We start from the raw sequence: 144,179 nt of genomic DNA on the forward strand, positions 1-144,179 counted from the left end.
CTAGCATGATCACAGATGGAATGAATTGATCTCAATGTTAAAATGGGTCTTGTCGCACATCATCCAATTCTGCCAGATATTTTTGCCATAATCTGCTACTCAGACTCCAATAACATTTTGAACACAGTCAAGAATTAGGACTTGACCAGTTTTCCCATTCATGGAAATTCACTGGTGTCCCACTGCACAGGTTTCTTGCTGTTTTCCTCCTTGAAATAGTCTGGGGTGCGGGTTGCAGTGAGAAAACGAGAAGATGCGAAACAATGGGGCAAAGAGGTACAGAAATCTATTGAATAAATGCAATCTGCCACATTTAACCAGGTTAACTGAGAAGAAATTTCTTCAAAAGATTTTGAATCTTTGGAAATTCTCCAGCAAATGCTCATTCATTTAGAGATCATTTAATATAGGATGCCAAGAGAACTGAGGGATGATGATAATGCAAGAAAATACAGGCAAGGCAGATTAGCCATATTCGTACTGAATGATGAAGCGGTTCAAAGAGCTATTGGCTGACTTCTACTCATATTTATGAATGAATACATTATATATGTTTTAATAAACCCTTAAATGGCAAGTATCAACACTGCAATTCTCTTGATGGCCTATAGAGCACTATATCAGATTGAAGCTCAGCAAAACGTAAACCAAAACATGTTAAATGACTGCAGAATTCTTCCCTAGCTTTTTGCCCTTGATCCCCATATTAAACTGCACCCACATCCACAATATTTTACTTAGTAACATCAACTGAAAGAATATTTCAGACAAAATGTCAGTGAGGTGAAACAACACCTTTCACACCAATCCAATCCAGTGTGCCTTCCTTATTAAAAGCAACAATGCTGGAAATACCCAGTAGGTTTGGCAGCATCCCTCTCCCCTTTATTCACTTCAAATTTAACTCTTGATGATGTGCATTAACATGTCACTTTTCTTTTTGTTCAACTACTCAGAGTTACAACAACACAATACCTAAACGCAACTTGGAAAATAAGTTAGTCATTACTATGATCAATATTTTCTTTTGTTAAATCAAATGGTTCAGGTTCAAACGTCTCCTTCAACTGGCCACAGACCCAAAGCCCTATTCGGTTTTCTAAGGGTGTAATGTTCAATGTTACAAAATTGTCTTTCGTAACCTAAGAACATCTAAAACACACTACAATCTACTAAGTATTTTTAAAATGTTATCACTGCTGTAATGGAGAAAATATGACAGCCAATATGTACACAGAAACATCCCACAACAGCAATGCGTTTATGACCAGGTCTGTTTTTTTAAAATGTTAGTAATAAGATTAATGCCAACCAAACCACCAAGGCAAACTCCCTTCCTTTTTCTTCAAATTGTGGCATTTTTTTTAAAATTGGCCTTGTTGAACTCTAATGTCAGCATTAGAGTACATATGGATCTATGTTCTCATCACAAGTGGGACAGGAGACCAATTTTTTAAAAAGAGTCATAACTGCCCAGCACCAAAACTTACAAGGAAAACTGCCATTCAGAAATGGAACTAACCTTATGAGCTAACTAAACTGGATTTGTAAAATATCAAATAACAGTTTTGGGTGGGAAATAGTGGGGAAGTTATTCATTAAAAGTTATGTGACCTCACTCACCCAAAAGAATATTCAAAAAAACTTAAGCCTGGCACAAATTAACATTTTTTCACACATAATTCAATAACACTTTACCCACAACAAAAAGCAATAGCACATTATATGTAATTTTTCTTTTTACGATATGAAATCAATAGCAATCATAGTAAATCTCTAGGTTCATCAGGATATCAAACGGAAGTATTTATGTATAAAGATTTTTCTGCAAAACTCCACTTTCTATAAGACATTTTCACAAATCTTGTTTGTAATCTGCAGTAATGCATCCAAATAGAATACACATATTTCTGCTGTGTGGCTTCAAAGTTTTCTAAACTGACACGGAAAAAATCATCAGAATCAGACGCAAGACACACACTGAGAGATATAATGGTCACACAGAAGAACCTCATTGCTTTTCTGCTAAGACAATAAAGATGTTGACAAATAACAGGGAACATTTACATGACAACTTAAAGTACTGGACCGCACAGGTTTTATCAAAGTGAGCAGCTGGCATTTCAAGAGACAGGTTAAGGATGCAAATAATCAAGTCTGAATCAAAATTAAGAGAACAGTTACCAAGTCACTGTCACACAACGATGGATTTCTACTTTCAGATTCAACAGGTGCCTTTAAAAGTGGCTGGATCGATGTACGTTGAGAAACAAGTTGAAAGCTCCAGAGGTATCATTATTGCATAATTTGTGCATTTCAGGATCTATAGGCAGCGGTGAGAGAAGTAAGACGCAGTTCACATGAGAAAATCTGTTATTTGGGACAGATGAGGCTAGGCAGGTCAAATGGCCTTTGCCACTGAAGACTTTCTGTTGTGTAACTATTCAATAAGCTTCTATAAATGGTTATTAATCACAGTAAGACTTCACACATATGACAGTATCCAGACCTTGAGGGTGGAAAACAAAGTGTGGTGCAATGCATTGAAGACTTCGGCAGTTTGAAGAACAAATGAGCTCCACAAATATGATCATCAGATTCAACAGTCCCTTTTAAGAAACAAAATGTTCCTAAAATAAAATATCTTAGTATGTACCACTGTCACTTATTAGTTCCACTATATTCCCAAAAAGAAGCTATTGTGACTTAAGCATCTTCCCCTGAAATGGAATGACTTGGCAATGTCTAAGCATAGCCGATGACAATCAACATCCAGCTACAGTGCGTCTCTGTAGATAGAGATCTGGGATTGTTGATTACTCAGTTCCAATAGTGACACTTTATTCACTTTTTTGGTATTTCTTTGAATTACCACTCCCCCCCTGGTTTTCCTGTCCGTTTTCTTCTCTGTGATTTTGTGGTCTTGCCTTTTGGGGGGTTTTTGACCTGATCATGTGAACTTTTCCATTTCTTTCCCTTCTGATTTTTCACACGTGAATGCAGGGCAGATGTCAGTGAAGAGATTCTGGAAAACAAAGAGGAACATAAGCTTCAGTCTCCAAGATGTTGTCAGGAGGCCTCAATCTATTAAGTGGGATCTTGAAATGTGTCCTGCTTATTGTAATGCAAAAAAACCCAACTCTCTACACATTAAATCCTTCGTGTTTAAAAGTTGCTATTCGAGACTTATCTGTGCCACAAAATTGATATGCAGTAAGATGGGAGAGACAGTGATATAGCAATAATGACAGTACACCAGTAATCTGGAGGCCCAAGCTAATACTCTGGGAACAAGCATTCAAATAGCACTATGGCAGCTAGTGGATTTTAAACTCAATAAGTAAATGTGGAATTCTAAATCTTGGTTCAGGTGTCAAAAAAGTGACGGTATAAAAATCCATATACCCTTTTATGAAAGGATATCTGTTGTGCCTAACCAGGCTGGACTACATGTGATCTCAAGGTAAAAACAATGACTGCAGATGCTGGAAACCAGATTCTAGATTCGTGGTGCTAGAAGAGCAGAGCAGTTCAGCAGCATCCAAGGAGCAGCGAAATCGACGTTTCGGGCAAAAGCCCTTCATCAGGAATTACCTCGATGATTTTAACCCTACTGCGAATCCTCTTGCAAGGATGCCTGCCTTGAAGAAGTTTTCCTCCTCTCTCTACAAGAATCTCAGGGAGTCCCTCTCTCACTGCAACTCCCAGGTCATTTCCTCTGCCCTGAAGCTCTTCACTTATCCAGTCCAACCTCTCCTCCCTGACCGATCACCTTCATCCCCTCCCCCACTCACCCATTGTACTCTATGCTACTTTCTCCCCAACCCCATCCTCCTCTAGCTTATCTCTCCATGCTTCAGGATCACTGCCTTTATTCCTGATGAAGGGCTTTTGCCCGAAACGTCGATTTCGCTGCTCCTTGGATGCTGCCTGAACTGCTGTGCTCTTCCAGCACCACTAGTCCAGTACACGTGATCTCATATTCAACACAATGTGGTTGACTCTTAACTGCCCTCTCCAATAGCCTAGCAAGCCACATAGTTCAAAAACATTTAGAGATGGGCGACAACCATGGTAGCAACACATTAAAGAATGAATGAAGAAAGTTGAAGAGGTAGTCTCCAAGAATTTCAGCCCATACAGGGACTAAATCCAGGTATCTGCATCATTAAGTGCCACAATACACCATAAACAGACCCAACAAAAATCAATTTGCTTCAAATATGCCAATTGAATTTCAACTGTTCTGTGCCATTCACACGGCTTAATTCAAATTACAAAGAGAAAGCAACTTTCTAAAAGTACAATAAAGCGCACAAGAATTACAGACTGCACAGAAATTTTATGGGAAAAAGTACAATAAAAACAGGAAATGATAAAAGAAATTCAAATCAGTAGTGTCCTCAAAGAGATCTTGTCAGAACTCTGTTGAGTATTTACAATGATTTTAAGCTTTTTATTTTAAATGCTCAGCATTCGCAGCAATTTGCTATTGAAGTAGGCGCAGTGTCTATTTGCTCAAATGATTAACCCATTAATAACCCATAAGGTTACGGTGAAACTAAATAGAGGCATTCAAATTCATATAAAGTTTAGATAAAGTAATAAGGATAAAGTGTTTACATTGGCAAGAGAGTTGGTAATGTTAAGTTACATATTTAAGGTGACTGGCAAAAGAATAAACATGACCATAGACAGGGATTCAGAGTGCCTGAGTGTGGGGTGGCAGTTTCAGTCATGGTTTTAAAAAGAGAATTGGAAATGCACTTCAAGATTAAAAATAAAATTGCAGGCTTATGAGCAAAGGCAGGAGCAATGGAAATATCTGAATTATTCATGCAGAGAGTCAGCATTGTTTTACAGGACAAATGGCCTCCTTTGTGCTTAATCATTCTATGAATCCTTGAAAATTTACCAACTTCCAATAATCAGAGTCAGAGAGTCAATAATACAGTCAGAGAGCTGTACAGCATGGAAACAGACCCCTCAGTCCAACTCATCTATGCTGACTAGATATCTGAAATTAATCTTGTCTCATTTGCCAGCATTTGGTCCACATCCCTCTCAATACTTCCTGTTCATATACCCAGCCTGATACCTTTTAAATGTTAGAGCTATACCAGCCTCCACACTTCCTCTGATATGGTAATGAAATAACCTACCACCCTCTGTATGAAAATGTTGCCTTTTTAAATCTTTCCCCTCTCATCTTAAACCTATTCCCTCTGGTTTTGAAGTCTCCTAGAGTCAGATAGAGTCATAGAGATGTACAACATGGAAACAGACCCTTTGGTCTAACCCGTCCTTGCCAACCAGATATCCCAACCTAATCTAGTCCCACCTGCCAGCACCCGGCCCAAATCCCTCCAAACCCTTCCTATTCATATAGCCATTCAAATGCCTCTTAAATGTTGCAGTTGTACCAGCCTCCACCACATCCTCTGGCAGCTCATTCCATACACGTACCACCCTCTGCGTGAAAAAGTTGCCTCTTAGGTCTCTTTTATATCTTTCCCCTCTCACCCTAAACCTATGCCCTCTAGTTCTGGACTCCCCGAACCCAGGGAAAAGACTTTGCCTATTTACCCTATCCATGCCCCTCATAATTTTGTAAACCTCTATAAGGTCACCCCTCAGCCTCCGACGCTCCAGGGAAAACAGCCCCAACCTGGTCAGCCTCTCCCTGTAGCTCAGATCCTCCAACCCTGGCAACATCCTTGTAAATCTTTTCTGAACCCTTTCAAGTTTCACAACATTGTTCCAATAGGAAGGAGACCAGAATTGCACGCAACATTCCAACAATGGCCTAACCAATGTCCTGTGCAGCCGCAACATGACCTCCCAACTCCTGTACTCAATACACTGACCAATAAAGGAAAGCCTTCTTCACTATTCTATCTACCTGCGACTCCACTTTCAAGGAGCGATGAACCTGCACTCCAAGGTCTCTTTGTTCAGCAACACTCCCTAGGACCTTACCACTAAGTGTATAAGTCCTGCGAAGATTTGCTTTCCCAAAATGCAGCACCTCGCATTTATCTGATTTAAACTCCATCTGCCACTTCTCAGCCCATTGGCCCATCTGGTCCAGATCCTGTTGTAATCGGAGGTTACCCTCTTCGCTGTCCACTACACCTCCAATTTTGGTGTCATCTGCAACCTTACTAACTGTACCTCTTATGCTTGCATCCAAATCATTTATGGAAATGACAAAAAGTAGAGGGCCCAGCACCGATCCTTGTGACACTTCACTGGTCACAAGCCCTCGGTCTGAAAAACAACCTTCCACTACCATCCTCTGTCTCCTACCTTTGAGCCAGTTCTGTATCCAAATGGCTAGTTCTCCCTGTATTCGGTGAGATCTAACCTTGCTCATCAGTCTCCCATGGGGAACCTTGTTGAACGCCTTACTGAAGATCACATCTACTGCTCTGCCCTCATCAATCTTCTTTGTTACTTCTTCAAAAAACTCCTACCCTGGGGAAAAGACCCTGGCTACCACCCTATTCACACCCCTCATGATTTTATAGATTTCTATAATTAGATTAGATTAGATTACTTAGTGTGGAAACAGGCCCTTTGGCCCAACAAGCCCACACCGACCCACCAAAGCGCAACCCTCCCATACCCCTACATTTACCCCTTTTTACCTAACACTACGGGCAATTTAGCATGGCCAATTCACCTGACCTGCACATCTTTGGACTGTCGGAGGAAACCGGAGCACCTGGAGGAAACCCACGCAGACATGGGGAGAATGTGCAAACTCCACACAGTCAGTTGCCTGAGCCGGGAATTGAACCCAGGTCTCTGGTGCTGTGAGGTAGCAGTGCTAAACACTGTGCCACCGTGCCGCCCACAAATGTCACTCCTCAGCCTCTCCAGGGAAAACAGCCCCAGCCTATTCAGCCTCTCCCTGTAACTCAAACTCTCCAACCCTGGCAACATCCTTGTAAATCTTTGCTGAACTCTTTCAAGTATCACATCTTTCCTGTCACTGTGAATGCATTATTCCAAAAGTGGCACTCCAAGGATCCCCTCAACCTCCGTAGCCTTTAATCATCTTAGCAAACAAGAACTTATCTATCTCAATTTTAGACATATGCAATGACCTGGCCTCCACAAGCCTTCTGTTTCAATGAATTCCACGGATTCAGCACCTTCTGGCCAAAGAAGTTTCTCCTTACCTCCGTTCTAAAGGACCTTTCTTTTACTCTAAGTTTGTGCCTTTGGGTCCTCGTCTCTCCTGCCAATGGAAACATCTTCCCAACGTCCACTCTGTCCAGACCGTACCATTACAGGTATAAGTCATGCCATAATTTGCCTTTCCAAATGCAATACCTCACATTTATCTAAGTTAAACTCCATCTGCCATTCCTCGGCCCATGTGATCAAGGTCCTGCTGTACTGAGAGATAACCTTCTTCGTTGTACACTACCACCAATTTAGATGTCATCTGCAAACATTCTAACCATACCCTTCCTATGTTCACATCCAAATCATTTCTATATTTAAAAAGAAATTCCTCCAAATATTTTTCAGTGATCATCTTAAATTGATCACTCTTCGCCACACGCTCCCCAACTAGAGAAAACTGTCTTTCTCTATTCATGCTTGCATTGCCCTCAGTAGTAGTTAGATTTATTGAATCTCCTAATCCTTCAGTATTATGGAGAAACTAGTCTCTCATCTTGCTTCACAAGGCTCTTTCTTGATTTGTTTGCTGTAACCTCCGAGAAAACAACTATGCTCACACTTCCACCAACATTCACGATGGACAAATGAAATATTTCATGGTTTTGCCCCTTGATTCCATATATTTTGACTTCCTTTTCATTGCAAAGAGCCTCTCCCTTTCTAACTTTTCTTTATTTATGCAGGCACTAGCTTTTATATAATCTAAAAATTTTTGTTTTACATTTCTTTTTAGCCCTTCTAATTTCCTTTCACCCCAACCAATTAAACTTTCAATGATTCTCAATGTTTTAAACCTCATTTTTAAAGACTCAATTTTTTAAACCAATTTTATCTGGGTCAATGGGGAGGAATACATTGATTTTGTGCTCTTGATTTTTTTGAAGCTTTTATGGTACAGTTGTTTGCTACCTTTTCTGATCCCTTCTAACCTTGTTGAACTTTGCCTTTCTTCCCCCTTTACCATCCTTATCTTTGACTCAGTCTGATCTTTTCTCTCCTCTAAACCCAATGAAGGATCAGGTCCTCAAATATTTCACCTACTTTGCAGACATAATGGGTTCAGCTCCTTTCCTTGGTAAGGGATCGTCTCTTTTCACGTTCAGATCATCTCTCTTCACTGTCTGCTCTTCCTCAGCATCTTCAGGCTTCAAAGGTAATCGACAAAAAAAAACACATTCCTATTTGGTAACATGAGAATAAAATCACATTTGAAATGCTAACCCCAACACTCAATCATAGGTAGCAGTGAGAGATGAATCATAATCTCCAGCATTCAGTACAATGTCTTCAATTTTGTGCTTGAAGAGCAAAAATGGAGCAAAGCTGCTTTTGAGATTGGTTTCATTTCAGATACAAAATGCAGCTACGAAAAGTCTAGCAACTAAAACCTTGCTCAAGCAGGCACTGATAGCATTATTAAAAAAAGCTGGGCCTTCAGATCTGGAATCTCATCCTTAAAATTCCCACATTTCAGCAATATTCTGCTCCTTTAAGAAACTTCTCAAAAGCAAACTCTTTGTCTAAACTTTTCATCACCTGCCCAATTAACTCCTCATGTTGTTTGTGGTCAGATTTTTGGCATCAAACATTGTTTCAGCAATGTTCCTGTGATGTGCCATGGAATATTTCATGATGTTAATGGTGCTGTATCAAAGCAAATTGTTGCTGCAAAAACAGTGGTTAAATCAAAGTTCCTATTGTAAATTCCATCATGCATTCAGAAAATTTTGCATTGACATCTAGAAGGCCAAAGGAGCTTGTATTTTATGTAGAACTTTAAAAAAAATTACTCACTGCATTCCAAGGTGCCTTGCGGCCACTTTTAAAATGCTGATATAGTTGTAATGTAAGGAAATGTTGCAAACAATTTAGGTATAATAGGATGCTTCAAGGAAGAATGAGGCAAATGGACACTTGATTTATATGATATTGGTTGACAGATAAGCACTGGTGACTAGGACAGGGGGGATCTCAAGTACTCTCTTAAAACAATACCGTGGGATTTTAAAAAATACATCTGAGGGGGAAATCAATGTGCTGATTTTAATATTCAAAATGATGACACCCACTGTGTAAGTGAGAAGCTTAAGATTTAAAAGTCAGTGTTAACTCTTCTTCTACAATAAATCTCCACTAAACAAACTGTCCTTGGTTCTCTGGTTGTAATATATCAGAGCATTGTATATATAAAGCACTCCCCCAGTTCCCCCGACCAAACTACTAAAACAACAGCATTATGGAACCAAAAGAGAAAATGCTGGAAAAATCTCAGCAGGTCTGGCAGCATCTGTAAGGAGAGAAAAGAGCTGACGTTTCAAGTCTAACTGACCCTTTGTCAAAGCTAAAAAAAGGGGAGATATAGGGAGGTATTTATACTAGGCTGAGGGAAGGTGAGCATGGCTCCAGAAGTAAAGGTAACAATAAAGTGGTGATAATGACAGTGCATAGTGAGATAGGGAGATTAGGAGCTGTGAATGACCAAGGCCAGTGCTATGTGACAAAATATGTGGGGAATGGGGGGTGGGGTGGGGGCAGGAGAGGCAGTGAAGCAGAGACAAAGTGGAAAACGGGAGAAGGGTAGCAAAGGGGGAAGAGGAGAGAAAAAAGGTGATGAGAGAGTGGGGAGCAAGAGAAAGAGAGACAATCAAGAAATAAGAGGTAGAGAACAGTAAAAAATATATATATATAAAAAAATAAATGAAATAAAATTATCTGAAGTCGTTGAATACAATGTTCAGACCGGCAGGCTGTAACATGCCGAGTCGGAAGATGGGATGCTGTTCTTCCAGTTTGTGTTGAGCTTCACTGGAACATTGCAGCAGGCCAAGGACAGACATGTAGCATGGGAGCAGGATTGTGTGTTGAAGTTGCAAGCCACGGGAAGGACAGATTTTTTGGGAGCAACAAATGCAATAGACCAAATTGAAAGAGGTACAAGTTAAACGCTGCTTAATCTGAAATGAGTGTCTGGGGCCTTGGATGGTGAGCATGGAAGAGGTAAAGGGGCAGGTGTTACACCTTCTGCGATTGCAGGGGAAGGTGCCGTGTGTGATGGGAAAGGTGTTAGGTGTGATGGGAAGGTACCGTGTGTGATGGGTGAGGTTTAGGTGTGATGGAGGAGTGGACTAGGTTGCCCAGGTGGGAACGATCTCTGTGGAATGCAGACAGGGAAGGGAAGGGAAGATGTGTTTAGTGGTGGCGTCATGTTGGAGTTCGCGAAAATGGCGGAGGATTATTCTTTGCATGTGAAGGCTGGTGGAGTGAAAGGTGAGAACAAGAGGGATCCTATCCTTATTCTGGGAGGTGAGGGTCATGGTGCAGGAGATGGACCACACTCTGTCAAGAGACCTGTAGACAACTGTAGATGGGCAGCCACGGTTGGAGAAGGAGGAGCACATATTAAGAGCACCACAGTGGAAAGTGGCCTCATCGGAACAATAGGCTATACATGCCTATACATGCATTCAATGGACAACCTGGGTGGAAGAACTAGGGAAAAAAAACAACTGCAGACAGAAATAATACCATCAAGTCAGTACATATAGTAACAGGTTATAACATTTTGATGCTTAGGCTGAATATTCTTCAACAGAACTGATTATATAAATTTTGTCTACTAAATGAAAGATTTCCATCATTCTAAAAGCTTAAAAAACAGCTTTTAAAAAAGTTAATAATTTCTTGTTGGCAATATACTCCACAGCTTAATGACATTTTTGCTGTATTTATCAAATGTAAGTACATCAGTCACTGAAAGTTGAACCACAGGTTAGCAAGGCCATTATGAAAACAACAAACCAAATACTTTACTTAAAGAGGAGCAGTATTTTAAAAAAAGGAAGAAATGCTGGCTAGACTATAATTAGAGTGTTGCCTGCAGTTTTGTGTGTCATATTACAAAAATGATATGAGAAAGGAGAGGACGATATAAGAAATACATGGGTACCCAGATCTGAAAAGGACTGACAGACTAGATCTCTTCTCACTTGGGGAAAAAAATGCTGAGCTGTGACTCAGAGATCTTTAAAATTATGAAAAGATTTGAATGGATACAAAGCAAATGTTTTCTCTTGCGGAGAAGAACACAACTAGAAGTGATCAATATATGAGAGACAATAGGAAATCCAATTGGAGATTCAGAAGAAATTTAATTCAATTAATGGTGAGAACATGAAACTCATTACCACAGAGACTGGCCGAAGTGAAGTGGAATCAATGTATTCAAGGAGAAACTAGACAATTATTTGAAGAAATGAACAGAGGGTAGTATAATGGCTCAGTGGTTAACACTGCTCCTCACAGCACCAGGTACCCAAGTTCGACTCCACCCTTGGGCACATTCTCCCCATACCTGTGTGGGTTTCCTCCCACAGTTCAAAGATGTGCAGGTTAGGTTGATTGGCAATACTAAATTACCTATAGTGTCCAGGGATGTATAGCTTAGGTGTATTAGCAATGGGGAATGAAGGCTTACAGGAATAGGATAGAGCTGAAAGTGTGTTGCTGGAAAAGCAGAGCAGGTCAGGCAGCATCCAAGGAACAGGAAATTCGACGTTTCGGGCATAAGCCCTTCATCAGGATTCCTGTTCCTTGGATGCTGCCTGACCTGCTGCGCTTTTCCAGCAACACATTTTCAGCTCTGATCTCCAGCATCTGCAGACCTCACTTTCTCCAGGAATAGGATAGAGGGTGGTTTGGGTGGAATGCTGTTTGGAGGGTCAGTGTGGACTCGATGGGCTGAATTGCCTGCTTAAATGCTATAGGCATTTTATATTCTAGAGGGTTACATGGGATGGGAGAAGGCTCAAGCAAAGCATAAACAAGTATGTGAACATGGGCCAAAATGGCTTATTGGTGTGGCACATAGCCTATGCAGTAGTCCTAATCTTCAACTTCAGCTCACCTGGTTTGTACCAAGGTACAAATTGGCAGCAGTCAAATCTAAACTGCTAACTGTTGTTACAGTGACAGTGTGGTTTGGATGGTCGTACTGAATGGACTCCATTTTGGATGATGTCATTTGATCCAACTCATCAGCTTCCTCTGTAAGTAAACAAGAAACAATGCAATAATCTTGTAGTATACTAGCCTAGTAAGATGACTTTGCCTCCCACATTGCAGCCAGATTCAAGGTATATAGACAGGTTGTACAGATGTGCTAAATTGGCTTTAAATGGAAATTTGCTAGGCCATTGCAGAGTCAACTACATTGCTGGAGTCACATGTAGGCCAGACCCAGTGAGGATTTCTTTCCCTAAAGAACATCAGCAAACCAAATGGGTTTCTACAGCTGTCGTGGCCTACCTTTATAATTTCAGATCTGCATTAAACTCAAATTTCATTTAGTGGCATGGTAAGATTTGAACTCTAGCTTATTAGTCTAGTAACATGACCACTATTCCACCAGTTCATACGTGAAGTAAACTGGAAAGCAAACAGAACTTGTACGAAACTCTCATCAAGAGTAGGGAGAAAAGTGGAGAAACTTTGAGTTTAGGAGACAATGTCTCACTGGTCCAGACTACTTCAGGCCTCAGTGTTGAGCCATCATGATCCCACCATAGCAAATCGATGCTGGAATCAAATACTTGTGGTTATAGATTGCACGTACGGAGACATTATTTAAAAAACAATATCTGATGAACAGTTGTCCCTTGACTACACAACTCAACAAAAATTGGGACACTGAGCTTGAAATCAGCTCAGTCACAGAAGATCAAAGTTACCTAAAGCTTCTTGCCTCTCCTTGAACATCTTCATGTATTCCTTATGTCTCTGCAAGTCAGTAAAGAGTATAGGTTAGGAAATCAGTATTACTGAATTGTACATCTTCAATTTTCAGCAATTCACCAATAGAAGCCACATCTTCAAATTCCTTCCTTACCCATGCTACTATTCTTGTTGAATAAATCTGCACATGAGGGAGATGAAACTCAGAATCATAAATATAACATTGTCATTCACAAACCTAACAGGAATTCTACAGGAAACTTTTGTAGTCAGAGATGGGCTCAAACATGGAACTCACCACCACAACCATATTGAGGGATTGAGGCAATAAGCATAGATGTACTGAAGAGGTAGCAAGCTAAATACAAAGAAGCAGCAATAGAAAAATGGGATTTAGACAGTGGGTGGGTGGAGGTTCAATGGAACCTTAGCATCAGAGTGGATCTCTTGAGACAAACAGCCTGTTTTTGTTCGGTAAATGCTTCTTAAGACTAAGTAACTTTTTCAATCTTGCTCTTCTCCTTCAAGAAACTCTTTAAAACTTATCTCTTTGACCAGAATGTGGGTCCTATTGAGAACTTTCATTATTTTTATTTTTATCATTTTTTTGTCTGGAGTTGTGAACTGTGAGCTGAGAACAGAAGGTGACCTTTCAGCTGTGAGCAGCAGCTTGTTTTTAAAAATAAAGTACAAACAAACAGGCTTAGAAGTTAATTGAAGGCTGAGTCTTGTTCAGAGATTTCCAGTTCCGGAGATGCATTACATTCAAATGGATGGCAGATGACTGAATATTAACTGAGGCCTCAGGGGTTATGGTGCTAACCAATCTAATAAAGAAAATGTTGCAAAGAAAAACTGAAAGAGAAACCAAAGTTTGCACTGGTTTTGAACTGTGGTTTTGTCAGAAGGATTCTGGCTACCAACCTCAAGCCCCTTCAGCCCCTTGAGCCATTCAATTGGATCATGACTAATTCAACATTCCTCATATCCACTTGCATGTCCTTTCCCCAAAACTCTTGATTCTCAACGGATCACAAATCTGTCTATCTCAGCCTGAAATAATCACAAGAAAAGTGGAGAAACTTTGAGTTTAGGAGACAATGTCTCTTTTATCCCAACTCTCTGCTTTCTGCCAGACAAATCTGTCTATCTCAGCCTGAAATAATCACAAGAAAAGTGGAGAAACTTTGAGTTTAGCCCAATTAATTAACCTGTGTTGGGACCACAACTTCTCACTTTATACAATAACAACTTCACATTTTCCCACATTATACTACATTTGCCAATTTTTAGCCCAATTAATTAACCTATCAGTATCTCTCCATAGACTCTCTCTCTCTCTCTCGCAATTTACCTTTTCACCTATTATTGTCTCTTCTGCAAACTTGACAGACACTAAGATAAGGGCCCATGGTGTCAGAGCAAGTACTAACATGGATAGAGGCTTGGCTGTCTGGCAGAAAGCAGAGAGTTGGGATAAAAGAGTCCTTCTCAGGATGGCAACTAGTGACAACTGGTGTTCTGCAAGTCTGTGTTGGGACCACAACTTCTCACTTTATACAATAACGATCCAGATGAAGGAACTGAGGCCATTCTGGCTAAGTTTACAGATGAATACAAAGATAGTTAGTGTGACAGGTAGCATTGAGGAGGAAAGGAGGCTGCAGAAGGATTTGGACAAGTTAGGAGAGTGGCCAAAGAAGTGTTAGATGGAATACAACATGGGAAAGTGTGAGGTCATGCACTTTTGTAGTAAGAATAGAGGCACGGAATGTTTTCTAAATGGGGAGAAAATTCAGAAGTCTGAAGTGCGAAGAGACTTGGGAGTTCAAGTCCAGGATTCCCCCAAGGTAAACTTGCAGGTTGAGTCAGTAGTTAGAAAGGCAAATGCTATCATGGCATTTATTTTTAGAGGACTTGAGTATAAAGCAGGGATGTACTTCAGAAGCTCTGTAAGGCTCTGGTCAGACCACACTTGGGAGTATTGTGCGCAGTTTTGGTTCTCATTTCTCAGGAAGGGTGTACTGGCCTTGGAGCGAGTTCAGACAAATGATCGTAGGAATTAAAAGCTTAACATATGAAGAAAGTTTGAGGATTCTGGGTTTATACACGATAGAGTTCGGAAGGATGAAGGGGGATCTAATTGAGACTACAGAATGGGCTGGATAGTGTAGATGCTGGGAAGATGTTTCCATTTGTAGGAGAGACTAGGACCAGAGGGCGTAGCTTTAGAGTAAAAGGAAGTCTTTTCAGAACAGATATAAGGAGAAACTTTGGCAGCCAGAGAGCAGTGAATCTATGGAATTCACTGACACAGAAGGCTGTGGAGGCCAGGTCATTGAGTATATTTAAGACTAAAATTGATAGGTTTTTGAGTATCAAGGGTTACAGGAAGAAAGCAGGAGAATGGGATTGAGAAACTTATCAGCCAAACTTATCTGAGTGGCAGGGAAAATTTGATGGGCTGAAAGGCTTAATTTATGATCCTATGTCTTATAGTCTCGGCTACAATACACTTCTCCTTTACTCCAAGATATTAACATATATTGTAAACAGTTCCGGACCCTGTGGAACACTACTGGTCATTGATTTCCAACCTTATAAGGAATCCCTTATCCCCATTCTGTACATTAGCCAACCTTTTGAGAGATACTTGTCGAATCCAAATAAAACCTTAAGATATAGGAGCGGAAGCAAGGCCATTTAATCATGGCGGATGGGCGTTTCAATTCCACTTACCCGCACTCTCCCCGTAGCCCTTAATTCCTTGCGAGATCAAGAATTTATCAATCTCTGTCTTGAAGACATTTAATGTCCCAGCCTCCATTGCGCTCTGTGGCACTGTCTGACTGAAGAAATGTCTCATTTCCGTTCTAAATTGACCCCCTCTACTTTTAAGGCTGTGCCCATAGGTCCTAGTCTCCCCACCTAATGGAAACAACTTCCCAACGTCCACCCTTTCTAAGCCATACATTATCTTGTAAGTTTCTATTAGATCTCCCCAACCTTCTAAACTCTAATGAATACAATCCCAGGTTCCTCAGCCAATCATCATGTTAGGCCTACCATTCCAGGGATCATCCATACAAATCTCTGCTGGACACACTCCAGTGCCAGTATATCCTTCCTGAGGTGTGGGGCCCAAAATTGGACACAGTATTCTAAATGGGACCTAACTATAAAGTCTCAGAAGCACGTTGCTTCTTTATGTTCCAACCCTGTTGAGATAAATGACATTAGGCCCCCCCATATCCTTTCAAATCGGTCAGAGATCATATCTACTGGTTTCACTCAATCCACTCTGGGTGAGACTTGAAAACTCTAATAATGAGTCAGGCATGATCTTCCTTTTATGAACCAATATTGATACTGCTGGATTAGATTGTAATTTACCAAATGTTTTGCTATTATGTCCTTAATAATTGATTCCAATACTTTTTCAACAAATTATGTCAGGCTGATTGGTCCACAGTTACCCACTTTTTGCTTCCCTCCCTTTTTGAATAGGGGGTCACATTATCAGTTTGCCAATCCTCTGATATTTTCCAGAATTCAAAGATCTTTGAAAAATTAGTGTAGCCACCTCTTTTAAAATTCTAGTGTACAAGCCACAAGGCCCAAGGGACTTTGCTGCCTTTAGCTTTATAATATTACATCTGTAGTAATGGCGATGTCACTTAATTCTTCCCCCATATTCTTTAGTATCAGTGGGATGTTTGAAGTAGTTTCCACCGTAAAGACTGATGCAAAATATCTGAACTCCCCTGTCATTTCATTGTTCCCCATAACCATCTCCCCAGATTCATTTTCTAAGTGGCCTGTGTTCACTTTGACCTCACTCTTTTATATACTTAAAGAAGCTCTTGCCAGGTTTTATATTCCTCACCAGTTTGTCCTCATAATTTATTTTCTATTATTTTTGCCAGATTCTGAATTTATCAGTCTTTGGGGCTATGACTTACTTTTGCCTCCCAAATCTTTCCTTTCAACTTAATACTCTCTTTAATTTCCTTGATTAGCTGGAGTTGATTTATCCTTCTCTTGGAATCTTTCCTCTTTACTAGGATGGATTTTTGCTGAGAGTCATGAATTACCTTTTAAATACCTGCCACTGTTTACTTACTATCAATCCTACTAATCTACCCATTTTAGCTAACTCTATTCTCATTTAATTGTAGTTCCTTTTATTTAATTTAAACACAATTCTTTCCAACGCAAGTTTCTCAGACTTGGAACTGAATATTAAATTCTATCATTTTATGATCACTGTTTCCTAGGGGATCTTTAAGTCTGAGGTCATTTATTAAGACTGTGTTAGTACCCATCACCAGATCTAAGACAGCTTGCTCCTTTGGCTCTAAGAAACTATCCCTAATTCACGCTATGAATTTGTTGTTACCCTTTGCAATTTGGTTAACCCAATTATCACAAAGATTAGGCATCCATAGTTACTGTTAACCATTTTACATATTTCTATTTATTGGCTTATAGTCTTTCCTAGAGTTTGAGGCTAATATTTGAGGATCTGACCAATGTCTTTCCTTTATTGGTTTTCTACCTTCATATTTGCACCGTGTCTGTGTACGTTTCCACCGAGTGCTCTGATTTCCTCCCACAGTAGGAAGATGTGCAGATTAGGTGGATTAGCCATGCTAAATTGCCTCGGTGTGTTCAGGGATGGGAAGGCGAGGCGGATTAGCCATGGTAAATGCAGGGTTATGGGGATAGGCTGGGGGACTGAATCTGGATGGGATGCTATTTGGAGGGTTGGTGTGGACTCAATGGGCTGAAAGGCCTCTTTACACAATGTAGAGATTTTATGATCCAAATGGACTCTACATCATCCAAGCTGAGAACCTCTCTCACAACTTTCTCATTTCATCTCTTATTAATAGTGCTACCCCACCACTTCTTCTATGCCTCTTATCTTTCTGAAAGGTCAAACATCCCTGATTTTAAGTTCCCAGTATTGATCTCCTTGTAACCATGTTCCTGTAACAGCTATGGGATCACACTAATTTACTTTGAATCGTGCCAGCAGCTCTTCTACATTATTCCAAGTGGTTCGAACATTAAGATACTAAGTCTTTAAGGTCAAATTTCCCTATACTTTTATGCTTCCTTGGTCCAATTTGACATTCATACATTCCGTCCCTTCCTTCTATTTTCTGGTAACAATGAGTCCCATCACTAACCTGCAATCCTACCTTCTTTTTGATTTTTAAAAAATCTGCCATGCAACTGAACCCAAACCCCCCACTATTGTGTTTCTGCTCTATCTACAGCCCTGATAATGCAATTCACCAGGATTCTAATCCCAGCATGATTCAGTTGGGAAGGAGGGATCTGTTCCTTCCTCAGTACTGGTGTCAAATGACTCATGCAATTGAACCCATTTCTCCCACATCAATCTTTGAACCATGCATCAACTCTTTAATTTTGTTGACCCCGTGCCCTTTTGCTCATGGCTCAGGTAGTAATCTGAAGATTATCACCTTTTTTGTTCTGCTTTTTCATTTAGCACTAACTGCTCATATTCCCTTAGCAGAACCACTTTTCTGGTTCTACCTGCATTGTTGGTATCTATGTGGACCACAACAACAGGATCTTTCCCCTCCGATTCAAGTTGCTCTGCAACCCAGATAGAATACCTTGAACCCAGGGACAAGGCAGGTAATACAGCCTTCAGAACACTCAATGCTGATCACAGAGAACAGTTTCTATTCCCCTGACTAATATCCCCAAAAATAACCCCTCCTGAATGACTCCCTGCACCATGGCACTACCATCAGTTTGCTCATCCTCCTTACAGTTCTCAACTCTCATCCACACAGGGACCAAGAATCGAAAATCTGTTAGACAAGCTCAAGGGCTGAACGTCCTGCAGCAATAGCTCCTGGAGCCCTCTTCTTGCCTCGCTATTGCTGTAAGTTCAGCCCTTGAGCTTGTCAAACAGCCTTCAAAGGTATACAGAGTATAGGACATTGCTTAAAAAGGAAATTAGGAGGGATCACAAAATACCTTTCACAGATGGGAACAAGGAAATCCTCCCAGCTTCTCACAAGTACATTAAGAATAAAAGGATTACTAGGTACAGTGTGAAACCTATTAGAGACCAAACAGGCAACCTATACGTAGAGCCAGTGGATGTGTGACAGGTCATAAATGAATACTTTTCATCTGTATCACAGAGTAGAATGACATTGTAGCTAGGAAAAACAGTTGGGAGGTGAGGTTCTAAAACATGTTAAAGATTAGTAAGAAGAGATATTAGATGTTTTAGTAGGCTTACAGATGCATAATTCCCCAGGCTCTGATGAGGTATATCCCAACTTGCCATGGGAAGAAGGGAGGAGATTACTGGATCCCTGGCTGATTTTTAATACTTCACCGGCCATAAGAAAAGTGCCAGATGACTCCAAGATAGCTAACATGGTTCCTTTTTCAAGAAGGACAGAAGAGAAAAGCAGGATAATTACAGACTGGTTTGCCCGTAAACCATTCAACAGGGAAATTATTGGAAAGAATTCTAAAGGACAGAATTAATCAATACTTGGTACAGTAGGGATAGTCAACACAAATTTTTTAGAGGGAGATCCCGTCAGACTATGTTAAATGAGTTTTTTTGAAAGGTGACTATATATTGATGAGGACAGTGAAGTTAATCTGATTTACATAGATATCATAAGGTCCCACATAAAAGGTTGGTCCAATAGGTAAGAGCCGATGGGATCCAAGACAAGTTGGTAAATTGAATCCAAAATTGGCTTACAATAGGAGGGAAAGGGCCATGGTGGAAGATTATTTTTATAACTGGAAGCCTCTGACCAGCAGTGTTCCACAGAGAACTGTGCTGGGACTCCTGCTGTTTGTTATGTACATTAATTAGTTCGATGTGGGCCAGCAAGAGGTCATTGTCCACATTGGAACCAACGACATAGGAAGGGAAAAGGTTGAGATTCTGAAGGGAGATTATAGAGAGTTAGGCAGAAATTTAAAAAGGAGGTCCTCGAGAGTAGTAATATCTGGATTACTCCCAGTGCTACGAGCTAGTGAGGGCAGGAATAGGAGGATAGAGCAGATGAATGCATGGCTGAGGAGCTGGTGTATGGGAGAAGGATTCACATTTTGGATCATTGGAATCTCTTTTGGGGTAGAAGTGACCTGTACAAGAAGGACGGATTGCACCTAAATTGGAAGGGGACTAATATACTGGGAGGGAAATTTGCTAGAGTTGCTCAGGAGGATTTAAACTAGTAAGGTGTGGGGGGGGGGGGGGGGGGGAGGAGGAGGAGGAGGAGGAGTTTACCCAGGGAGATAGTGAGGAAAAAGATCAATCTGAGACTGGTACAGTTGAGAACAGAAGCGAGTCAAACAGTCAGGGACAAGGTAGGACTAATAAATTCAACTGCATTTATTTCAATGCAAGGGGCCTAACAGGGAAGGCAGATGAACTCAGGGCATGGTTAGGAACATGGGACTGGAATATCATAGCAATTACAGAAACATGGCTCAGGGAAGGACAGAACTGGCAGCTTAATGTTCCAGGATACAAATACTATAGTAAGGATAGAAAGGGAGACAAGAGATGAGTGGGTGTGGCATTTTTGATAAGGGATAGCATTACAGCTGTGCTGAGGGAGGATATTCCCGGAAATACATTCAGGGAAGTTATTTGGGTGGAACTGAGAAATAAAAAAGGGATGATCACCCTATTGAGATTGTATTATAGATCCCTTAATAGTCAGAGGGAAATTGAGAAACAAACTTGCAAGGAGATCTCAGCTATCAGTAAGAATAATAGGGTGGTTATGGTAGGGGATTTTAACTTTCCAGACATCGACTGGGACTGCCATAGTGTTAAAGGTTTAGATGGAGAGGAATTTGTTAAGTGCGTACAAGACAATTTCCTGATTCAGTAAATGGATGTACCTACTAGAGAAGGTGCAAAACTTGAACTACTCTTGGGAAATAAGGCAGGGCAGGTGACCGAGGTGTCAGTGGGGAGCACTTTGGGGCCAGTGACCATAATTCTATTAGTTTTAAAAGGATAGACCAGATCTAAAGTTCAAGTCATAATTGGAGGAAGGCTAATTTTGACAATTAATTTTAGGCAAGAACCTTCAAAAGCTGATTGGGGGCAGATGTTTGCAAGTAATGGGACGGTTAGAAAACGGGAAGTCTTCAAAAATGGCACAACGAAGAGTCCAGAGACAATATATTCCTGTTAGGGTGAAAGGAAAGTTTGGTAGGTGTAGGGAATGCTGGATGACGAAAGATGTTGAGGGTTTGATTAAGAAAAAGAAAAAAGTAAATATGATGTATAGACAGGATAGGTTGAGTGAATCCTTAGAAGAGTATAAAGGCAGCAGGAGTATACTTAAGAGGGAAATCAGGAGGGCAGAAAGGGACGTGAGAAAGCTTTGTCAAAAAGGGTTAAGGAGAATCCAAAGGGTTTTTACAAATACGTGAAGGACAAAAGGTAACTAGGGAGAGAATAAGGCCCCTCAAGACAGCCTTTGTGTGGAGCCGCAGGAGATGGGGGAGATACTAAACAGTGAGTTTGCATCAGTGTTTACTGCAGAAAAGGACATGGAAGATATAGAATATAGGAAAACAGTTGGTGACATCTTGAAAAATGTCCATATTACAGAGGAAGAAGTGCTGGATGTCCTGAAACGCATAAAGTTGAATAAATCACCAGGACTTGATCAGGTGTACCCTGGAACTCTGTGGGAAGCTAGGAAAGTGATTGCTGGGCCCCTTGCTGAGATATTTATATCATCAATAGTCACAGGTGAGGTGCCAAAGACTGGAAGTTGGCTAACATGGTGCCACGATTTAAGAAAGGTGGAAGGACAAGCCAGGGAACTATAGACCAGTGAGCCTGACCTCGATGATGGGCAAGTTGTTGAAGGGAATCCTGAGGGACAGGATGTATATGTGTTTGGAAAGGCAAGGACTGATTAGGGATAGTCAACATGGCTTTGTGCATGGGAAATCATGTCTCACAAACTTGATTGAGTTTTTTGAAGAAGTAACAAAGAGGATTGATGAGGGCAGGCCGGTAGATGTGATCTATCTGGACTTCAGTAAGGCATTCGACAAGGTTCCCCATGGGAGACTGATTACCACGGTTAGATCACATGGAACACAGGGAGAACTAGCCATTTGGATACAGAACTGGCTCAAAGATAAAAGACAGAAGATGGTGGTGGAGGGTTGCTTTTTACACTGGAGGCCTGTGACCAATGGAGTGTCACAAGGATTGGTACTCAGTTCACTACTTTCTGTCATTTATTTAAATGATTTGGATATGAGCATAAGAGGTATAGTTAGTAAGTTTGTAGATGACACCAAAATTGGAGGTGGAGTGGACAGCGAAGAAGATTACTTCAGATTACAATGGGATCTTGATCAGAAGAGCCAATGGGCTGAGAAGTGGCAGACGGAGTTTAATTTAGATAAATGCGAGGTGCTGCATTTTGGGGAAGTAAATCAGAGCAGGATTTATACACTTAATGGGAAAGCCCTGGGGTGGGGTTTGCTGAATAAAGAGACCTTGGAGTGTAGGTTCATTGTTCCTTGAAGTTAGAATTGCAGGTGGACAGGATAGTGAAGGCTGCGTTTGGTATGCTTTCCTTTACTGGGCAGAGTATTGAGTGCAGGAGTTGGGAGATCATGTTGCAGCTGTACAGGACATTGGTTAGGCCACTTTTGGAATATTGCGTGTAATTCTGGTCTCCTTCCCATTGGAAAGATGTTGTGAAACTTGAAAGGGCTCAGAAAAGATTTACAGGGATGTTGCCAGGGTTGGAGGATTTGAACTAAAGGGAGAGGCTGCTTTCCCTGGAGCATTAGAGGGTGAGTGGTCCTTACCCTAAACCTGTTTACCTACTTACCCAAAATGCAGCACCTCGCATTTATCTAAATTAAACTCCGTCTGCCACTTCTCAGCCCATTGGCTCTTCTGATCAAGATCCCATTGTAATCTGAAGTAATCTTCTTCGCTGTCCACTCCACCTTATAGAGGTTTATAAAATCATGAGGGGCATGGATAGGATAAATAGGCAAAGCCTTTTCCCTGGGGTGGGAGAGTCCAGAACTCAAGGAAACAGGTTTAGGGTGAGGGGGAAAGATATAAAAGAGACCTAAGAGGCAACTTTTTCATGCAGAGGGTGGTACATGTATGGAATGAGCTGTCAGAGGAATTGGTGCAGGCTAGTACAATTGCAACATTTAAAAGGCATCTGGATGGGTATATGAATAGGAAGGGTTTACAGGGATATAGGCCTGGTGCTGGCAGGTGGGATTATTGGATTGGGATATCTGTTCGGCATGAATGAGTTGGACCGAAGTGTCTGTTTCCGTGCTGTACATCTCTATGACTCTAAGAAGGCATTCAGAATACTTGCCTATATTAGCCATGGCACTGAATGTAGGAAGTCTTGTTACAACTTTATAAAACATTACACCACAGATTAAATACTGCTTGCAGTTCTAGTTGCCACACTATAGGAAGGACATGATTGCACCAGAGAAAGTGTAGATGAGATTAACGAGGATGTTGCCTTGGATGAAACATCTCAGGTTACAAGAGGTTGGATAGGCTAGGTTTGTATTCCTTTGCAAGGAGGAAATATAATCAAGTCATACAAAATTATAGAGCCATAGACAGAGTAGAATGTGAGAATTTCTTCTTCACGGGAGGTTTGTCTAAGACCAGAGGATATAAGTTTAAGTGAGGAGTAAGTGATTTAGAGGGTGATCTAAGGAAAACTTTTTTCACCAAGATGATATATGGAATGTGCTGCCCGAGCAGGTGGTGGAGGCAAACACTCTTGCAAATGTAAAAAGCATCTGGACAAGTAATTAACTTGCACTGTTGGCTGTGGACCAAGTGCAGGTAAATGGGATTAGTTTATTTTGGTGTTTGCTCATTGGAATAGACATGAAGGAGAAAGTGAGCAGATGCTGGAGATCAGAGTCGAAAAGTGTGGCCTGGAAAAGCACAGCAGGTCAGGCAGCATCCAAGGAGCATGTTTCGGGCATAAGCCCTTCATCACGAATGTGCAGATGGATTGGGAGGGCCTATTTCTATCTGTAGGAGTCTGACTCCAACAATCTGGCCTATAGACCACTATCTTCTGATTATACTACCTCCTTTTAGGATGTCAGTTTTTGCTTCTGTGAAGCACCCTGGGACATTTTAGTATTTAAAGTGTTATTTAAATACAAGCTGTTGTTGTTTGGTATGTTAATGCGCTAGACTAGTAATCCAGGGACCCAAGTAATGTTCTGGGGACCTGGGTTCAAATCGCACCACACCAGACAACAGAATTTCAAATCAATAAAATTTGGAATTATGATTCTAATGATGAATGTAAAACCATTGTGGATTGTCATAAAAATCCATTTGGTTTATTAATGCCCTTTAGGGAAGGAAATCTGCTGTCATTTTCTTTTCTGTCTTTGTAGTGTGGTTGATTCTTAATTACCATATAGCAAGCCACTCAGTTGCATCAACTGTGTAAAAAAAAGAATTCCCTCCCTAAATGCATTGTGGATCAACCCACAGCAGGTGGACAGCAATGGTTCAAGAAGGCAGCTCAACACCACCTTCTCAAGGGCAACTAGGCATAGGTAATAAATGCTGGCCAGCCAATGATGCCCACATCAACAAATGAATAAAAAAATTACGTAAGTTACTGTTTTCGAGTAATCTTGTTTGTCAAACTGAATGTGTCAATCATGATCCCCACCTCCTCTTTCAATCGTTTCTGTTCTTCCTTCAGTTTCACTTTAATTTCTTCCAAAGCTTTTTTCCTCCTCTCCACCTTACGCTTGTGAAAGCCAGTCAGAAACTCCCTTAAAAAAAAGAATAATTTATAAAACTACAGAATGATGACAGCCTACAGGAAGTCATGTGAACTAGGAGTAGGAGATTATGGTGGTTGTTAGGGGTCACTGATTTCATCCCAGGACATCACTGCTGGAGTTCTTCAGGGTAGATGTTTTCTAATCAGCCTGTTCAGGGGTGTTGTTACATACCTCTGGGCAGATGGAACTTCAATCTGAGCCCCCTGGTTCAGAGGTAGGGGCACTACTACTGTGCTACAGCCACTCCTAAAGCTTCCTCAGGGTAGATATTTTGAAATAAACCCATTAAGAGATGTTATAATATACCTCTCGGACAAGTGGGACTTGAACTTGGGCCTACTGCCCAGAAAAACGTGCATTACCACGATGATTTAACACCTCCTCGAGTTCCTCAGGATATCATGTCCTCAGCACAACCATCTTCTGCTGCTTCATCAATGGCTGACCTTCTCTCATCATAAGGTCAGAAAACACCATACGTATGCCCCCCACCCCACCCAAGTCACTACCATCCCGACTTGGAAAATTATCACAGCTACTTAAGTGTCCCTGGGTCAAAAAATACCGGTACTTCCTTCGTAACACATCATGATTATCGCTACAGAATAAGGATAATAGTGGTTCATGAAGGCAGCTCATCACCAACTTCTCCAAGCCATCCAGGCAATTAGAGGGGTAATAAATTTCAGGCCAGCAATACCCACATCTCATATACGAACTGAATAAAATTCAGCATGTCAATGCTGCTTTGCCATGAAGTAAGATCATGGCAAATCTCATGTTTAGCTGAAAATGTGTTGCTGGAAAAGCGCAACAGGTCAGGCAGCATGCAAGGAGAAGCAGAGTCGATGTTTCGGGCATGAGCCCTTCTTCAGGCTCATGCACGAAACGTCGATTCTCCTGCTCCTTGGATGCTGCCTGACCTGCTGCGCTTTTCCAGCAACACATTTTCAGCTCTGATCTCCAGCACCTGCAGTCCTCACTTTCTCCTAGAAAATCTGATGTTGACTCAACTCTACATTTTTGTTTACCCCTTAATTCACATCACCTTCCTTGTTGGTCATTCAGCCCAACATTCCTTTTCATTGAACCCTGTCAACACGTCCTTCCATTTTTCTCTCTCTACCTTTTCAAGACAACATTACACTTTGTGATAGACAGCTCATTCCACATTCTCACCGATCTCCCTAGTACTCACGGATCACAAGCCAAGAAACTTGCCCTATGGTTTTGGGGGGGAACAAGAAGAATGAGTAGAGCATGTTTGAGCCGCGCTTCACTCACATTTCTGAAGTCCCCAACCTCAACTCCAGCCGTCACACCCACACATCCTCTCCCTCAATCCAAACCCCCTTGACAACCTCACCCACCCCAACCACTCCGCCAACCCCTACCCCAAACTCTCACTTCAACTTAGTCATTCAACATCCCCTCCCAAGTCTTGATTTCTCCCACACCCCTTCATGAACCCCCATACTCACAAAGAAACCCTGGACCTCAAAACAACCCACAACTCCAACAACCCCCTCCTTCGTCTCTTTAAAGCCATAACCATCCCTCATCCATATACTTCCATCACAGACGGCACCCCCTCCCTCATTCACATCCACACGCTACCCACTCGACACCAGCCCCACCCTCCCCCACCCACTCGACACCAGCCCCACCCACTCGACACCAGCCCCACCCTCCCCCACCCACTCGACATCACCCCCACCCTCCCCCACCCACTCGACATGACACCCCCCTCGACACCAGCCCCACCCTCCCCCACCCACTCGACATGACACCCCCCTCGACACCAGCCCCACCCTCCCCCACCCACTCGACATGACACCCCCCTACCCCTCGACACCAGCCCCACCCTCCCACTCCACAACAGCCCCACCCTCCCCCACTCCACACCAGCCCCACCCGCCCCCTCCCACTCCACACCAGCCCCACCCTCCCCCGACATCACTCCCTCCCTCCCCCACCCACAGAACCCCCTCCTCTTTCTCGCTCAACTCCTCATCTCGCTCCCTCACCTGCGGTCCTCCTCCCGGAACACCATCACCCCCCGCCCCCGCCCCCGGCCCCGGTCCCGGTCCCGGCCTCGGGCTGACCCCGCGCCTCCGGCCGCGCGCTCTTTTTTCTTCATTGTTCTCTCTCTCTCTCTCTTTCCCCCGCGCGCGCGGCCAAAGAGCACCCGCTGCAGCAGTCCCCGGGCTCCGTATCCCCCTCACAAAGGTTCCGCTTCCCCAGCGGCGCTGGGCCCAGTCACTACCCAACCCGGGGGACCCCATTATCCGAGGATCGCTCACTCTGTGAGGAGGGCATTCCTTACACAGGGAACAGTCAACAAATCTGGTCATTCTCTCCAGGAGGAGATTTATTCTCACTGATATCATCAATGTCTGGGCATGATCACCCTAACTACTCCCTCTTGACCATTGCCCCACTTGAGGATAGACAGTTGTATAATGGACTAGTCACCCTGAATCCAAGGCTAGTACTGTATGGGCATAAGGTCATGTCCCACCATGGCAGTTGTCCAGGGGGAAAAGCAATAAACTTTGAGATGAACATGCTGGAGCAACAATTTTGAAGTTTCCAAGAGGAGTCAGGCCAGTTTGTCTCACTGACACAAACAAATTGCTGGAAAAGTGCAGCAGCTGAAAATGTGTTGCTGGTTAAAGCACAGCAGGTCAGGCAGCATCCAAGGAATAGGAAATTCGACGTTTTGGGCATAAGCCCTTCATCAGGAATGAGGAGTGAGCCTGCTTGGCACACTCTCCTCATTCCTGATGAAGGGCTTATGCCCGAAACGTCGAATTTCCTATTCCTTGGATGCTGCCTGACCTGCTGTGCTTTAACCAGCAACACATTTTCAGCTGTGATCTCCAGCATCTGCAGACCTCACTTCTTACCAGAAAAGTGCAGCAGGTCTAGCAACATCTATGGAGAAATCAGGGTTAATGTTTCAGATCCAGGGACAGTATGTCTCATCAAAAGTTCTACTGGGTTCTGCTTCCAGGTGGCAGGATTTGAATTCAGATAATTCATTCAAAATCTAGAGTTGAAGTCTCAATAATGAGAACTGTTATCCACAAAAAACCCATCTAACTCATTTACGTCCTTTAGAGAAGGAAACCGTCCATCTTTATCTGGGCTGGCATTCATGTGACTCCAGTGACTCAGCAAGGTGGAGAACTCTTAACTACCCTCTGAAAAGTCATTGATATGTAAGACTTTAGTTAGGACACATTGTGAGAGGTTCTGGTCACTACAATTAAGGAAAGATATGGAGAAAGTGCAAAAGAGGGTTGCCTGGATTTTGCCAGGATTGGAGTGATTTAAGTATTACAAATTTGAATTGTTATCACTTGGGCACAGAGGCTGAGGCGTAACCAGTTAGAAGTATAGAAATTATGAGCGGCAATGGATAGGATGGATAGTCAGAGTCTTTTTCCCAGGATAAAAATTTCAAATCCTATGGGCCATATATTTTAAGGTCAGATGGGGGGGCAAGTTTAACAGAGATGTGTAAAACAAGTTTAATACACAAAGGATAGTAAGTGCCTGGGACATGCTTCCAGGGGAGGTGGCGTAAGCAGATATTCACAACATTTAAGAGACATTTCTTGCAATTATAGAGTCATAGAGATGTACAGCATGAAAACAGATCCTTCAGTCCAATTCATCCATGCTGACGAAATACCCTAACCTAATTTCGTCCCATTTGCCAGCACTTGGTCCACTAAACTCTTCCTATTCATATACCCATCCAGATGCCTTTTAAATGGCCAATCGGACTAGCCTCCACCACTTCCTCTGGCAGCTCATTCCATGCATGTACCACCCTCTGTATGAAAACATTGCCCCTTAGGTCCCTTTTAAATTTTTCGCCTCTCACCCTATGCCCTCTAGTTCTGGACATCCCACCCCAGAGAAAAGACCTTAAACTATTCATGCCCCTCATGATTTTATAAACCTCGATAAGGTCACCCCTCAGTTTCCAACACTCCAGTAAAAAACAGCCGCAGCCTATTCAGCCTCTTCCGATAGCTCCAATCTTCCAACCCTGGCAAATGCTTGTAAATCTCTTCTGAACCCTTTCAAGGTTCACAACACCCTTCCGATAGGAAGGAGACCAGAGTTTCACACAATATTCCAAAAGTGGCCTAACCAACGTTCTGTGCAGCCACAACATGACCTCCCAACTCCTATACTCAATACTCTGACCAATTAAAGAAATCATATCAAACACCTTCTTCACTATCCTATCTACCTGCGACTCTACTTTCGAGGAACTATGAACCTACACTCCAAGGTCTCTTTAGTCAGCAGCACCCTGGCAGAACTTTCCCATTAAGTGTATAAATCCTGCTCTAATTTGATTTTCCAAAATGCAGCTCCTCGCATTTATCTAAATTAAACTTCGTCTGCCATTCCTCAGCCCATTTTCCGATCTGATTAAGATCCTTTTGTACTCTGAGGTAACCTTCTTCGCTGTCCACTACACCTCCAATTTTGGTGTCATCTGCAAACTTACCAACTATACTTCCTACATTCACATCCAAATCATTTAAACAAATGAAGAAATACAGTGGATCCAGCACCAAACATTATGGCACACCGCTGGTGACAGGCTCCAAACTGAAAAGCAACCCTCCACCCTCTGTCTTCTATCTTTCAGCCAGTTCTGCATCCAAATGGCTAGTTCTCCCTGTATTCCATGAGTACTGAATTGAATTTGAATTGAATTTATTGTCATGAGCACCGAGGCACAGTGAAAATCTTTGTCTTGTGAGCAATACAGGCAGATTACATAGTTAAGTAGCATAGATAGTAAATAATAGGTAAACAGCGACAAAAATAAAAACACAGGTACCGGTGAATGTTAAGGGTTTGAGAGTCCATTCAGTATTCTAACAACAGTGGTGTAAAAATTGTTGCAAAACCAGCTGGTGCGTTTGTTCAGGCTTCTGTACCTTCTCCCCAATGGTAGAGGTTGTAGAAAAACATTGCCAGGGTGGAATGGGTCTTTGAGAATGCTGGCAGCCTTTCCTTGACAGTGGGCCTGGTAGATGGATTCTATGGATGGGAGGTTGGCCTTTGTGATTGTCGGGGCCGAGTTCACCACTCTCTGTAACCATCTCTGATCTTGAATGGTACAGTTCCTATACCAGGCAGTGATACATCCAGACAGAATTCTCTTAGTGGCGCACCTATAAACATTGGCATGGGTATTCGCCGTCATGCCAAATTTCCTCAGCTGTCTGAGGAAGAAGAGATGTTATTGGGCCTTTGTAATCAGTGCGTCTACATGAAGAGTCCAAGAAAGCTAGTTGTGGATGACCACTCCTAAGAGCTTGACACTCTCCACTCGTTATTATGTTATTAATATGTAGGGGGGCATGAGTAACATCCCACCGAAAGTCAATAATGAGTTCCTTGGTTTTGCTGGCATTGAGAGCTAGGTTGTTCTCAGTGCATCATTTTTCCAGGTCTTCTACCTCCCATCTGCAGTCTGTTTTGTCGCCATCTGAGATTCGACTAACTATGTGGTATCATCAGCAAACTTGTAAATGGTATTTGGCGGCGCAGTCATGGGTATACAGTGAGTACAGTAGGGGGCTGAGTACGCACCCCTGGGGGGCTCCAGTGTTGAGTGTTAGTGACAATGAAATATTGTCCTCAATCTTCACTGATTGTGGCCTGTAGATCAGGAAACTGAGGATCCAGATGCAGAGAATGATGCTTAATCCGAGATCACTAAGTTTAATAATCAGTCTCGAGGGGTAAATAGTGTTTAATGCTGAACCATAGTCAAAGAGTAGGATTCTTACATCGCTGTTCTTGGTGTCAAGACATTCTAGGGAGGAGTGAAGGGCAATTGATAGGGCATCTGACATGGATCTGTTGGTCCAAGAGGCAAATTGGGAGTGGGTCAAGAGTAGTGGGGAAGCTGGAGTTGATTAATGCCATGACCAGCCTTTCAAAGCACTTCATGACCACCAAAGTTAGGGCCACTGGGCAGTAGTCATTGAGACATGCTGCATGAGTCTTCTTAGGCACAGGGATAATGTTGGCTCTCTTGAAACAGGCAGGGACAGTGGCCTGCTGCAAGGAGAGGTTGAAGATGTCTGAGAAGACCTCTCCCAGTTGATCTGCGCATGCTCTGAGTGCATGGCCTGGTACTCCTGGTCCCATCGCTTTCCTTGGATTCACACAAAGAAAAACTGATTTGACCTCTGAGGCAGTGACTGTTGGGATAGGTTCGGCAGGACTTGTCAGAATAGGTGTAACCTCTCTGCTGAAATCCTGCTCAAAGCGAGTATAGAAGGCATTGAGATGATCTAGGAGGGGTATGTCATCACCTGCTATCTTGCACTGTCTCTTTTTAGAACCTGTGATGTCATTCAGTTCTTTGCCACAGTCGCTGGGTGTATGTCTGAGTCTCTACTTTGGATTGATATTGGTCCTTGGCTTTCTTAATGGCTTTGCAAAGGTCATACTTGGATTTCTTATATTTGAGTGAGTCTCCCAATCTGAAGGCCTCACGCCTGGTTTTTAGCCAGTTTTAAATGTCCTGATTCATCCAGGATTTCCTGTTGGGGAACACCCGGATTGACTTCCTCGGTATTCAGTCCTCCACACACTTGCTGATAAAGTCTGTGATGGTGGTGGCGTACTTGTCCAACGTACCTGCGGCCTGTTTGAACATGGCCCAATCAACCAATTCCCGATAGCACCAGAGTTGATCATCTGCCTCTTCCGACCAGCACTGGACCTGTATCCACGAGGGGGTCTCCTGCTTGAGCTTCTGCCTGTAAGCCGGGAGAAGAAGCACGGCATTGTGATCGGAGTTCCCAGAAGTAGAACGGTGGATGGAGCGGTAGGCATCCTTCACGGTGGTGTAGCAATGGTCTAAAATGTTTGGGCCCTTGGTAGGGCAGGTAATGTTTTGGTGGTACTTGGGCAACACAATCCTTAGATTGACTTGATTGAAGTCGCCAGTTACAATAAACGGCCTCAGGGTGTTCCATCTCCAGGGTGTTAGTGGTGGAGTACAGCACATCCAGAGCTTCCTCAACCTTTGCTTGTGGCGGTATGTAAGCAGCAGTTAGTATAGCAGTGGTAAATTCCCATGGTAGATAGAAGGGGCAGCATTTGATGGTGAGGAGTTCAAAGGTTTGGGGAGCAAAAGCTGCCCAGGGTTGCAATGTACATGCACTACAAGTTGTAGGTTAAAAAGCAAACCCCTCCACCCTTTGTCTTACCCGAGGATGCTGTTTTTCTATCCATCTATATGATGGATAGAAAAATCATCAGCCTGAAGTGCACAGTTGGGAATGGATGGGTTGAGCCAGGTTTCTGTGAAGCAGAGTGCGCAGCAATCCCACAGTTCACGCTGGTGTCTAACTTTGCTAACCAGTCTCCCATGAGGAACCTTGTCGAACACCTTACTAAGTCAATATAGATCATATCTACCACTCTGCCCTCATCAATCCTCTTTGTTACTTCTTCAAAAAACTCAGTCAAGTTCGTGAGACATGATTTCCCACACACAAAGCCATGCCAACTGTCCCTGATCAGTCTTTGCTTTTCCAAATACATGTAAATCCTGTCCCTCAGGATTCCCACCAACAACTTGCCAACATGGATATAAGGCTCCCTGTCTTTCTTTACCACCTTTCTTAAATAGTGGCATCATGTTAGCCAACCTCCAGTCTTCCGGCACCTCAGGTGGCTACCGATGATACAAATATCTCAGCAAGGGGCTCAGCTTTCCACAGAGTTCTAGCATTTTCCTGATAGGCCCTTGGGATTTATCCACTGAGGATGTCACCTAGACAGGGGACAAAACGTCTGCAACACGACTTCCCAGCTCGGCGAACAGAACCACAACAACGAGCACCCGAGCTATAAATCTTCTCACAAGCTTTGACTTTTATGCATTTCAAGACATCCAGCACCTTCTTCTCTGTAGTATGGACATTTTTCAAAATGTCACCATCCATTTCCCCACATTCTATATTTTCCATGTCCTCCTCCTCAGTAAACACTGATGGAAAATACTTGTTTAGTATCTCCCCCACCTCCTGTGGCCCCACACATAGACTGCCTTGCTGATCTTTGAGGGCCATATTATATCCCTCGTTACCCTTTTGTCCTTAATATATTGATAAAATCCCTTTGGATTCTCAACACTATTTGCCAAAGCTATCTCATGTCCCCTTTTTGCCCTCCTGATTTCTCTCTTAAGTGTACTCCTACTGCCTTTATACTCTAAGGAGTCACTCGATCTATCCTGTCTATACCTGACATATGCTTCCTTCTTTTTCATAACCAAAATCTCAATTTCTCTAGTCATCCAGCATTCTCTATACCTACCAGCCTTTTTTGTTTACTAATGCCCTTTAGGGAAGGAAATCTCTCCATTTATAAATTCATAGAGACGTACAGCATGGTGAGTGGTTAGCACTGCTGTCTCACAGCGCCTGAGACCCGGGTTCAATTCCCGACTCAGGCGATCGACTGTGTGGAGTTTGCACGTTCTCCCCGTGTCTGCGTGGGTTTCCTCCGGGTGCTCCGGTTTCCTCCCACAGTCCAAAGATGTGCAGGTCAGGTGAATTGGCCATGCTAAATTGCCCGTAGTGTTAGATAGGGGGTAGGTGTGGGGTATGGGTGGGTTGCGCTGCGCTTCGGCGGGTCGGTGTGGACTTGGGCCGAAGGACCTGTTTCCACACTGTAAGTAATCTAATCTAATCTACAGCACAGAAATAGACCCTTCAGTCCAACTCGTCTATGCCAACCAGATATCCCAACCCAATCTGGTCCCACCTGCCAGCACCCGGCCCATATCCCTCCAAACTCTTCCTATTCATATACCCATCCAGATGCCTTTTAAAATGTTGCAATCATACCAGCCTCCACCACTTCCTCTGGCAGCTCATTCCACACATGTACCACCCTCTGTATGAAAATGTCGCCCCTTAGGTCTCTTTTATATCTTTCCCCTCTCACCCTAAACCTATGCCCTCTAGTTCTGAACTCCCCCTCCCCAGGGAAGAGTCTATTTACCCTATCCATGCCCTTCATGATTTTATAAACCTCTATAAGGTCACCCCTCAGCCTGCGACGCACCAGGGAAAACAGCTCCAGCCTATTCAGCCTCTCCCTATAGCTCAAATCCTCCAACCCTGGCAACATGCTTGCAAACCTTTTCTGAAACATTTCAAGTTTCACAACATCCTTCCGATAAGAAGACCAGATTTGCACATAATATTCCAAAAGTGGCCTAACCAATGTCCTGTACAGCCGCAACATGACCTCCCAACTCCTGTACTCAATACTCTGACCAATAAAGGAAAGCATTCCAAACACCTTCTTCACTATCCTATCTACCTGTGACTCCACTTTCAAGGAGCCATGAACCTGCAGTCTAAAGGTCTCTTTGTTCAGCAACACTCCTTAGAACCTTACCATAAAGTATACAATTACTCTGATTTGCTTTCCCAAAATGCAGCACCTCACATTTATCTGAATTAAACTCCATCTGCCACTTCTCAGCCCATCTAATCAAGATTCTGTTGTTATCAGAGATAACCTTCTTCGCTGTCCACTACACCTTCAATTTTGGTGTCATCAGCAAACTTACTAATTATACCTCTTGTGCTCACATCCAAACCATCTTATGATCCAAATGATAAAAAAGTAGTGGACCCAACACCAATCCTTGTGGCATTCCAGGAAAGAATGAATTTATATACTGAAAAGCAGAGGAACTTAAGAAATAGAGGTGCAGGTTATACAGCTCTTTATGTTCTTGTTATCATCATAACTGAGTTGGGCTGGCCACCATTTATCCATAACATCTGCCATTCTAGTGAATCTTTGGAGTACTTGAGTCTTGTGGCATTCTTGTGGTGGTCAAAGGCACTGTTAGAAAGATAGTCTGAGGGCTTCACCTACAGGTATTGATATTGATTTTGAGCCTAGAAAATACTAACCCAGGATCACTGCACTTGGCACAATCCTTCACAAGAAAGCGTGAATCAGAAGCAGAGAGAAAAACATAGGGAGAGAATGTCCTAAATCCAGCTCCTTGTCAGAAAATCAGTTGTCTGCAGCATCCTGGCTTACTTGCAGTTCAGGCAGAAATCGACGTCTCCTTCACCGAGTTACCACTGGAACACAATCAAACATCCCAGACCATGAATGTGATCATCTATGTCTTGAATGGTACATAAGATCCCCAGTGTGAACTCGCAGCTTCAGCATGTACTCCCAGCCTCAAGGTGAAGAGCTGCAATGGTCAGTGCAGACTGAAGTTGAGTTCTGATGTGGATTGCATCAGAAAGACTGTTATTCTGAACTTTTTATTTCTTTACTTTTCTAATTTATTCCCATGATTTTTTAAAATCCAAGATGGCATGAAGGTCAGTAATGCTGGACTTATTTATTTTTCTAAATTTTTTTTCCTAAGAATTTGCAATTAGGTACATTTGTATGGAAGGTGGTGCTGTAAGTGACAACTTGTAAACTTTTCACTGTAGTCATGAGTAGGTAACAATAAAGCTAATTCTAAGGTCCTGCTCTAAGTATGGTTTGTGATCGCACAAATGCTCTGAACAGACGCAGTAAGATTTCCTTCCTTTTAGACTCTATTGCTTTTCAATGAAGACCAACACTCCATTTGCTTTCCTAATTACTTGCTGTACTTGGGTTCTGTTTTTGAAATGTTATTACCCAGACTCCCATGAATTGCAGTATTCTCAGTCACTCTTCATTTAAATATTCTCAGTAGACCATAAAATATCGGAGCAGAATTAAGCCATTTGGCTCATCAGGTCTACGCAGCCACTCAATCATTGCTGATATGTTTCTCAACCCCATTCTTCTGTCTTCTCCCCATAACCTTTGATTCCCTTACTAATCAAGGCAGGACCATTAGATATAGGAGCAGAATTAGGTCATTCAGGCCATCAGTCTTTTTGCCAATGTGACTCTCAACTTTTCTCATTACACTCCATCTACCAATTTTTTGACCATTTAACTTATCATTTATTCCTTTTCACACCCTTTGTAGATGTTTTTAATCAGCCTGTTCAGAAGTGTTTGGACACACCTCTGGAGCAAGTTGGACTTGAAGCTATGCATCCTAATCTAGATATAGAGGCACTACCACAGTTCACAAGATCCCCAGAAGATTTTTTTGTATCCTTTTCACAACCTACCTTCCCACCTAGTTTGCTAGTTTTCTTTCATACTCGAATTTCATTTTTTAAAAAAAAAGTCATCTTTCACTGGTTTCTAGAAATTTCCCAAATTTTCTATCCTACCACTTATTTTTGTAGCATCTTTTCTTAAAAATTTGTTCATGGCTTGGGGCACCACTGGCTAGGTCAGCACATTTTCCCATCCCCGATTGCTCTGCTGTAAGTAGGGTGAGCTGCCTTCTTGATCTGCAGCAATCCTTCAGTGGTAGGGACACTTACATTGTTGCTGGTTAGAGAGTCCACAATTTTGTCTCAGCAATAATGAAGACATGTCAACATAGTTCCAAATTAGGATGGTATGTGCCTTGGAGGGGAACTTGAAATTATGGTGTTCCCATGTATCTGCTGCCTTCGTTCTACTTGGTGATGGAGACCGTAAGTTTGGAAGGTGCTGTTGAAGGAGTCTGCAAGAGTTTCATTTCAATTGAATACCATCCTTGTCTTCTTTAGTTAGTCACAGATGGTACATCCTTCTAGGATATTGTTTTTTTTCTCAACAAACTATACTATAGTCATGAATTATCATCTGAAGTACTTCTCCAAATTGCTTACCAAATAATTTGTTTTCCCAGCCCATTTGAGCAACTCTGTCTTCATATCCTTTGCAATTGCCTTTATTTAAGTTTAAGACACTATTTTGGACATTCATTTCTCACCTCAAACTGAATGTGAAATTCTATGATTTCATGACTAGTTAAATAATATGTAAACTCACCAAAGGTCTGCTCCCTCATTAAAGAGATATGACTGGTGGTGATTTAGCCTGCCGGAGACTATGCCTCAGGCAAGGGGAGAGGTTAAGAAGCAGATTCCATTGGTGATTACCTCAGGTGGGGAGGGAATTGAACACATGGTGTTGGCATCACTTTGCATTACAAATAAGCCATCCAGCCAACTGAGCTAAACCCCAATTTTATAATCACTATCATCCTGAATATACTCTAACTCATCCTCATGTTGCCTTCACTAAATTGATTTGTACAATCTACATGAAGATCACCCACTATTATTACAGTATTTACCTTACAAGCTTCTATTATTTCTCCTACTGTTTATAATTGCCAATCAGTCAGCTTGGGGGATAAACAGAAATGGTGCTCGTGCATCAGCACAACAATGACACCTTCATCATGGGGAGAAACACTGGAGACCAGGTACAGCAGAAAGGAATAATTTAGATTGGGAGAGTGACACAATTTGAATAAACAGAGAAATTAAAAAAGAAAGTTTATGTTCCAGTTACAAAATAAGCAATTCCAGACAGATCATTCAGTATTGTAATGAAGTATTTTATTCTGTTGGAGAAGAGGCTTCAACATCATTCCACACATTCTTGATACTTATCCTTTAAATAAAGCACCAACCATAATTAGAAAAACATTTCCACATGTCCAACAAGGAAATAAACTGAGGTATTTGCACTTACTAAATATTTACAGCAACAACGACGCAGAGAGAAATCATGGTCAGAATTATCTAAAAGCTAAATACCATGAATGCTGACCATCTTAACTACTTAACTGGGAGCCCACCTTTTATGTATAATCTTGCATTGTTCCTCATGAGAAACAGCAGTTACATCTTAACTACGTATTACCATCTATTTTGATATGATTACTACTTAAGAAGGGTCTACTTTTAAATTTATACAACTGACACAGCACAGGAACAAAATGATTTTGCAATAAATTGCATCTGTAGCCTTTTTGTTGTTGGTTGGAGCTACTGGAGCGCTTCCACAAGTCACCTGGAGGACTTCCTATATTTTTATGCTATTTTGTTTTTGGTGTTAATTACATTTAAAAGCTTTAAAAAACGCCAATGGATCTAAAACCATATTTTATCCTCCTGTCCTGTGTTTAATACCATGAAAACCACCAAATATGGTTCCATCTTTTCAAAATTAATGAATCTATCAATATAAGTGTTAACTGCCAATTGGGTTTGTACCTGTTAATTACAAGCACTGTCCAGGCGTTTGGTTTTGTTAGGCAGGCAATGTTTCTATAATGTCCACTCAACCCTATACCAAGTCTAACTGCCTAAAGTTACCATTAAAACCGAAGCATAACGTGATGAAGTAGAGTCCCCATTTGAACCAATGCATCTAATCGGTGTGTGCAAGTACCTCTACCAGGGAAATTACAAAGCAAGACATTAAAAGTAGAACTTGGCTATTTCCATGAAGATCAGTACTGTACATCTTTCAGTTTTTCCAAGAGAAGGAGCTGTTTTAGAATCACTGAATCACTAAAGTGTGGAAAGAGGCCATCAGCCCATCAAGTCTGCACCAACAATCCCACACTATAGAATCCACACATTTACCATGGCTAATCCACCCAGCCTACACATCCCTGGACACTACGAATTATTTTAGCATGGCCAATCCACTTGACTATGGGAGGTAACTGGAGCACATTGCGGAATCCCAACCGACATGTGGAGAACTCCATGCAGTCACCCAAGGCTGAAATCAAACCAGTCTCTGGCACTGTGGGGCAGCAATGCTAACCATTAAACCACCGTGTCGGCCTCCTTTAGCATGTGAATTGATTCTGTTAAGAATAAAACTGATCCTAGCTACCAGAAACAATAAAAAAGCATATAGTCTCACTAAAACACAGTAGCAATCGTGCAATTTTTTTTTACCCAGAGGCTAACAAAGTTGTGGAATAATCATCTACAAAAGGTAGGCCACCAAGCTGACAGTATATTTAGGGTTTAAAGGTGAATCCATTATATTTCTGAACAAAGTATTGAGATTATTCTGAAAGAAAGAAGTTAGGTAGAGTGGATTGGAAAACAAAGGGACAGGGATTTTTGGCTTTTATGGGCTTTTGATTTTTGAAAACAAAATTCTTGTAACTTACATATATATGAAATCTATAAGAAAATGACTGTCCCAAACACTTGCATGATAAATTACATTCCTAAGACTTAACACAGTTCAAGAGCAAAGTATGAGGCCGTAAAAGTTTAATAAATTATTTAAAATATTGAGCAAATAGGAATTTTGATACCCTCAGATTGAGAACCGCAGCTTTGACAAATGGAACTGAATGGTCATCTGCAGTAGTGTATCCGTATTAGAGAGAGAAATAGAGACAATAGGAGAGAGGGGATGGGGTCATGTGAAAGATGAAACTGGATTACTCTATTGATATTAGCAATCTATGAAAAGCAACTTGCACAGTCATACTGTGATCTTGGTTACAAGACAGAACACGAAAATATCTTTTGTAGTGAATCTGCCAAACTGCAATTCATCAGAAGGAAATCATTGCGGCTCAGAAACACGTGCTGGTTGTTTAAAGGCATGACAGTGCGATTTGATCAGAGGGTAGAAAACATTTACTGCAGGCTGGGGTGTGGCATCCCATGTATCAGCTTGCTGCAATAGTGGTGCCACTGCCCAGTTTCATGATCACCTGCTGGCAATCACTGACAGACCGCTTGTCTCCAAGTTTCTCCAGAGTACGTGCAGCTTCAGCCAACATGACTGCTCGCTGGCCGGGAGAGGAGAGAAACGAGAGGGGAAGGTGACGGCATGCCAGGAGTATGGCTGTCGCTCGCTCTCTCTGGCCTGGAAGAGCATCCAATTCACCTGCAAACAGCAAGAGAAATAAAACTGTAAAATATTTTGGAATTCTGTTCTCCCTTAATACTGCACTTCAGCATTCACTTACTGGAATTTCAAACATGTACAGATAGTTATGAACTCAACTCCTATTGTGCTACCTCTTGTATTACCTAATTAAAATAAAAACCAAACTCAAAATTTTGCTTTGCAAAGATCAATGTGCCAAACCATCGTGTGATTCTATACCTAAGATTGTTCATTTAAGTTCTGTTAATGTAAAGTCAAGGTTGTGAGAAACAAGTGGTCACTATAAATGATCTTTCAGCACAAGTAAATAGGGAAACGGTGTGACACTGGCTGCGGGATCACAGCTGTATAACTGAGCTGCAATATACACTCTCCAAGGAAAGCTGTGTGTTTTGTTAAACCTTACTAGTCAGCTTGAAACATTGAATTCTGGTAATGGTGGTCGAACAAGAAACCTTTATAGATTTTAACAAAGGAACTTAAACAAAATGGATATTGGGTTATTAGAAATATCCCAAAGGAACATTTTGGATATGTCAGTCAGATAGGCAATGGTCTTGTTTCTCTCCTTGACACTTAAATATTACTTTTCTATCAACTTCTCCAACTAACTGTCAAAAGGCATTTCACAAGCAGGGAATGGGAATAGAACAGGAGATCGAATACTAATGAAGGTGGTCAGAGGCATTATTGAAAACGCAAAAAAAGTGTGTACAGAATACTAAAAAGTGTTAAAAAGAAGATGACTTTGCTACAGAATCTGCAACAATACCACCTCTTTTCAGGATTGTCTAAGACTAGATACCAACAGTTCCAGCTCTTAACAGCGGGCTTACTGCTTCTAAATACATTACCTTGTTGGATGGGGTGTGATGTTCGTCTCCTCAGATTGTGTTCCAGAAGTTGGTGAGTTCGAGTTGGGCTTGCGCCTGCCATTAATCGTACAGTCGCCTCATGCAAAAACATCTAAAACAAAATTGTGGAAATGTGAAAAAGCAATACACACACAATAAAAATATAATCTGATAGACAAGAGTGCTACACATGGCACTGAATCCTGTTCATCCATCTCCCACCTGACGTATAAATGGCTCTCAGCTCAGCAGCACTTATTATAAAATCACATCTGTTCATTTTCAAATCCATTCACATCCTTGCCCTTCCCAGTCTCTGATCTTCCTTATCCTCACAACTCTTCAAACATGTCCTGTGCTGTTCCAAGTTTGACCTCTGATGTATTGCTGTCAGCTGCACAAGACCATAAACTCGGGAAACCTCTCAAACCTCTGTGCCTCACTATTTCTCTCAACTTTTAAGGCACACTTCAAAAACTACCTCTTTGACCAAGCTTTTGATTAAATGCCCTAATACCAGACAATATAGAAATTTATCAATTGAACCAAGAAAAATTTACATTTACAGCACATGGGACAACCCTCTTTTACAAGCTGGCTATTTGCTGTAACAACCCAAAACTAATTCCAGTTCTGTGTTTTCTCTTCTTTGTAGCTTTCTAAGTTTCAAATATCTATCCAAGTTTGCTTTAAGTGTTGAAATGGCCTCTGCCTAATTCACTTACTGTCTTTCATAACTTTTGACCAAATGAATTCAACCATACTACTGACTCCCCAAAGAGGAGAAATATTCACTCTCTGTCAAAACTCAAACTTTGAAAAAAAAATTGAGTATATAGCATCTCAGCCACCTCTGCTCCAGTTAGAATAGATAAACGATCTCAAGTGGGCGGCACGGTGGCTAGCACTGCAGCCTCACAGTGCCAGAGACCCGGGTTCAATTCCCACCTCAGGCGACTGACTGTGTGGAGTTTGCACATTCTCCCCGTGTCTGCGTGGGTTTCCTCTGGGTGCTCCGGTTTCCTCCCACAGTTCAAAGATGTGCCGGTCAGGTGAATTGGCCATGCTAAATTGCCCGTAGTGTTAGGTAAGGGGTAAATGTAAGGATATGGGTGGGTTGCGCTTCGGTGGGTTGGTGTGGACTTGTTGGGCCGAAGGGCCTGTTTCCACACTGTAAGTAATCTAATCTCAATTATGTATGAAGGAAGGGCGTACATTCAAACGGATACTTTTTTCTCCCCCCAGAGGATTAGAGATCTTCCTTTAAGAGCATTTTCTCACCAGAATCCTTCAATTATGCTACTTTTATGATTTTGATAATGCCCGTGCAAAACCAGAGTTCAAAGAGATGGAGAAAAGGTGTCTGTTATAAGTTCAATTGCTCCTCCTAGTGAAGACATGTGGATACATCTTAACACACTGCCCATCTTGTAAGGTGGGTTAGTGTTAATGAATAAAATGCTTTCCTTAAAAACACTAACATGAATGCGGAAGGACATCCCTAATAACCATCCATCTTTTCTATACAAACTCAACCATAATAATGTCTAAAATGATATTTTCTGCTTAGCAATAGACAACTTTGTGCAATAGTGTCAAGTCACAGCAGTGGAATGATAACTCTCAAACTCAAATTGGGCTGTTACATTTGGACAGTTTTGCACTGTCAATTAATGGAGGTTTAAAATAAATATTTTGTTGCTCTTTTTCCCCCATATTCCATTTATAGGCAACTAAAAAAATACTCTTAGAGACACCCTTAGATTGTTGCAAATACTCATTAATCTATGTTTCTGCAATGCTATCACTGAAACAACTTGACATCAATATACCCTTCGCAGCATTTAGTGGTATAAAAAGGCAGACAGACATGCATTTCAAAATCTCATAACATTCCAACAAGAGTTTTTAAAATGAAAGTATGGTATGTATGGATGATTGATTGTATTATGTGAGATATAGAAAAATGTGCTTCTTTGATTAGTTAGATATTTTAAAAATTCATCCACTGGATGTTGGCATTGCTGGCTAGGCCAGCATTTATTGCCCTACCCTATTTACCCTGCAAAAGGTGGTATTGTGATATGTTCTTGAACTACTGGAGCTTTTGGGTGTAAGGATCCCCACAGTATGGTTTGGAAGGAAATTTCAGAATTTTGACCAAGCAACAGTGAGAGAAGAGTGATATATTTCCAGGTCAGGATGGTATGTGGCTCAGAGAAGTAGTTGCGGGTGATGGTATTTCCAACCACCTGCCCTTGTCCTTCTAGATGATAGAAGTAATTGGTTTGGATGAATTTTTGTGAAGGTTTTGTTGAGCTACTGCAGTGCATCCTGTCGATTGTACACATCGCTGCCACCACCAGTGGTGAAAGGAGTAAATGGTGGAAGGTGGTGGGTTGGATGTCAGAAAACAGGCTTCTTTAGCCTGCATGGTGTCAAACTTCTTGAATGTTATAGAAGATATACTCATCCAGAAAAATGGAGAGAACTGCATTACATTCCTGACTTGTGCTTTGTAGTTGGTTGACAGGCAGGAAAGACAGGAGGTGAGTTATTCAGAGCAGCATTCCCACCCTCTAATCTGGATTTATAACCACGGTATTTATATGGCTGGTCCAGTTCCATTACTGGTCAGTGGTAACTTCCAGGATGTTAACGGTGGGAATTCAACGACGGTGATGACATTGAATATGGCTAAGCTTGCTTACCTTACGATGTGCCGGTTTAAATGTCTGGCCAAGTTTCCGGAGACTGCTCAGGTCTCGTTGGAATCCTTTCAGTTCTAGGCTTGAAGCTTGGTATGTCTCGCCCACAACCTGGCTGGAGCTTGCCTGCTTCTGCCACAAGGTTGTACGAATTGAAAGCAAAATGTCACAGACCAACAACTGCATAGCCTACAAAAGAGAAAAGAAACAGAATGTTATCTCCAGACAAAAAAGGTGAGAGTTGGTTTTCATACACTCACCCTTCCATCCATCATTCCATTGAATGGCTTATTCACTTTTAAAACATGTTCCGACAAAGTGGATTGAATATATAAAATGTTTACATCAAACTGGTGCGTTGATTCATTTACTTGCTTGCTCAAAATAAATCTGTTCATTCTCGTTAAAGGGTATTACAATATAAATTGTGTCAATAGCTGGAATTAGGGTTTTTCTATACTTATATGTCTTAAACTACAGCTTAAGCAAAAACATATGATAAATTCTAGAAACTTTGATTCAACACTAGCAATACAACACACATTCAACTGCATCCGAAGCTTTCAGACGTTAAAAAGCTTTTGAAGTGTTACTCCTGTTGTTCTGCAGTCAAAAGTGGTGGACAATTTGCACTTCGCAAAATACAACAAACAGTGATATGAAATGCTAGTTAAACAGCTCTAACTGTGTTGAAGAACAAATGTTGCTCTTCCAAACAAAAGTGCTGTGGAATCTTTTACATTTAGACCCACCTAAACAGGCAGAGGGAAGCCTCAATTTAACTTTTCATAATAGCACTTCTGGCATGCTGTACTCTCAAAACAATGAAATAGTGACCTAGTTTTAATGCTCAAGTCTCTGCAGTGGAGATGTGAAGTATTAATTTCTCTCTCCATAGCTGAGTAAAGGCAGCAAATTTCTGGTTTTATTCTTAACTACAATCTTCTGGTCTGTGAGATAGCTACCAACTGACCAGGCTGAACCATAATAAAGTTACTGGAGCCTTGATAAGGAAGATCAGCATTAGTTTGAAAAGCTGAATGGGCTAGATGTGGATCAATGAACATTAGGTATACAATAGTCAAGATATCTTAGTCAGCTTGTCCATTTGTCTAGGCAATTACCATTAGTAAGGGTTAATGAGAAAACATTCATTTAATTTACAAGTGGGACAGTGAGTAAATGCACAGTGTGAAACCATTATTTCTTGATGCCACATCGGGATACAAGTAAAAGGAAAAAGTTCATGCTGGAATCAGACAAGTCTTCAAAAGGACAGGAGGAAAATTGATTGTGTTTTCTTTGGGGGATGCCTTGCCACCAGCTTTGCCATAACTGTGCCAAGGAAACTGAAGATGACAAGGGTAGTTTATTGCTGTTTGGATTTGGACTGCTGTAGAAGCTTAAACCAACTTTTTAAAAGGGAAACCAATATATATTTGATAAAGAAAAAGGGAATGAGGATAGATAACAGAATGAAACAAGATGGTACACTTGCTGAGATTTTTCTTCTCAATTATAAAATTCAATAATTCTATTAAATAAGGTGCAACTTAGAACTACTGTAGTTGGAGTCAGAGTGTGGAAACAGACCTTTCAGTCCAACTTGGCCATGCTAACAAGTGTCCTAAACTGAACTAATCCCATTTGCCTGTGTTTTGCCCATATCCCTCTAACCTTCCTTATTCACGTACTTATCCAGATGCTTTTTAAATGTTGTAATTATACCAGCCTCCACTACCTCCTCTGGCAGCTCATTCCATACACAGACTACCCTCTGTGTGAAGAAGTTGCCCCCCCCAGCTCCCTTTTAAATCTTTCCCAATTCACCTTAAACCTATGCCCTCTAGTTTTGGACTCCCCTATTCTTGAAAAGGACCTTGGACATTCACCTTATTTATTTCCCCCATGATTTTCTAAACATGTATAAGGTCACTCTTCTGGCTAGAAAGACTAATTGTATTCAGGACTGTGACCCATTTTTCCACCTCCTCTGATCCTACAGTAACACTCAAAGAAATCATCCAGCACTCTCAATAACAACCACACCTCTATTCGGAATCAGGGTTCTAAAAAGTATAGAGAAGCAGAAATTCATTCAGTATGTGGCAGTGTGTTCAGCAATCTGTCTTTATTATTTATTAACAGTAGTCCTGCTAAAAGTACACTGCAGGACTGACATTTAAAAATAACATTTGTTTCATGTTTTGACAGAAGTTGTGATGAACTTATCTTTGCAGATACATTCACTGACACCATTTTCTGCTTTTATCTTTTACCAAAGACTTTCAAACAAAACGTCGTTTTGTACAGTACCACATATTACACTACTGGCAAATTAGAAGCCCTTGGATTTAGAGGTCTGGGTTCAAAGTCAGCTCAGGTACAGAAAGAAGAAAGAAGTGGTGATAGTTTTTTTTGGATTGGATGGAAGTGTACAGTGGTGTCCCTTAGAGGTCATGATCTGAAATTTGAGAGTATACAGGCCATAATTTAGATTGTGCAGATGGCGCAAAACTCTCAAAACACAATAAACAGCAAGGGAGGTTGCAGACAGATTAGTGAAATGGGAAGGCACTGGAATTGAGAGTGCATTGCAGGTAAAGCACAGCAGGTCAGGCAGCATCCGAGGAACAGGAGAATCAATGTTTCGGACATAAGCCCTTCATGAGGAAATCAGGAAATTCCTGATGAAAGACTTATGCCCGAAACATCAATTCTCCTATTCCTCAGATGCTGCCTGACCTGCTGTGCTTTTCCAGCAACACACTCGCGACTCTGATCTCCAGCATCCACAGTCCTCACTTTCTTGAAATGGGAAGACACGTGGTCGATGAATTTTAACACCGAGAAGTGTAATTTTAAATTTTGGGAGAGAGAAGAAGAAATAATATGAATGGAACAAATTTAAATGGGGCATAGAATCAAACAAATACAAAGCTTTGTAGAAAGAAGTTGATAAGGCTGTTTAAATAGAAAACAATACAAGATCACTGTTGTATAACTAGGCACAGAGTACAACAGCAAAGTTTGACCTTTATACAGCACTAGTTCAGTATCAGCTGGAGTTGTCTCTCTAATTCTGGGCATCGCCATACAGAAAAGGTGTGAAGTCCTTGGATAGATGCAGAGATGATTTACTAACATATTAAGATGAGGACTTAAATTACATGCAGAGATTAGATGCTGGATCACTCTCCTGACAGAAAAAGCTAACATGAGAAGTAATAGAGGTATTCAAAATAATGAATAGTTCTGATAGAATGGATAGGAATAAATAGTTTCCATTTGCTAGACAGGTGGTGAACAGGCAACACAGATTTAATGTCATCAGTAAAACAATTTAGAGGAGGTTGAGGATTTTTGCAAAGCATAAACATCAAAAATTGTCATAGAACATATTGCTCAAAAGGCTGATGGGAGCAGATTCAATAGTAACTTTCAAAAGACTCTTGAGGCATCCAATATTCTCAGCAAGTACAGATTAAATGTCACTTCAGAGAATTAGGAGGTAAATTTCCTAAGTTAGTGTTGTTCTAAAAAAAATCATAAAGGAATGCTCGAAATTTTCTTCGATTGCAAAAAATGTCCTTACTTAATGTCATCGCTTGGTAATGTTTGATTTTACCATAGTATGCAGGAGCAGAAGTAGGCATTCAGACCATCGAGTCTGACATTTGACAAGATCATGACTGGTTTGATAATTCTCAAAACCACTTTCTTGCCTTTTCCCCCATAACCTTGATTCCCTTATTGATTAAAAATTTGTCTCTCAGCTCCTTGACGACCCAGCCACAACAGGCCTTTGTATTAAGAATTGCACAAATCCACCATCCTGAGAGAGGATGAAATTTCTCATGTCTTAAATCAGAAACCCCTTTACTCAGATGATTCCCTCTGGTCTTAGACTATCTCACAAGGGGGAACAACCTCTCCGTACTTACCCTTTCAAATCTCCTAAAAATCTTGTTTCAATAATGCCTCCTTTTCTTCTAAATTCCGAGTACAGACCCAGCCCACTCAACATCAAGAAAATCCTTCTGTACCTGGAATCAACCTTGTTAACCTTCTCTGGAATACTCCCAATGCCAGGATCTCTTGCCAGGTATCAATAGATTTTATCCATGTAGGAATGTTTTAATTGATGAATTTACACATTTGAGGTCCAGAGATTTAGAAGGATGATTTATAGAATTCAGTGTAAACCAATGATCACCAAGGTCTAAATTCCAACTAGAAGGCAAAAGAGCAGTAGACTGTTTACATCAACTTCAGTAAAACCTTTGTCAAGGTTCCACATGATACACTAATTAATAAATCACGAGGGACTTAGGGTGAGCTTGTCAATTGGATACAAAATTGGCTTGATGTTAGGAGACAGAGGGTGATGGTGGACTGCTGTTTTTTGGACTAGAGGCCTGTGACCAGCAGTATTCCAGAGAGATCAGTACTCTGGATCACTTTTGTTTGTTCTTTATAAAGAATGATTTAGAGGAGTATATAGGAGGCCTGGTTAGTAAGTTTGTGGATGAGATCAAAATTGGTGGTATATTGGACAGTGAAGACAGTTATCTACGATTACAAAGAGAGCTTAATCAGTCAGGTCAATGGGCTGAGGAGCAGCGGATAAGAGTTTAATTGGGATAAACGTGATGTACTGCATTTTGGTAAAACAAAAAAGGACAGGACATATACAATTAATATTAGGGCCCTGGATAGCATTGTAGAACAGAGAAATCCAGGTGTTCAGTCCATAATTCTTTGAGATTTGCATCACAGGTAGACAGGGTGGTTAAGGCAGTGTTTAGCATGCTTGCCTTCATTACTCAGACCGTTGAGTTTTGGAGTAGGCATGTCATGTTGAGGTTGTACAAGATGTCAGTGAGCCCTCTTCTGGAGAACTGTACACAGTTTTGGTTGCCCTGCCAAAGGAAGGATACTATTAAATTGGAGAATGTTTAGAAAAGATTTACCAGGATGCTGTCAGGAATGGAGGGTTTGAGTTACAAAAAAAAAGGCTGTGACCCTTTTCACTGGAGCATAAGACCTCAGAGGGTTATAAAATCATGAATGGCATAGATAAGGTGAGTAGTAAGGGTCTTTTCGCTCGGGTAGAGGAGTTCAAAACTGGGGGGGTATATTTTTAAGATGAGAGGAGAAAGTTTTAAAAGGATATGGGAACAACATTTTTACACAGAGTGTGGTTCACATGTCGAATGAACTGCCAGAGAAAATGGTGGATGCAGATACAGTTACAACATTTAAAAGACATTTGGAAAAGGAAAGGTTTGAAGGGATGTGTGCCAAATGCCAGCAAGAGAGACTAAATTAGTTTAGGAACATGGTTGGCATGGACTAGTTGGGCTGAAGGGTCTGTTTCCACGCTGTATATCTTTATGACACCTTTTTCAATACGGAATCATTAAAAATAACAAAACAGGCTAATTCGTTCTTTAAAATAAGCAAACCAAGCAAGTTTATATGTAGACAGATAGAATTGAAAAGTGGAGAAATTAAACCTGTAATGAACATTGGAGTCTTGTGCACAGTTCTGATCTCGATATATGAAATGATAAGAAGAAGAGAGGTGCATTGGAAGGAGTGTAAGGAACAATTCATAACAATGGTACCAGGACTGGTGACACGGTCCTCAGGAAAGGCTAAACATGCTGGGGCTCCTATCTCCAGAAAAGAGAAGTCTGAAGGTTAACCCAATAGACTTTAAATTTATGAAGTCTGAAGGTGTTCCATTTGTTGACGTGGAGGAGATATTTTCACTTGTGAAGGCGGCTAAAAATATGGCACATAAATATCAGACAGTCAATCATAAATCTAACATAAAATTCATAAGATTTCTTTTTACCCAGAGAGTGGTTAGACTATGAAACTTGCTACCACAAAGACTGGTTGAAGCAAATCCTTACAGTCTGGAAACAGGCCATTTGGCCTGACAAGTCATCACTGACTCTCTGAAGAATATCCCACCCAACCCCATTGCCCTACCCTATTACTTTACATTTCTCCTAACTAATGCACCTAACCTACACATCCCGGAACACTATTAATAATTTAGCATGGTCAATTCACCTAACCTGTACGTCTTTGGACTGTGGGAGGAAACTGGAGCACCCAAAGGAAACCCACGCAGACACAGGGAGAATGTGCAAACTCCACACAGACAGGTGCCCGAGGCTAGAATTGAGCCCTGGTCTCTGGCGCTGTGAGGCAGGGGTGCGAACAATACATTTCATTGAACATAGAACATTTCTGGGAAAGTTAGATAAAAACATGAGGAAGAAAAGAATACAAGGACCCACAGACAGGAGTGGGAGGAGATTCTTGTGGAATGTAAATATGGACATGGACCAGTTTGGCCAAATGATCTGGTTCTGTGCTGTAGACTTAATGTGGTTTTACAATGTGTTGGGAATATAGTGATTGCAGCGAAATGCCCAGAACAGTTGTACTAGACAACATGTATTTTTGGGCCTTCAGTTGAAGGGGTGGAATTGGACACAAATTGAAGTCCTCAATGATTGTAAAATATTGTTATTTCTCGATGTGCAGGGTCTACCTCTGTACTGCACTGCAGACACACTGCACATCGCTGGCACATGCAATGCAACTACAATGCACCACAGAGGCCACCATCTTTCTCCTTTCTGAAAGACCTGAGCACACTTCTACCCTGAAGATGAACATAAAGCCCTTTCTTGCCAAAAGCAGCAGAATTTCCACTGCTGTAGAAACAGATTTGCATGATGATGTGGCAATGCAAACTTGCTGCTTTGGCACACAAGCTACATCTCAGAGCAGGATGAAATCAATGAACAATAACATACCTTGTGCAGGGTGGTATCCTGATGTTGGCTGGAGACAGACAGGGTGTTCCACAGGTACCCACTGGCCCTTTCACAATGCAGAAATGTTGCTTGATGAGCCTCACGTTTCCCCAACAGACTCCCTTGCATAGCCTTGTAAACGTGAAGAATTGCCTTTGGCAGTGGGCTTCTAGAAATAATATTGCAGGACACAATGAGGAAATAATTTGGGTAATAAAAGACACACCACAAAATTCATAGGTCCTTTTAGTGTTGGATCATTTTGTTTTCTAGTGGAATAGACAGGCTGGAGTGCAGGGTAGAATATGACACTGAATGGCTGTCCACTGTGCTAAGATTTACACGTTTTAGCCTTCAGGGCCATCATTTCACAAAGCCAAGATTTAGGGAACAAATCATTCCTCATGTGACAAGGATAAGCAAGCGGTGCCAATATGCACAATTACAAACCCCTGAAAGTATTTTCGAATTTTTGGGCAGCAATGTTAAAATATCAAGGGCATAACATGATTCAACTGAATTCAGTCCCAGCTACCAGGGGTAAAGTGGTTAAAATATGAAGACAGATTATATGGGCTAAGGTTTGTATATAGAAGATTAAAGGATAATTTAGTTGAGGTGTTTCAGACTAAAGGAGTTGAAAGAGTCAACAAAAACTACTTCTTCAGCAGGAGAGTTCAGAACAAGGGGGGAAAAGCCTCAAACTTAGAATTGCGCCAATCAGCGGTAATGTCAGGAAGCTATTCTTCCTGCAAAGGATAATGGAAATCTGGAAGTGTCTCACTTCATAACTGTTGAAGCTGAGAGCCATTGGAAATTTCAAAACTGACATTGATAGATTTTTATTAACAAAGATAGGAAGAGCTAGAGAATCAAGGTCTCTACAGGCGTTATGATTCAGATCAGCCTTACGGCAAAAAACGGTTCTAGTGGCTGAATGGCCTCTTCATATTTAGGTAAGTGATAACTACTTTGGTGTAGGACTTTACTTTCAAATATAATATTAGTTTTTATGCAAGAGAATTATTTCAGGTCTCCAAAACACTTATCACCACATAAAGGCATTATCCTTCAGCCGAATGCCATTCGTGGAGAAGCACTGACTTACTCAGACATCTGCAGAGACTTGGGGATTCGTTCCACTTCAGTAGACAATCCTTTAGCTTTCAAATCGTCACCCTGAAGCCAGTGTACGGCAAACATAACAATAGCTGTCCACCACTTACTGACAGGATCTGGACCTGACAACAGGATGGAGGATCAATTTACTGGCACAGCAATTACTTAAACTAATGAAGATGCTCATGTACACATAAACCATGTTTAGATTTTCATACAAAGCATTCTTTCTACTTAAGAGGGTAAAGAACACCTGCCAAGTACTTCAAATGGCTTCTATGTCGTCTGGTTTTACTTAAGCAGTTTCACTTGTTCAAACGCAAAACGGGATGTCTTAATTGCTCAGGTCTTCATTCATGAAAAATGTACATAATCTGCAAAAGAGCTGTATACTTGTTGGCAAGAATAATACTTTGTCATTTACTGTTGGTCTTATTTTTAAAAAAATACTTCAGCCCATTTACAATGGTTAAGCTAAAATACCTCAAAATCTAATTGTTCCAGGTTACATCCTCACCTGTGGTTGTTCTCAGACTGGCATCAATAGCAAATGCCTGTGTTAAATTCCTTGTTGTGTCAGCACAAGTGTTAAGTAACTGCAAGTACTCAAAGGCATTAGAGAACTCCCTGCAAAGACAATACACCATCCTTAATATACTAAAATTATGGAAATAAAACTGAATTGTGTGTGTTGGCAGGATGATTAAGGATATTTTTACTTACAACAACTTAGATTTATACAGAAAAATAAAATCAGAAAACATTGCAACCGCTTACAGGTCAGGCAACATTTCTTCAGGTGTATAGTGTTTTATTGAAAACAAAATGAGGAGGAGAAAATCAGTTCCAAAGAAAAGTCACATCAGACTCAAAACATTAACTCAGTTTTTCTCTTTCCATTGATGCTGACAAACCTGTTTAGTTTCTTCAGTAATTTGTTTCTATTTCAGATCTCCAGCATTCTCAATATTTTGATTTTATTTGAAGCACCTTCAAAATCTTGGATGTTTCAATGAAATCATCTCTAACTTTTCTAAATTCTTGAGAATATAGGCCCCATTTACTCAGCCTGTCATCACAGACACCACTTGATGACATGCCTCCAATGCAGACATATCCTTTCTAAAATGTGAAGACCAAAATGCACAGAGCACTACAAATGCAGTCCCAAAGTTCTGCACAATTGTAACAAGGCTTTTTTATTTGTTTATTCTAAAGCCATTGTAATAAAAGCCATTGTGTCATTTGCCTTCCTCATTGCTGTACCTATATACTAACTGTGTTGCCTGTATGAGCACACTTAAGTATCTTTACAAGCTTTTTAAAAAAAATCAGTTTTTCTACTCATATTCATATTCTATTCACACCTCCCCACATTATGCTGCATTCAATTTCTGCCAAATGAACTACTTAGTGTGGAAAGATTAAGTACAGCATCACAGTTCCCTGCTAAACACCTTATACTAATGATGGAATTAAGTCAGAACTGAACAATGGATCATAACTTTAAGCAATAGTCTGACTTTGTTAATTCCTATACAGAAGCTGAAAAATGCAGGGCATCTTAATAAATGTATTGTTCTTGTGCTACATTCCTTGGCCAAACTGTAATTATTTACAAAATCATCCTCCCTCCTAGATGGGAATAGGTTTAAAGGTAATCAGGAAATTTGTCATAAAACCAGTAATAGGTTGTTCCGCTTTAATGTGACAGTTGAGTTCCTCTGCAACCTCGCGCTATAGAAAACCGCTATAGAAAATCGTGCTGTAGAAGATCGCTAATAGAAAATTGCTATACCTGTTCAGTAGAAAGTTCACACTACCCAAACAAAATACACAATTCATCAATCGCTTTATAGCCAATTCGCACTGATGAAACGTACATTATAGCAGAATGACTTGTACCACTAGAAATGTTGGGAACGGTGTCCTAACTTTGCCGCTACACACCAAACTCTCAATCAGATACCACTTCCAAGCTCAGCCCACTTGAAACACGCACATTAGACCACTGGTGCCTTTGAACATACCCAGCTTCCTCAGTCTCTGGCTTAAGCAGAGAGTATACAGCTCTTTCAAGCAGATTTTCACAAAATGCCTGGTTCACCTGGGCTATTGGATCAGCTGCAAGAGAAAAATAAATAAGCCATACTGTATTATAAGTGGTCATCTCCAGGTATAGGACGAGCACAGACTACTAGATATAGATTACATACTAGTTTAAATGGAATGACAGTATTGTAATTAGATCATCTTGTTAAAACAGAAGGAACAAAGTCAAACGTTTTTGATAAGAATCACCTCCTGGAACAACAGGAGACTCAGAAATATGATCAGTAGCATGATTTCTAGTTTTCTCAGTAGTTATCAGTTTCTCCTCAGGTATTCACTGTCTAATTTTACCCTATCTTTCCATATGCTATGTTCCATTTACACTGTTATTTACCACAAGAACTGTTCAAGTTCCAGGTTTTGCCAAAATGTCCTCTCATAGACTCAAAGGTTTACAGTATAGAAGGCAGCTATTTGGCCCACTGTATCCATATTGGTCAAAAATCTGACTGCACTAATCCCAATTTCCAGCTCTTAACCATAGCTCTGGAAGCTATGGCAACACCAGTGTCTTTGTAAATATTGCTTAAATGATGAGTGCTTTTCATTCAACCACCCTTTTAGGCAGTGAGTTTCTGACTTTCATCACCTTAATGAAAAGAATTCTTAGAAGACCAAGAGGTGAATTATCTCTTGTCTTACATCTATGGCCCCTGGCTATCAATCCCTCTACATATGAACTAAGTGCTTTCATATTCAGCACATCTGTGATCCTCAATATTTTATAGCGCTATTAGATTCCCTAACTTTCTTTGTTCCAAGCTCATCCTATCCAATCTTTTCCTTTAGCTCAGATCCTCCAACTTAGACAGCATCCCAGCAAATCTCCTCTGTACTCTCTCTACTGCAAACACATTATTCTTAAAACTGAACACATATTCTAATTGTGGCCTAACCAGTGTTTTATACATTCCAGCAGATTGAAAGAGGTTAGGTGAACATGTGCATAGGAGCACTTGGAGTGGCCAAGTGCAATTCGGTAGTATATGCAATGGTCTTTAAACAATGTAGCAGTAAGATTAAAGCCTGGTATATCTGGTTAACGTGTATTGTAGCAAATAATCTTTATATGTAACAAACATTATATTATGAAAGAAGCCCAAGTCTGAAGATAGGCTGTTTGAGGAGAAGGCAACAATCTTGAAGCTAAACTCACGGATGTAGGCAGAAAACAATAAAACAAAGGGAGGACAGATTGCTTGACTGCAAAGTGGTCAGTTTACCGTAGTCAGTACTGTACTGACATCTTATTCAGCATTACTTACTTGGATTTCGGAGAGAGCTGAAGAGACTTTCTCTAGGCGTAGATTTAAATGACCAATCACATTCCACAAAGAACTGGCGTCCCAAGGGATGGAAAAGCCAGTGCCGGGTGCCGGGCTCAGAGACTCGCTGGGCTCGTCGCAGGAAATAGCGCTAGAAATATAAAGGAAATAAACAGATTACAACCATTACTTCAATATTACTTCCTGGGGCCTGACAGGCACCTTCTGAGCAGACAATAGGCAGATGAAAAATATTTCCTTGGAACCCAGGCTCTTCCTGCCATTTGCAGGTGACAGGTGGAAAACCAACAGGAGATGGGGAAGGAAATACAGATCAGGCAAAGGTGCTCAAGATCCTATATTTCTTTTTACTCTCCTCAGCATTCAAGCAGAGAGAAGAATCATGCCCACAGTTTGAAAGCTTAAGGTACAACATATTGGTTCCCATATTATCATTGCCACATTGTTCCCTATCCTAAAGCTGCATATGGTTCAACATGTCTAAGCAAGATTCAGTGTTAGCAAGCCATGTGACTCTCCAGAACATCAAAACCAAATGCAATAGTGTCTGCATAAATGCTGCAATGTGCAGAGATGGACAATCAGGAATAGAATACTTAAGAACTTTTACCCATTGTACCCGAGCTTGAGTGAAGGTGGGTTTGAGAAAGGAAAGAAGGATTGCAAAATATCAGGTGCTCTGGCTAACATAGGTCGAGTCAATATTTGCCAGGAAATAAATTTGAAACATTGTGGTAGTGTTACTGCAGAAAAAAAGCAATGTGCATTATCCAATAGAAGAGGTAATACCTCTCAGAGCAAGACTTGCGTTTCTGGTTGGCCTCCTTCAGTTACCTAAATGTACTAGCCACAGACGAGAACTCTGCAAATGTATTAGCAACTAAAAACTCTGCTGGCATGCTGTGACCAGTGATGTGCCACATGAATCAGTGCTGGATCCACTACTTTTCATCATTTATATAAATAATTTGGATGTGAAAAGAAAGAGGTATGGTTAGTAAGTTTACAGCTGACACCAAAATAAGTGGTGTAGTGGCTGGCACAGAAGGTTACCTCAGAGTATAATGGGACTTTGATCAGATGGGCTATGGGTTAAGGAGTACCAGTTGGAGTTTAATTTAAACAAATGTGAGGTGTTGCATTTTGGTAAGGCAAATCAGGGCAGGACTTATATAGTTAATGGTAGGGTCCTGTGGAGTACTAAAAAATGAGGTCTGCAGATGCTGGAGATCACAGCTGCAAATGTGTTGCTGGTCAAAGCACAGCAGGCCAGGCAGCATCTCAGGAATAGAGAATTCGACGTTTCGAGTCTCTATTCCTGTGGAGTACTGCTGAACAAGGAGTTTAGGGTGGAGTCACAGATAGACAGGATAGTGAAGATGGTGTTTGGTACACCTGCTTTTATAGATCAGGCAGATGTCATGTTACGGCTCCACAGGACATTGGTGAGGCAACTTTTAAAATAGTGCATAATTCTGGTCGCCCTTCTACAGCAAGCATCTTGTTATACTTGAGGGGATGCTACAAGGATTTACAAGGATATTGCCAGGACTTTAGGGTGGGATGTGGGTGTTGTTTGAATTATAAGGACAGGCTGAACTCTCCCTGGAGTGTCAGGGGGCTGAGGGGAGATTGTACAGAGGTTTAGTACATCACTGGGGGCATAGATAAGGTAAATAGCCAAAGTCTTGTGCCTGGGATATATGCATCTGTATGCGGGTGCCTGCATGCGTGCATGCATAGCCCAAAACTAGAGGGCATAGGTTTGAAACAGACCTGAGGGATAACTGCTTTACGGAGGGGGTGGTATGTGTATGGAACAAGGTGCCAGGGGAAGTGGTAGAGGTGGGTACAATTGCAACATTTAAAAGGCAACTGGAATGGTACATCAATAGGAAAGATTTAGAGGCACATGGACTAAATGCTGGCAAATGGGACTGGATCAGATTGGGATGCCTGGTCAGTGTGGATAAGTTGGACCAAAGGGTCTGTTTCTGTACTGTATGACTCTACTATACCTGGATTCCTACTGATACCCTGCCCTGAAGCTAAACATCAGAATTACGTGAATAGTAGTTGCAAGTCCTGTCTATGATAACCTCACTGAGCACCTACTCACCGATAAAAAAGTCAGTCTGCCTCCAAAGTTGGTTTTAAAGCAAATAGCAGCTGTAATATAGATTTCTGCTATGAGGGTCTGGGGGATTTTCTCCTCAGCACATTCTGCCAGGTTAACCGCAGACAGAGCCAGGCTTATGGCACGCACTGGACTCTGCACCAATTTATCTACATTAAAAACAGGAGAAAGAGAAATTATTTCCATCTCAATAGCACTAAGTATGCCATCCTTCAGCCTCACTTGGAATTTCTGAACCAGAGAAATACAATTTTATCTATAAACATTAATTGATCAAATGCTTCCAGGTGAAGGACAAGTGAAAGAACAAATTTATTGGGCTGGATTTTCAGAGTTTTAAAAATGCCAGAGTTTTTTAAAAACAGGGGTGGATGGGACCTGATTTCAGAATTCCCATTCTCATTCCTGATTTTCCTCGCTGTGGAAATTGCTGACCTGGTCAGCTCTATTAGTGGATCGTATCTCTCCAAAATTTTTGCAGAGTTGAGTCAGCTTCTCCTCAGAAGAATCTGGCCTGAGGTAAAAGGTAAAAAATCCTCACCCAAGGTCCGCACTCATTGCCTCCTTTCCAATTCAGTGGTCATACTACATCTCTTCACGCCCATAATAGGGTTTCTAATGGCCCACAAGACAGTGGCTCTATGACTTCAGAAGCAGAGGTAGGGAAAGGAGACCTAAGACAGCAGTTCTTCAGATCTCTGATTCTTACTCAGGAGATTCTGCTGTGAGAAGAACTGTGCAGATTGATTAAGGTAATGCTCACTCATGAAACAGGAAGAGGTAAACCTCTCCAACTAAGCAGGAATGGATGAAAGGGCCACAGCAGTAGATGTAGGAACTTTGCAGTCTCGATACAATGCCCCTAGTGGTTTAACGACCTTGGGAGAACAGGAAAAGGAGGGTGGTAAAATACTTCCAGCTGTGAAGTTTCGTATCGACTTCCCCAGCATTCTGATGCATAACAATCTTCAGAACAGTACACCTTACAGCTTCAATCATTCTCTCAAAACACCTCCTCACAAACCCATCCAAGCAACAACGTTCACACTCTGCTTTGTGCCATCTCACACCCATAACACCGTCACTCTTCACAAATATTGTCCACATTCCACTCCTTTTAAACATACTAATCATCTCAGACCAGGAGATGGAATCATAGGAGCATATAAATCAGGAGGAGGAAGAGGCAAAAGGCATTCAGTTCCTTAAGTCGCTTTCAGAATTCAACAAGATCACACAGCTGTAACTATAACCTCAAATCCATATTCCTGCCTATCCCAGGTAATCTTCCAACCCTTTTCTTAGCAAGAATCTATATCTCTACTTTATAACTATTCAAAGTCTCTGCTCCACCACTTTTTTCCAGAAGAGATCCAAACACTCTTGAAAGTCAGTGGTAAAAGTTCAACTAATCTCTGTTTTAAACCTCTGTTTTTTTTAAAAATCATGTTCCCTCTGGATCCTCAATATCTACCCTGAGTACACCCTTGAGGATTTCATGTTTCATATCCAATCCTTTCTCACAGGACAACCCATCCATTCCAAGTATTACTTTAGTAAACCTCTATGAACTGCCTCCAATACATTAAAATGATCAATATTGTTCACAGTACTCCAGCTGCAGTTGCACCAGTGCCCTGTATAATTGAAACATAACCTTCCTACTTTACATATTCAATACCTTTTCTGATAATTAACAACATTCTATTAGTTTTCCTAATTACTTGTTGTACTTGCGTACTAATCATTTGCAATTCATACACAAGGACACCCAGATGATAGGTTGCATTGCTGTGAGATACACAATCACAACTATAGAGTCATAGAGAGGTACAGCATGCAAACAGACCCTTCAGTCCAACCCATTCATGCCGACCAGATATCCCAATGCAACCTAGTCCCACCTGCCAGCAACCGGCCCATATCCCTCCAAATCCTTCCTATTCATATACCCATCCAGATGCCTTTTAAATGCTGCAGTTGTACCAGCCTCCACCACTTCCACTGGCAGCTCATTCCATACACACACCACCCTCTACTTGAAATGTTGCCCCTTAATTCCCGTTTATATCTTTCCCCTCTCAGCCTAAACCTATGCCCTCTAGTTCTGGACTCCCCCACTCCAGGGAAAAGACCTGGTCTATTTGCCCTATCCATACCCCTCATGATTCTATAAACCTCTATAAGGTCATCCTCCAGCCTCCGACGCTCCAGGGAAAACAGCTCTAGCCTATTCAACCTCTCCCTGTAGCTCAAATCCTCCAACCCTGGCAACATGCATGTAAATCTTCTCTGAGCCCTTTCAAGTTTCACAACATCATGCTGATAAGGCGACCAGAATTGTACACAGTATTCTAACAGTGGCTTAATCAATGTCCTGTACAGTTGCAACATGACCTCCCAACTCCTGTACTCAATACTCTGACCAATAAAGGAATGCATACCAAACGCCTTCTTCACTATCCTATCTACCTGTGAATCTACTTTCAAGGAGCTATGAACCTGCACTCCAAGGCCTCTTTGTTCAGCAACATTCCTGAGGACCTTACCATTAAGTGTATAAGCCCAGCTAAGATTTGCTTTCCCAAAATGCAGCACCTTGCATTTATCTAAATTAAACTCCATCTGCCACTGCTCAGCCCATTGTCAATCAAGCAAAGTCAACACTTCCTTCCAGCCAGATAATACCTCTTATAAGATGAAGGCAATTGCCAAAATTCATAGGACAGATCAACAGAATTTTCTATAGATATCAACACAGCCAGTTACTGTGATTTACAATGTGTGGCCTGAAAAGATAGTAGAAGCAGATTTAATTGTAATTTTCAAAATCAAATTAGATGATTAACTAAAGGTGATTAGAACTTAGGATAACTAGGGAAAAAGTAGAGGCAATGAAAGAATTGGATAGTGCCTTCACAGAACAAACCAGTTTGATGGAACAAATGACTTTTTTGTGTTGTAAGACTGCATGGCAAAATGCATCAAAGTACCTGTTAATTGCAACTGATGCAATTTATGATAAACTAAGGCAGCATCACGTGCACTCATTTTGGCCTCTTCTTGGAGCTGCACTTCCTGCCGAAACCCTCTGGTCCACTTCAAAAGCCAACGTGTAAACACCACTTTCTGAACACTGTGCCGAATGATATTCCAGCAAAGGCTACAAGCCAAATCCAACCGTGATGCAGGTAGTGCCCGTCCCAGGGCTAACAAACAAGTCTGCAAGTTTCCTGCAGCTGCTGTGAAGGCACCCTGTAACAAAAATCACATTTCCAATTACCAACTCGGACATGTCATATCATGCGGTTCATCCATTCTGGTCTTCACGGATACTCTTTTGAAAGATGCTCAAGAACAATCTTTACAAATATATCATAATGGTGCATAATTTGAATATATGCAAAGTTCCTTTCTCCCACAAACAGCTGATTGCTTTAGTAACGATTCTGACATCAAGTTTAATTTTAGTTCATTATGGTTAGTAACGGAGGAAAACTCCACACGCCAAAAGGTGCGTCTTCATCCCCTTTGCATTTTCGGCATTAGCAAACCAGTGGGATTGTCAAGTTAGGGACAGCTTAAAGTTATGAGTGATGCTGACAAGGCATTGATTTGAGTCTCAAGTTTAATTTCTTGCAGGACTCAACTGGTATAGAAAACTTTCATTTCAAATGATTTGGACTGTATTTGAAACTCTGATTGCAGAACTGAAAGAACAGTTCTGAAACCACCATACCTACCAGTCTCTTACTTGCTTATTGTATAAAAAGTATAGAGGACAGAATATTTGACATCACTTATCATCATTTGTCAAGTCACACTTAAAAAATTTCCCATCATGCAGGAACGACCTGGCTTTGCTAAACTCAACCCACTTACTAGGTCTGTCAACTTGATCCTGGGGAAACCATAAACTTTACTTGAAATCCAGCTTCACAACAACACATTTCCCCTCTAAAGGACAACAATCCTAGCAGTAACACCAAGGATCAGATAGCTGCTGGCTATTGGTAGGCAGGACTTCTTGGGAAGTGGGGGAAAATAGACAAGTGGCATCTCAAGCCAAATAAAGGGCCATTAAGTGGCTGTGGGGTGAGCTGGTCAAGGAGGCAATTTTGCAGTCAAGGGCAGCAACTGGATTTGTGGCTCAAAATAATTTGCCCACTTGCAGTTTGAATGGTAGATGGCATCGTAATCCTATTAATGGTGATCTAGAGTCAAACTGGAACAAAGCTATCCTATTGCCCAGATCTCAATGATCTTGATTAACCATCAATTTTTTTTTATATATAGAAAAAAGAAAATTTTTCAAACTTTTTTTTACAAAATTACAAAAGTAATATAAACAAGTATAAGCACCAATATAAAATTAAATTAAATTAATAAAAATAACAAAAAAGGGGAAAAACCCAATCAACTACTGATCTATCCTATAAACAACCAAAACATAAAATAGGATAAAATACATTACTAGCAATAAACAAAATAATTAAATAACTAGATACATGCTCAAAACACATTTACATCAAGTCATAATAAAACCCATATTTGTACGAGATTCCTCCTCCTCCTGGCACCCCCCCCCCCACAAAGCCAGCCAGAACCACTGCGACAGCTAGACAAAAGCCCTGGGCGGTATGGCTGAAATATCATTGCCGACATAGTTCAAAAAGGGCTGCCATGTTTTATAAAATAATTCCGGTAATTGGTGCACCATATTTGTGAGGAAGTCAAGGGGGATATATTCCATGACTATTCTGAGCCAGTTCGAAAGTCCTGGGGGGCCTTCAGCTACCCAATTCACTAAAATATTTTTCCTTGCACAACAGGACAGGATGGTAAATAATTTCCTCCCATACACATCCAAGGAGGGAAAATCTAAAGAGCCCAAAAGCAGGGACACTGGATCCAGTCTAATCTCTGTACCCAAGATCTCTGTCAAGGCATTCGCTACTCTATCTCAATACCTACAGACCTTATGGCATGTCCATAGACAATGCATGAGTGTGCCACATTGGGGATGCTCCTGCCTTGAATTTTGCCAGTCGTTCAGGTACCATATGAGCCCTGTGGAGTATCATTAATTGAATAGCCTGAGTTCTATTACAAATAGAGATCTTTCTGGCATTTTCCCAGATGTCGTCCCACATTTCTAAAGAGATTTCCAATCCTAATTCTTGATTCCAGGTTTTATATCATCGTTCCATGTCCTTCGATGCCTTATTGTGTAATGAGTGATAAAGAGTACTGACCATAGCACTCTCCTTTCCCTATCCGATTTGTAGGGATTAACTATCAGTGTGGTCTTCTTTTGTATAAAGTCACGTATTTGGAAATACCGAAAGAGGTCCATGTTAGGCAGTCCAAACTTCTAGTACAACTGCTCAAAGGATATCATAACCTGCCCATTGAACAGATTCCCCAAGCAGGAGATACCTCTGGACTTCCAAGTTTTAAATGTAGCATCTGTCAGTCCTGGCTGGAATTGCGATGCTCCCACTATAGGGGTATAAGGGGAGATTTTTTGCAGGTTATCCTCATCTTGTCGCATTATCCTCCAGGCTCTAATTGTATTTCGTACAATAGGGTTTTTACAATAATCTGTAATAACTCTCCCTTGCTCGAGAGGTCTCAATATCTAACCAGATTGATTATGGGTCACAAGAGACCCAATCAGCTACATAGGAAAATAAGGAGCTCAATTGGTACCTCCTGAAATCTGTAAAGTCCAGCCCACCCCTTGCTTGTGGGAGCTGCAGCTTTTCTAATTTGATAAGGGGCCATCTATGATTCCAAATAAAGGAGCCAGGCCAGCCATAAAGCTTAAGAAATGCCTGTTTCGGCAGCATCAAGGGGAGCACTCTCATCGGATATAGAAGACGAGGTAGAACATTCATCTTAACTAAGGCTACTCTGCCTAACCAGGATATTGGGAGAGCTCCCCAGTCCTGCCTTATTTTTCCTAATAAGTGTACGAAATTGGCTTCATACAGCTGACCAAATACTGGGATGATAAAAATACCTAAGTATATAAAACGTTCTAGTGACCACCTAAAGGGAAAACAAGATCCGTCTGATAAATTGGGTACACTGGCAAGACCTCCCAACTGCATGGCCTCCAATTTCATAAAATTGATTTTGTAACCTGAGAACATATCAAATTAGATTGACCACTTGAATTCAGCGGGGCACAGATATCAAAGGATCACTTAAGAAAAGGAGGACATCATCCGCATACAGAGTAGTTTTGTGCTTGCCCGATCCAACCCTCGGAGGCGTTACGTTAGGGTCAGTTCGTATAGCTTCTGCTAGTAGTTCAATCACTAGCGTGAATAATAATGGTGAAAAAGAACATTCCTGATGACAGCCCCTGCCAACATTAAAGTTATCTGAACCTAAACCATTGGTGATCAGCGCTGCTTTGGGATCATTATATAATACTGAAACCTATTTAGTAAATACCTCTCCAACACCAAACCTTTCTAGTGCATAAAAAAAAGGCCATTCTAACCCAATCAAATGCTTTCTTTGCGTCCAGGGAGACAACTAACCTGGTATTGTTCCCTGTTGACAGGCTTGTATCATATTTAAGACCCTTCTAATATTATTAGTTGACTTGAGACCCTTTATAAAAGGGGATCAGACGGGGTTTATAATGTCTGGTAAGACCCTCTCTCCAGTCTGAATGCTAACATTTTGGAAAGAATTTTGAAATCCACATTTAGCAAGGATGTGGGTCTATATGAAGAGCAATCTTCTGGGGGCCTTTCCCTTTTTAAGGATGAGAGAAATATTTCCTTCTTTCAATGAAGGCGGGAGGCAGCCCTGACCGTGCGAGTAATTTTACATATTATTGAGTGGCGCAGCCAGTTCCCCTACAAATTCTTTATAGAACTCAACCTGGAATCCATCTGACCCAGGCACTTTACCACTCTGAAGCTGCCTAACCATGTCCAGTACTTCCTGGGTTGTCAGAGGGGTGTTCAAGATCGACACCTGCTCCAAGGTTAAGCCCAGAAGAGCCAAAGTTTTAAAGAATTTCATCTTCCCAGTTCTACCCTCACAATCCTGCGACTTAAACAATTCGAAATAGAACTTTCTAAAGTCTGTATTGATCTTTTTACGATCACAAGTCAAGGTACCAGCACTTTCTCTAACGGATGTAATGGCTTGGGGAGCCTTTTCCTTTCTGGCAAGATACACTAGATATCTGCCAGGCTTGTCGCCATATTCAAATAATCTCTGTTTTGCAAATAATACTTCCCTCTTTGCTGTTTGGTTAAGTGCAGTATTCAAGGCTGCCCTAAGGGCTGTGAACCTTTGTAGCTTAGTAACAGACGGCCTGTCAACATACGCTGTCTCAGCTGCCTTCAAGCGAGCCTTGAACAGGTGCTGTTGCTCTCCCTTTTGTTTTTTCTGGGTCGCAGAATATGAGATGACCAGCCTCGCACATATGCCTTAGTAGTCTCCCACATCATCGAAGGGTTACTGGCCGTACCAGAATTAATTTCCCAGAAGGTTTTGAATTCCTGTGAAAAATACCTTATAAATTTGCTATCCTTCAATAAGAAAATATTCATACGCCAATGTCGGCGGCCTATTCCATCATCCCTAATCTTAACTTCAATATATACTGTGGCATGATCAGAAATAGCTATAATACCTATTTTACAAGACAGTATCGAATTCAAAAGGTTTGAGGGGGCAAAAAACATATCAATTCTGGTATGGCACTTGTGTGGGTTAGAGTAGAAAGTAAAGTTTCTACCCTGGGGATGAAGGCACCTCCACACATCTGCAAGTCCTAGCTCCTTGTTCAGATCCGTCAGTTGTCTAGATCTCAGAGATATACCTGTAGTGCTCCTAGATATCCCATCCGTCTTTGGGTCCATAACAGAGTTAAAATCTCCTCTTATAATCGTATGGCCCATCCCGAGAGCCATCAACTTGAAGAATGTTTCCGTTACAAATTTAAAAGGGTGTGCTGGGGGGGCAATAAAGATTCAAAATTCCATTTTCCTCTCCATGTATTTGGGCTTTGATCAATATATACCATCCAGACTCATCTTTTATCTGGCTTAACATTTGGAAAGGAAGATTCTTCCGAATAAGAATGGCTACTCCCCTACTTTTTGAGCTGAAAGATGAAAACAAAGCCTGACCAAATCCACCCTGTTGTAGCTTTAAGTGCTCTTTGTCAAGTAGATGTGTCTCCTGTAAGAGAGTTATGTCAACCCTTTCTTTTTTAAGATTTGGTAATATATTTTTCCTTTTGATTGGCGAATTGCTCCCCTTGACATTCCAGGTGCACCACCGAAGCGAATGGCTAGCCATTATCGTCCAGGCTAACCCAAGACCCTCCAGGAGGAAGAATCCCACCCAAAAGCCCTTGAATAAACACCATAGAAAATTCATAAATACAAAAATTCTTTAAAACATTTAAACCAACACCAAATACAAAAATTCTTTAAAACTACTCATTAAAAAAAAACACAAAACATATTTGAAAGGAGACTTTCCCTCTTGCTCCCAGAGGGCATAACTACCTATCAATAACCCCACCATAATCTTTCCTAGCTAGGGCCCTGACCTCAGCCCAGGCATTATAGAATGGAGTAAACAAATCAAGTGTTTTATAAAACCAGAGTTAAAAGTGAGTGACCTTCCCCCACCACATCAATACCTGGGTGCATTTATATTTTGTATTGTTTTTACTAAAGTTACCAAATTACAATCCCAGCTGAAAATGTGTTGCTGGAAAAGCGCAGCAGGCCAGGCAGCATCCAAGGAATAGGAAATTTGACGTTTCGGGCATAAGCCCTTCATCAGGAATGAGGAAAGTGTGTCCAGCAGGCTAAGATAAAAGGTAGGGAGGACGGACTTGGGGGAGGGGCGATGGAGATGTGATAGGTGGAAGGAGGTCAAGGTGAGGGTGATAGGCCAGAATGGGGTGGGGGCAGAGAGGTCAGGAAGAAGATTGCGGGTTAGGAAGGCGGTGCTGAATTTGAGGGATTCAACTGAGACAAGGTTGGGGGAGGGGAAATGAGGAAACTGGAGAAATCGGAGTTCATCCCTTGTGGTTGGAGGGTTCCCAGGCGGAAGATGAGGCGCTCTTCCTCCAACCGTCGTGTTGTTATGGTCTGGCGATGGAGGAGTCCAAGGACCTGCATGTCCTTGGTGGAGTGGGAGGGGGAGTTAAAGTGTTGAACCACGGGGTGGTTGGGTTGGTTGGTCCGGGTGTCCCAGAGGTGTTCTCTGAAACGTTCCGCAAGTAGGCGGCCTGTCTCCCCAATATAGAGGAGGCCACATCGGGTGCAGCGGATGCAATAGACGATGCGTGTGGAGGTGCAGGTGAATTTGTGGCGGGAGTGGAGGTTGGGTTGGTGGGGGGTGTGGACCTGACGAGGGAGTCACGGAGGGAGTGGTCTTTTCGGAACGCTGATAGGGGAGGGGAGGGAAATATATCCCTGGTGGTGGGGTCCGTTTGGAGGTGGCGGAAATGACGGCGGATGATACGCTGAATATGGAGTTGGTGGGGTGGTAGGTGAGAACCAGTGAGGTTCTGTCCTGGTGGCGGTTGGAGGGGCGGGGCTCAAGGGCGGAGGAGCGGGAAGTGGAGGAGACGCGGTGGAGGGCATCGTCGATCACGTCTTGGGGGAATCTGCAGCCCTTGAAGGAGGAGGCCATCTGGGTGGTACGGTATTGGAACTGGTCCTCCTGGGAGCAGATGCGGCGGAGACGAAGGACTTGGGAATATGGGATGGCGTTTTTACAGGGGGCAGGGTGGGAAGAGGTGTAGTCTAGGTAGCTGTGGGAGTCAGTCGGTTTATAGTAGATGTCTGTGCTGATTCAGTCGCCCGAGATAGAAATGGAAAGGTCTAGGAAGGGGGGGGGGGGGGGGGGGGGGGGGGGGGGGGGGGGGGGAGTCTGAGACGGTTCAGGTGAATTTGAGGTCAGGGTAGAAGGTGTTGGTAAAGTGGATGAATTATTCAACCTCCTCGTGGGAGCACGAGGCAGCGCCGATACAGTCATCGATGTAGCAGAGGAAAAGGTGGGGGGTGGTGCCAGTGCAGTTGCGGAAGATGGACTGTTCCACATATCCAACGAAGAGACAGGCATAGCTGGGGCCCATGCGGGTGCCCATGGCAACTCGTTTAGTTTGGAGGAAGTGGGAGGATTGGAAAGAGAAGTTGCTCAGGGTGAGGACCAGTTCAGTCAGTCGAAGGAGGGTGTCAGTGGAAGGATACTGGTTGGTACGGCGGGAAAGGAAGAAGCGGAGGGCTTTGAGTCCTTTGTGATGTGGGATGGAGGTGTACAGGGACTGGATGTCCATCGTGAAGATAAGGCGTTGGGGTCTGGGGAAGCGAAAATCATGGAGGTGGTGGAGGGCGTGGGTGGTGTCCCAAACGTAGGTGGGGAGTTCTTGGACTAAGGGGGACAGGACCGTGTCGAGGTATGTGGAGATGAGCTCGGTGGGGCAGGAGCAGGCTGAGACAATGGGTCGGCCGGGGCAGTCAGGTTTGTGGATTTTGGGCAGGAGGTAGAAACGGGCGGTGCAGGGTTGTGGGACTATGAGGTTGGAGGCGGACGATGGGAGATTCCCTGAGGTTATGGATGTTCTGGGAGATGATGTTTTGGTGGTGGGAGGTGGGGTCATGGTCAAGGGGACAGTAGGAGGAGATATATTTCCCTCCCCTCCCCTATCAGCGTTCCGAAAAGACCACTCCCTCCGTGACTCCCTCGTCAGGTCCATACCCCCCACCAACACAACCAAACACATTTTCAGCTCTGATCTCCAGCATCTGCAGACCTCACTTTCTCCTCGAAAAACTTACAATCCCAGCAAGTATTAGGCAACTAAGTAAGATGAAGAAAGAGGAAACCCCGCTCTAGAAAAGAAAAGTGTAACAGAATAAAACCCTCTCCCCCACAAATCGAGTAAGCCGCACGAGTTCTATAAAAAAGAGAGACCAAAGAAAGAGTAAAGAACAAGCCCCACCCCCAGGAAAAGACGAGTGGAAAGGAGATGAAGAAGGAAAAGGCTAACGGGGGGGGGGGGGGGGGGGGGGGGGAGATGTGAATAGAGAATAAAGTTGTTATCCATACGGTTCGAGTCCCTCAGTCTATTTAAGAGAGTCCAAGAATTATTTTACTTTCTCCAGAGATCCAAACTTATAAATGGATCCTCCATGGCTGAGGCGCAGCGTTGCCAGATAACGCATGGAGAATTGAATATTTAGGTCTTTCAGGTGCTTCTTCACCTCATTGAATACCCTCCTCTCAAGGACTACGGCTGGAGAGAAATCCTGAAACAACATTATCCTGGAACTCTTTGTGCATCACGGTCTGGGGATCTTTCCCCAGGGCTCTGGAGGCCTCCAGGAGCATTTCTTTTTCTTTGTACCATTGGAGTCGGATTAGAACCGGGCAGGGGCGCTGGTCCGACCTGGGCTTGCGTACAGCAACTCGGTGGGCCCACTCCACCCACACCCGGTCCCGACTCCAACTTCAATAATTGTGGGAGCCATTGCTCTAAGAAATCCAAAAGTTTACCTTCGTCTTCCCGTTTGGAAATTTTTCTGACGACCCCGATTATCGAGGTCGGTGATGCGCTCCTCCAAGGTCTGGATTCGCTGCTCCAGAGGCCGGATCTGACCCATGGATGACTCAGCAGACATCTCCAAGGCCACGGCCCATTGCTCCGCCCCTCTGACATGCTGTTCGAGTTTTTCGATCTCTTGGTCATGCTTCTGCAGCTGGACCAGGTCTCCTCAATAAAAGCGTCAACCTTGTCTTGGAGTTTAGTGATCCCAGAGAGCAGGCTCACCACTGAAGGTAAGTCACCTGAAGCGGCCGCGGATGTCTCTGCTGCTGCGGGAGGGGGTTCCCGCCTGTTGTGAGCTGCGGGAGTTTTTGCCCATAGTCATTTTGAAAGAAACACCAAACTGTTAACTGGTGCTTGGACAAAAGCTATCCTGAATGATTTAAAAGATGAGGTGAAGGTGGGTGCCCACTTTGCCAGAGTCTCAGGCAGAGCACTGCAGACTTAGACTTACTGGGTGACCGCCATCTTGAATCCCCAACCATCAAATTTTATGTAATTTTAAAGTAACTAATCCAAAATATATCTGGACTAAAATACATCAAAATCTACCAGACTTTGCTCTGAATGTGTAACAATGAGAACATTGTGTGGCTTAGCAATGAAAGGGCATTGTATCTCATGTTAACGATTACAAGTATCAAAATCAGAAAAACCTTTCTAAAACTTTCCTAGATTACTTAAACTAGTTGGTGAAAAAGAAAATGATCCATTTATAGTGCACAGCTTGAGTGCTGAATAGAATGATATGTTGCCAAAGCTTTTCATCTTACACTCATCAGAATAAATACAATAATGTTAAATTTTGACATTTTTTAAGTTTGCCATTCTTGCATTTGCCCTTAGTGCAGACAAAAAGTTTCAGCAGCATGTCACTTTCTCTTCAACAAACCAATGCAAACTAACACATACGCCTATGGCGATCTCTACAACTTTAAGCTTTAATTAGACCTTGTGGAATATTAAAAAAAAACTTCATATCTCAAACTGGAATTGCCCTCCAGTCTTAAAATAAGTACTCAAGATCATTGCAAGTGTGGAAGTATTAAGAACTTGGCATAATGCTGCATGATGGGATATTGGACCAAGGTAAAAACTATCATGGCTCTCAGCCTCTTGCTTTAGTAGGAAAACACTGCTGGAGATAATTATAATGAGACAAAATATAGGGAGTATATCATATGCTTGTTAGTGGGGATGCTTCATGAACTCGTTAGTTTCTGTGTCCTTGAGCAACAAGGCAATAACTGCAGTGTTTATCTTTATCTTGAATTATTGTAAATGCAGAATGTAAGCCAAGTTGTTTGTATCACTGTATAAGTATAGATTGATTGTTCAGTTCAGGAGAGTGCTGTGGGACAATGAAGACTGTGTTACAGCCTCTCCATGAATTCACGAAAAATAAAGCTTCTTGAAACAAGACTCGAGGTCTCAGACCAAACTTACACAAAAGAATCTGGCATAGTCAGGCAGGATCCCGATTAATATGGAATCAGAAAATAACAAAAAGGAGGAAATAGTGGAAATAGTGCGCGGAGAGTCCTCGCTGAAAGGAGACTGGTCCCACTGCTCCCCTCATAGAGGGAAAGTGTAAAGGCTATCTGGTGTCTGGCCAGTGACTCCAGTTGAACCAAGACTACTGAAAGGTTGAGACAAAATCACAGAGAAGACTAAACTTACTAGGGCAGTGAGCAAGACTAAGAAGAGGTAGCTATCGAATTGAAATAGAACATTGTCCTTTCATTGCTGAGCAACACATTGTACCTCATGTCAATGACTTGTGGACCTTGTGGACAGAAGAGAAACACTGGTGAGTTAGTGTATGCAGGTGTAGGTAATAGTTTTCTCCTTTTTCTCCGTTAAGGATTCTTTCTTGGTTCGTGACTTCTCTTTCTGGCTTTCGGAAATGGGAAATTGAGCTAGCAGTCAGTGCCTCCCTGCGCACGGAGACGAGGCACCCAGAACATGGCCTAAAGATGGAAAACTGAACAAAACAAAGACAAAGACAATCTAAGGTGATAGAGTCTCCTATCTGTTGCCATGATCCTATCGTTCCACCGGGATCACCAGGGGATACGGTGCTCCTTGAAGCATGAGATTCTGGGGATGTCATTCCTTTTTGCAGTGATCTTTATGGATGGTTCTAGAGCCATTGGCTCTGTGGAGGCTTTTTTAACTTCAGTAAAATTAAGGAATGGCAAGAAATTACTCAGGAAGGAGGTGGCGATCTCACTTGGGACAAATGTTATATGATGCATTATTTTGTTAACTAGTTAGGAGGTTGCTAAGTGTTATCAACCTCCCAAATTTAAACCTAAGAAAGATACTGGTGCACAGAAGGTGGCACCTTCAAGTGCTCGATTGGGCTATATCCCCGACTTGAATCTCAGGAGGATACAGTTATGGAGAACATCCTCCTGGCAGCAGCTGTGCGAGAACAGCAGCCCTGGCATTTTCAAGCTCCACATTACCAGGATGTAGTCCATACTATTGACCTAATTATAGCCACACCTGATTCTACCCAACCCACTATGATGCAGACTCGCAGTCAGACAAAAATGGGTCACCTGAATAAGGCATCTGGGGAGCTCTCCGCCACCTCCGATGAAAATAAACCTTCTAGCTCCACCCCTCCCGTCACCCAACTGTCCCAACTGATGGTCGGCGATATAGCTGTCCTGAAGCCTTGGTCCGCCCCTGAGGTTAAGAGCATAGTCAATGAGGCCCCTAACCACTAAGGAAGCCAATCCCCTTCCATAACTGGCTGGTCCAATCCTGCCAAATTTATTACCCTTTACGCAGGGATGTTCTACTCCTGCTCAAAAGTTGCATATGGCACTTCCTGGGCAGCCGTTAAAGATTCTTTTTCAGTCCCAGCCAGGAAAAATGGAGATTGGATAGAGGAACCCAGAGGAGCAGCAGGGTAAGGGAAATATCCTCTGGGACAGATAGCTCCAGAACTGAGTTATGCAGGCCATCTCAAATGGGGCCAGGCAGCACAGCGACTTTAGCAAGGTCACTAGATGCCTTCAAAAGAAAGGGGAACCGCTTACTGATTTTATCATCCGTTTTAAGGTCTGTGGGAATCATCTGCGGGAGTGCCTCTGGAAGGAAACTATCCTTTGATGGTGCAGACTCTGTTAAATTGTACTGAACCCCAGATAGCACAGGCTTTCAGGCTTATCAATCTCACCTGGCAACAGCAGAATTAGGAGGCTGTAGTTACCTCCCTCATTAATATGGATCGACAAGGTCTATTCAATAAGAGGTCTCGGGTCCCAAGGGCTAGTTTGTCCAATATCACCAATCTTATAACAAAAGACCCCAAACCTATTATCCACCTCAGTTAGATAGGGGCAGGGGCCGGTTCAGTCCAAGGATAGTGAAATTTGCCATCAGTGGGGTCAGAGGGGTCACTGGGCTAGGGATTGTCAGCTGCATTTGGCTACTCCTCCTGCAACTACAGGAATTCAACCCTATGTGGCTGCCCTTTTACACTCACGGACTCCTTCCAGACTACACAATAGGGATGCCACTAGGGGTTATCAGTACAGACTGTCTTGTTCCAGCTATCATCTTCTCCCCTCGAAGATGTGATGAAGGAAACTGATGTTCAGGGGAAGCATGTTAAGGTTTTAGTTGACTCCAGCTTGACTATTTCGTCTGTACCACCCTTTCTGGAATTTGCGATAGGCACTGCAACTGTCTCCACCATTGGTATAGCCAGAATTCCCATGATAGGATCACTCTCCCAATTTGTTCCCACTTAGATAGGTCAGTTCCAGGTGAGGAGTCATTTGTCATTGCCAACAATTCAGCTGTTGCCTGTTGGGTCACCAAGCCCTGCGTAAACTCGGTGCGTCAATCCACTGTTCTGATCGGGGTGTGTTCTTGGACCTCCGTGATCACTCTGTGGTGCAGGCCCTGAATTTGCTGATACAGTGCTCTGACCCTGCAACACAGGCTAGTAACTTTTCTCTGGCGTCAGCCACCCTTGCCCCATGTTTATATGCCTCCACCACTCCTAGCGTCCGTTTCCTCTTCCTTGTGGGCACTCCATAAAAATCATGAGGGGTTGGTGCTTTCTGCTCCACCGCACCATGTTACTGTCCATCCTAGTGCAGTCCTCCCTTACAGCCGTCAATATAGGTTGCCCCCTGATGCTGAAATGGGCATTCGGCTTTGATTGATACTCAGGAGGTGTTGCATCCTACTCAAAGTCCCTGTAATACTCCCATTTTACCTATCGCCAAACCAGGCAGGAACAATACGTGGCGGTTTGTTCAGGGTACGTGTGCCGTAAATCAGATTGTTATCGCAATGGCACCGGTCGTCCCTAATACCAATGTCATCTTTTCCTCGCTACCTCTGGATTCGGCTTGTTACACAGTCATAGACCTCTGCTCAGCGTTTCCACTGTATGAGGACAGCCAGGATCTCTTTGTCTTCACCTATGGAAGCCAACAATTCACCTGGACTTGGCTTCCTCAGGGTTACACACAAAGTCCAGTAGTGTACACTGCAGGAACGGATCAGTCTCAGCTCTGTCTGTCTTGTGGCAGCACTGCATTGCAATATGCTGATGACCTTTACATCCCCTCGCGGTCTCACATTGACCATCAGCAGGACTCTGTGACCTTGTTGATCCACTTGGCCTCCTGCGGGCACTGCATTTCTACTGCCAAGCTACAATTATCTCAAACCTTGTTACAATATCTAGGCTGCATCCTGGAGAGCAGTACCAGTCACCTTGGTCCTAATCGTGTTGCTGCTATTCTCAATGCCCTGCGACCCTCCACATGACGAGATACTGGCTTTTCTCAATACGGTAAACTATCGTCACCAATGGATGCCTGAATATCGGTGTATGGATGTGATTTTGCATCAGGTTACCCTGAAGGGTCAGTCTCGTTCTATTGATTGGATCCCTGAGTGGCTGCCAGCATTTGAGGGACTTCATACTACTCTGACACAGGCCCCAGCCTTGGGTCTACCAGATTATCGTAAGCCTTTCATCCTCCGTTTTAATGAACGAGAGGGTTTTGCCAGCGGAATCCTTGAAAAGGTTGTCCTCCTCTCTCTACAAAGGTCTCAGTGAGTCCCTCCCCAAGTCCCCTCCTCTGCCTAAAGCCCTTCAGCCACGCCCTCAAACAGACTCGCTACCACAGCCACATCTCCTTCCTCAGGACCTACTTACAGAACCGTCTGATTCCACATGGGCTCCGGACCACATTTAGACCAACCCAGTTTGGACCTGAACACGATACCCAGTACACACTATAAATCTGAAACCTTTAATAACGATTCTCTTTCTGAATCCTCCACTCCACGCTAACAGCCATGCTTTGCCATCTACTCTACCTGCAGTCGGACCTGCCCCAGCTCAGAGCCACACTTTCCCAGACCTGCAGGAGACCTCTGTATATATACATCCTCAGAAGGATACATGCACTCAAACTATTTCTCTACTGCATTGGACATAAAAGAATACAAGTTAAACAAAACTTTCATGCACTTCCCTCCATACACGGGTTTCCTCAAACCTTCTAGAACCTTCCCCATGCCTCTGGAACTGCCCTTGTGGTTAGCCATTAGCCACGCAGCCAAATGCCAGGGCAACTGATGACGTCACTTCCGCCCCTGACGCTGCCACACAGCCTGCACCCACAGATGACCACACCACCTCAGAGATCCCTGTCCATGCAACCACCTCCGCGAAAAGATTGCCGCTGCAGGATCCTCCGGCGCCACTAGATTCACCATCACAACACCTACCTTGCACATCACTTCCGCCCCTGCAGTAGCCGCTGCGGCAGCCACTTCCCCCTCACTGGAAGGCTCTAACATCGATGTCACTTCCACCACCAACCAATTACCTAACCAAAACATTGCCCTCATCACCTGTGATGCCACTTCTGCCCCTGTTGACACAGCCATAAACATCACTTCCGCCCCCTTTGTGAGCATCACTTCTGTTGGTGACATCACGACTGATCGTATAACCACGCCCACTCAAGCAAGCATCTCTGCCCCACTCCAGTTCCTAGCTCCCATCCCTGTCATGTCTTCACTATTCCCCCAGACCTCTCCCTCACTGAGGATAAATGTTTACTCCTCGGTAAAGGCCTCACCTTTATCTCTCCATGCTCCCAGATTAATACGTTTGACATACACTGTAACCTTGAAGGTTTCTTCCGCCATCTTCGCCACTGGGCCCACTTTTTCCACCGAGATACTCACCCTGCCACCGAAATCCCCTTCTCCCACCTCCAAAACACTTCATCCATCAGGACACCATGAGCCGGCCTGTTACCCGGCCTTGACCTCTTCATTTTAAACTACCACCATGATATCTACCGCCTCAACCTGCCCACGCCTGTCACCCACTCCAACCTCCTGCCCTCACAACGCGCAGCCCTCCACTCCAACCCCAATCTCACCATCAAACCCACAGATGGGGTTGGGGGTGGGCAGCAGGGGCGGGGAATGCCAGTGGTGCGGCGCATCAACACAGCTGAAGCTAGGCGGTAACTCACAGGCACCTCCTTGACCATGACCTCCATCTCCCATCAGCAAACCATCATCTCCCAGACCATCTACAACCTCATCACCTCTGGGGATCACCCAGACACAGCCTCCAACCTCATTGTCTATGAACCCTGCACTGCCCAATTCTACTTCCTTCCTAAGATTCACAAACTTGACTGCCCCAGTTGACCCATTGACTCAGCCTGCACCTGTCCTACCAAACTCATCTCTTCCTATCTCAAAACAGTGCTGTCCCCTTTAGTCCAGGAACTCCTCACCTACACTTGTGACACCACCCATGCCCTGCACCCCTCCAACATTTGTTTCCGGGCCCCCAACGCCTCATTTTCATCATGGATATCCAGTCCCTGCACACACCGGATCTGCCATAACGAAGGTCTCCAAGCCCTCCGTTTCCTCCCCTCACGCTGTCCCAACCAGTACCCTTCCACCGACAGTCCTGAACTGGTCCTCACCCTCAACAACTTCTCGTTCCAATCCTCCCACTTTCTCCAAGCAAAAGGGGTAACCATGGACACCTGCATGGGACCCAGCTATGCCTGCCTGTTTGTCAGATATGTGGAACAGTCCATATTCCGCAGTTACACCGGCACCACCCCCCATCTGTTCCTCCGCTACATCAATGACTGTATCGTGCTGCCTCATGCTCCCACAAGGGGGTTGAACAGTTCATCCAATTTATCAACACCTTCCATCCTGATCTCAAATTCACCTACACCGGTCTCCCCTTCCTGGACCTCTCCGTCACAATCTCTGGCAACCGACTAACCACAGACATATAGTACAAGCCCACTGACTCCCACAGCTACCTAGACTACACTTCCTCCCATCCTATTTCCTACAAAAACATCATCCCTTATTTCCAATTCCTCCGCCTCCACTGCATCTGTTCCCAGGATGACCAATTCCACCTCAAAAAATCCCAGATGGCCTCATTCGCCCACGATCAGAACTTCCCTTCCCACGTGATTGACAATGCCCTCCAACGCATCTCCTCCACTTCACGCACCACCACCCTCTAATCCCACCCCTCCTGACTCAAGGACAGAAACCTCCTGGTCCTCACCTTCCACCCCACCAACCTCCGCCACCTCCAGAGATATATTTCCCACCCACCCCTATCAGCATTCCAAAAGTATTATTCCCTCCACGACTCCCTAGTCAGGTCCACACCCCCCACTCCACTCCTGGCACCTTTCCCTGCCATCGCAGAAAGTGCAAAACCTACACACACCACTCCCTTCACCTCCGTCCAAGGCCTCAGGGATCCTTCCACATCCGTCAGAAATCTACCTGTACCTCTACCAAATGTATCTGAACACTTCAACTCCCCCTCCTACTCAGTCAAGGACATACAGGTCCAGGGCCTCCTCCACCATCAAACCGTTACCACCCAACACCTGGAGAAGGAACACCTCATATTCCACCTTGGGACCATGCAGCCACACAGGATAAATGTGGATTTCAATAGCTTCCTCATTTCCCCGCTCCCCACATTATCCTAGTCCCAAGCCGCCAACTTGGCACCGCCCTCCCATCCATCACTGCTCCTTATGACATACACATTCTCCCTCACCTTCATCTACCTATGGCTTTCCCAGCTACCTTCCCCCCAACCCCATCCCCCTCCCATTTATCTCTCAGCCCCGACCTAGAAGCCTCATTCTTGATGAAGGGCTTATGCCTGAAATGTCGATTCGCCTGCTCCATGGATGCTGCCTGACCTGCTGTGCTTTTCCAGCATTACACTCTCGACCCAGAGCTCCAGCATCTGCAGTCCTCACTTTCTCCACACGCATCTTATCAACGATCTACTGCGAGCAGTACTGTACCCTGCACATGACATGGTAGTCAAATGTGAAGCTCATACTACCTCTAAGGATGAGGTGTCCTGTGACAGCGCTGCCACAGATGTTTCAGACTGTGAGGCCACTTGGACACATGCAGTCGTAGCCCCTTCCTTCATTAAGATACAAGCCCCCTCTACAATCCACCTTACAGCAGCTGTCCAGGCACAGGACATCAACTAGCCACAAAACATGACCCACTTTCACTAGTATCCTTACATACGGATGAGGAAGGACACCATTTCGACTGAGACAACACAGCCATCCTAGGACAAGCCAAACAGAGACATGCACAAGAATTCCTAGAAGTATGGCATTTCAACCAGAACTCTATCAACAAACACACTGACTTGGACCTGATTTAGTCCCCCCCCCCCCCGCCGAGAAAAAGAATAGGAAATGACATCACCACAGGAAACGACATCACCAACCCAAAGAAACCCAAACATATATTATCAGAAAGTAGGAGTCATCAGCAGTGCTTCGCCTGGATGCTCACTGAAGATGTTACCTAGTATGGTGACAGAAATGTCTGAAAATGAACCTTCCAGCTCAGTAAGCAAACCTACATCCAATAGTGGAATGAACTGACAGAATGCTAGAAAATACACTTGCAAAGACTTGCCAGGAATCCGGACTAAAATGGACTGAAGCCTTGCCTATTACCCTTAACACCCTCTGAAACCAGGTTAATAGAATCACTCTTCTAATCCAGTTTGAAACTCTTACGGGAATATCCACGACTACTGGTACCCGACCCCCTCTGCCTACATCGGTAATAACCCTGATGTGGTAGATGAGAAAAGTCCTACAATATGCCCAAGACCTGAGTGAAGCAGCCCAGGAAAATCATTCATAGGTAACAGAGGCTATGTCAAAACCCCATAGGTCAGACATGCACTCTTTTACACCTGGCGATTTAGTGTATGTTAAGTCTCTTAACAAAGGCTCTCTCTTTCTCTCTCCCCTCGGTGGAAGGGACTGTACCAAGTGTTACTGACCACCTGAACTGCCGTTAAATTGGAAGGATGTATTGTGGGTGCACGTGATCAACTGTAAGATAGATAACCTCACCAACTCTGCAACTACTAAAGCGAATGATGAGAACCCTGTGAATACAATTCCTGGACCTCCTCAGCCTGCCAATGACAGAAACTAGAGATATATGGCCTTGTGACAGACGTGCTCGAATGCTCTAATGCTGTTTTTAGTCAGAGTGTGCAAGGGATGGATTAGGGTCTGGGGAAAGAGTTAACCATCATTCCTCCATTGCAGTGAAAGGCAAAAAGAGTGCCAGATACTTTGTAATGTTGCTTCTTGGCGGATTTTCCAAGATTCCCTTGTAGCGCTTCTCGGGGATGTGAGGGGCGATCCCATGTGACGGATTCCTTGCGGATGGTGAAGTTATGGAGGCTAAAAAGGTTTTCTAACAAGTGCGTGAAAGGAGGAGGCAGGTCACAGGCATGTGTCAGCAGAGATGTGATTTGAATTGCTCCCGAACGCATACAGAGATCACCGATCATTCTTGTGAGACACTCCAGGTTTGTCAATACAGGGTTCAGGAAGACAGAGTGTACTTTTCCAGGTGTAGTACCCCTGGGGAAGGACCCCTTGCCTGGAGTTTCAGGTTTGGCTTTTAGAGAGAGTACGGTTGAGTAAAATGGCTTGCCCTCTGTTGTGAGAATAAAGCGACTAAGATGATCAATACATCACAATACTTTTTGCATCTGGCCAAAGCGTGTGTATGATGGGAAAAGAGACTGTTGGGTACGTGTCCTTATACCGACCCATTGTGGTCCGTATCCTTTAGCTGGCCTGAAGTTGTCGAATGGCTAATACGCCAAAACTCTTCAGGCAAACTCAATAACTCTGAGGACATGCAGGAGGGGAAGTCAGCAGGGTATAATCTGGCTTCATTCCAAGATTGGTATCAACCTGACTAACAGATCCCATATGTCCCTTTTCTTGTAGTCCTTACCACCACCATTAGCAACACCATTTGCTTCACATGACACGGGAACACCTTTAGCACTTCTATGGGATCTACTCAAATGATCTTTTATTATCCCCTGGATTGAATTTATCCAAACTTTGACGAGCAAAGGTCACTTTTTGTTTAATTGGTCTAATGTCCTTAATAAGATGTCAGGTTCTGTGGAAAGACCCAGCTCCCAAGTCGTGGAGGGGTAGAGATTTCAAATTAACCTCCTAAAACAGTGCCTATTTTATTTGCAGTCTAAAGGTCTATCCCTAGCTTTAAGGGATATATAGGATATGTAGTACCTCTCATTAGAGTCTTGGATTGGTTACCTTCACCCATGAAGCCCAACAGATCAATCACCAGAGTTTGGATGTCTTCTCCTGATACTGAAATCTATCTGCATTCCCAAGATTTGAGCAAATTAAAAAACAGTGTTGGAAACTGCCTCCACTGACACTGCGGAGGCCCTGACCGAGATCAATGCTGAGCTAGTTGCAGTTAGAACTTCAGAACCGCTTGGCCTTGGAATTTTTTATTATCCAAGGAAGCTGGCATCTGTGCTGTTATTGGGTGGGAATGTTGTACCTACATACCAGATAACTCTAAAAATGTCTGATTTGGTGACTCTCATTCACACGGAAGTCACTTTTGATTCTGGGTGGTCCTTTGATGTCACCTGGTTGGGTAAGTGGGGTTTCTCCTTAGTCATTGGGCTCATCACCTTTACTATCATACTCCTGATACTCTGTATCATATGGAGAACTAAGGCTGTTGTTGTGCACAGTTTGTCCCAACCCCATTTTCTGCTCCAAAACTGTGATCATCTACCAGACTGTACCCTACGATGAACACACATGTATGAGTATGCACCCTTTTCCAGAAGGATATGCACCCCCTTTTTGGAAGCACCAGTATCCTAAACTTAGGTGCTGATCTTCCAGATACTGGATTAACACCTGAGGGAATTGTGAAAGTGGTAAGAACTTGGCATACTGCTGCATGATGGGATACTTGACCAAGATAAAACCTATCTCGGCTCTCAGCCTCTTGCTTTAGTTGGAAAATACTGAGAGAGATAAAGACTGAGGCTATAATTATAACTTGACAAAATATAGGGAGTATATCATAGGCTCATTAGTAGGGGTGCTTCCTGAGCTCGTTAGCTTCTCTATCCTTGGGAAACAAGGTGATTGGTGCTTACCTTTATCTTGAATTATTGTGAAGTGCGGAATGTAAGCAAAGTTGTTTGCATCATTGTATAAGTATAGGCTGACTGTTCAGCTCGGGAGAACGTGGAGGGACAGTGGAGACTATAGTCAGAGGGTTAGATCGGGTGGACAGCGAGAGCCCTTTTCCTTGGATGGGGATGGCTAGCATCAGGGATGTAGCTTTAAATCGAGGAATGATAGATATAGGACAGATGTCAGAGGTAGTAGGGGCATGGAACGCACTGTCTGCAGTAGTAGTAGACTCACCAACTTTAATGCATTTAAATGGTCACTGGCTATGGATGAAAATGGAATAGTGTAGGATAAATGGGCATCAGATTGATTCCACAGGTCGGCGCAACATCAAGGCCTGTACTGCGCTGTAATGTTCTATGTACTGTGTGGCAGCCTCTCCATGAATTCACAAAAAGTAAACCTTCTTGAAACAAAACTCAAAGTCTCAGACTAAGTCATTTCCACAACAGCAAGCAATGATTGGGTTTTTACACATGCTATCCCCCCCCAATTCCAACCAAATTAAATGCATACCCTGGATAGATCAAGATCTGCTTGCTTCTGATGTCTCCAGAACGTGACAGAGGACTGAGAATGGAGGCGTGTGATTGGTTCACCATAAATGAAGAGTTTAACAAATACACTCAGTACGATGACCCCATTCACCAGCCAGAGGATTAATGTGGGCAGAATCCAATCAAACCATCCTTTTGTATCTCCTGAAAAAACAGATAGAAAAGGGAACATTACAAAAAGAGAGATGCAACACTGGGGCATTTTATAACTGAAATTGTATAAATATATAATTTCAAGGGTCTACAAAATTAAAACCCTCTTGTGAAAGAGGTGTAGTCGAATTGATTCAAGGACACATTAGGATATGGTTATTATCGATGCATATACTCTCATGGTGTTTTTCAGTGAGTTGCATTGATTCACCCAAGAAGGTTGATTACCATGGCTGCCTCACAGTGCCAGGGACCAGGGTCTGATTCCAGCCTCGGGTGACTGTGCAAACTCCACACAATCTCCCGGTGTCTCTATGGGTTTCCTCCCACAATCCAACGATGTGCCGGTTAGGTGAATTGGTCATGCTAAATTTCCCATAGTATTCAGGGATATATTGGTTCAGTGAATGGGTCGGGGTAAATGAGTAAAAGGGTAGGGAAGTGGGTCTGGGTGGGCTACTATTCAAAGAAGGACGAGGACAAGGACTTTAAAACCTTAGAGTCACCTTTGCCAAGATTGCACGCATTGCAGATTCCTGTCAAATGTGTTTCCAATTTTCTATTTAATATTAAAACTTATTCAGGATACAGGAAAGACATGTAGTTATATTGCTCATTTCCCATTCTCAAAGTCACAAAATGCTTTAGAGCTGGTGAATTACTTTTAAAAGTGGACTCTCTGTCAATATATCAACAACTTGATCACAGCAAGTTCTCAGCAATGGGATAAAATGACAAATGAATACCCTCAGCCTGTCAATCAGAGGCATACGCCGCTAAGTGCATTTGACAAAGTATCATCGCCTATATTACCTACACTAATGCTATTAAAAAACTGGGGCTTTTGGGGGGTTGGTTGCTGTTTTGCTGGTGCAGAAGAAGTCTGTAACCAGAGCCAGTGGTGCTAGAGTGCTTTTCAAATTCTGGGTTTTAAGGGCTGCAGTCATAGGCAAGCTTGATGCCTGCTCAGAGCTGCCTTAAATAAGTCAATTTGTGGCAATGTAGCAACACTTGCTGTTATGGGATAGGAAAGTCTGGGCCAATCTCCTTTTAATGGCATTGTTCAAACATAAATTTGGCCAAATCACTGGGAGCACTCACTTAAAAAAAGTCAGTGAATTTTTTAAATATATCTAAACAGAAGGATATCAGAAGTAAAGCAAAGCCTGAAGTGGTTCTGAGTAGGATGATTAATATAGTAGTAGATGAAAGGAATATTTCAGCTAAGTTATTCAAATTACAAAAAAACTCCTTGGGCCACAGGATACATTCTAAAAGATGAGGGTGCAAATTGAACGTATGTGTGATGAGATTACAGTGTTCAATGCAGTGTGAAATGTGCTGAGAATCTGATAAATAAAAATGTATTCTACATTGGTCAAAGTGGGAGACAAAGTTAATTCAGTTTGCTTAACAGTGTAATGAGAAACCGTCTTGAATTAGGAACAAAGTTATCACATTTTTGGATAAAGATGCAGTCAATGTCACAAACAATATTAAGATACATAATTGTGCATAATAAATTTCCAAGGATTTTTGAGAACATATCAGACATAATAGTTTGAGGAAGTGCTGTTGTAACACTGCATTTAGACTTCAGGAAAGCCTGTAATGTGACATTCCACAGGTGATTACTAAAGAAGATAAAAAGACATGAGTTGGGAGAGGTATAAAAGTCAAATCAAAGGCAGGAGAGGGGAGCTCAGACATTTCGGAGTGGTTAGAGATGAGAGAGTGGTAGCAATAAAGGCACACTGGCTTTTACTGCAAGTGAACTGATGCAGAAAAATAAGACTTTCTATACTTATATTGGACTTTGGGGAGACCACAACACAAGTATGTGCATAGTGTTAGTCTCCATACTTAATGCAGGCTGTACAGTGAATGTTTATTACATTACAGCTCCTGGGATTAGAAGTCTAATAGACTAGTCTGTTCTCTTTAGGAGTCTAGAAAATTGAGAGATGGTCCCATTGAAAAAGATTCTGAAAGAACTTCACAGAGCTGACATTGAGAGGAGTGGATTCCAGAACATAGGAACAAAGTCTTCAAAAGTCAATTGCATTGGACAGATGAGGAGCAATTTCATCCCTCAAAGTCAGAGTTCTACAGCACGGACACAGACCCTTTGGACCGATCAGACATTCCAACCTGACTTTGTTCCATTTGGCCTATAAACCTCTAAATCCTTCCAACTCCCATACCCATCCAAATGCCTTTTAAACACGGTAATTGCACCCACATACACCATTTCCTCTGGTGGCTCATTCCATACACCCACCACCCTCCGCGAGAAAAAGTTAACCCTCAGGTGTTCAAATTTCTCCCTTCACCTTAAACCTAGGCCCTCTAGTTTTGGAGAGCCCCAACCTAGGAAAAGAATCATGCCCCTCATAATTTTATAAAAGGTAACCTCAGCCTCCAACGCTCCAGGGAAAAAAAACCCTAACCTATTCAGCCTCTCCCTACATCTTAAATCTTCTAATCCTGACAACATTTTTGCAAATCTTTTCTGACTCTTTTCAAATCTAACAACATAGAATTGCTATAGAAGGGAGATCAGAATTGAACGCCGTATTCTAAAAGTGGCCGAACCAATATCCTGTACAGCCACAACAAGATGTTCAAACTCCTACACTCAATTCACTGACCAATGAAGGCAAGCATGCCAAAGACCATCTTCACCACCCTGTCTACCTGTAACTCTACTTTCAAGTAACTATGCAACTGTACCCCTGGGTCTCTTTGTTTGGCAACAATCCTCAGAGCCCTACCATTAAATGTACAAACGCTGCCCGGGTTCACATTTATCTAAATTCAATTCCATCTGCCACTCCTCAGCCCAATGGTCCATTTGATCAAGGTCCCATTGTACTCCGAGATAACCTTCTTCACTCTCCATTATGGGCGGCATGGTGGCACAGTGGTTAGCACTGCTGCCTCACAGCACTGAGGACCTGGGTTAGATTCCAGCCTTGGGAGCCTGTCTGTGTAGAGTTTGCACATTCGCCCAGTGTCTGCGTGAGTTTCCTCCGGGTGCTCCGGTTTTCTTCCACAGTCCAAAGATGTGCAGGTTAGGTGAATTGGCCATGATAAATTGCCCATAGAGTTAGGTGTATTAGTCAGACATAAATATGGGGAAATAGGTCTGGGTGGGTTACTCTTCAGAGGGTCGTTGTGGACTAGTTGGACCGAAGGGCCTGTTTCCACACTTTAGGGAATCTAATCTGATCATTATGAATCTTTATAAATCTCTAGTTCAAAACAGCTGTAAATACACAAGCAATGAATATCTTAACAGTTAAATCAGTATATTGTTAGTTTGTCAGAGAATCAAAGGATATCCGGGAGGGAAGAGAAAAACAGAGCTGAGACAGAAGATTGATTATAATCAACTGAACTGCAAAGCAGCTCAAGGGATCATATAGTCTACTTCTATTTCTTATGTTTTTGAGTGCAAAATCTTCTATTATAGGGCCAGTTCTATTCACTGCACACATCAAAACTTTTATGTAGGCATGGAGGAATGATTGCCAAAATTTGCAGAAGCCACTGAAATAGATTGTACAGTTAATTGTTTAAAATGCTAAGAGAGGCTGTAATGAGAATCATTAAGATGAGGAGAATGAGTTAAAGATGACAAAAGAAATTCAATTACAGTTAATCTAAGATGATGTATTTTAGTTTAAAGAAAAGTACAGTCCAGCACATGGACTGCAGTGTGTCAAGAAAGCAAGTACACTACGATGTTTTCAACGGCAACATATCCTGCGATGCCCATATCCCAGAAATTAATAATTAAAATAACAGCAATTACATTCTGAGGAGAAGTAGAATTGGACAGCAGAAGGATTTTTTGAAGTACAGATTCATGGGATATTAGAGTCACTCCTTCAAAGTCATAAAAAAGGCTAATGATAATCTATATTTCACAGAAAGAATTACAAACTAGAAAAGCAAAGCAGTAAAGACAAAACTTTAAGGAGAACACAGTTAGGGCAGTGTGGAGTTTTGGTCCTTGCATTGTAGGATGTATAATGAGACATTAGAAAAGGTACAATTCACTAGAATGTTCCATGGCACAAGGAACCATAAAAAGGTCAAAAAAAAAATCAGGTTTCTAATCACTGGTATAATGCAGAATCCAGGGCAAATCTGAAACACAATCAAAAAGTATGGGTGTGAGAATAAAGGTAGATAAAAGCAAAATACTGCTGGAAATCTAAAATAAAAGCAGAAAATGCAGGAGAAAATCATCAGGTTAGGCAACATCTGTTCAGAGAAAAGCAAAAGTTAACTTTTCAAGTCCAATATGATCCTTCTTTCAGAAGAATGGTAGGCTTGTTCAGAAGGTCAGGCGGAATGGGATACAGGGAAAATTAGCTGTCTGGATACAAAATTGGCTGGTCAACAGAAGACAGCGAGTGGTAGTGGAAGGAAAATATGCTGCTTGGAAGTCAGTGGTGAGTGGTGTTCCACAGGGCTCTGTTCTTGGGCCTCTACTTTTTGTAATTTTTATTAATGACTTGGATGAGGAGATTGAAGGATGGGTCAGCAAATTTGCAGACGACACAAAGGTTGGAGGTGTCATTGACAGTATAGAGAACTGTTGTAGGCTGCAGCGTGACATTGACAGGGTGCAGAGATGGGCTGAGAGGTGGCAGATGGAGTTCAACCTGAATAAATGCAAAGTGATGCATTTTGGAAGGTCGAACTTGAAAGTTGAGTACAGGATTAAAGATAGGATTCTTGGCATTGTGGAGGAACAGCGGGATCCTGGTTTGCAGGTACATAAATCTCTTAAAATTGCCACTCAAGTGGACAGGGTTGTTAAAAAAAAAGAAATTGGTGTTTTGGCTTTCATTAACAGGGGGACTGAGTTTAAGAGCCATGAGATCTTGTTGCAGCTCTATAAAACATTGGTTAGACCGCACTTGGAATACTGTGCCCAGTTCTGGTTGCCCTATTATAGGAAAGATGTGGATGCTTTCGAGGGGGTTCAGAGGTGGTTTACCAGGATGCTGCCTGGAATGGAGGGCTTATGTTATGAAGAGAGATTGACTGAGCTCAGACTTTTTTCATTGGAAAAAAGGAGGAAGAGAAGGGACCTGATCGAGGTGTACAAGATAATGAGAGGCATAGATAGAGTTGATAGCCAGAGACTTTTTCCCAGGGCAGAAATTGTTAACGTGAGGGGTCATAGTTTTAAGCTGTTTGGCGGAAAGTATGGAGGGGATGTCAGAGGCGGGTTCTTTACGCAGAGAGTTGTGGGAGCATGGAATGAGTTGCCAGCAGCAGTTGTGGAAACGAGGTCTTTGGGGATATTTAAGAGACTGCTGGACATGCATATGGTCACAGACATTTGAGGGTTCGTACATTAGGTTTACCTTACTTGAGGATCAATGGTCGGCACAACATCGTGGGTTGAAGGGCCTGTTCTGTTCTATGTTCTCTAACTCTGAAGAGGTTATATTGAACTTGAAATGCTAATTCTGTTTCTCTCTCCACAGCTGCTTCTAGACCTGAGTAGCTCCAATATTTCCTGTTTCTACTTAAAATAAAAGCAGACTCTTTCCAATAACTGAATGTTCAAGAAGTAAAGGGTTATAGATACTAGATTCACAATAAAGACCAGGAGAAACATGTCTATATACATCTGTAAGACTGTGGAATGTATTTCCAGAGTCAGTGGTTTATCAGTATTCAAGATTAAACTAAATAGGTGGATGGAAAAAAGGGGGAGGAGAGGAGTTTGAATAAGGCAGGTGAACAGGATTGGAACTGTATGTTTATAAGGAGGACAATGGTAGACCAGGCCAAAGGGCTTGGTTCTGTATTGCAACTTGCACGTATTTATGGGTATAAGGCTTTTTCAAGGAAAAATCCTAACAGGTAAACGGGAAGCCATCACTAAAGTATGGATCAGCAAAGGTCTACTCAAACTTACCAGACTCAATTCCAAGCATATTTCTACCATAGTGTCCAGAATCTTCAGCTGTTGTTGAGTATCCCACACGCTCAAAAAGTGATGTAAGCGGGTTGAAGGATAGACAGAGAAAGGTAAGGGTGCACAGTAGAATCCGAGAGCTATCCAGCATACCAAGGGTCGGGGGGGACAATGGTTCTTCCTTTACCTAAGCAGAGAATGTATCAATAAATACTATAAATAAGAACATTAGGATCAAGGTAAAACCATAGCAGCCCTTTGGTCTGTTTTATCATTCAGTTAGATCATTGTTGATCGTTACCTTCAAATCTCTTAATATTCATTACTGAACAAAAAAATCCAGTAATCTTTCTCTTGAAAGCTCCAACTGTTTCTCCAGCATTCAGAGAGCTTGGAAGCAACAGAACTCCTAATTTCTACTATATTCTTCACTGGAAATCTTATACTACGGTGTGTAGTTCTTTGCCCTGAGACAGATGTTCTCAGTTCAAGTTTCACCCAGGGCATTATGGCCAAGGAAGATGCATTTACAACTTGATCAATGGCTGGAGTATAAATCTGCAAATTCCTTTAATCCATGCCAATAGCAGAGAGTAAGAGAAGGAAAGACTGTGGGTCAGCCATGTGATAGAAAAAAAACATTGGAGCCTCACTTGTTACTGCCCATAGCTGCCAACGACAACATACATGTAAAAGCAATTCAGATTTCAGTGTACTGTAACACATACGATAGTATTAGCACAACATGCATGCAACTACAATCATTTGGATTATTCAAACAAGATAGGAAGTTGAGCAAGACCAAAATCATGAGAGGCAAGTATATAAGACTCTTAATAAACATTTTAAATAAAACAATCTAAAAATGTAAATCATCTCTCTTTGGAATGCTAAGGTTTTGTTTTAAAACAGTTTTTGAAAATGTTATTGCATCATCATCAGTAATATAGCATTAATGCCAACAGGACGTTAAGTTAAAAACATACTGAAATTAGACCAATATCAACTGCTACTACCATTGTTTCTTCAAGGAGAGGGCTTCCTGGCTCTGAATCAATGGAACAAGGTGAGAAAGTGCCTGGGGAACCTGAATCTGAAGGTGGTGGCGACATTATCAATAAATGTGATTTGAAGTCATCAGTCTTTAGGTCAACATCAATGTCTAAAAGGCTGGGAATTTCTGGTGCCTTTAAGCCCTCTGTAAAAAGAGAAAGAGAAATCAATTTATCTATAAATTTTACATCCAACATTTACTCATCAATGCAGCTGAAAGCATCATTCTGAATAAGTTTTCGCTTAAGCATCAGCAATGTTCAACAGCTAAGTGTGCAAAAGGATGAATCCAAATGAAAATGAATAGTATTGAAGGCCAACACTGCTACTTGTACATTAGTTACTGCACAGAAATAGGAACCTATTGGTGATGAAAAGTTAACGCTACTTACTGTTTTTCTGATTAGCTATTTTTAATGCCATGTTCTCCTGTCGTAACTTGTGGTTAGTCTGTTGCAGGTATTTAATGTAATCAATGGCCTTTCTCAGCACTCCAGATTTGTTCGCCTACAAAATATGGCATGTTAGGGTTTGCCTAGATTTCCATTCAAACTGAACAGTACATGGAACATTGAAACCGTACTTTCTGGTGAATGACAGGCTTAAATTAGTACAATGCATTTCACATAGTTGGGCCATTATGAAGTACATTAGCATAGATTTTATTGTCATTGCTCCAGTGAAATTAAGAGCAATTTTGAAAGACTGGACATACGCTAATAACATGGAAACTGAAAAGGATTGCTGCAAATCGAACTATTAATACTCTGTAAGGTTCCCTCAGACTTAATATCCCTCAACAATTCATGTTAACCATTCTAGAGAATTCTTAGAAAAAGCTGCACCTTGTTAATGGAAGCATGACCAGGTTTTAAACTAACTTCATATTTATTCCTAAATACCCTGAAAAGACTAACTATTTACTTATGGAATGTCAAATTTTTCACAATAATTAAAAAATACTCTGCAGTTAAGAACTTTAAAAACATTCTTTATTTTGGCCACAGTTATACATTTATTTTGCTGTCTAAAAACTGCAGTGAAAATTGAAGGATTTTAAATGTTTTTAACCTTTGACCACCACTGCTGCACACCAAACATCCTCCTGACCTGCAACAGAGTTAAACTGTCCTCGGCAAGAAAAACCATTACAAGGAACGCTGGACCTTTGTAAACAAGAACGTAACAAATAGGAGCAGCAGTAGGCCATTCAGCCCTTCAAGATCATAGCTGATGTGTCTCAGGCCTTGACAACTCTCTCATGTTACCTCCTCATAGCTCTCAACTCCATGAAATTTCAACAATCCACATATATCCTCTTTAAAAACACTTGCACCAATCTAACCTCCAAGCTCTCTGAAATAGAGGATTCCCAACATTAACTCCCCTCTGAGGGAAGAAATTCCTTCACATCTGAGCTTATTTTGTCACTGTGCCCTCTGATTCAAAACTCCACCACTAGTGGAAACAGCAGTTAGCACTGGTTCTTCACAGTGCAAAGGACCTGGGTTCAATTCCACTCTTGGGTAGCTGTCTGTGTGGAGTTTGCACATTCTCCCAGTGTCTGCTTTGGGTTCCTCCGGGTCCTCTAATTGCCTTCCACTGATGTGCAGGTTAAATAGACTGGCCATGCTAAATTCTGATGAAGGGCTTTTGCCTGAAATGTCGATTTTCCTGCTCCTTGGATGCTGCCTTATCTGTTGTGCTTTTCCAGCACTACTCTCCTCTTGGCCATGCTAAATAGCCGATAGTGTCCAGGTTTGCACAGGCTAGGTGGATTAGCTATAGGATATGCAGAGTTTCTGGGATAGGGTAGAGGGGGTTTGGGTCTGAGTGGGATGCCTTTCGGAGGGTTGATGTGGACTTGATGGGCTGAATGACCTGCTTCCACACTGCAGGGACTCTATAAACTTCTCAACATCTAAAGGTCACCCTTCATTCTGCTAAACTCTTTTGAATAAAGGCCTATCCTATCTGTTCTTGGTAAGTCAATCCCTTTATCCCAAAAATAAGCCTAGTGAATCCCTCTTGAATTGTCACTAATACCTTTTCATCATTTCTTAAATATAGGGAACAGCTTCCATCTTGCTCAACGAGCTTTGTTACGTGGCTGACCACACAAAAAACAAAGCGAAATCATAGAGACACATACAGCAATCATGAGCAATATCAATGATTAGTTAATTTGCATTTAATATTTCTTTCTGTGGTTCAGTGTCAAATTTTGTTTGATCAGTCTCGTTTGAAGAGTCTTGTGACATTTTACCCTTAAAGTTCTGACCATTCAAACTATACTACTAAAAGTAACTTAGCACTAATTCGCTTTCCTTAAAAATGCTTTAACAAAACGATGAGAATTATAGCCGCCGTATAGACAATCACCACTGCAGACTGGTGTAGTTAACTTGACCATTCATTTCATTGCCAATTTATTTTTTTAAAACAATGAAATTTGTGCTCTCTCTGTGCACTGATGTGTTAATAAATTTAAAAGCCTTGATCATGTAACTTGTATTGATGCTTACATACAGATGGGATGTGGGATAAATTAAAAGAGAAATATTGAAAACAAGGTCCCACACACCACAAACATAAAAACAGCCATTCCTTTGTATCACTGGGTCAAAATCCTGGAACTGCCTCCATAACAGCACAGTAGTTTCGCATTCACTACAGAATATAGCAGGTCAGGCAAGCGTTCACCAATTTCTCAAGAGCAATAAACACGAGCCTTACCAGTGACATCCACATAGGATCATAGTCATAGAGATGTACAGCAGGGAAACAGACTCTTTAGTCCAACTTGTCCATGCCGACCAGATATCCCAACCCAAACTAGTCCCACCTGCCAGCACCCGACCCATATCCCTCCAAACCCTTTCTATTCATATACCTATCCAGATGCCTTTTAAATGGTGCAAATGTACTAGCTTCCATCACTTCCTCTGGCAGCTCATTCCACACACATACCACCCTCTGCATGAAAAATTTGCCCCTTAGGTCTCTTTTACATCTTTCCCCTCTCACCCTAAACCTATGCCCTCTAGTTCTGGACTCCCCCACTCTAGGGAAAGGACTTTGTCTATTTATCCTATCCATGCCCCTCGTGATTTTATAAACCTCAATAAGGTCACCCCTCAGCCTCCAATGTTCCAGAGGAAAACAAAACAGCCCAAGCCTGTTCAGCCTCTCCCTATAGCTCAACTTCTCCAACCTTGGCAACATCCTTGTAAATCTTTTCTGAGCCCTTTCAAGGTTCACAACAGCTCTTCAATGGGAAGGAGACCAGAATTGCATGCAATATTCCAACAGTGGCCTAACCAATGTCCTGTACAGCCGCAACGTGACCTCCCAACTCCTGTACTCAATACTCTGACCAATAAAGGAAACGCCTTCTTCACTATCCTATCTACCTGCAACTCCACTTTCAAGGAGTTTTGAACCTGCAGTCCAAGGTCCTTTTGTTCAGCAACACTCCCGAGGACCTTACCGTTAAAGTATAGAAGTCCAGTTAAGATTTGCTTTCCCAAAATGCAGCACTTCACATTTATCCAAATTAAACTCCATCTGCCATTTCTGTAATTTTTCAAGATGTCACCATCTACTTCCCAACATTCTATATCTTCCATGTCGTTTTCCACAGTAAATACTGATGCAAAATACTCGTTTAGTATACCCCATCTCCTGCGGTTCCACACAAAGGCTGCCTTGCTGATCTTTGAGGTGCCAGATTCTCTCCCTAGTTACCGTTTTGTCCTTCACGTATTTGTAAAAACCCTTTGGATTCTCCTTAACTCTATTTGCCAAAGCTATCTCATGTCCCCTTTTTGCCCTCCTGATTTCCTTCTTAAGAGTTGTTCTACTGTCTTTATACTCTTCTAAGGATTCACTCGATCTATCATGTCTATACCCGACATATGCTTCCTTCCTTTTCTTAACCAAGCCCTCCATTTCTTTAGTCATCCAGCATTCCCTATATCTACCAGCCTTTCCTTTCACCCTGACAGGAATATACTTTCTCTGGACTCACGTTATCTCATTTTTGAAGGCTTCTCATTTTCTAGCCCTCCCTTTATCTGTGAATATCTGCCCTCAATCAGCTTTTGAAAGTTCTTGCCTAATACCGTCAAAATTGGCCTTTCTCCAAATTTAGAACTTCAACTTTTAGATCTGGTCTATCCTTTTCCATCGCTATTTTAAAACTAATAGAATTATGGTCGCTGGCCCCAAAATGCTCCCCCACTGACTCCTCGGTCACCTGCCCTGCTTTATTTCCCAAGAGTATGTCAAGTTTTGCACCTTCTCTAGTAGTCACATCCGCATATTGCATCAGAAAATTTTCTCGTACACACTTAATTTCCTCTTCATCTAAGCTCTTAACACTACGACAATCCCAGTCTATGTTTGGAAAGTTAAAATCCCCTACGATAACCACTCTATTATTCTTACAGATAACTGAGATGTCCTTACCAGGTTGTTTCTCAATTTCCCACTGACTATTAGGGGGTCTATAATACAAGCCCAATAAAGGTGATTATCCCTTTCTTATTTCTCAGTTCAACCCAAATAACTTCCCTGGATGAATTTCCAGGAATATCCTCCCTCGGTACAGCTGTAATGTTATCCCTTATCAAAAATGCCACTCCTCCTCCACTCTTGCCTCCCTTTCTATCCTTCCTGTAGCATCCTTCTGGGAACATTAAGCTGCCAGTCCTGTCCATCCCTGAGCCATGTTTCTGGATTTGCTACGATATCCTAGTTTTAAGTTCCTAACCATGCCCTGAGTTCATCTGCCTTCCCCGTTAGGCCTCTTGCATTGAAATAAATGCAGTTTAATTTACCTTGTTCTCTGCTTAGTCCCTGCCTGCCCTGACAGTTTGACTCACCTTTGTTCTCAACTGTACCAGTCTCAGATTAATCTCTTTCCTCACTATCTCCCTAGAACCATTTTCATGAATCTTTGCTGCAGTTTCTCTGAAGCCTTTTCACCTTTCCTAAAATGTGGTTCCCAGAAAGGGCCATGTTACTTCAGATGAGGCAGAGCCAGTGTTATATAAAAGATTTTCATAACTTCCCTGATTTTGTACACTCTGCCTCTATTCATAAAGCCCAGGATCCTACGTGTTTTTTAAATTGCTTTCTCAATCTGCAGTCATCTTCAATAATTGTGCACATTCACTCAGGTCTGTTTCTAAATTAAGCAGGCACAGTTCTGTCAATTGCACTTGCCTGTCTGTGTCACTGACAGATTTGGAAATTTGTGCCTTACGTGCCTGAGTCTAGTTAACTGATATAGATTAAGAATAGCAGTGAGCAAGCCCTGTAATTGAACTTTAGTTTTTTATTGCTTGCCTCACGGTCAGAAGTTACTGCCTCTTGCTCAGCACTGATAGGCTACCTGAAATATACCAAAGAAGCTGTACTTTGTGTGAACATAAATATGAGGGAATATCAATTATAAATGGATCTGACATGATCGCTGCTAACATTGGTCTGGTTATTGGTGAATTTACTTGCATATAAGCTTTGATAATTTCTGAATCAAGGTTCAACTTGTCACCTCCAAATGCTGAGGTGAATTACATTATCAATTGTCTTTCAAAAACCAAGTAACCTAATCACCAAATATGAAAATTAGAGATTAAACCCCAAACTTCCTGAGTTTTTAAAAAATGCCTACAGCACTCTATTACAGATGTCTACCAAAACCAAAGGATAAATAAATAAATAAAGTTAATTTGAACAATGAATGAAACACAAACCACTGCGTGGAATATGTTGTGAACCAGGCCAGAACCCCTCAAAATATTTTATGAAGATAGCCTAACTTTTTCTTATTTTAGTTGCAGCTGTGAAGTGGCTATGCCAGGTGTGACACAGCAGGCATTTGGTTTTAAGCAAAACAGAATTTATTGAAAAATTACATTTGAAACACAAACAAAGAATTTAGAATAACTTAACTGACCCAATATAGCAACTTAACTAAGGAACTGTTCCAATCCAGCAACATTCCCTAAACACACCCCTCGCCAAAATGGTAAATTAAAACATAGATTCTTATTGGCAGGAGGGAACAAAATCCAAAGAGATTGCAGAGAGGAAGTCAGCGAGGGATCATTCACAGAAGCTTGCAATATTCCTAGACTCCAGCATCTTGTGATTGCCACAACTAAACCAAATCTAGAAAAAAAACCTGAACTGGGAGAACTAGCCACTCCATTGCCATTGTTAAATTAGGCTCTTCCGAGACCCCTTGGCACCTTTGCTTTTACAAATTCTCCCAAAAAAAAAACTCAAGGGCGAAATAACCTCGTTAAGGTGACAGCATCATCACAAATATATCGGACTGTCACTCACAGTTTACTATTGTCTTCCTCGAACCCTTATGAGCAGTGACCTTCAGAAATGTAACACACCATTACACAGAACATTCTGAATGAAAAAAAAATTATAAGGTGACTTACTTTAGCTTCTGTTCCCATCACAAGATCCTTGAGCTCTATGATCTTATCATTAATGGATGACCGATATCGCTTCTCAATGATATTATGAGTTGTTCTCTTCTCGCCCTCCTTCAGCCCCTCCACTGGGGCTTTTCCATTCCCAACAATTTGTTTGATTGGAACCTTATCAGGCCCAACCATCATTGGCACAGTTGTCAAGATAGTTCCATTACTGCTTACCAACGTCTGAAAGAGAAAACAATAAATAAATTCTATACTGATCCATTTGTACAAATTTTCCAGTTTTTTTTGCAAAAAAGCTTTTATAAAACCACCACTTCTGGTCTCCATTTTAGGTCTCTCTCACATAACTTGACATTTCACCCAATAGGCATGTGGATAATTTGATCCACATCTTTTGCTTTCAGAAAACAACCAGGACAAATAGAAAGGGTAGCTCAAGAAAATATGCTTCCATAGTGCAATCTGACATGGGAAAATATGTTAAAAGGATTTTGAGCTGTGTTGGATCAGCACTCTGAATAGTGCTCCACCCATTACAAAAGATCAAAAATAGGCAACGCCACTTTTTTTTTTAAAATCGCTACTTAAAATTCAGTCAGAGTGTCATATAGGCAGAAGAAGGCACTTGTGCCATTGACATAGCTATACCAAACCCATTTTCCTGTACTTGGCCCATAGCCTTGAACTTCATGACATTCCAGTGCTCAACAAAGTACTTTTTAAAAGGTTGTGAGGTTGCTTGCCTCTACTACCCTCCCAGGCAATGTATTCTAGATTCTCACCACACTCTGGGTAAAAATGGTTTTCCTCAAATACCCTCTAAACCTCCTGGTCTGTATCTTAAAACCATGTGGTCTCATTACTGGCCCTTCAATTGAGAGGAACAGCTGTTTTCTATCCAATCTGTCTGTGTTTCTCAATCTTACACACCTCATTCAGGTGCTGCCACACTTCACCCTTTGCTGCTCTTAAGAAAACAAACCAAGCCACTCCTAGCCTCTCTGTACAGTTCCAATCCAGGCAACGTTCTGATCTATCTCCTCTGCACTTCTCCAAAGCATAGCAATTCAATTTCTAGCAATTCCATCGACCTATTTGAACCTTCATTGTCTGTATCTAAACAACATTATTGTTAGCTTTTAAGCTTTAAAATAAGAAGTTTGCATCCTTTGTTCTCCCAATGCTGTATCATTAATCTACAACAACAAATCATTTTTCCGGATCCTCAACAATATGGAACTCCACAATTCTCAATCTTCCCTAGTTGCTAGAACATTTCATCAAGCTTCTAGTCATGTAATGACTACTTCCTGAGCTTTACAAACTTGTCTTTTAAATTCAGGTCATCTTAGTTCTTTAGTTCAACATCTCAGTGACAAAAGAAGTGGCTCGGCCTGAAGATGCCATCAGCCTAATGATTTGAAATGTTCAAAAAGGAGGACATTTTAAAAATTACCCCCACCACCAGCACTGCAGTAATACAGTATTGTTTCTTAAACAGCATTAAACTCTTCATTAAACAGCATTATGCCTTCAAACACATAACCATTACCATGTAGAAGCATTGAGGCAGTGGATGCAGATGAACATTACCATCTCCAAGTCACACATCATTTGGATGTGAACACTTATATCCAATTCGTTCAAACCCTGGTCAAAATTTCTAGAACACCCTCCATAACCTATACTGCACAACTACAGTACTTCAATAGAGACTGAAAAACTGCAGATACTGGAATCCAAAGTAGAAAAGCAGGATGCTGGAAGAACACTGCAAGCCAGGCAGCACCATGTGGTGGAGAACTCACTTCTCTTGATGCAGCCTGGTTTGCAGTGTTCTTCCAGCCTCCTGCGACTGCAGTACTTCAATAAGCTGGCTGGTCACCACCTTTCGAGGACAATTAGAAATAAACAATAAAATGCTGGGCGGTCCTGAGATTACCACATCCCATGAAAATATATAGAAAAAGAACAAAAAAAAATTTTCCACTTCAAATTTTAACACAGATATATGTGATACAAATTAATTAATTTCAGTTCTCCTTTTAAAATGAGATTTTGCCCATGTTCTGACTAGAGGATGATCAGGATCCATAATGCACTGCCTGCGAGTTAAGGCAGGAAACCTCACAGCCTTTAAAAGTACTTATACACTTCAAGTGTCACAACATTCAAGGCTATGGTCTTAGGGCAGTACAGACTTGATGAGCCAAAGGGCCTCTTTTATACTCTTTAATTTGATGATTCCAGGATTGAGCATAAAATGGCGCTGTGGTCCTATTGATATGTTACACCTCAAAATAAACATTGCAGCTAGCATGGCACCCTCAGTGGGCTGTAGTCTTGAACAAAAGACACATCCAGCATACCCAGTGAAGTGGGAACAGGAAACTGGGGAGAAACCTAAACAGGTACAATAGTTCAGATGAATGAACAACATGGACAATGTTATAGTCACATGCATTGTGCGGGGCGGAGGTATAAAACTTCACTAAAAACAAAAAAAAAGGAAGGCAACAGAGAATTGCACACCCTGAAGAAGACCAGATTCCTTCATTTTGCCATCCAAAGATCAGATAACATCCACCCTTTGTACTTATGAACTAGGAATTGCAGAACGATACAGCAGAAGAGCTGATCATTCAGTCCACTGTGACAATGACAACTGTATGAAAGACCCAATTAGTTCTAGTAGCACATCTGTAATACACTGGAACTGTAATCCAGAGACCTGGATTAATATTCTACCAGCGCAGCTGGAGGAACTTAAAAATGCTATCAATCAATAAATCAATAAATGCTAATCTTACAGAGTGATTGTAAAAATTATTGAATTGACTAAAAACCAAATCAGGTTCATCAAAATCCTTTGGTGAAGGAGATCTGCCTTTACCTGTTCAAATATAATCAGGAATGAAGGACAGAAACTGGTCTTACCAGTGATACGCACAACCCAAATACAAAAACAAATTGTTATCCTAATAAGATGAACATAGTAACCTTCAACAGATATCTATTAGCATAGAAAGTATAGCAAAAAGTACATTTTCTTTAAAAATACTTATTACGGATGTGAGGTTTCGAGCCTTGGGAAAGAAGAAGCAATCAACAGCTTCAAAATGGGGGCTTGACAAAGATCTTCAGAGCAAGATGGGCCAGGCAAGGAACTAATAAAGAGCTGAACAAGTTCAGAAGAGGAAGAAAATTGTTAAATAATATTTTTTAAACACCCAAAAGTAGTCCTTTGGACATGTTATTCTTGCAAAATGATTGGCATGCCCAGTCATAGAAGGTAAAATGAGCAAGAGGACAACTTTCTCCATTTTTAAAATTTAAAATTCAGTAGTCGAGTGAAAAGATAAATAAGGTAGCTCACTCAGCGGACTGAGGGACACTTACCAGTCAATTACCTGAAGCAGGCCTTAAAAAGAGCTGATACTATTGAAGCTCAAGTACTGTTCCTATCCTAGACCTTATCATTCTGACTATCACAGCCTTAAATAATTTCAATGATGCAGGCTCCACTACTCTCTCTGGGTAAGAGAATTCCACAGACTAATCACTCAAGAGAAATAAATTTTCATCTCCAATTAAATGAAGACATCTGATCTTTAAACTCTGGACTCTAATTCCATTTCATGCTACAAGGAGGTTAGCATACATCATGTCAAGTCCCCTCAGGATCTTATGTGTTTTAATTAAATCACATCATACTCTTCTGAACTCCAAGATGTTAGACCCTCAATATTAACTTGTGTTTCAAAACATGTACGACACAACGCAGAAACACAAAATAGGAGGAGTAGGCCATTAGCCCTTCAATTGTGCTCTGCCATTCAAAATGATCATGGCTGATCATCCAACTTAGTACCATGTCCCCACTTTCTCCCCATATCCTTTGATCCCTCTAGCCCTAAGAACTGTATCTCACTTCTTGAAAACATTCAATGTTAGCAAGATTTGAAAAGATTGCAGCTCAGGTTGAGGTTCTTGATGTGAGTTTGCTCGTTGAGCTGGAAGGTTCAATTTCAGATGTCTCATGGCTATTCTAGGTAACATCATCAGTGAGCCTCCGGTGACGCACTGGTGTTATGTCACGCTTTCTATTAATGTGCTTAGATTTCCTTGTATTGGCGATGTCATTTCCAGTTCTTTTTCTCAGAGGTTGGTAAATAGGGTCCAAATTGATCTGTTTGTTGATAACATTCCAATTGGACTGCCATGTTTCTAGAAACTCTTGTGCATGTCTTTGGCTTGTCCTAGGATGGATGTGTTGTCCCAAAGTGGTGTCCTTCCTCGTCTGTACGTAAGGATACTAGTGATACTGAGCGAAAGAGGAAAACAATAAACTGCCATTCCTAGATGTCACAGTACAGCAAACAATTAATAGGGAACTTCAAACCAGCGTCTACAGGAAAACAACACATACGGACCAAATACTTAATTACAGAAGCAATCATCGCAACATCCACAAATGAAGCTGCATTAGGTCATTATTTCAAATGAGCCAACACACACTGCAGCACTGAAGAACCAGGAAGAGCAGAAGAAAATTACCTATACAACGTATTTAAGAAGAATGGGTATCTAATAAATGCAGCCCACCGATTTCTCAGCAACAAACACAAACAAGCAGATAAAACGTGCTCAGAAACCCTAGCCACTTTACCTTACAACAAAGACATCTGAAATGACGCCAGGCTACTCAGACCTCTTGGCATCTTGGTAGCCCACAAACCAACCAACACACAAACAGTAGCTAATGAACTTAAAAGACCCTATACAGACAACAAGCAAAACAAACACTATTTACAAAATGCTGAAAATATTGTTGGAAAAGCGCAGCAGGTCAGGCAGCATCCAAAGAGCAGGAGATCTCCTGCTCTCAGGTTTCTCCTGCTCTCTGGATGCTGCCTGACCTGCTGCGCTTTTCCAGCAACACATTTTCAGCTTTGATCTCCAGCATCTGCAGTCCTCACTTTCTCCTAGACTATTTACAAATAGTGCTTGTTACAGTAACAAGCACTACATTGGACAAACAGGCAGAAAACCAGCCACCCGGAAACAATAACATCAACTAGCCAGAAAAAGACATGACCCACTATCACTAGTATCCATACATACAGATGAGGAAAGACATTACTTTGATTAGGATAACACATCCATCTTAGGGCAAGCCAAACAGAGACACACACAAGAATTCTAAGAAGCATAGCATTCCAACCGGAACTCTATTAACTAACGGATTAATTTGGACCCCATCTACTATCCTCTGAGAAAAAGAACCAGAGATGACATCACCAACCTAAAGAAACTTAAACACACAAACAGAAAGCGGAATGAAACACCAGCGCTTCACCGGAGGCACACTGATGTTACCTAGAATGGTGGTGAAACATCTGAAACCGAACCTTCCAGCTCAGTGAGCAAACTCTCATCAAGAACATCTGATGTTTCAGCCTCAACTACTTTATGCAGAAGAGAATTCCACAAGCTCACCACCTTGTGCAAAGAAATCCCACCTCATCTCAGTCCTAACTGGCTTCTCCAGAATGTTTAAACCATTGAATCTTGGTTCTAGAATCCCCATTTACTGGGAACATCATTCCTGTGGTTAATCCAGTCTAGACTTATTAGGATTTTACAAGTTTCTATGAGAAGTCATCATTTTTCTCAAAACGAGTAAATATAGCATTGACCGATCCAGTGCCTCTTCATACATCTGTTGCACTCCCTCCATTGGCAGAACATCCATCCTCAAATAAGGAAACTAAAACTGCACACAATTCTCCAGGTATGATCTCACCTAGGCCCTATACGATTTCAGTAAAACAAGCTCCTGTACTCAAAACTTCTCACTGAAAGCCAACATACCATTTGTCTTCTTCATCAGCTGCTGCACCTGCGAGGTTAATTTTAGCCACTGATATATAAAGATACATGAGTCTTGTTGCACCTCCCTTTCCCAATATATTGCCATTCAGATGATAATCTGTCTTCCTGTTTTTGCTATCAACATGGATAACTTTACATTTATTTTTCCACACATAATGTCATGCATTTGCCCACTCACTCAATTTGCTTAAATTACAATAAAACATCTCTTCACACTCTTCACATTTCACCCTCCCATCCAGCTTTGTGTCATCTACAAACTTTGAGATATTAGATTTAGTTTCCTCATCGAAATCATTAATATATTGCAAATAGCTGAGATCCAAGCACTGATCCCTGTGGTACTCTACTAGTCACTGTTTGAAAAAAGATCCATCTATTCCTATTCTTTGTTTCTTGTTTGCCCGTCAGTTCCCTATCCATGTTAGTTCACTAACTCCAATTCCACATGCTTTACTGAAATATGAATGAGCTCATTCCATCCCTGTCAAAGCTTATGAAGCTAACTACAGTCACAGGGCGGCACGGTGGCACAGTGGTTAGCACTGCTGCCTCACAGTGCCTGTAGACCCGGGTTCAATTCCCGACTCAGGCGACTGACTGTGTGGAGTTTGCACGTTCTCCCCGTGTCTGCGTGGGTTTCCTCCGGGTGCTCCGGTTTCCTCCCACAGTCCAAAGATGTGCGGGTCAGGTGAATTGGCCATGCTAAATTGCCCGTAGTGTTAGGTAGGGGGTAGATGTAGGGGTATGGGTGGGTTGCGCTTCGGCGGGTCGGTGTGGACTTGTTGGGCCGAAGGGCCTGTTTCCACACTGTAAGTCTAATCTAATCTAATCACCTTGTTCACCCAACTGGGACCAATTAACTCAATAACTGGAAACTGAATCTTCAAATCAGTCCATCGACTACGTCACTGGTGACCTCAAGTAGAAAACTGTTCTTTCCGAACAAATTATTTGCGCCATTGGAACTCCGACATTTAGTTATGGCTCCATAGCCGTCAGAATGTAGATATACGTGTTAAAAGTAAGGTTCTAAGGCAAACCATGCATTAAAAGAAACAACCCTTTCATTTGAACTTGCATTAACAACTCATATCTTTGAGTAGAACATACTGGGACTTGTAAAGCTGTTTGTACTGGAGTGGCCAGTGTTGTGATGGTTGGATTCTGCACTGCTGCGATGACTGGGCTGCGATCAGCTTTCAAAGTTGTTAGGACCAAGGAGTCAGTCTTTATGAGTTGTGGCTGCACCAGTACCTAGAATAGAATAAAAGGGACCCAATTGTCACAAAAATGAAGTCAACAATATGATTAATAACTGAAATACTTGTTCAAAAGTAAAGAGAAATAAAGCTGATTTCACAAATGAGAACAGAATCTAATACCTGGTTTTTTAAAAAAATTAAGTAACCAGTTGCAGTTTAACAGTTAAGTGATGGACTGACTATTCTTGCCAAATTTAGGACACACTACCACCTAAGGAAAATTTGATGGACTGCTCATTTCGTTATACAGGAAAATATGAAATCCCCTAAGTTGTGGAAGATTCGGAACCTTGTACTCTCTATGATAAACTTGTTCGATTCCAATCTCTGCAACAATAAACACAATCAGCTTTGGCAAGTTAAAAGGTTCTCTGAATTTTACAGGAGACAAATATGGTTTAAATAGTAAAATTTATTCTGAGGTGGGAATCCAGCTTTTACTAATTCAAAGTGGCAGAGGTGAGGATTAGGGAAGAGCAGCATTTTAAAACACTACATTTCCGTACACTACAAAAACAGAACACTACAGTATACTTTTAAAGACATAATTTGCATCGTGATAAACAGAAAACTGCAGAAGCACTTGCAACAGAAACCCTTGTGTCAAGTCTTGAAGATATAATAAAACAGAAAATCAAAGCAGCGTTCACTTATTTTCATTGGCAACAATCTCACACACTAATCAGATTGTCTCGGTTTAAGTTCCACATCAAGACTTCTATTCAAGCAGTCACCAAACGTTTAGTCTCAAAGGCTTCAATTTTGCTAGCCAGTTTATTATTACGTAACATTTGAACCACCACCTTTTGAATGTCCACATTCACGAGGTCAACTGCATCATCTGGAGAAGAACAAAAATTAGCAGGCTATTACACCTATCAAGCTGCTTCCTCTGTTCTTGACTGACAAGGGCATCAAAGGTAACAGGGGCAAATAGGAAAGTAAAAGCTACATTCTTATCAAATAGCTGAGCAGATTCAACTTCGTAGTCCATAAGACAATTACACAGCTCAACACCAGTTGCCTGTTCCCCATTACCCTTGACGCCTGTGGATTAACAAATCAATCCATCTCAGCCTTGAATATATTCAATTGTCCAACCTCCATTGCTCCCTGCGGCAAGAAATCCACAGAGTACACACTTAAGGGGGAAAGAAACATCTGTCTAAAGTTTTAAGCTGTGCATCACTAGTTCTAGACTTTTTCCACAAAGGGAAACATCATCTCAGAAACCAGTCTAAATGCATTAGAATTGTTTAGGTTTCAAATAAGATAATCTCATTCTTTTAAACTCACGAATACAGCCCAACTTGCTTTACACAGCTTACAGGTGCCTTTTTCACAACTAAACCACTGGTGAGATCCAGGAGCAAATTTTTTTATCTCAAACATGAACCTAGTCAGTTGAACTCTTAACAGTTATCTGAGGTATTAATTTGTAGACTCTCTTATCCGAGACAAATAGTCTTGGATTCAAGTTCCACTCCAAGACCTAAATTCAAGTTGCCACCAACCCTTGCGTTTTAGACTAATTAGCAAAACTGAAGCTTTTCATGTGACACTTCAAACGTCTTTTGAATGACTACATCCACTACATCTGTGCTCCCTACACAAGGACTAGAATTTAGAGCAGGAATAGGACAGACTTAAAAAGTAACGAAAGCTCTATTTGATTAAAAAAAATCACTCAAATATCATTTTGCAAAAGTAAATTTATGAGGTCAGCAGTATCTAATTTAATTGTAGATTGTACCTTGGTGCTAAAGGGTTCTTGTGGTGCAGTGATAGCATCCCTAGCTCTTAATCTGAGCCTCCTGACTCAATTCCCAACTGCTCCAGAGGTGTGTAATAACATCTTTGAACACCTCTGATTAGAAACATCTACCCTGTTGCTGATTTTAATGCATCAGATACCTGCTGTTAAAGGCCATCCCCACATTATTCACTACAATATTAAACATCTACAATGTAATAGCAGAGCACTACTGCATGTAAATAATTTTTATTCTTGGTAGCTGAGCAAACTATAGCATTGTCAAACTAAGGGAAACAATAATAATTGGAGTATTAAAAGGCAACTGAACTTAATATACCCAGAACAACTTAAAGATCTTAAATCAGAAATTAGGTCATGATCTGTTTCACGGTATTTTGCTTCTCTTCCAAGAAGATCCATCCTCAAATTCTGTTCTTCCCAATAGGTTTTCTGTTTACGTCTTATTTTGGTTCGGCCATATGCCACTACTTCCCTTCATGTGTTTGATCAAGTTTGATCCAAACTTGCTTTCAAGTGTTACAAGTGAAGGGTCATACAAGTGAAGCTTGCTGGGTGTTACAAGTACTGCACTGACGGATCATAATCTCATTGCCCTTGTTTGGCAGTACAGCAGTCTCCTGCCTTCCTCAGAACTATTCTCAATTAGGCTTTGAAAGCAGGTCAGAATCTATGAGTCGTGCAACAGGTTACTCATCTCCTGACTCCTCAAAAGTTTTCCATTATCTACAAGGCACAAGTCAGGAGTGAGAGATGGAATACAGCATGATTGCAGCTCAAACAACACCCCAGCAGCTTGATACCATTCAGTACAAAACGACTGACGTCACATCCACAAATTTTCAGTCCCTCCACCATCAATGCTCAGTAACAGCAGTGCATATCATTCATAAGATACACCACAGAAATTCACCAAGTGTCTGAGACAGCATCTTCCAAACTTATGACTATCACTGTCTAGAAGGACAAAAAAAAAGCAGCAGATTCATGGGAACACCACCAGCTGCAGGTTCCTCTTCAAGAGACACATCATCCTGACTTGTTGCTGGGTCAAACTCCTGGAACTCCCACACTAATCACATCACGCATTAGAAAATGGACAGCAGTGGTTCCAGAAGGCAGCTCACATTTTTTTTTCCTTTTAAGAGATTCATTTTGTGGTTCTGTACATATTTGTTCAACAATGCCCCTGTGAAGTACCCTGGGATGTTTCAATAGGTTAAGGTTACTCTCAAGGGCAATTTGGAACACAAACTAAGTTCTGACTCAACCTGTGACATCCCAAACTTTGAACAACCTGAGACATCCATATCCCATGAATAAATATTTTTTAAAAATTCCTTGTTATGGTCCACCTCAGGATCTCTCTTCTCATCTCCTTAGAGATAATGATTCTAAATTTCTTTGAACAAGTTGCCATCTTGGGTTATCAATTCATTTCTGTATGCCCAATACTCTCTTGTATCAACACCTTCATGCTTGAAGCTCTCAGGCCACCATTTCAGCACTTCTTCCAACTGCATTTAGAGAGCTGCATCGTTTTGTATAGATTCCTTGACTAGAGCAAGATGCTTGTCTTTTAGATTCAACATCTCTAGGTTGATAATTTCCACTGCATGTTCAGTTGTTGCTTCTTGTGGGGTTTTTATGATAATAATAGTTGTCATGGTCACTGACAGCTAAGGAAATGTGAAACAAGGCAACTGGAACATGGTAATAGAGAAAAACAAAAAACCCACTGGATTCTAGCCACACATTAGTGCCATCAATAGAACTGCATTTCAAATTAATGTCATCTGCAGTTCATCTGCTACCTTGTACAACCCTTTATTATCTCTTGGTTGGAGTCTTCCATTGTAAGCCTACCTGATCTCCCACATTCTACTATTTGAAAAGTTATGGTCACCAAATCTCTGCTGTTCCTGTCTTAACTTACACCAAATTCCATTCACTTATCACCCGCGTGATTTTTCACATAGTGGCTCCTAGACAAGTTATGTGTTAATTTTGAAATTCTCACTCATTTTCAAATTTGTCCCTGGCCTCATCCCTTCATTTCTCTCGGGCATTCTTCAACTCCACAACCCTCCAAGATATCTGCATTCCTCAAATTGTGACCGCTAGGGCAATCCGCTAATTGTTACACCATTGATATCTCAGCTACGTTGGCCCCAAGACTTGGAATTCTCTCCTCAAATTCTGGATTAGAATGGTGCTGGAAAAGCACAGCAGTTCAGGCAGCATCCGAGGAGCAGGAAAATCAACGTTTTTGGGCAAAAGCCCTTCATCAGGAATATAGGCAGAGTGCCTGAAGGGTGGAGAGATAAATGAGAGGAGGGTGGGGGTGGGGAGAAAGTAGCATAGAGTACAATAGGTGAGTGGGGGTGGGGGTGGGGATGGGGATGAAGGTGATAAGTCAGGGAGGAAGGTGGGGGAAGGTAGCAAAGACTACAATGGGGGTGGAATGAAGGTGATAGGTCAAATAGGAGGGTGGGGTGGATAGGTGGAAAAGAAGATAGGCAGGTAGGAAAAGCCATGGGTACAGTGCTGAGCTGGAAGTTTGGAACTGGGGTGAGGTGGGGGAAGGGGAAATGAGGAAACTGGTGAAGTCCACATTGATGTCCTGGGGTTGAAGTGTTCTGAGGCAGAAGATGAAGTGTTCTTCCTCCAGGTGTCAGGTGGTGAGGGAGCAGTGGTGAAGGAGATCCAGAACATCCATGACCTCGGCTGAGTGGGAGGGGGGAGGTGAAATGTTGGGCCACAGGGCGGTGGGGTTGATTGGTGCGGGTGTCCCAGAGATATTCCCTAAAGTGCTCTGCTAGGAAGCGACCAGTCTCCCCAATGTAGAGGAGACCGCATCCGGAGCAACGGATACAATACATGATATTGGTGGATGCGCAGGTAAAACTTTGATGGATGTGGAAGGCTCCTTTGTGGCCTTGGATGGAGGTGAGGGAGGTGGTGTGGGCGCAAATATTTCCCTCCCCACCCTTTTCCGCCTTCCACAAAGACTGTTCGCTCCGTGACTACCTGGTCAGGTCCACACAGGTTTTGCAATTTCTGCGGTGGCAGGGGAAGGTGCCAGGACGGGGGGGTGGGTTGTTGGTGGACAGGAGGGTGGACAGCTCAGCACTATCCCCATGCCGTGTCCTAACTGCCTATCTTCCTTTCCACCTATCCACTCCACCCTCCTCTTTGACATTTCACCTTCATCCCCACCCCCACTCACCTATTGTACTCTATGTTACTTTATCCCCACCCTCACCCTCTCATTTATCTCTCCACCCTTAAGGCACTCTGCCTTTATTCCTGATGAAGGGCTTTTGCCCAAAACGTCGATTTTCCTGCTCCTCAGGTACTGCATGAACTGCAGTGCTTTTCCAGCACTATTAATCCAAAATCTGATTTCCAGAATCTGCAGTCATTGTTTTACCTTATTTTCTCCTCAAACCTTTTTGCTTTTGTACCTTTTCTCCCCCCTCTTAAGCGATTCAGTTTGTGGTTCTGTGCCATATTTTGTTCTATAATGTTCCTATAAAACACTCTGGGGTGCTTCATTTGGTTTAAAAGTTTATAAAAGTTGTTAATAAAAATAAATAAACATTCATCCAAACTAAATCTTTGCCCACATAACCTATCACAGTTACCAGATCCACGGTCTCATCTATCCTCTTTCTTCACTTCCAAATTGAACTGAAATATCTTGGTTAAGCACGTCACTTTGATCACACACATTTCTGACCAAGAAGTGCCTTTCACTAGTTAAAGAGAAGCCTGGTAGAAGTTCTTAAGATTATGAAAGCATAGACAGGGGAGATGTCCATAAAATGCTTCTATAGGAGAAAGTCCAAAAGGGAATTTAGGAAAACCATCTCCACCCAGAGAGTGCTAATAATGTGGAAGTCACTACCACCTGGTGTGGCTGACATGAACTGCATAGGTACATTTAAAGAGGAAGCAAACACACACAAGGGGAAAAAAAGTAAAGTTAGGACACATTGATATGGGTGAATAATAAAGTTGGTGGAGCAACATTCCTGAGCAAGGTCTTCCAGCAGACATCTTTGGATCAAGGAATAAGATACATAGGAAGTCACTCAAGTTTCTTGAGACAAAGCCTATTTATTAAGCATCAGGCTTTGAACTACCAGGACAAGAGTGATCTTGCTTATCAGGTTCAGGTCAATCTGGGGTCTCTGTACAGCCAATGTACACTGTACTCTAAACTATGCACTTGAAGTGACAAACAATGCTGCACATGAGCAAGGAGGCACCTCTCTAGAGACTAAATAGAGGACTAATCACCTTAAACTCAGCAAATGAGGTGGCAATCATTTGACTCCAAGGTTTTGCATTTGCTAAGTAATAAAACTATATTAGTTAGATTAAGGTAGGAAAGATTTTAAAAAATTGCACGGACTGGTTTAGCTGAATGGGCTGTTTCTGTGCATTTTATGAATGCCCATTTATATAATACTATACTCAAAAATAAATGCAAGAAACATTTCTACACAAGTACTAAGTAGGGCTGGATCAGCATTACTCACAAACTCAGTTTTGAAGAATTTGCTGTATTCCTCCAGGAGCACATTGAAAATCATATATCTTCTTCATACCACTGCCATCAATATGCTGATAAATTCAGATCTCTCTGCTGTGTCGTGCCCTTGGAATACCATTTAATTTATATAATCCATTTTATTGTGCTTATTTAATGACATAATATGGCAAATGAAAAATTACATGTCTCATGTCACTTATCACCACAATCTTGTTCACTTTTACAATTCCTCTACATTTGATTAATCTGTTCCTCATTGCTTGTAGCCTAATCAGAGTATGGTTGCAATTGCAAAATTGGAAGAATTTTGTTTCTGAATACATTTGCAAGTCCTTGATACACACTGGCAACATTTCGCTGTGCAAGAAACTGGTTAACGCCACTTCATTACCTGTGCAAAGCAAGTTGACTTGTTATACCGCTGCACAAAATATGACAAGCTACAATTATTTCTAAAGCACGACCTTTGATTGACAATTGAATGGCAGCCAAAAATCTCCATTCCACAAAAGGGACTTTCTGGCACTAAAGAATGAGACTTGATATTTTCAGAATGAAACCATGCTGACAGATAGATTTTTTTCAGAAGGGATTTTTTTTTTTACACTGATTCTAGGAGCCAGTATCTCGGCTCTGAAGCCCCTAGATTTTTCTAAGTTGACATCATATATCCTAGGCCAAATGTCTTCCCTGGTATTGTACTTCCATAGTTGCATCAGCTCAGAAACCATCATGCTCTACCCTGTTGACCAGAAATTCCCATTATATATTGGTTTGAGATAGGAGCTACAGAAATTAAAATGAATTTGGTTAATTATAAGTAAAAATATACTTACAGGTTGTTGTGGTTCTGTTCGCCGAGCTGGGAATTTGTGTTGCAGACGTTACGTCCCCTGTCCGGTGACATCCTCAATGCTTGGGAGCCTCCTGTGAAGCGCTTCTGTAATCTTTCCTCCGCCATTTGTAGTGGTTTGAATCTGCTGCTTCCGGTTGTCAGTTCCAGCTGTCCGTTGCAGTGGTCGGTATATTGGGTCCAGATCAATGTGCGTATTGATAGAATCTGTGGATGAGTGCCGTGCCTCTAGGAATTCCCTGGCTGTTCTCTGTTTGGGTTGTCCTATAAAAGTAGTGTTGTCCCAGTCGAATTCATGTTGCTTGTCATCTGCGTGTGTGGCTACTAAGGATAGCTGGTCATGTCGTTTCGTGGCTAGTTGGTGTACATGGATGCGGATCGTTGGCTGTCTTCCTGTTTGTCCTATGTAGTATTTTGTGCAGTCCTTGCATGGGATTTTGTACACTACGTTGGTTTTGCTCATGCTGGGTATCGGGTCCTTCGTTCCGGCGAGTTGTTGTCCGAGAGTGGCTGTTGGTTTGTGTGCTGTTATGAGTCCTCGTGGTCGCAGTAGTCTGGCTGTCAGTTCGGAAATGCTCTTGGTGTATGGCAGTGTGGCTAGTCCTTTGGGTTGACAACGGAACAAGGACATGCCGCAACCCAAAGGACTAGCCACACTGCCATACATCAAGAGCATTTCCGAACTGACAGCCAGACTACTGCGACCACGAGGACTCATAACAGCACACAAACCAACAGCCACTCTCAGACAACAACTCACCAGAATGAAGGACCCGATACCCAGCATGTGCAAAACCAATGTAGTGTACAAAATCCCATGCAAGCTCTGCACAAAACACTTCATAAGACAAACAGGAAGACAGCCAACGATCCGCATCCATGAACACCAACTAGCCACGAAACGACATGACCAGCTATCCTTAGTAGCCACATACGCAGATGACAAGCAACATGAATTCGACTGGGACAATACTACTATTATAGGACAACCCAAACAGAACAGCCAGGGAATTCCGAGAGGCACGGCACTTATCCACAGATTCAATCAATAAGCACATCGGTCTGGATCCAATATACCAACCACTGCAACGGACAGCTGGAACTGACAACTGGAAGCGGCAGATTCAAACCACTACAAATGGCGGAGGAAAGATCACAGAAGCGCTTCACAGGAGACTCCCAAGCACTGAGGATGTCACAAAGACAGGGGACGAAATGTCTGCAACACAAATTCCCAGCTCGGCGAACAGAACCACAACGACGAGCACCCGAGCTACAAATCTTCTCACAAACTTTGAATATACTTACAGGTACTTGCTGCACTTGTGGCGAGAGTGTTTGAACAGTAGTGGTGGTGCCTGGGGTCAGTGTCTGAATGTTGCCCACAGTGGTGGTTGAAGTAAGCATCCTGTGAGTAGCCAGACCCTGTACCTGCTGCTGGAATGCAACTGGCTGGACCTGCGGGGAAGTGACCAGGTTCTGTATCTGAGGTTGAAGAACTGTAAAAATATTGAAGTTAAAATAAGTAAACCTTGGGCTATTAACAGCAGCAAACATATCACTCCTAATGTTTGTCTCCCATGAACTTGAAACAAAACTCTATCTAAAACACAAATCTCTTTAATGAACTTGCAGAATGGGTGCTTGCTGGGCAATTTACTTTCAACTTAGATATGAGGTCGTGAACTTTGGTGAGAAGTCGAAGTGTCATATACCCCTTGGAAACTAAGTGTTTAACTGCGACAATGGAACAAAATGAGGTCCACATTCACAAAATACAAAGTAGTAATGCAGGTTAATGATTATGGTTCTCCACCACTTCAACAGATAAATGCTCACCAACTGGGTTGGTGTAGTCTCTTGTATGATGTTAAACCAAATCTTAATTTGCTGATCTGAACGCAATGCGAATTCTATGCTTTGAATTTAATGATTGGTGACCTGACAGGCGCAGAGAGAGTAGGTTCTATTTAGGTTCCTTTTCTTCCCTGGATTGGGATCAGAGTCACCTTGGGAGGATAGAAAACCCATATGTGCTCCACTGTATGAGGTGCATCCAGCACCTTGAGGCCACCTGGGAGGCAAAGGGAAGATCTTAATGATGGTGAAAGAGTTCAACTGAAGAGATGAAGAGATGTTTCCAGTTGTGGCATAAGGTTAAGAAATTCAAGATTTAATGTCTGCCATTAGATGCAATTCTGCCATTGGAAATCATGTATCGAATAATCCAGACTATGTGAAGAATTACACCAGGAACTCATTTAAGGCCATCAGTCAGATTTTCTTATGCATTCGTGCATGTTGGAAGCTACACATATTGATACTCAGAACTCGGTTTTAAATGGCCAAAGGTAATTCATACGTACAATGTATCTTTTGTGTGGGAAAAGATGTATCATGGAGACTGCCAATCTTGCTGCACTATCAAGGGAAACCCTGACCAGAGTCTACCTAGTAGTAAAAAATGAGGTCTGCAGATGCTGGAGATCACAGCTGCAAATGTGTTGCTGGTCAAAGCACAGCAGGTTAGGCAGCATCTCAGGAATAGAGAATTCGACGTTTCGAGCATAAGCCCAGAGTCTACCTGCCTAGGTATTGGCGGTTAGTTGTTTTTGTTTCATCTCAACCAACCAATCAGTGCCCCTTCTTATCTTAAATAAATAGGTATCCCCTATAGTTTCTTGTGTTTGAATCTTAACGAACGCAAGACAAAAGGCCTCGACTTCTGATCTCTTTATGGCAATATTTAAAGTTATGTACTTCCAAGTAGTTATTCTAGTGAGAATGAAAATGAAACCAAAGCACAGATGAGAATGTCCAGGTTTGTACATAATCAACAAAAGTTCAGAGGAAGTGGCATAAACACCGTCACAAGAAATCTCAAGAAAGCTACTGCTTCCGAGCAGTGGTCCCGCTGCAAAATGAGTAGGGGTGAAAGCCTGAAGAAATGTTCCTTCCCATCGAACATTTTTTTTCTGGGCTTACATGCAATGAATAGCCATTATGTGCAGTACACAGTCAGAAGCGCTCTACTCCCCTGTAGAATTTGATTTCAACACAAATACTTACACCATGGTGAAACAGGAGGGGAAAACGTATTCTACTTCAGTGAAACCACAAAGCTACTTTTCCCCACTTGCACAACACATGACTTCCCAAATTAAATTTAAAAGGACGTGACTCATTTTCAGGTCTGTCATTTTCCGCTCTGTAATCACCTCCAAAAATTTACCAGCGACACATCACTTTGCCCCTGCTTACTAATCCTAATCTGGTTGACTTCAGAAAGAAAGTGTCATTATTATATTTTTATTCAACAAGCTTAAAATTAGGCTAAATGTTTTAACATAAAGATCAATAATCCTGTCTTGTTCAAAACAATATTTTTCATAGCTTTCATCAGGAATGCCAAACAAGCTGGGGTTACTTTCTCTAGAAAATATAAGATTAAACCTTTTAGCGGGTGATGATGGCATAGCGATAATATCATTGCACTAATAACAGAGGCCCAGCCTAATGCTTAGGGGACTCAACTTCAAATCCCATTAACACACTGGTGGGTTTGAATTCAAACTGGAGATGAGAGTGCGTCCCAGTAATAATGACCGTATTTATTATTGCAGGCTTTTGCAAAATCTCAACTGATGCACAATGTCCTTTAGGAAAGGAAATCTGCTACCCTTGTCGGGCTGAAGTAATGCCCATAGCAATGCAGCTGATTCCTAACTGCTCTCCAAAAAGACAAGTAGGAATAAGGAACAAATACCAGCCTTGCTAGTGATGACCATATTCCGCAATTTTTTTTTAATTAGAGGAGGTGTAGAGAAGATATCTTCCATTTGTACAGCAGTCCAAAACTAGGGACCATAAATACAAAGTAATCATTAATAAATCCATCAAGGAATTCAAGATTAAGATTTAGTGATTTATAGAGTATTGTCACTTGTACCTAGGTTCTTTGAAAAGTGGATCATGTCACCAGAACCTTCTTTATCCAATGAGTGGTTACAATTTAGAACTCGGTGTCATATGGAGTGGTTGAGGAAAATAGTAAAGGCTAAATTAAACATATGCTGGAGAAACAAGAGAGAAAGGAGTTTGCCAATGTGAGAAGAGACTAATGTGAAGTATAAAAACATAGTATAGACTATTAGGCTGCAAGGCCTACATCTATGATGTAAATAATAAAGTCCACACAAAAATGCAAACTGCCTTCCACCAGTTTGTTGATACAATCTAGAACTACACTGATACACCTCATACCCAAGCTGAAGCACGAGAGTACCTGAAAATCCACCCTGGTTCTGGTAGGTTAGCACTGGTTGCTGAATGAAACGAGTCTGTGTTGGGGTTGAGGTAAAATTTGAAGCTATCATGAACGTTTGTTGCGGTGGTTGTGTCTGTGCTGGTGGACGAGGCTGAAGTGCTGGGGTGGTTCTTTGAGAAGTAGATGGAGTCTGGCACAGTATTGGCGATGTGGACGGCTGAACAGCTTGTTGAGTTAGTTGTTGCTGTACTTGAACTGGTTGCTGCTGCATGGTGATGGGAGTTTGCTCAACCTTGTCACACCCTGTCAGCCCACTGCTGAATTGTTCATCAAATAGGTCGGGAAAGTCTCCAACTTGGCCATTGACAAACTGCAGCATTTCTGTAAAAAGAATAAAGCGAAAGACTAGAATCAGATTCTTTTATATTTAATTTTCGATTTTGATTAATCTCTTGAGTATCAGTGAACTTGGAGGAGAAAGTGAGGACTGCAGATGCTGGAGATCAGAGTTGAAAATGTGTTGCTGGAAAAGCGCAGCAGGTCAGGCAGCATCCAAGGAACAGGAGATTCGGCGTTTCGGGCATAATTCCTTCTTCAGGAATGAAGAAGGGCTTATGCCCGAAACGCCGAATCTCCTGTTCTTTGGATGCTGCCTGACCTGCTGCGCTTTTCCAGCAACACATTTTCAGCTCGTATCAGTGACCTTGAAATGATAGCAATAACATCGCTGTCAGTTACAATGTGTTTCTCTTTCCTCAATAGTGAGATATCTTTGTTACTTTTTAAATAAAAAGTTTCATCCACATTTTTGTTAACTAAATTTCTTTAAAATGTGTAAAAATGTATACCAGAGTGCAGGGGAGGTGGAATCAGTCAACAGATTCAAGAAAAGTAGATATGCTTCAGATGAAAATCAGGATAAAGGGTTATGGGAGCAGGCAAGAAACTGGAATTGAGATGATGATAAGATCAACCATGGTCATGTTAAATCACAGAGTGGGGTCGATTCACTGGATTGCCTATTCCACTCCTAATTCCTACATTCCCATAGAACGCTTGTCTCAAAGTCAATTAAGAATTTTTGACGTGTAGTTACTATTGTAATGTAGAAAACACAACAGCCATCTTGCAAACTGCTCGCTCCCACAAATATAATGACCAGGTAATCAGTCTTTTACTGGTAATGAAGGAGGAACAAATATTGACCAAAGCACCAGGGAGAATTCTCCTTTCTTCAAAATAGTGTTTTGGAATCTTTTTACATTGACACCATGGTCGCACCTCCGACAGTTCAGTACTCTCTCAGTGATGCAATACAATGTAAGCCTGTGTTTTGTATGCAAGTCTTGGAGGGAGAGGTGAACCCAGAACCTCATAACTTGAGGCAAGAGTTCAACCAACTGAACTATGGCTGACTATGTAGCCTCTATCAGTGAATATTCCTCAACGGCTTCAGAAAACAAATTGTTATAAAACATCTATAATGGAAATCTAATATTGTGGCTGTCAAAATTTCACAGTCAACCAAGTCACCAACCTTTAGTGATGGAGATAATGGATTTTAGTTTATTCTCAAGAATCAGGAAGGTATAGAAACATTCCCTTCTCTTATTTAAGTACCAAAACGTGGCAACTATCTGCCACTGAAATCCACATTCGTGCTTTTTTTTCCTTTACATCCAGCTATTCTAAGGTTGGCATATATCTTACTCAAAACTTTGCTGCCAACTCATACCAAGTGCCATCCATCTATTACTCCTGTGCTCAGTGGCCCAAGTTAGCTCCTGCCTCAAAATTAAGTTCACACTCTCATGCTCAAATTGTAATGTAGCCACATCTCTTCTGTAACAGCACTCAAAGAATTCTTTGTTTTGCTGACTCCATCATCATTTTTGAAATTTCACAAACTCTTTACCCTAACATTTTCCACAAACTTCCAGCTGTCCAGTTCCCAAGCTTTGGAATTCCTCCTGCTTCACTCTTAGATCATCTTTGAACCCATCATTCCCAATAGCCCTTGGCCTGGTGTCAGTGATCTTTTTGTGAAGTGCCACAATCCATGTTGCGTTTTTCAAAATGGAACTTGAAATTTGTGTTTCAGAGACAGATAATGTTGATAAGGAGGACGTAGGTAGTCTTGGTGACTCTCGAGATGTAGGCTGAAACTCAATCCTAGGCCAAACCGGACACCCCAAACGTTCAGCTTCAGTCAGAGAGAGAAAAAAAATGACCAGATAATGGAGTTTAAAAGCAGGATCTATTGGCAATTGCTTTGATGCCCAGAATACTTAATCAGATGAAAATTCTGCTCATACAATACCAGATGTCAGAAAAAACAGCAGAGGATATCTTATTTTAAAAGGTACCATATAAATGCACACTGTTGTGAAAACGAATCAAACAGGCTATTATCACAATATTTTTCAAGTCACTACATTATCATGTGTTTGACGTCACAGATTTTACACACCGATCACTTTATTCATGAAACTACACTCCATGCTACCTTTTACTGTTAGTGAAGAGACAGGAAATTAACAGTCAATAAATATCAGACGAGTTTTGATGGTAACTAACAGTAAACAAAGGAAACGATTTACACAAATAAGATTCTACACATAGGTCAATTCAGTCTGTCCCCTAATATTCATACTTTATATAGAAATTATCATTGAGAATGTGTTTGCTTTAAACAGACTAACAATTTTTGGGAGGAAACATGAACTAAAGCATTAACTCACCATCAATATCCCCAAAATTCAGCCCCTCACTGAGCTCACTCAATGAAGGGTCCATATTCTCAAACGATAGATCCTCACTCTCCATTGCTTTAAGACTCCAAAAATTAGAATTCCAACAAGAACGTTATGGTTTCTTATATCTCAGGTCATGTTCCTGGCTCTTTAACCCAACACTTTTATTTATCTTCGCAACATTACTGCTGCTAGCCCCGCCATCTTGGCCGACCCCATGTCGTTGCGCCACTAACCCCGCCCCACTCCCCTCGTGCTCCGCCCCCCCCGAGTGTTTGTGGTCACGCCCCCTGGAGCACGCGTGTTCCTCGAGCGGTGGCGCGAGCGGCGTCCGTTGGTGTTGGTCGTGAACACGAGATGCGGCTCGGCCAATGGTTGGGCCAGCCGGCCTGATGGGGTGATGCGACGTCAATACCGCTGCAGTCCGTCGCCTTGGTGACTGGCGGCCGCTCGCCTTCCAATTTTTTCCTTGCGTCCTTACGCCCAGTGCAGCGCTCGGTAAGAGTAAGGTTGAGGATGTGTGGTTCTGTTTGGGCCAATACCTGCCAGCGTAAACAGAGCTTGAACGGCGGAGTGAAGTAAAAATTGCAGCATTCAAGGCTAGATACGCTGGGAGACATCAGAAATTGCTGGGTAATCTGAGTAGGCCAGGCAGCCTGGCGGAGAGAGTTCAGAACTGAAGTGGTCACTCAACCCGATCCGTTGACTCTGCTTCCTCCCCACAAATGCTGCTAGAGCTTTTCCAGCAGTTTCTGATTTCCTGCAGTTCTCTGTTTTGGGTTGTTTTCCTCAGGAGGAAGGGATATTTTATTGAGGTGCACAAACTTCTGAGATGCATCAAGCCATAGAGATGTACAGCACTGAGATAGATGCTTGGTCCAACTTGTTCCTGATGAAGGGCTTTTGCCACAAACGTCGATTTTCCTGCTCCTCAGATGCTGCCTGACCTGCTGTGCTTTTCCAGCACCGCTCTAATCTCCAGCATCTGCAGTACCGACTTCTTCCAACTTGTCCAAGCCAACCAGATATCCTGGAATAATATAGTCCTATTTGCCAGCACTTGGCCCATATCCCTGTAAACCCTTCCTATTCATATACCCATACGGCTGCCTTTTAAATGTTGTAATTATACCTGCCTCCACCACTTCCTCTAGAGACAAAAAACACCTACAGATGCTGGAATCCAAAAAGAAGGCTTAAATCCGAAATGTCAACTTTTCCACCTCCTGATTCTGCCTGGCTTGCCTGTTCTTCCAGCCTCCTGCCTGTCTATTCCACCATTTCAGGTAAAAAGTCATCAGGAAGAAGGGCTTATGTCCGAAACGTCGAATTTCCTATTCCTTGGATGCTGCCTAACCTGCTGTGCTTTAACCAGCAACACATTTTCAACTATTCCACCGTTTCCTCTGGCAGTTCGCTCCATACATACACCACCCTCTGTGTGAAAATGTGCTTTGGGTTTAATTTAAATCTTTCGTCTTTCACCCTGAACCTATGCCTGCTAGTTCTAGACTCCTCCACCCAAGGGAAAAGGCCTTGTCTATTTACCCTATCCATACCCTTCATGACTTTACAAACCTCTGTAAGGTCAACCCTCAGCTTCCAACGCTCCAGGGAAAACAGCCCCAGCCTCTCCCCATAGTTCAAATCCTCCAATCCTGGCAGCATCCTTGTTAATCTTTTCTGAACATTTTCAAGTTTCACAACATTCTTCTGAGAACGAGATCAGGATTGCGCACACTATTTCAAAAGTGGCCTAACCAATGTTATATAATAGCGATTGAAAACAGGGTGCACAATTTTAAGGTTAGAAACAGGAAGTCTCGAAGAGATTTGAAAAAAAAGTGTTTTGCTCAGAGGGTTGTGTGTATCTGGAACTGCACCTGAAAAGGTGATAGAATTGAGAACCCTTAAGACATTTAAGAGTTATTTATGCAAGCACTTAAAAGGGGATTAGAATAGATGGATAGTTGGTGTGGACATAATAGACCAGAGGACTACCTTTGTGATGTAAAACTTTGACTTTAACATATCTTACATCATCATTCCCTTCCAGTATGGATGATGTTTTATCTGGAGTGTTTAAAGTGGCTCGTGAAACACCTTCCAGAAGTCCAAAGGCGATACATTTACTAGTTTCCCTCTATACACTTTGGTTGATATACTCAAAGAACTGATAAATTAGTCAGGCACGATTTCCCTTTCATGAAGTCATGTTGATTCTGCTTGATGAGATTATAATTTTCCATACATGCTTGTATAACTTCCTTAACAGTCGATTCCAACAATATATGTTAGGCTAATCGACGTATAGTTACCCAGTTTTTTGCTTCCCTTACTTTTATAATAGAAATATCACAGCAGTATATCAATCCTTCAGTACTTCTTCAGACTCCAAAGATTTTTGGAAAATTACAACCAATGTGCCCACATCACTGTAGTAACCACTTTTAGAATTCTAGGATGCAAGCCATCAGGGCCAGGGAACTTATTTACCGTCAGTCTCATTAGTTTGCCTAATATTATTTCTCACCCGTACTTTCTGGTATTAATGGCATTTTGGAAGTATCTTCCACTGTGTAGACTGATGCAAAATATCTGTTGAACTCTGTCATTACCTTGTTCCCCACATCATATGCTTTTTCTTTCAATTTTATACTCTCCTTAACTTTCTTGATTAACCATGGTTGGTTTATTCCCTCTCTTAGAATCTTTCTTCCTTACTGGGATATATTTTTGCTGAAAGTCATGAATTGCCCCCTTAAATGGCTGCTGCTACTTGCTTTGTGAGACTTGCTAGCGCTAGGTGGCTTTGGGTTCAAAAAACACTGGCAAGAGCTTTTGGGTTTGTTTGAACTTGCAGCACAGATAGTTCTCCTATAAAGGGGTAGTTGCGTGCCAATGTGATGTGTTATAGAAAATCATGCAATAGAAATAATGGGGCCTATAGGATAAACAGGGTTGGGGAAGCCACCAAAAATATCAGTAAAAATCAAAACTAAAGTAGTAGTTAGCCTAACACAAATGATAGCGCTGTCTGAGTAAATTTTTAAATCCTATATTTCAATGAAATAATACAGTGAATTTTATACTGTGAGGGGTATCTGAATTAAAAACATCCCACCTGAGATTTGCTGGTTCTGGCCCAGCTGCTGAATTCAATGCTATTTAAATGCTATCGCAGCTTCTAACTTGCATTTCCAGCTAAAAAGTCACTTCATAATGTGGATAAAGACATTCAAACAATGGGATTTCTCCCCAACCAACTTATTCCTAAAAATATTTCCAAAGTGGAAGAATAAAAAGCAGGAAGATTTGGTGCAAGTAAAATCGCCTTTGTTCTCGAGGGGATGGCTAAGGGGTTGAGATGCTCTGAACCACGGGATGTTTTGATGGATCTCGGGTTTCAGAGAGAATGAGAAGCCGAGACTCTCAGATCATTCCCAACCCCCATCCTTTTTATTGGAGACTGGGTGAACTTGGGTCAGGTATAACTTGGGGGTGGAGTGGGGAGGGATGAGGGTCGCCAGTGGTCCGTTCTTAGTTTTACACCTCCTCCCTTCCACACAAATATACCCTCTCTTATAAAGTTGCTGAATATTGAAACTTCAGATACAGAAACTGAGCCTCTGGTTAAGAACAGGTCCTGCTTACTGTCCAACGCTCGCTGAAAATCACTGCATTTGCATCTTTTTTCATTCCCTATCTCTTTCTCTCTCTCTCTCTTCCTGCTTCTTGCCCCCCCCCCACCCAAACTGCTTGCGTGATACCAGTAAGCATTCCAGCAAAAATTACGTTTATGATACGCAAATTATAGGAGAGCAACGTGTATGTCACAGAACTAAGAAAGGCACAGTTGCATTAAAACCTTCAAAAACTTGTGAGCATTACAGGTCTCTTGCTCTGTCCTCTGAGTGGAAGAAAAGGAGCACTAAAAGATGCTGAAAGAAGAGCTTCTGATTCAAGTAAAAACTTAAGTCCAGTTGAGAGGATTCTGAGTAATCCAAGCTGGAGGATGGGAAAGAATTGTGGCTGTAAGAGCTGCTCCTTTTTTGAAATATTTTAGGTGTTTGAGATGATGCTCTCAAGTTCCAGGAGCAGGAATTACTGATATATATGCTGTTGCATTGTTTTGCAACTTCGGGGGAAAAAAGATCAAAACAATGGCACTTCTAAAAGGAGGAAGACAGACAAAGGCAGCGACTACATGATCAATGAGGGAGAGAGAGAAAGAAACCTACACTGCTGACAGCAGTGAGTCTACACAGTTACTGCCTTTGCTGTTTGAATTCATGTATGTCTGGACATTGGAGAGTGCCTAGGAAAAATGAACAAGCAGTGAAATTCACAACTGACCTTTGAGGAACCTGTGTGGGAGACCTCACAACACAGGAACAGATAAGTGTATGAAACCCTGCTATAAGTCTACAGTAGTGAGTAGAATGGGTTCTTCCTTGATTATATGTTTTATTGAGATCTGTCTCTTGATTAAATTTTAAAAATATAAACCATAAGTACTACATTAGCTGGAGTACTGTTTTTCAGAGTAAAAAGATTGTTATTTTCTGGGTCTATAGATCATGAAGGAGCAAAGATGGTCTTTAGTAGAGTGATATGCTCTTCCTTTTGGAGGTGGGAGTTTATGGAGAGTTGCCATGTTACAGATGATTATGTCTGCAGGAAGTGTCTTTGATTGATAATCCTATAAGATCGCATGGATCGGTTGCATTGGCACTTAGAGGCAATGAGGAATTTACAAGAGCTAGGGGATGTGATGGATAGCAATTATAGAAAGGAAGAAAAGCCGCAGATACGGTCAGGTAGATGGGTTAACTCCAGGAAAGGTAGGCAGGTAATGCAAGAGACTTCTGTGACTATCCCATTTCAAATAAGCATGCTGTTTTGGAAAATGTAGGGGGTGATGGGCTCTCAGGGTAACGTAGCACAAACAGCCAAGTTTCTGGTTTCAAGACTGGCTCTAATGTAATGAAGGACACGTCGGGTTCCAAGAGTTCAATTGTGATAGAGGAGTTTCTAGTCAGAGGCAAAGACAGATGTTTCTACGGCCAACAGAATGGTGTGTTGCTTCCCTGGTGCCAAGATTAAGGATATCTTGGAGAGGGTACAGAATATTCTTAAAGGGGAGAGGGACCAGCAGGAGGTCATTGTACACATTGGAACGAACAATATTGGAAGGGAAAAGGATGAGATCTGAAAGGAGATAGTTAGGTAGGAATTTAAAAGGGAGTGACTCGAGGGTAGTACAATGTGGATTACTCCTGGTTCTACAAGCTAGTGAAGATAGGAATAGGAGGATAGAGCAGATGAATGCGTGGCTGAAGAGCTGTTGTATGGGAGAAGGGTTCGCATTTTTGGATCATTGGAATCTCTTCTGGAGAAGAAGTGATCTGTACAAGAAGGACGGATTGCACGTGAATTGGAAGGGAACTAATACACTGGCAGGGAGATTTGCTAGACATGCTCGGGAGGATTTAAACTCATAAGGTGGGCTGGGGGCAACCCAGGGAAATAGTGAGGAAAGAGATCAATTTGAGACTGGTACAATTGGGAAAAGGAGTGAGTCAAACAGTCAAGGCAGGAACGAACAAAGCAGAGACTGCATTTACTTCAATGCAAGAGGCCTAACAGGGAAGGCAGATGAAACCAGGGCGTGGTTAGGAACATGAAACTGGGATATTCTTTGAAGTACTGAGGAAGTGGGGAGGCTACAGAAGGATCTAGACAGGTTGGGAGAGTGTTCCAGGAAATGGCTGATGGAATTTAACGTGAGCAAGTGCGAGGTCTTGCACTTTGGCAAAAAGAATAAAAGCATAGACTACTTTCTAAATGGTGAGAAAATTAGTAAAGCCAAAGTACAAAGGGATCTGGGAGTGCTAGTCGAGGATTCTCTAAAGGTAAACATGCAGGTTGAGTCCGTGATTAAGAAAGCGAATGCAATGTTGTCTCTTATCTCAAGAGGGTTGGAATATAAAAGCAGAGATGTGCTACTGAGACTTGATAAAGCTCTGGTTAGGCCCCATTTGGAGTACTGTGTCCAGTTTTGGTCCCCACACCTCAGAAAGGACATACTGGCACTGGAACGTGTCCAGCGGAGATTCACACGGATGATCCCTGGAATGGCAGATCTAACATATGAGGTACGGCTGAGGATCCTGGGATTGTATTCATTGGAGTTTAGAAGATTAAGGGGAGACTTAATAGAGACGTACAAGATAATACATGGCTTGGAAAGGGTGGACGCTAGGAAATTGTTTCCATTAGGCGAGGAGACTAGGACCCGTGGACACAGACTTAGAATTAGAGGGGGTCAATTCAGAACAGAAATGCGGAGACATTTCTTCAGCCAGAGGGTGGTGGGCCTGTGGAATTCATTGCCACGGAGTGCAGTGGAGGCCGGAACGCTAAATGTCTTCTAATTGATAGATTCTTGTTGTCTCGAGGAATTAAGGGCTATGGGGAGAACGCTGGTAAGTGGAGTTGAAATGCCCATCAGCCATGATTGAATGGCGGAGTGGACTCGATGGGCCGAATGGCCTTACTTCCACTCCTATGTCTTATGGTCTTATATTGAAGTAATTACAGAAACAAGGCTCAGGGATGAACGGGACTGGCAGCTTAATGTTCCAGGATACAAATGCTACAGGAAGGATAGAAAGGGAGGCAAGAGAGGAGGGGAAATGGCGTTTTTGATAAGGGATAGCATTACAGCTGTACTGTGGGAGGATATTCCTGGGAATTACATCTAGGAAAGTTATTTGGTTGGAACTGAGAAATAAGAAAGGGGTGGTCAGCTTATTGGGATTGTATTATAGACCCCCTAATAGTTAGTGGGAACTTTAGAAACAAATTTGGAAGGAAATTTCAGTTATAATAGTGTGTAAGAATAATAGGGTGTTTTTGGTAGGGGATTTTAACTTTCCAGAGTTACACTATAGTTGCCATAGTGTTAAGAGCTTAAATAGAGAGAAATTTGTTAAGCGTGGTGTACAAGAAAATTTTCTGATTTAGTATGTGGTTGAACCTACGAGAGAAGGTGCAAAATGACCTACTGTTGGAAAATAAGGCAGCGTAGGTGATTGAGGTGTCAGTGGGCTTTGGGGCCAGTGACCATAATTGTATTAGTTTTAAAAATGTGACGGAAAAGAATAGGCAAGATCTAAAAGTTCTAAATTGGTGGAAGGCTAATTTTGATGGTATCAGGCAAGAACTTTCAAAAGCTGATCGGGGGCACATGTTCACAGGTAAAGGTATGGCTAAAAAATGGGAAGCTGTCAAAAATTAGAGTCCAGATATAGTATGTTCCTGTTAGGGTGAAAGGAAAGGCTGGTAGGTATAGGGAATGCTGGATGACTAGAGAAATTGACATTTTGGTTAAGAAAAAGGAGGAAGCATATGAATTAAATTGAATTGAATTTATTGTCACGTGTACGAGGCACAGTGAAAAGGTTTGTCTTCTGAGCAATACAGGCAGATCTCATAGTTAAGTAGTATAGATAAGAAAATAATAATAGGTAAACAGCGGCAAAAAAACCCACAGGTACAGGCGAAAGTTAAGAGGTTGTGAGTTCATTCAGTATTCTAACAACTGTAAGGTAGAAACTGTTATGAAACAGGCTGGTGCTTGTTCAGGCTCTGTACCTTCTCCCTGATGGTAGAGATCGTAGAAAAGCATTGCCAGGGTGGGATAGATCTTTGAGAATACTGGTAGCCTTTCTTTGACAGCGGGCCTGGTAGATAGATTCTGTAGACGGGAGGTTGGCCTTTGTGATTGTCTGGGCCAAGTTCACCACCCTCTGCAACCGTCTCCAACCTTGAATGATACGGTTATCATAGCAGGTAAGTGATACATCAAGACAGAATGCTCTTGATGGCGCACCTATAAAAGTTGTCAAGGGTATTCGCCGTCATGCCAAATTTCCTCAGCTGCCTGAGGAAGAAGACACATTGGACCTTTGTAACCAATGCATCCACATGAAGAGTCTAAGAAAGCTTATTGTGGATCACCACTCCCAGCAGTTTGACACTCTCCATCTCTATGCTGTTAATGTGTAGGGGGCATGAGTAACATCCCATCGAAAGTCAATAATGTGTTTCTTGGTTTTGCCAGCATTGAGAACTAGGTTGTTCTCAGTGCACCATTTTTCCAGGTCTTCCAACTCCTGTCTGTAGTCTGTTTTGTCGCCGTCTGAGATTCGACCAACTATGGTGGTGTCATCAGCAAACTTGTAAATGGCATTAGTCTGGTATTTGGCGACACAGTCATGGTTATACAGTGAGTACAGTAGGGAACCGAGTATGCACCCCTTGGGGGCTCCAGTGTTGAGTGTTAGTGAAGATGAAATATTGCCCCCAAACTTCACCGATTGTGGCCTGTGGGTCAGGAAGCTGAGGATTCTGTTGCAAAGAGTGGGGCTTAGTCTGAGATGATTAAGTTTAGTAATCAGTTTCAAGGAGGTAATAGTGTTGAAGGCTGAACTGTAGTCAATGAGTAGGATTTTTACGTAGCTGTTCTTGGTGTCAAATGTTCGAGGGAGGAGTGAAGGGCAAGTGATATGGCATCTGATGTGGATCTGTTGGTCTGATGCAAATTGGAGAAAATCAAGAGTAGTGGGGAAGCTGGAGTTGATTAATGCCATGACCAGTCTTTCAAAGCACTTTATGACTATGGGTGGTAGTCATTGAGACAGGTATAGAAGAAGAGATCGAGTGAATCCTTAAAAGAGTCTAAAGTCAGTCGAAGTATACATAAGAGGGAAATCAGGAGGGCAAAAAGGGGACATTAGATAGCTCTGGCAAATAAGGTCAAGGAGAATCCAAAGGGATTTTATAAATGCATTAAGGACACCAGGGTAACTATAGAGAGAATAGGCCCCCTCAAAGATCAGCAAATCAGCCTGTGTGTGGAACCACAGGAGATAGGGGAGATACTAAACAAGTATTTTACATCAGTGTTTATTGTGGAGAAGGGCATGGAAGATATAGAATGTGCGGAAATAGATGGGGATATCTTGAAAAATGTCCATATTACAGAGGAGGAGGTACTGGATGTCTTGAAATGCATAAAAGTGGATAAATCCCCAGGACTTGATCAGGTGTATCCTGGGAAGCTAGGGAAGTGATTACTGGATCCCCTGCACTGATATTTGTATTATCGATAGTCACAGGTGCGGTGCCGGAAGACAGGAGGTTGGTTAACATGGTGACACGGTGGTAAGGAAAAGACAGGGAACTATAGACCAGTGAATCTGACATTGGTGGTGGACAAGGTGATGGAATCCTGAGGAACAGGATTTGCATGTATTTAGAAAGGCAAGGACTGACTAGGGATAGCCAACATGGCTTTGTGTTTGGGAAATCATGTCTCACAAATTCTTTTGAGTTTTTTGAAGAAGTGATAAAGAGGATTGATGAGGCCAGAGCAGTAGACATCTATATGGATTTCAGTAAGGGGTTTGAAAAAAAATCCTCATGGGAGACTAGTTAGCCAGGTTAGATCACGTGGAATATAGGGAGAACTAGCCATTTGGTTACAGAACTGGCTCAAAGGTAGAAGACAGAGAGTGGTGGTAAAGGGTTGCTTTTCAAACTGGAGGCCTTTGACCAGTGGTGTCGGTACTGGGTCCACTGCTTTTCGTCATTTACATAAATGATTTGGATGCAAACATAGGAGTTTTAGTTAGTAAGTTTGTAGATGACACAAAATTGGACAGTGAAGAAGGTTACCTCAGAGTACAACGGAAACTTGATCAGATAGGCCAATGGGCCGAGTAGTGGCAGATGGTGCTTCATTTAGATAAATGCGAGGTGAGGATCTTTGGTGAATTTTTGCAATGCATCTTGTAGATAGTACACACTTCTGCTACTGAGCATCGGCAATGTAAGGAGTGGATGCAGTGATCATCAGTACAGTATTGAATTCTAACCCAAACATCCACCTTTCCATGCAAAAATAATTGTATGCATTATCAATTTTCTTGAGTTACCAAAATTATCCCTATGCACACAACTGTGTTCCTGCATTAGCAGTTTGTTATTCTCATTCTCTCCACAAGAATTGCACACATTAAATCATGGCAATCTCTTAATATGTACGCATTGTCGCTGATTACTCATCAGGACTATGTTCCTTCTCATGGTGTTCTCACTTGTTGCCTTGGTAACTAATGTTCCAATTCTGTTCTTGGGACCTCAGGAACTGATGGTTAGTTTGTGGTTCTACAGATGGTCAGTTCACATATTCATTATCTGAGTGTTCACTTTCGATCTATACAGTTGAGGTGAAAATTGCATAGGTCTCAAATTGCCACTTGGGCTGACCTTTGTTAGGAGCATTGGTTTGTATCCTGGCTGGCTCTTTAGTGCTCAACTCTGGCAATGGTTTGGCACATGAAATTTGCCTTTTAGCCATTTTACCTTTGTTTTATCACTTATGCCTGTTACCACTTCAGGCTTCAGTAGCATTATTTTGCTATTCGAAGAGCAGTTTGAATGCAACATTACATTACTTGTTTTACTGCACTACTTTCTATGCCTTCAGTAGGTGTATTTCTCCATTCAAGAATTGCTGTATTTAGAAGCGAGAGTGGGAAGAGAGAGAGGCAGATCTCACATTATTTTTGTTAAAAGATCTAGTGATTGGAACTAGGTGGATCTCATTGATTATGGAATCTTTGATTGGGGTTGTTAACCTGGGTCACTCAGGGAGCTCTGGCCGACAGATATAAACAGGAGATTTGTGGGGAAACAGGACGGCTGTCCTAAAGGTGGCCGGAAGGTGTGTCAGGGTGGACTGAGAGCCAGAAGGGACATGGACGGATCAAGAGTCAAAAGGGGCATAGGGGCAGTCTGCCTTCGAGTGACTGGAAAGCGGGAGGGACAGGTGGTTTGTTAAGTTGCCTGGGGTGTCTATGTTATATCCACTGTTTCTTGTTCAGTTTATCAGGCTGTTTGTATGTAATTGTGTTTATTGTTATCTCCTTGATAAAGTAAGGTGGGATTCCAGGTCTGTCCTTATTTCCCTGCAAACTGGTTGTACGGTGGGGTTTGGAATCTGGTTTTGCTGTCTCTTTCCCCTGTAAGTTGCTGTTTCTTGAATAAGGCTGTTAATGTTAACTGTTTTTTGTAACTTGCCCTGTTTAATAAAATATAAATATAAACAAAAACAAATATAAACAGGGGATTCAGAGAGTCTGTTGACTTTGGGGACTGACTCTGAGCTGGATAGTCACAGCCAGTGTACTGTACACATGTAAATAAACGGTGACTTGATGAGGGATACTAGTCTCTGTGCAGCTAATTCAAAAATTACCTGTTAAACTATTTTCTTTTCAAATGGATTTTGCTATATTTCAAAATAGCTGCTACTGAAAGCAGAATGAGCTTGTTTATTGCTTTCAGAAATGTCTACTAATAATCAGGACAAAAGTGAACTCATCACCACTTTATATTTAATAGTGCTTAGAGGACTTATGTTTTGAAGAATTGTTGAAATATCTGGAGTAGCTTCTGTAAAATAGGTCATTGAATTACAATGGACATTGGTTTTATTTTAACAAGCCTTTCTGTAAATCGTGTGACTCATGATAACTGCTTGCTTTGTTGTAGACCTTGTTGGGGTTGTTTTGAACTGTGACTGGCTTTGAGGGGTGTTTTATTTAGTTAGGAGAAACCTGCTGTGAACAAAATGAGTTAGAGGAAAGTTGCTAAAAGCAAGTTGAAATGAAAATTCTCTCATTGAGTTCAAGATGAAATTATTTTGAAAGAATGACTGAAGAAATATCTTAAGATTGTATTCCTGAGCAAGCTGTCACTGAGACTTCAGAAACAGCCGTACATGATTATGACTTTACCAAATCAGTCAAGCCATCAGATCTGCAGACTCTGAAATATTCTGCGCTTTATCCATTTGCAAATATTTCTGTTAGAACACCAATTTCTGCAAAGAAATGTTTTAATTTCTCTTTCTCCTGAAGTGCTTGTGTTTTGAAAATATTTAGCAATATTATACTTCTATGTTACTGACTGTATTGAATACAGGTTAAGTCTGGGATAACACGCGTTTCAGCAGTGCAATTTGGCTATAACGTCACTGAAGAATTAGAGAACGGTATTTTTGAAAACGCTTACCTCCGTTTGCATTAGTGCGATTCCAGCAGGGATCAGTTTGTATGCTTTGTTCTGCACATGTGCTGATGTCCACATCAAAATCTCCACGCTAATCTGTGCATGCATGATGTTGGCGCCGTTCTGCGCATGCATGATGTCAGCACTGGTCTTCGTGCCATACTGTGCATACACCAATGTCAGCTGCTAACAGAGCAGCTTTCTGTGCGAGGCACTGAGTACAGAAAGCAGCTTTCTTTTAATTTTAAAATGTACTATGCTAAATTTACTTCTGTTTTGTTAATAAATATGATTTCAACCTTCATTCAGGCTGTGCTATACTTTGCATTAGACTTTTGAGTGATTTTTGAGTGATTTTCTTTGCTCAGCTGCCCCAACCCCACTTTTCCCATAGGCCCCATTATTTATTTTTTAGATTACTTACAGTGTGGAAACAGGCCCTTCGGCCCAACAAGTCCACACCGACCCGCCGAAGCGAAATCCACCCATTCCCCTACATTTACCCCCTTTTACCTAACACTACGGGCAATTTAGCATGGCCAATTCACCTAACCTGCACATCTTTGGACTGTGGGAGGAAACCGGAGCACCCGGAGGAAACCCACACAGACACGGGGAGAATGTGCAAACTCCAAGTGATTTTCTATTAAGCAAGATTTCGCTGGAACAATATTACGGTGTTATAGGAGAACTTCCTGTACACTTTGCTTTGATAATAAACACAATTTTTGATTTATTAAAGATCCTGGTGATTGATTGTGTTGTTTAAAACTTAATATAAATAAACTGTATTTAATTGGTCACCTTGGTAATTAAACTAAAAATACTTTTTCTATGTTGTGCCCATGAATTAGGGAGAACTACACTGACAACGTATTCCTCCAGCCTCAGTTGTAACAGCTCTTGAAATGACCAACATGCACCAAATGATCTACACTGGTTCAAAAAGGCAGTCTTGCACCACCTCCTCAAGAGCAGCTGGGAACCGGCAACAAATATTAGCCTAGCCATCAATACCCATATAGCCACAGTGATTAAGATGATCTTGTCTCGTGTGAATATTCCAACTAAACTAACAAAATGATGAAATGTCTAACTTGGCCAATTTTAAACAAAAGAGACCACTGAAACACATTATGGTTTGACTCTGTGCAAGTGACTCCACAGTTACCAACTACAAAAACACAATGGTTTCTAATGAACCTGTCTAGAGATGTTATTATATACCGGTAGAGCAGGTAGTTCTCTCCAGTGGTGAGAAGTAGAAGTAATGTTTAAATTAAAAAAATTTCAAAGAAAATAAAATAGGGATAGAAATTGTGATTTGAAATTACCAACATAGTACAAGTATACAAAACCAAAAACAAGAAAATGCTGGAGATCACAGATGGTCAGGCAGCACCCATGGAGAGAAAACAAGCTAATGTTTTGAGTTTAGATAGCTCTCCTTCAGAGGTGATGTCATGTGTGGAGGGGGCATCATTTATACAATAGTTGGGTGAGGTGGAAGTGGTAGGGTGTGGAGTTCAGATTAAATGGTTGGAATGTAAGGATGGCAGAACAATGGTGTATCTAACTGCCAGATTGGAAAGGACAGACAATCCCACTGGGGTGGGGAGAGGGGAGAGAGGATGTAACAGGTAAAGCTGATGGAAAAGAGTGGAAGTACATACAATTTGAGGGTGTTGAAAGTCCAGAAGCATGTAAAGTGCCTTGTCTGAATTTGAGATGTGGTTCCTTCAGTTTGCGATGTGATTCACTAGAGCATTGTTCTGCTCGCATGCCTGCTCACATGTCCTCAGCTTGCTGCAATGTCAAAATGAAGGTCAGAGTCATGCTTGCACACAGACACGAGATGTTCTGCAAAGTGGTTACCAAGTCTGCATTTAGTTTCTCTGAGGTAGAGTAGGCTAATTTGGGTGCAGTGAATACAATATACAGATTGGAGGAGATACAGGTGAAATACTGCTTCACCTGCAAAGGTTGTTTAGGCCCTTGGATGGTGAGCGGGGAGGAGGTGAAGGGGCAGGTGTTGCACCTTCTGCAGTTAGATGGGAAAGTGCTGTGGGATGAGGGATGGTGGTGCTGGTGGTTGCGGAATGGACTCTGGTCTCCCAGAGGAAACAATCCATACAAAATGCAGATAGGAGAAGTGAGGGGAAGATGCTTTTGGTGGTGGCATTCTGGTAGATTTGTCTGAAATGGCAGAGAATGATCCTTTGAATGCAGAGGCTGGTGGGATGAAAATTGAAGACAAAAGGGATCTGATCACACTGCCGTGAGTGATGGAAAGGGGCAAGGGCAGAAGCATAAGTGATAGGTCGGATGTGGTTGATAGTCCTGTCAACCATGGTGGGTTGGAGACCGCTGTTATGGAAGAAGGAAACCATTAGAGGAGTGCTGTTTTGGAAGATGGCATCAAGCAAATAGATATGGCGTAGGCAAACGAACTGGGAGAATGGCATTGAATCCTTGCAGCATGTGTGATGTGAAGAGCTGGAGTGGATGGCAGTGGGCAGTTTATTCCCAAAATGGATATGGAGAGGTCAAGGAAAGGAAGGGAATTGTTGGAAATGGATGATGTGAAAGTTATAGTGTGAAAATTGTTGGGAAAATGAACAAGTTTTTCAAGGTCCTGGTGGAAGCATAAAGCGGCTCCGAAATAGTCATTGATACTGAAAAAAATGTTGTGGAAGAGGTCAGTGTAGAACTAGATCAGATTAGACTAGATTCCCTAATGTGGAAACAGGCCCTTCGGACCAACCAGTCCACACTGGCCCTCCGAAGAATAACCCACCAGCCCCATTTCCTTCTGACTAATGCACCTAGCACTATGGGCAGTTTAGCATAGCCAATTCACCTGACCTGCATACCTTTGGATTGCGGAAGGAAACCGGAGCACCCAGAAGAAACCCACACAGACGCAGGGAGAATGTGCAAACTCTGCACAGACAGTCGCCCGAGGTTGGAGTTGAACCTGTGACCCTAGTGCTGTGAGGCAGCAGTTCTAACCACTGTGCTGCCCACGCACCCACTAGAATAAGGATTGTACCACATACCCTGTAAAGAGGCAGGCATAACTGGGAAATATGTGGGTGCCCATAGCCACTCCTTTGACTTGGCAGAAGTGAGATCACTTCAAGGAGAAATTGTTCAGTGAGAGAACAAGTTCAACCAAGCAGAGGAGAATGGTGGGATGGGGATTGGTTGAGGAAGAAGCCAAGAACACAGACCAGCCTGGTGGGGAGTGGAGGTACAGAGGGATTGGACATTATGCACTGGAGGCAATTATGGCGAAGGAACTGGCAATGGTCAATATGGTGGAGGGCATCAGAGGAATCGCGGATATGGGTGGACAGTCTGTTTGTGGATTTTGGGAAGGAGGTAGAAACAGGCTATCTGGGTTGAAGACAGTAAGGTTGGAGGCAGAGGGGAGAAGACCTCTGGAGGTAATGAGGTTGATGACAGACCAGGCAACAATGGCTTGATGGTCACATGTGGGGTCATGGTCTGTGGGACACGGGAAGAAGTGTCAAGAAATGGCATTGACCCTCCGCAAGGTAAAAATCACTGTGCCAGACTATAATGGCACCACCAAAGTTAGGATTGGACCTGAACAAGTGTATTGCAGCAATTTCAGAAGGGGACAGGTTAAAGTGGGTGAGAGAAGCAGAGACAGCCTATGTCATATTGGCAATTTCCAATATACAGGGCATTCGACCACATCTGACCTGTCACCCGTGCTTCCAACCTTGCTGTTTACCATCACTCACAACAGTGTGATTGGGTGCCCCTTGTTCTCACTTTTCATTCCAACCGGCCTCCGCATTCAAAGGATTGTTCTCCGCCATTTCAGACAATTCCAACAGAATGCCACCACCAAACACATCTTCCCCTCATGCCCCGTCTGCATTTCACAGGGACGGTTCCCTCCTGGACACCTTAGTCCTTTCTTTGAACACCAGCACCACCCTCCCTTCCCAAGGCACTTTCTCATGTAATTTGAGAAGGTGCAACACCTGCCCCTTCACCTCCTCCCTTCTCACAATGCAAGGGCCTAAACAGTCTTTGCAAGTGAGGCAGCATTTCACCTTTCTCCCCGCCAATCTTGTTTATTTTATTTGCTGCATCCAATGTGACCCACACTACATCAGAGAAACCACACGCAGACTGGGTGGCTGCTTTGCAGATAACTCCGGTCTGTGCGCGAGCATGACCCAAATCTTCTCAGAGCCAATCATTTTAACCCAGCATCCTTGGCATGCTGCAGCACCCCAGTGAATCATTCTAGACTTAATATTGTGTTCAACACCTTCAAATTGTGAACCCATTCCCATTCCTTTCCTTTTGATTTACTTGCTCCATTCTCTGTTACCATGCCCTCTCTCCCCTCCCCCCACTCCAGTGGGACTATGTTCTTTCTAGTCTGGCAGTTAAACACATCATTGTTTTGCCATTATTACTTTCTGATCACTTAATCTGAGTTGTTAAAATCTTTTCTTCCCCCATCACTCTCCCCCACAACTATTGCATAAATGCTGCACCCTCCACACTTCACATCAACTCTGAGGAGTCATCTAGTCTTGAAATGTTAGCTTGCTTTCTCTCCGTGAATGCTGTCCGACCCACTAATCTCCAGTATCTCTTATTTTCAGTACAGATTCCAAAATCTGCAGTAATTTGTTCCTACTGAGTGTACAAGTTGTAAAGTATGTCATTGAAAGATGGGAATGCAGTCTTTTGAGCTTGTATAGAGCTTCATAGAAACTGAAAAATCAAGAACAAAGAAAATTACAGCACAGGAACAGGCCCTTCGGCCCTCCAAGCCTGCACCAATCCAGATCCACTCTCTAAACCTGATGCCTATTTTCCAAGGATCTGTATCCCTCTGCTCCCTGCCCATTCATGTACCTGTCTAGATACATCTTAAATGATGTTATTGTGCCTGCCTCTACCACCTCTGCTGGCAACGTGTTCCAGGTCCCCACCACTCTCTGTGTAAAGAACTTGCCATACATATTTCCCTCAAACTTTTCCCCTCTCACCTTGAACTCATGACCCTTAGTAACCGAGTCCCCTACTCTGGGATAAAGCTTCTTGCTATCCACCCTATCTATACCTCTCATGATTTTGTCAATCTCAATCAGGTTCCCCTGAACCTCTGTCTTTCTCAAGAAAATAATCCTAATCTACTCAACCTGTCTTCACAGTTGGCATCCTCTATACCTGGCAACATCCTAGTGAACCTCCTCTGCACCATGTCCAAAGCATCCACATCCTTTCGGTAATGCGGCGAACAGAACTGTATGCAGTATTCAAATGTGACCGAACCAAAATCCCATACAACTGTAATATGACTTGCCAACTCTTACACTCAATACCCCATCCAATGAAGGAAAGCATGCCATATGCCTTCTTGACCACTCCATCGACCTGCGTTGCCACCTTAAGGGTACAATGGACCTGAACATCCAGATCTCTGTACATCAATTTTCCCCAGGGCTTTTCCACTTACCATATAGTTCACTCTAGAATTGGATATTGCAAAATGTATCACCTTGCATTTGCCCGGATTGAACTCCATCTGCCATTTCTCAGCCCAACTCTCCAAATTATCTATATTCTGCTGCATTCTCTGACAGTCCCCTTCATTCCCCCCTACTCCACCAATCTTAGTGTCATCTGCAAACTTGCTAATCAGACCACCTATACCTTCCTGCAGATTATTTATGCATATCACAAACAACAGTGGTCCCAGCATGGATCCCTGTGGAACACCACTGGTTACAGTTCTCCATTTTGAGAAACTTTTGTCCACTACTACTCTCTCTCTCCTGTTGTCCAGCCAATTCTCTATCCATCTAGATTGTACATTCTGAACCCATGTGACTTCACTTTCTCCATCAGCCTACCATCGGGAACCTTATCAAATAAATGCCTTACTGAAGTCCATGGATGACATCTACAGCCCTTCCCTCAATCAACTTTGTCACTTCCTCAAATAATTCTATTAAATTGGTAAGACATGACCTTCCCTGCACAAAACCATGCTGCCTACCACTGATTAGTCCATTTTCTTCCAAAACTAAATGGATCCTATCCCGAGTATCTTCTTCAGCAGCTTCCCTACCACTGACGTCAGGCTCACTGGTCTATAATTAACTGGATTATCCTTACTACCCTTCTTAAACAAGGGGACAACATTAGCAATTCTCCAGTCCTCTGGGACCTCATCTGTGTTCAAGGATGCTACAAAGATATGTTAAGGCCCCAGCTACTTCCTCTCTCGCTTCCTTCAGTAATGTGTGTTAGATCCCATCCAGACCTGGGGACTTGTCTACCTTAATGCCTTTTTGAATACCCAACACTTCCTCCCTCCTTATGCTGTCTTGTCGTCATGTCCCTCTCCTCAGTGAATATCAATGCAAAGTACTCCATAAGAATCTCACCCATTTTCTCTGACTCCACGCATAACTTACCTCCTTTGTCCTTGAATAGGCCAACCCTTTCTCTAGTTACCCTTTTGCTCCTTATATATGAATATAAGACTTGGGGATTTTTCATAACCCTGTTTACTAAAAATATTTCATGACCTCTTTTAGCCTTCTTAATTTCTTGTTTCAGATTGGTCCTACTTTCCCGATATTCTTTCAAAGCTTTTTTCCTGTTTTCAGTCATCTAGACCTTATTCCACTTAACTAGTCTTGAAATTTTACCTGTCATTCATGATTCCCCAAACTTGCCATTTCTATTCCTCATTTTCACAGGGACCTGTCTGCCCTGCACTCTAATCAATCTCTCTTTAAAAGCCTCCCACACATCAAGTGTGGATTTACTCTCAAACGGCTGCTCTCAATCCACATTCCCCAGTTCCTGCCGACTTTTGCTATAGTTGGCCTTCCCCCAATTTAGCATCCTTCCTTTAGGACCACTCTCGTCTTTGTCCTTGCATATTCTAAAACTTATGGAATTGTGATCACTATTCCCAAAGTAATCCCCCACTGAAATTTCAACCACCTGGCCAAGCTCATTCCCATACCAGGTCCTGTATGGCCCCTTCTCGAGTTGGACTATTTACATAGTGCTCTATAAAACCCTCCTTGATGTTCCTTACAAATTCTGCTCCATCTAAACCTCTAACCCTAAGTGAATCCCAGTCAATGTTGGGAAAATTAAAAGTCACCGATCACCACCACCCTGTTGCTCCTATATCTTTCCATCGTTTGTCTACATATTTGTACCTCTACCTCACGCTCGCTGTTGGGAAGCCTGTAATATGGCCCCAACATTGTTACCACACCCTTTCTATTTCTGAGCTCTGCCCATATTGCCTCACTGCTCGAAGCCTCCACAGTGCTCTCCTTCAGCACAGCTGTGATATCTTCTCTGACCAGGAATGCAACTCCTCCATCCCTTTTACCTCCCTCTCTATCCCACCTGAAGCATCCAAATCCTGAGATAGTTGCCAGTCTTGCCCTTCTCTCAACCAAGTCTCAGTAATAGCAATAACATCATACTCTCAGGTACTAATGCAAGCCCTAAGTTAATCTGCCTTACCTACTACACTTCTTGCATTAAAACACATGCACCTCAGACCACCTATCCTTTTGCGTTCATCATCTGCTCCCTGTCTACTCTTCTCCTCAGTCACACTGACTTCATTATCTAGTTCCTTAGAAACTATGTCTTTACTGTCCACTAACTTCCTCATTTAGTTCCCATTCCCTGCCACATTGGTTTAAACCAATGGCTCAAACCAGTCAGCCAAAGGTTCAAATGGAAATAAGAGGGAGAATGAATTCTACCAACATTAATGCCCATTGGTTACTAACTCAATGACAATTTTTTTTGTATATATCTTTAAAATTATATGCATGCAAAGCAAGTGAACATATTACTTGCAGCTAATCAGTAGTTTATATTCAGTTTTATCTCTGCTTTTTTACCCAATATTTATTAAGTCTAGAATCTCACAGATTTTAATTTACATATTTATCAGCACCCTCCCAGAACAGTACCCCTCAAACTTTTTTCAAGAATTAACCTTTCAGATCCAGTAAATCTTCTTCAGAACTTACGTTCGGACGATTTGAAGAAGGGTCGCAGGTCCAGAAACATTGATTCTGCTTTCTCTCCACAGATGCTTCCAGACCTGCTGAATTTTTCCAGCTATTTCTGTTTTTGTTTCTCATTTCCAGCATTTGCAGTTCTTAGTTTTTGTTTGTCCTTCAAAATCTTTGCTATTTTAAAAATTTGTATTATTCTTCTTCCCAAAATACAAGATTCCATATTTTCCTTCCTTGAATACTCTATCTAATATGCTAGCTTGCCAAATCCTCCTGTGATGTTTCTTAATAGTTCTCTTTCAGTAAAGTCACACCTATTTCGTGAAAATGTTTGTTTTCTTTCTTTTGTTCAACTCCAAAGTACAATGATCCCAATATTGAACCTTCACCAACTGAATGAATCTTAATTCATGTCAGTTGGCTGTGTTGGTTATGGCTCACATCTCTGAATCACAAAGCCAAAGGTTCAAACCACACCTGAGGGATGAGTACACATATCAAAAGTGATACACCTTATGAGATACTGAATGAACACTATGTGTTGGAGGTGTTATCTCTCAGATGAGATGTTAAACTGTGGATGCATCTATATATTCAAGAGGATGTTAAAGATCCCACAGCACAGTTATGAAGAACAGGAGAAGTCTCCTGAACATCACAAAAAACGGATTACTTGGGCTTTATTGCATTGCTGTTTGTGGGAATTTATTCTTGCATATTAGCTGTCATATCAAATAATCCTATTAAAAGTACTTCATTGGTAGCAAAGATTTTTCAGGTTTCTGGTGGTTGGGGAAGATGCTGTACAAATGTGAGATATTGTTTTCTCTCAAACACAGATCATGTCAATCCTTGCTAACCTACACTGGCTCACAGTCTGGTCCACCATTTTAAAATGTGTACCCTTGTTTTCAAGAACTGGTAATGGCAAGAGACCCTCCAAAACATTCTAGAATGGTATGTTCTTCAATTAATTTAATTTTTAAATGGGAAGTAAAGTATACTAAAATATTGCAATCTTTCTCAAATGAAGCATCTTGTGACGAAGTCAAAACCATTCTGTTCTCATGCACAAAAGAAAACACATAATTCCAGGATGATACAAGCTATGGCTGGTTAACAGCAGATTCATCTCTTAATTCAGCAAAGGGGACAGTTAGTTAGATGGTTAGCATGCAGTTCAGAATAATGCAAACATGGATACAACTTGTGTTGGGACTGAGCTGAATTTGAGGCCCACCTCCTTGCCTTACCATGTGTTGATTTCAGAGTGGTTCTCTTCCAGAGGAGGCAAGGTAATGGCCTAGTCATATTATCACTACAGTATTAATCCGGAGACTCAGGTAATGTTCTGGGGACATGACAGACGTGGAATTTGAACTCAATAAAAAGCTGGGATTAAGACTTTAATGATGACCATGAAACCATTGCTGATAGAATTAAAAAAAACCTGGTTAACTAATGTTCTTTATGGAAGGAAATCTACTGTCCTGACTTTGTTTGACCTACATGTTTCTTCAGACCCACAGCAATGTGGTTGACTCTCAACTGTACGCTGGGAGAATTAGGGATGGGGAATACAGAGACAACTCAATTATCCGACATTCAATTATACAAATTCTGGAGTATCTGGACAAGATCGCAAAGTCCCAACGTTTGTCTAAACTATGTTATCCAGCATTCGATTATCCAAACATATGATTATCTGAACAAAGTACTCCCAACCGAGGCGTTCCTCTGTAAATACTGGCCTGGCCAGTGACATCCACATCCCATGAATCGATTAAAAAAAACTCAACGGAGACATTTGCTATACTCTATAGACTGTACTGAATTACGTTCCAAACTCAGCAGGGTCTTCTCTCTGGTCAGATACTCTGGGTTTGAGTAACCCCCCCCAACCCCAGCATTTAACAGCCAGGGAAGGTGCGTTCATAACACAGCAAAACAGGTTGGAAACCCTTTTGGAAGTGGCAAGTGGTGAGAGCAGGAGAACTCCCTGGTTAGCCATATACACTAATGGGAAGAACATTGAAGCCTGAACCATCACTACCTATTGGTCCAGATTATAACACACAGGTAAAAATACACATTGCACAGTAACTCTGACCCCCTCAGTGAACTGCAACACACCACCACCAACTCAGCAAAGGGAAGCAAATAAGATACCACGAAACCACTTAGTTGAGGTGGTTGGAAAAAGAATGGAAGTTCCTGGACCTATAGTTGGTTTACTGAGGTTCACAGCTTTTCACAAAATTTCCTAAAATACCATGGAATTTACAGCATACTGATACACCATTCAACACAACTGGTCCAGGCTGATAGCTATAGAGAAACTAGACTTCTCTTGTATCCTTGTTCGTCTCTTATGCTGCTCTCAACTCCCGCATGTTTGATCATTTCCAGCTCTGCCTCTCTACTTTGCTCAACACCTCTTGCTTATATGTTGTCTTTCTGGCTCGATGTGAATAAAAGACTTTGTACTAGCCAGTGTCTCCAGCTTAACTATTTGCTCATACACTTAACTTCAAGGCAGACTGGCATCACTTCTGTAGCATCTCCTCCCCTTGTCCCTGACTCAACCCCATGGCTAATGAAATACACAGCTTATATAGGTCCAGAGGATATTTTTGGTAAAGTGCTACTTAAATTCAGGATGTTGTTTAATTATCTCCTCAGGGAAAAACAAAACAACCTGCAAACTAAACAAAAACTCATAAAGGTTAAGCTATCTTTTCCTATGAGAAATCACTCCATCAATTTCTGTTTCTATTCTCACCGTATTCCCAAGGGAATCAAACAGGAAGTTTGGTAGTTGGCACAGGTTGGCAGGACTCAGAATGGAGCTTAAAAAAAATAAAGAGGGGTGAAATTATCTGCGCAAAACATCTGAATGAAAATACAGATGACTTTTGCATCACCAAAATGGGTCAATCTAGAAATTCCATTCCTCTGAATCACAGTACACCTGACTTCTTGACACTTCCATGTTCTGCTGATTTTAATCGGGCTCCTCAAATACTGGCGTCTAAATGCTTATACCCATAATTTACATTCACACAGCATTTTTAATATGGTAAAATGTCCCAAGACATGCCACGGTTGTGTTATCCATCAAACTTAAGATAATTTTACACAAAGATTACAACGCAGGTAGGTTTTAAGGAGGGATGTTAAGGAACAAAGGCATAGAGCCTTAAGAAAAGATTTACAGAGTTTATGATCTAGACAGATGAAAGCACTAGTGGTGGAGCAAAGAAACTTGGAGATGTGCAGAAATACCGCAGATGACAGTGTTGGAGAGGGATGAACTGCTGGAAAATGAGAATGATTTGTACCACACATTTGGGTGCTTCGCAAAGTCAGAAAGCAGTTCAGATAAAGCGAGAGATGAAAATAAAATTGCAGGGAAAATATTCTAATTTGCTTCAAATATCTCACTGGTATAAATCTATTTGTCACTTCACAGTATCTTCACAGCTAGGGTTTTCTGTTTGCTAGATTTTTGAGATTTCATTTCATTCATTTAAATTGACACAATGTCTCAGGCTGGGTGAGCAGAGGAGCTGAAATCTCAAGCAAGAGGTATAATTGTTTATGTATTGCAGATGTTTGCAGGAGTCTAAACCAGTTGTTAGGGAAAATGAACTTGTATTCAGACCTTGCATTTTATTGTGAAAATGGAAAAGTCCAACTTATAATATGACGGCCATGCTGTTCCCTATAATTGCTGTTTGATGATGATGGAACAATCAAAGCACGTTACATCACATTCTGAGATTCATACCAGCGTTTCAGGGATTAAAGTCACAGATGCCATCTGTTTTAATTGCATAAACCAAAACAATTGTTGTCTTTATGATACTTCCCTTTCAAAGGAAAGAAAGCAGCTCTAGTGAGAGCAAACCTGTACAGGTTACTGCCATCCTGAGGGGATTTCATTCAAAATGTATATAGGTATTTGTGCCAGTGAAAGGGTTCAAGCAGCTCCATCCAACAGCAAAAATGGTCCCACTGACAGGTAGTCTTCTCAAGGTCACAACTCGGATCGTGTCTTTGTAATCCTGGGTCCTTTTCGAAGTTCCTTCCTCTTGTCTTCTTTTCGTCGTCTTTTCTCCTCGTCTTTTAAAGCTTTGTGAAAAGCATCGTTGTTGTGGAGAAACTGTCAAATAGAAATTACAGTGGATCAACAATGGCTACTAAACAGTGGGAGGAATTATACCAGCTTAGAAGTTCAGAGCTACATTCAAATATTCAAGTTCCATTCCAAACTTGAACATCAAACCCAAGCTGCTATTCTCAAAGTATATGTAAAAGAATGATGGGTACAGCAAGGGAGATGAAAACAGCAGGGAGAAAGAGGGCTTTCTGCTTGGGCTGTACAAAGAGCACAGAAACATTCAAGATCAATGGGAGATAAAATTTGTTCCTAGACAGTCGAAGTGTGGCTTAACCAATGTCTACAAGTTTAACATCACTCTCCTGCTTTTCAATTCTTTCCTTCTAGAAACTAACTTTGTCATTCCATTTCATGATTTCTGAATGTGCCACTTACGTGTACATGCACACTGTCAACATAATGGACATAGATAAATACTCATGCACAAAAGTGATCCCTGGTCATATTCCATATACCTGAGGAATTGAACATTCCATGTAAGACAGGGAAGGCCTCGACACCAATTTTCACTGGCTGTCATACAAATCACAACAGAGAGATAGGCCATTCAGCCCGGATAGACTAAATTATATCCCCTCAAGCTTTCTCCTAATCTACTTAATATGTCTCACCCTAACAATTGATCCTTTTATAGAAGTCCAGAACAAGGCGGTACGGTTTAAAAAAAGGGTCTTGCACTTAAGACAGAAGAAAGAATTTTTTCCCTCAGGATTGAGTGTCTTTGGAATTTCCTTCATCTCTTCATTTATTTTCCAGATCATTGAACCTTTTCTTAAGACAAAAGTAGTTAGATTCTTGACTAATATGAAGTCAAAGGGTATCTGGAGGTAGATAGAAATGTGGATTGGAGGCCAAAATCATATCAGCCTTGAATCACAAAGCAGGGTGAAGCCGAATGGCCGATTCCTGATCCTAATTTATACGTTTGATATATCCTTTTATTCCTTTCTCGGTCATATCCTGTGCAGCTCTAGTATTCACCTCAACAACTTTTGTAGTAGTACATTCTACATTCTCACCAATTTGAGACCCTAAAGACAGCAATGATGCTTTCCAGTATTAACCAGCTTTATTTTTGATTGAAGGAAGCATGTTACAGAGTCTCACAGCACAGAAATAGGCCCTTTGGCCCACCACATCTATGCTGACCAACAAGCAAGAAACTATACTAATCCCATTTACCTGTACTTGGTCTCTAGCCTACTATGCACTGGCATTTTAAGTACTCATCCAGATGCTTCTTAAATGTCGTGAGAGGATAGGTCTCTGTTCAATATTTCTGCCACCGTCTGAGTGAAAAAAAATTCTCTCTCAGATCTCTTCTAAACCACTTTCTACTCATTTTAAATTTATGCCCGCTAGTCCTTGACACATCTGCCATAGGGAAAAGATTCTCACAGTCTACTCTGTCTAGACCTCTCATAGATTTTTTTGTACTTCAGTCAGCTACCCCCTCAGCTTCCTCTACTCGAGGGAAACAAACGCAGCTATCCAGTCTCTCTTCATATCTGAGACATTCCATCCCAGGCAACATGCTGGTGACTCTCCTCTGCACCCTCTCCTATCATATCCTTCCAATAGTGTTGGCCAGGACTCCAGCAGCATCCATGCTTTCCCTTAATAGTATCATGTGATCTTTGAATGTCCAATTAACATTTAAGAACAGATTTAAAACCAATAAGTGTATCATTGTTGTCACTGTTCTAATGTAGGAAACATGGCCGTCACGCTTATACAGAAATATCGCACAAATAGCAATTCCACAATGACCAGACAATCTCAGTGATGTTGATTCAGGAATAAGTATTGATTAGGACATCAGGGATAACTCCTTTGTTCTTTGTCATAATAATGCCATTGGCTTGTTTATGTATTATGAGACAGCAGACTTGGTTCTAGCTTAATGTCTCATCTGAAGTAGAAGTACAGTCTTAGACTCCCTCAGTGCTGCATTGGAATGTCAGCCTGGATTATTTCTTTACTCACATCAGGCAACAGTGTACAACATCTGACATTTATAAACTGAGCCATATAGAGTATAAAAATAGGGAATTACTGATGAACCTTCACAGAACATGTTTCACCACAACCCAGAATATTGTGTCTAATTCTAGGCATTACTTGAGAAGGGTGTAAATGATTTAGAGAGGTTCAAGAATATATTTATGAGAATGGAACTAGGAATGAGAGACTGCAGATACAAAGAAAGGCTGGAGAAGTTGGGGCAAAAACCAAAGGCAATGTGAGGTTAAAAGGAGTTGAAATGCCCATCAGCCAAGATTGAATGGCGGAGTGGACTCGATGGGCCGAATGGCCTTACTTCCACTCCTATGTCTTATGGTTTTACTCAGCGAGTGGGTTGTGTAATGGTTGTGATGTCAGCCAGATGGACCTCATATAATATGAGTTCCCTGATTGGGCTGTTAACCTGATTCAATTGGGGAGTCCTAGCTGACAGATACAAACAGGTGTGTCACTGGTTCTGTTCACCCTGACTCTGAGGAAGCCGGACCAGTTTCAAGTACAATGCACATGTAAATAAAGGGTAACTTGGTGATGGGATTCTGGCCTCTGTGGAATTATTTTTGTTCAAATCAGGAATTCATTGTCTGACAGTGCGGTGGAGCAGGCTCAGCCTTGATTTTCAAAACAGATTCAGATAAGCACTTTAAAAGGAAAGATTTCCAAGAATAATAGGAAAATGATAGGAGGTGGGATTGAGTTACTCTTGCAGAGACCTTGCATGGCCAAATAGTTTCCTTCTGTGCAGAATGTTTCTTCTGAACACTCAGTGACTTTAGATCTGTAGACTGGAGCCTAAATCCACAACTTTCACTTTGAGATGAATGTGATACCAACTGAATCAAGACTAACACTACAGTAGAACAAAGAACTCTTTTAAAAAAAACTTTTAAATCATTTTAGGTTTTCTAACAGTTTAAAACATGAAAGCTAAATGTTTTGCCAAAATACAGAGGCATGGGATTGAGGGTGATTTAACAGTTTGCATCAGAAACTGGCTAGTTGAAAGAAGATAGAGGGTGGTGGTGGATGAGTACTGTTCATCCTGGAATTCAGTTCCTAATGGTGTACTGCAACGATCTGTTTTGGTTCCACTGCTTTTTGTCATTTTATAAATGACCAGGATGAGGGCATAGAAGAGTAGGTTAGTAAATGTGCAGACGCCATTAAGGTCACTACAGTTGTGAGTAGTGCTGAAGGATGTTGTAGTTTACAGAGGGACATAGGTAAGCTGCAGAGCTTGGCAAATGGAGTTTAATGCAGAAAAGTGTGAGGTGATTCATTTTGGAAGGAGTAACAGGAATGCAGAGTACTGGGCAAATGTTAAAATTCTTGGTAATTTAGCTGAGAGATCTCCGTGTCTATGTACATAGATCCCTCAAGGTTACCACTCAGGTTGATAGGACTATTAAGAAGGCATATGATGTGTTAGCTTTTATTAGTAAAGGGATCGAGTTTTGGAACCATGAGGTCATGTTGCAGCTGTACAAAACTCTGGTGCAGCCGCACTCAGAATATTGTGTGTAGTTCTGGTTGCAAGAATAAGGAAGGAGCTTTGGAAAAGGTTCAGAGGAGATTTACTGGGATGTTGCCTGGTATGGAGGGAACATCTTATGAGGAAAGGTTGAGGGACTTGAGGCTGTTTTCGTTAGAGAGAAGAAGGTTGAAAGGTGACTTAATTGAGTCATATAAGATAATCAGAGGGTTAGATGGGTGGACAGTGAGAGCCTTTTTCCTTGGACGGTGATGGTTAGCACAAGGAGGCATAGCTTCAAATTGAGGGGTGATAGATAAAGGACAAAGGTAGTTTCTTTACTCAGGTAGTAGAGGTGTGGAATGCACTGCCTGTAACAGTTGCCAACCGTATGGGCATTTAAATGGTCGTTAGATAGGCATACGGACGAGGATGGAATAGTGTAGGTTAGATGGGCTTCAGATTGGTTTCACAGGGCGATGCAATATCGAGGCTGAAGGGCCTGTACTGCGCTGTAATGTTCTATGTTCTATAGCGCATCGTTGGGCAATCAATGTTTATATATATTATATGGTGATAGTATCAGAAACCCAAGTACAGACTACCTGTATGTCACAGTCATAGAGATTTCTCGGCACAGAAAGAGGCCCCTTCAGTACATTATGTCCACACTGGTCAAACATTTATCTATGCTAATCCTATTTTCCAGCTTGACCCACAGCCTTGTAAACTTAGGCATTTCAAGTGTTCATCTAATTAGTTCTTTAATATCTCGAGAGTTCC

General features: G+C 42.0%; 3 protein-coding genes across 6 annotated transcripts in view; all 3 read right to left on the minus strand.

Annotated features, from left to right (window-relative positions):
• Nucleotides 1-421: 421 nt before the first annotated feature.
• On the minus strand, nt 422-26,972 carry nol12 (nucleolar protein 12). 3 transcript variants are annotated; one of them, XM_060849330.1, is made up of 6 exons: nt 26,913-26,972; nt 24,690-24,795; nt 12,924-12,972; nt 12,101-12,240; nt 8,239-8,342; nt 422-3,025 (listed from the first exon to the last, which is right to left on the minus strand). In XM_060849330.1, the coding sequence occupies exons 1-6, from the start codon at nt 26,945-26,947 to the stop codon at nt 2,869-2,871; spliced, it is 591 nt and encodes a 196-aa protein (XP_060705313.1). In that variant the 5' UTR covers nt 26,948-26,972; the 3' UTR covers nt 422-2,868. The 3 variants fall into 3 exon arrangements, with proteins under 3 accessions (XP_060705313.1, XP_060705311.1, XP_060705312.1); XM_060849328.1 differs by having other exon boundaries at nt 8,239-8,375; XM_060849329.1 differs by lacking the exon at nt 26,913-26,972 and adding an exon at nt 26,835-26,906 and having other exon boundaries at nt 8,239-8,375.
• Nucleotides 26,973-37,347: 10,375 nt separating this feature from the next.
• srebf2 (sterol regulatory element binding transcription factor 2) lies at nt 37,348-115,739 on the minus strand. Its single transcript, XM_060849643.1, has 19 exons — nt 115,496-115,739; nt 112,773-113,135; nt 109,796-109,986; nt 101,148-101,291; nt 94,137-94,361; nt 88,065-88,179; nt 87,636-87,817; nt 86,620-86,806; nt 80,479-80,663; nt 59,733-59,994; nt 56,722-56,888; nt 54,582-54,732; nt 53,235-53,328; nt 51,722-51,831; nt 51,194-51,326; nt 50,086-50,254; nt 43,247-43,432; nt 40,536-40,647; nt 37,348-39,678 (listed from the first exon to the last, which is right to left on the minus strand). Exons 1-19 carry the CDS (start codon nt 115,578-115,580, stop codon nt 39,458-39,460), a joined length of 3,282 nt encoding a protein of 1,093 aa, XP_060705626.1. The 5' UTR covers nt 115,581-115,739; the 3' UTR covers nt 37,348-39,457.
• Nucleotides 115,740-139,369: 23,630 nt separating this feature from the next.
• Nucleotides 139,370-144,179, minus strand: part of LOC132831303 (coiled-coil domain-containing protein 134-like) — a 26,149-nt gene continuing 21,339 nt past the window's right edge. For both annotated transcript variants that reach the window (XM_060849359.1, XM_060849358.1), the window contains exon 7: nt 139,370-139,882. In XM_060849359.1, coding sequence (XP_060705342.1) covers nt 139,757-139,882 — 126 coding nt within the window. In that variant the 3' untranslated portion in view covers nt 139,370-139,756. The remainder of the gene's footprint in view (nt 139,883-144,179) is intronic.

Source organism: Hemiscyllium ocellatum, chromosome 33 (assembly GCF_020745735.1).
Source record: "Hemiscyllium ocellatum isolate sHemOce1 chromosome 33, sHemOce1.pat.X.cur, whole genome shotgun sequence".
NCBI classification, from domain to species: Eukaryota; Metazoa; Chordata; class Chondrichthyes; order Orectolobiformes; family Hemiscylliidae; genus Hemiscyllium; species Hemiscyllium ocellatum.

What these genes read in the sequence shown, in the direction of transcription:
- nol12 (XM_060849328.1), bottom strand. Translation starts at nt 26,947, where the DNA reads ATGAAGAAAAAAGAGCGCGCGGCCGGAGGCGCGGG. An exon ending in GGAGAGGCAAGAAGCTTTAG is followed by an intron (nt 12,241 to 12,923) that starts GTAACTTTGATC and finishes GTTTACTTACAG; the next exon opens with AGGAAGCTGATGAGTTGGAT. An exon ending in TGTACCTTGGTACAAACCAG is followed by an intron (nt 8,376 to 12,100) that starts GTGAGCTGAAGT and finishes GTTACCAAATAG; the next exon opens with GAATGTGTTTTTTTTTGTCG.
- srebf2 (XM_060849643.1), bottom strand. Translation starts at nt 115,580, where the DNA reads ATGGAGAGTGAGGATCTATCGTTTGAGAATATGGACCCTTCATTGAGT. An exon ending in TGATGGGAACAGAAGCTAAA is followed by an intron (nt 88,180 to 94,136) that starts GTAAGTCACCTT and finishes CATATTTTGTAG; the next exon opens with GCGAACAAATCTGGAGTGCT. An exon ending in GCAGACTGACTTTTTTATCG is followed by an intron (nt 54,733 to 56,721) that starts GTGAGTAGGTGC and finishes TTATATTTCTAG; the next exon opens with CGCTATTTCCTGCGACGAGC.